Genomic DNA, 144179 nt, shown 5'->3' on the forward strand with positions numbered 1-144179 from the left:
CATCACACCTACTTTTTCTCCTGGTATGCACTCACGATTTTGACCTCCGTTTCATTAGCGTGGCAAGTGCTGGTCCCTTTCACAATTGCTGCTGTACCAGTGAACTCTGTTTTCACTTGTTTGAGTTATGGCTTTAGAAGCTGATTAGTTATGGCACAGACTGGGATTCTGGCACATAACCTTTTGTGTTAAGTCTCTGTCTGGGCCTTCCAGAGACTAGCAGAGGTTGCAGCGGTTCTCAGCCAAGTCAGCAAAGACGTGAATTAAGACAAAGATTCATGTAGGTTAAAATAAACCTTTTACTGGCAAATAAATATATAATTTAGTTATGGCAGTACAGATACAAATACTTACAAACGGTCAGTCAATACAGTTCACATCAAGTTGGGTAAGGGACATGGAAGTAGAAGTGAACATGAAAATACATTTATAGACAACCTGTACAATGATGCAACTCCTTGCAACCCTTAATTGAAGACAATCAGTTAGACAATTATTCAATTATGACACTCAATGTCCAGGTGTAGAGTTGACCTTTAAGTTTCTGCTGAGTCTTCTGTTCTTCCAGATCCTCAGCAATTAACAAAGCAATGGAAAACATAACCAAGATCCATTCCAGGATCCAACACATGGGTGCCTTCCGCCCCTCACTCTGGTTTTGATGTCTAGTGTTTTACTGATTCAGCATTTAACCATCTGGGAGCTGTTTCTGCGGGCAATCAGGGTGGGGTTGGAGCAGCAAAAGTCTGTTTGACCGGCTCACCACAAGCTCATTCATTCGACCAACAGACTCAGCAAGCTGAAAGAGAATCACCCCACCCTCCTCTTTCGTCAGCAGAACCACCCCCAAGAAAAGCAACATAGTGTGAGGACAGCAATACACGTGGAGAAAATAAATCACACTTTCCCTGCTCTAGAAAAAGATGGAAAATGGAGGGGAAGAGGCAAGACAACTGCAGGACAGGGATGTCGTCGTATGAGTGTTGTGGGGTAGGACAGTGCGATAAAACGCTGGTGTGATGGAACCCTCAAAGTCTCTATATTTCATTTTGTTAACTAAAGAGGAACATTCGATCTAAAGATTATCAAGGCGTGTCTCCTTTCATTAAGCTTAATGCAATGAGCTCTCCAAGTGACTTTAAAACACCTCAAACCAAAATATTTCTGTGTCCAGTGAAATAGCTCTGTGTTGCTCCAGAATGGTCCCTTCAAGGTTAGTGATAGAGTGTCCTGGGGGGCTGAAATGTTTCCCCACTTTTTTTTATATTTAATATTGCCATTTCTGATGTCAGATTTGTATCCATTTATTTTGTTCCTTAGAGCCTGGCCTGTTTGCCTTACGTAGAATGCGAAAGGGTTTTTCTGGCAAGGGATGGCATATATCACATTGGAAGTTATATTATTAAATAAATAAGTTGTGCAGGTTTATGAAGCTCTGATGTTGTGGATGACATTATTAGGTCCTGCAATAGCATTGCCAGAGAAAACATGAGGACAGAGATGGCTTGTGTGTCTGCAACAGGGTCTGGTTCCCGTATCTGTATCTCTTTTATGTAGTTTGTTGTTGCTATTTTACATAGAGAAAGAGACTTTCTGTAAGCAAGTACAAATCTACTAGGGGTGTGCACTCCACACCGAAAATCTGGGGGTCCAATGGACCTCTGACGGACCTCTGAAATTGCAGTGCAGTTAGGGGGGCGGTTTTAAAACCACTGGAAACAAGCAGTGCGGTTAGGTTGTTTGGCGCTCCAAATGGATCCATAGGTATCCAAAGGTTTTTTAGGTGACGTGAGGGCTCGTTTCATGTGGATGGCCAACTAACTGAACACTTCCATATTAGGAAGTCGCTGCTGCTTAGGGATGAGGAAGGGGTAGTTTTGAGATTGACATCTGTGACTAACCAACAACCACAGTCTCCTCCCTGTCCCCCCCTCCAATCACAGTGTTTGGGGGGAAGGATTGCAAACGATATAACTCATTTTCCCCCTGTCCTGGAACTCATTTGTTTGCTAGCTCTTGGAGAGGGAAAGAGTCCAAGTTCTACTCCCCATATGCACTTCATCTTCTCTCAAGAGGGCCTGCAGAACTTTCAGAAACTAACCTCCTACAACAATCGAAGTCCCCCATGTGTCGACTTGGTACCATATGTTGAAATTACAGGAGCTGTCTCTGAACTGGAATTAAACTACAACCAATTTTCTTCACTTCTTGAAAAGTTGATGTTGGCTGAAAGGAAGGATTTAGGGAAACTGGCTCACATTATGAAAATAATGAAAACCATTCCATGTAAATAAGTTGTTCCAGGAAGTGATGATGACTGGCAGGCAGTGTAGATCCATACAGTATCACAAGTCAATATTAGGATATGGAAAAGAATCTTGTGCCAAAGGCTGATCTGTGTACTGCAAGTATGGACGCAACTATGCCGGCTGTAAAGTCAAGAGAAGAAGGGGCGGCGAGAGAAAAGTTTGCTATTGCTAGCACTATATCTCCTGTTTTGAAGACAGGACTGAAGTTTATATGATTTGAAAAATATGTATTAAAAACAAAGGTATTATATTTATGTTTGTTCTTGTCTGACCTCTCATAGGAAGAGCACCACATTAGAGCAAATGGTCAGGGAATGCAGCAGATCTCTATTTTTATAAACTGAAGATGCACAATTGTGCATCAGCAAAGTACAGAATAAAAGGTCCTGTGCAGTTTTGGATGTGTATGTGTGGGGGTAATGATTTCAGGGTTTTTTGGTTTTTTAAAAAATATATAAAATCAAGGAATGAAGGGATCTGCTGTAAACTTGGCATGGTTAAAGCTCTACTTAAGAGCTACCAAGGTGCCAGGTTTCATCTCTTTTTTCTTTAAAGAAAACAGAGATGTATGCATTTTTGTTAATTCCCATTGACGATAATAATGCAGTTCTCCAAAAATGGAGCTATTTTCCAGCGAGTAATCAGTGGTGTGGAGAGATGGACCCCCTCGGAAAATTGGAGCAGAGAACCTGCTCAATGGAGCTCTGCTCCAAATTTTGGGGAGGAGGAGACCTGCTTTGGATACCCCTAAGATCTACCACTCAATGCCTATAAGAGAACATAGCAAGATAGGCTATAAATCAGAGTGGTTTTAGCTGGGAACTGAAGGCCATAACAAATGGTGTTCTTTTCTTTTCTGGATCTGAACTGTAATAGATTTTTTTCTGGGCACATTTGGCTTTGATGGTTGATCTGTTTTTTCTCTTCATTGGATGGGAATTGTAGTATGAAAAATGCCTGATTTAAACCCTTCAGTTGTTAATCTCTGATGAGTCTGAACAGATATACTTGTAGCACTGGATTTGGCTTTAGACAAAGGATACTGTAGTGCTGCATGAAATCTGGAAGCATGTAAATCTGGGTAGCAGTCAGAAGGTTTCAAATATAAGATGATATTTACATGTCCATTATGCAGTTGCACAGTAGTGTCCAGAAAGTGAATCTGTTGTATGGACTGGTCTAGATTTGGGCTAATGGTAGGATGAAAGTTATTCAAGTTATGGTGGAACTTTGCCAGGTCCTCTTGTCCATGAGTCGAGATGCTGAAGACATCATCATGGTATCTTAAGAAGAGAAAAGGGTTTTGAGAACAGGAGCTGAGAACACGTTGTTCTGCTTCAGACCTTTCCCATCAACACAAGATTGATGGTGGAGGGGTGGACTGGATCACGTGTGCCCTTCATGATTAGAATTTTGTAAGGCCTGAAGAGGGCTTAAGAAACTTCCAGAGTTTGTAGCTGAAGTAAGATTTGAGTCTGGGACTTCTTGCTTCACAGTTCAAACTCCTAGCAACACTACAGAAAAATGTTTCCTGACCCTGAAAATACAGTCCTGTGGTCGCTTGTTACACCCTCAGAGGCGGAATGATTCACCGCTCCACCCTTCTCCACCACACATCTCCCTTGATAACTCTCTTCAGTTGGCAGCTGTTTGAACAAATCTGTTTACTTCATCAATGTATTTAGCTAGTTTCGCTCTAGTTGGGAGTTGTGTGTAATTTTCAAAAGGTGATTAGTTGGATTCTAGAAACGATTGCCTCATAAGTTTGCAGGAGGTTGCAGCTAAACTAGATACACATGTGTTTGTTTTCCTTACCAACTGGAAGATTGAGTGGATGTCAGTAATAATATTCTAGAAGAACAAATGGAACTTCAGAAGGGGAAAGCTGATATCAATCAATGTTGTGTAGTTAGTCATCTTATTCACAAACATAAGAAATATCTTTATGTGGTATTTGTAGATTTTACAGCAGCCGTTAGGATAAAGAGCAGCAAATTTTGATTAAAGCTGTGGAGCACCAACATTAATAGATGTTCATTCGTTTAAAATAAAAGGCTCTGTACATTATTATTATTATTATTTATTTATATAGCACCATCAATGTACATGGTGCTGTACAGATAACACAATAAATAGCAGGACCCTGCCGCGTAGGCTTACAGTTAGAGTGCACCTAGAAAGATGCTTTTCTGAGTTATTCTCACTATCATGGGGTGATGTAGGAATTCCTTTAGCCCCTTCTAATTAAGCATGTATATATGAAAGATATGGTGATGCAGTTTCAACCAGTGTGAAAAGTCAGTCGAGTCACATAAAGTTAATACAGTAGGGCAGCTAGGGCTGGACTTGGGGCCAAAGTCCAGGATCCCAGAGCCCTCTAAATGACCACCCAGAGAGTGACAGGTGATGAGGGCATCAGACTCAAACTCCATTTCATGCCTGTAGTCATGATGGTGCTAGGATTTAAGGCAGTTTAAAATGCAAAACTGCAAATGCTCAGAGTATATATATTTAATCCAGGGTGACCATATGGAAAGGATAACAGGGTTGCTGTATCTTTAACAGTTGTATAGAGAAATGAATTTCAGCAGGTGTCATTTGTACGCATGCAGCACCTGGTGAAATTCCCTCTTCATCACAACAGTTAAAGCTGCAGGAGCCCTGCCCTCTTTTACATATACAAAAGACGGTCACCGTAATTTAATCAGGATCGGGCAAATTGTTGTCTTGTTGTTCTAACATATCACAGATATAGAAGGAGTTGTAAAGCACGAAATGGTGGTTGTGGGAAGAAATGTATTACTAACAAGTCATGTGCTTCGCAACTGAAGTAATACATGTTGCTATCAAACTACATCCACCCACACACCACTGTACCACTGAGTTGATATATCATGGCATACTAGTACTGTATATATTTATTTATTTACAATATTTATATACTGCTCCCCACTGAAAATTTTGGAGCAGTGTACAAGATAAAATGAAAATAAAACAGAATAAACCACTTAAAACAGATTTTAGGAGAAGCAAAAACAGTGACTCATGGCTGGACATTAAGGAAAGGCTTCCTGGAATAAAATTGTTTTCAGGAGGCGCCAATAGGAGTACAAAGTTGGCGCCTCCCACCAAGGAGGGGAGCCACCATGCTGAAGGCTCTTCCCCTGGTGGACCGCAATCGGAGGATGGATCTATGTGGAACCACCAGGAGCAGACCCTCGGATGACCTCAGTGACTGGGCAGGTTGGTAGGGGAGAAGGCGCTCTTTCTGGTATCCTGGTCCCAAGTTGTTTAGGGCTTTGTACACAAGTACAAGAACCTTAAACCTGGCCCAGTAGCGAATAGGCAGCCAGTGCAGTTCCCTCAGCAGAGGACTTACATGCTGGGAAGAGGCTGTTCCATACAACAGCCAAGCTGCAGCATTCTGCACTAGCTCCAGCTTCCGGAGCAGCTTCAAGGGAAGCCCCACATAGAGTGCATTGCAGTAATCTAATCTTGAGATTACCAATGCCTGTACCCCTGTGGCCAAGCTATCCCTGTCCAGGAGACCGTAGTTGGAGAACCAGCCAAAGCTGGTAAAAGGCACTCCGAGCAGCCTCCAGCGACAGAGATGGGTCTAAGAGAACCCCCAAACTACGGACCTGATCTTTCAGAGGCAGTGCAACCCCATCCAGAACAGGCAATGAGCCTGTCTCTCAGACTCAGGTACCACTCACCCACAGGGCTTCCATCTTGCCGGGATTCAGCTTCAGTTTATTGGCCCTCATCCAGCCCATTATTGAGTTTAGGCACTGATCCAGGACCTGCACAGCCTCACCTGACTCAGTTGTCACAGGGAGATAGAGCTGTGTGTCATCAGCGTATTGATGGCATTTAGCTCCAAATCCCCGCTCCCAACGGCTTCATTTAGATGTTAAATAACATTGGGCAGATTGCCTTGCCCTCTTTTAAACCTGGTCACTCTAGTATAGCTCCTGCAGCTTTAACTGTTGTGATGAAGAGGGAATTTCACCAGGTTCTCCATATATACAAATCACCTGCAGAAATTTCCTTTTCTATGCAACTGTTAAAGATACAGGAGCCCTGTCCTCCTTTTCATATGGTCACCCTATATATATTGTAGTGATGTTGTCAAATACTTAAGTAGGCTTGAGGAGTTATAGTATTATAACAATACTATTGTTATACTATTGTTATACTATTGTATATATATACTATTGTATGTATATTGTTATACAATATACTATATTGTTATACTATACTATTGTTATAGTATAGCTTGTTATAGGGAACAGCAAAACACCCATGCCGAGACAAAGGTGTCTTTGGCTCCTGTCCCAAGAATCACAAATGACATTTGTCATTTGCTGTGGCTACCAAAGACCGCTCCTAAGTGCTCCCACTGAAAAGGCATTGTGCAGCTATACCATCTTTCCGTCCTTAATGGGCGTTGGAGGAAAATGGAATTAGTAAAGCCCAAAAAGCTGTTCCCTCTGAAAAATTCTGTGAATGAGGCAGGGTAATTGTACAATAATGACAGCCTCATCTGGAAGCACCTTTGGTCAGGAGATGGAACTGACTTGCACTTTTGATGGTCAGCAGCCAGAATGTATTATGTCTGTCTGTATGAATGAATTATATTTTTAATCTGCCCAATAACAAAGGTGCTCTGTCCTCTTGTACATCACTTGGAACTTGCTTTAATGTAAGCAGTTCAATGAATGAATAAATAAAGCTAAAAGAATAAAATGCAGTACAAAAAGAAGAAGCAGCATGCCGCATATCAAAAAGTATGTACAATATATAAATACAGCCATAAACTCTAAAATGCCTGGGAAAAAGGAAAGGTCTTTGCCTTGTGCTGAAAAGAACAGCCAGGCTAGCTTCCTTAGAGAGGGTATTCCTGTGGTATTGCCTTCTCCCATACAGTCCGCCCCACACACTCAGGTCCTCTGGGGTGAACTTACTTCAGTCAGCTAAAACTAGGCTGACATCAGTTTCCCAGAGGACCTTTTCTTCTGTCGCCCCCAGATTGTGGAATGCCTGCCAGAGGAGATTCGTAAAATTAACTTTCTGTGTGATTTTAAGGCAGTTTTAGACTAGCCTTTTCCGGCAGGCCTATCCAGATCAATGTTAAATCATGAATTTTTAAGATGTATTGATTCCTATTCTAATGTTGTTCCCCACCTCGATCCAAAGGGAGAGGAGGGTAAGAAATAAATAAAATTATTTATTATTATTATTATTATTATTATTATTATTATTATTATTATTATTATTATTATTATACATGGGGCACCGCAACTGAAGGGCTCATCAGACGGGGAAGGGAGGGAATTGCTGGAAATCATCTTTCCTTACCATGGACTCACTTGCTGATTCTCTTCCGCTTTCAAAATGAGCACTTTTCATGGAGGAGAGACCAATGACCACGTGGCTTGCACATTTCAATGGATTTCAATGGGGACTGCACCATCTAGTGGGCAATTTATAGCACAGCCTCAGAAGAGTCGGATTAAAACAGGGTGGGTTTACTTTTTTGACACTCTGATGAGCCCCTAAAACTAAACGGAAGTCGCACAGGAGACAGATGTCATCATCAAAAGGACCTGCAAAAACCCGTGAGTGGCCAGTAACGAGTGTACAATAAAACGCTCATTGATGATGCTCTGAGAACCCCGTCTCTTGTAGCCATCTTACTGAATTTCCTTGTTGGGCAAATGGAGAACATCCTCCAGAAATGATCTAAAAGTTCAAGCAGGTATATATGGGAGGAGATGCTCCTTAGATACTCTGGCCCCGAGCCATTTAGGGATTTAATGGTCAACACCCCAGTTTCATCCGGATGTCACTTTTGCAAAAATGTGGAATTGAAACCACCCACCTATGGCTTCTAGATCTTTGCAAATGTTCTTAAAACTTCTCAAGAATAAAAGTGGGGAATTTCATTTCTCAAACACAGTGTATGTTGAAAAATTGGCCCTACAAATTAACATATGGGTTGAGATTTAGGAATTAGTGGAACTAGAACAAGATTGTGTTCTGTTCAACGGTAAGAGCTCTCTGGGGTGCACCTCCTGGTATTCCTGCTACGTATATTACAGCTCAGATGGGATTTATGCAGGTTGTTCTTGTTCTATTACTGCATCTATATGCTACCGTTCTGGCTGTGCATTCAAGGTGGTTTGCAAGTTAAAGTAGTAAAACCAGTAAATAAAATTAAAAGGATGTATAACACAAAATGCTGTCTTTGGGAGCTACACATAAGCTCCCTGGCTTAGGCTTCTACCTCAGAGGTGGGCAAGTTATGTTTATCCATATGTTTTGGCCTACAGCTTCCATCAGCCCTAGCTGTCATAGCCAAAGGTGAGGGAGGATGAGAATTGTACACCAAAACATCTGGAGGTCCTTAATTGTGCAAACCTATACATGTCTACTAAGAAGTAAGCCTTATTGAGCTTAATGGGCCAATATCCCAGGATATTGGCTGTGATTGTATATTCACTTACTTGGAGTAAATCCAATTATCAGAGATAAAGGAAGTACCAGTGCAGGGTCAGATGCAGGGCATCTGCTGGGATGCCAGAAATGGCTTAGCAGTGTGCACGTGGCCCACGGGGTGCACCTTTTGTACCCCTGTATTAGGGTCTGGATCGAGTTGCTCCATTGTACTATCATGATTTCACTGTAATGTGAAAAAGCAGGTGAAATACTGTGTGGCATTTAGTGGTTACCACCTGTTATTATTTTAACAAAGTTGCATCTCTTTGTAGAGTTGCTAAGTTGGAATGGTTTTGTTTGCTCTCCTTTCATGGAGATGCATGATGTGCTGATGTGCTAACAGACTACAGTCACGATTTTACACTCTCATATATGGATGTCTTGCTGAAAGTAATGCAGGAGAAGAAATTTTAGCAGGTGTAGTTACTTTCCCCTGTGTGACACTCCACTCCTGCTGAAATGTCCTCTTCCATAACTGTTACAAAATATAGGAATTCTGTCCTCCTTTGCATCTGGTTTGATTTTCAGTCTTTCTACATTTTGAGAATCCTATTTGCACTGCATAGTGCTGCAGCATCTAAGACATGTCCTACAGTGTAAACAGTAAGTTAACACACAGAAGCTGTGCCTTCATTCCCCCCCCCGCCCCCGGCAATTCCAGTTGGTGCTGATAAATGATAGCTCTTTCCTTATCTGTCTATCTGCTTTTGTACAGCTGGTAATGTAATTACTAAGTTATTTACTGTACCAGTTAAGATCTAATCTATTAACCTGAGAGATGATTGCATATCAAGGCAAACAGTGTGTGCCCGAGGCCTTTCTGACACCTTGGCAAAATTTCTGCTACCTTTTCCCCTTTCAGGCTGCCATGACATTATTATGAGGCTCATGCACTTTAATCTGTAGTGGCTATTAGCTAAGGAACATTACAGAGTGAAAGACTGCAATGCTTTCTACAATTACAAATGTGCACAGAAAGCCCTCTAAATGCTGAGTTGACAGTCAACAATGTAATTATGCACACATCATTATTGCTGTATTTTCTTTGTACAGAATTCTGAATATTTGCAAGGACCAGGGTAGTGAAGAGCAAAGAAGGAGGTAAAGCACAGGTTTAAGATTACATTTAGGGGTGCTACTTTTTAGGTTTCTCGGACTTGTCTTTAACAGTTAACAGCCAGAAGTTCAACAGGTGCTATTTTCTAGATGCAGCATGGGGAAAATTTTACCTACTGAATTGCTTTCAGACAGCTGTAAAAGATGAGGTGCCTTTGTAAGGAAAAAAAAAGACAACAGCTTTCAGAGAGATGTCACACTTATCACTTAAACCACTTTTGACTTTCCATTAGATACACATGCATGAAAGGAATACATGCGTACCATTAAAGTGGCTTGAATCAAACTGTTATAAAAATGTAATTTTTTAAAAAACAAGCAACTTTTAAAAATGTAGAAAGTGCTGAAATTCCCAGAAAGTGAATTCTTGTCAGATACAAAACCGCAATCCCAAAGGCCATTATTGGTATGTACAAAGAACTGTGTACATATAAGCAGGCCATTTGATGTGCAGCAGGACATATATCACTGCTTTAGAATTGCCAGTTTTGTAAGAGCAGAGAGGCCTTTAACAACTGTGGAGTAGGCAGGAAAGCAATAGGGGTTTTCCAAGCATGGACATGCAGCGAAGGAGTAAATGTGTAGTGGTGGCAGAACTGCTGTCTGTCATGGGCAGCTGTTAAAGACGCTCTGTCCCCCAAAACAAACAGAAGACAGGTGGCAATCATAGGCTGCTCATATATCTGAATAAGATGTGATTTTACTGCAATGACTTGGAACTGCCATTACTATAGAAGCCAGTCAGTAGGTGTCTTTAAATGATCATCTTAAACCAGCTATTGAGGCTTCTAAGGAATAACAATAGTTCTAGATTTATTTATTTATTTATTTATTTATTTATTTATTTATTTATTGCATTTATATACTGTCCCATAGCTGAAGCTCTCTTGAGAATCCCATAAATATTGCAAAGAGTTTAAAGTATCGCTCTGACTGTTTGTACTCCCTGACGCCCTAAAAAGAATGAGTGAAAGTTAAAATGATGACAAGACCTGCAACACAAAAAAAGGGAGGTGGGAGGGACACCAGCATTTAACAATGCAACCCTATACAGGTCTACTCAGAGGAAACCTTCTCTGAGCTCAATGGGACTCACTCCAAGAGAATCGTATGCTATACAGCAGTGGTTCCCAAACTTTTTCAGGTAACCGCCCCCTTGGTTCCACAAACTCATGCCCAGTGCCCCCTACCCTACACTATAAAAATAATTATTCAGAATAACCGTTTTCAATGACCCACTAAGGAAGATAATAACAATAAAATTCAAAACAGTAACAATTAATTGAATATTTATTCAAAATCCGAAGCACCCACCACAGGCTCGCCGAGCGAGGGAGGGAAAAGATAGCGAACGCCTCTGCTTTGCAGCCAGCGTGGCGGGGCACACCAAGCAGGGTATGTCTCTTCATTAGCGCTTTGGTGCTTTTGAAACATTTCAATTCACCATTAAAAGGACTCTTCTTAATGGGTATTAATACATGTGTGGATTCTTCCCCTGTATGGCTTGGGACCAAACTACCTTCTCCCATAAAAATGTCCCTGGGTTTTAAGACCTTCTGGAGTGGCGTTTCTCGGAAAAGACCACCTCGAGCGCCCCCCTGCTGCCCCTTTGCCTCTTAGCGCCCCCTGCTGCCCCCTTGTCTCTTAACGCCCCCCTATGGAATTCCCCCCCCCCAAGGGGACAGTACCGCCCACTTTGGGAACCGCTGCTATACAGTATATAGGATTCAAGCTTCAGTCAGGAATTAGCTTTTCATCACTTCCCAGTCTTCATATGAACATTTTATTGATCAGGTTGCAATCCTAAACATGCTTCCCTGGAAGTAAGAGCTCATTGGTTTTACTTCTGAGTGGACATGCATAGGATTACACTGATAAAAACATGTTAACGTTTTCATTCCCACAAGCCAGATACCTGAGCGCAAAGACAACTCCTTATGTCTGAGGCCAAGTGTGGTCTGTCAGGTCTCTTCATGCAGCCCAGGAAAGCCTCCACTGGGGCTGCAGGCCCACTGGCAGTTCCCAAGCAAAGCGGCCACTCAAAGTATCTTGAGTGGGCACTTCCCCAGGGCTTTGGTTGGCCGTCACTACTGGCACCTTGAGGTGCCAGCTCAATTGGCTTCACTCCCCCCACGCCTTTCCCTTATGCAGCCTTAAGCCCACAAACTCAGTGGGCCTTTTCAGAAGACACCTTAAACCATGGCTTTAACCATGGTGGTTGAGCCAGAAAGCCAGGCTGTGTTTAGAAGACACCTTAAACCATGGCTTTAACCATAGTGAATAAGGCTTTTTTCTTTATTCACCTTGCTTAAAGCCATGGTTTAAGGTGTCTTCTGAACACAGCCCAGCTTTCTGGCTTAATCACTGTGGTTAAAGCCATGGTCATGGGACAGTCTGTCATGGGACAGTCTTCTGAACGGGGCCAATGCAATGCATACATCAAAACATGTGCAAAAGGTTCTCCCAGGACCTTTAGGTGAACTGAACACTTAGCAGTATTGAAGGAATGGCAGGCAGCCCAAATTAAAGCTGCCTGCCATTAGATTAGGCATGCAGATTAGGCATGGAGATTTTTCTGTGGAAATTCACTGCTCAAGAAAATTAAACTGAAAACAGAATTGTTTGTGGGTTTCACACACATGTACAAATAGATCAATCTTATCATCAAAGAAGAAAAATATTTGAACAGGCCCAGGGGCAAGTAAGCATTTTGTGCACTCCTCTTCCAACCCCTCACTACAGGGAGAGGAATTTTTTTTTTTTGCTTCAGGCTTTATTATATCTATAGAGTAGCTGTAGCTCAGTGGTATACATGCAGAAGATCCCTAGTATCTCCAGTAGGACTGGGAAAGATGCATACCAGGAAAAAAAGTAGGTGTGATGGAGCTCTTTGTATAAGGCAAAATTCATATGTTTTGATAGGTTGCCACCTTATAACTCAGAACCTGGGCATAGACCCTTGAAATCATCCATTGAACTGGAGGTATGGTAACTTCAGTTCCTCTTACCTGTTCACTCCCTGGTTCTGTCATCCACTCCTATCCCTCACCTCAAGGTGTGCTGTACAATAGGGGAGGGGCTGGCGATAGGGATAGGACCTAGGAGCAAGCGGGTGGCAGGAGCCATGGCTGCCTCGCCTTCCACTTCAAGTGTCCAGGTTGCCTGGGGGAATTGCTAAGTGTTGTCAGGGCCATAAAACAAGCTAATCACAGCCATGAGTTCCGACTACATTGAGAACAGCTATTCTTGTGCCTCATATTCGTGGTGTTTTCTTGATGGCTGTGATGTGGGGCCATAACATTTGAATTGGTCCTATTATCAGGGCTCATAAAGCAGAAAGAGAGCTAAAAGCTTTCCCCAAGTTGCAGGGGAACTTGCCACTTCCCCCTAGTTGTTTACTTTGAAACCACCTCTGTCCCCCCACTCAAAATGGCATCAGATAACATTTCATGGGACAGCCTGTGATTCTTGTCAGCATCAGCATGAATATTGCATGTTGAATAGCTAAAGGATTAGAATGCAGCTGGGTTATTTTAGGTTCCTCTCCAAGGAAAACTGAAATACATACCAGACAGCTTTGCTTGTTTGTTTAAAATCTTCGCTTCATTCAGCAGGGGAAGAAACCTACTTTTCAACAGAGCAACAAGCCATTAACATGGATGGCCGAAAGGAAGTGCTTCATTTATGTCATTTCATTTCTCAGGAGCAGGGTTCATTCTACGCAACTATCTATGGAGGGCCTGCGCAAGTGTTTTCTAAAATGAGAGATCCGAGGCCTCAAGCCTGCCAAGAAGTCACACTCTGTGACCTGGAAGTCCTTCTCCCTTGTTCTCAGATGAATTTGCATTGCTTGGCATGCACACACTGAACGTAATATATCAATTGGTTCATATCTGTGGAAAGTTTTTTTTAAATACCAGTTTGATTGGTATGGTATTAGAGAATTTTGGAGATTGTAGTTTGCTGAGTGTCAAAACAGACATTATTTTAAATCCATATGTAAGAGTTACATCCCCCCCCCCATTTTTATTTTAGAGTAAGCACAATAGCTCAACATTTATCTGAAACGTCCCTCTAAAATGGAAAAAAAGACATAGCTGCTTGCTTTAAAGTAACATCTGTTTTGGCCCTGAGGGTGTGAGAATTCATTTAGCTGGGCCTTGCCTCATCCTGTTTCTCGGGAGGAAACCACCCTGTCTGTATAAAGAAAATAGGCCCTCTTCTTTACTATTACCTCAATTGCCCTGAGGTTGAGACCTGGCATTACAAGTTTTGATATTGTGCCCTGCCAGCCTTGGATAGGGATTAGTTATAGCAGTGGCAGCTATCTAGAGTTCCATCCCTTTGAGAAAGAATGAGGTATGGATAACTTAGGGTTTCGGATGATCCTGCCAGACACTTCTCTTCCAGTTGGCCGTCCACAAGGAAGCCCAGAAGAGATTGCACTGCCCACAACATTGTACTTCCTCCTTCTCTCTGAAGTTTCCTGTGCCATAGCCTTCCTCTCCCCATCCCCATCCCCATAGGATAGTATTCTCACCCCTAAGAATCTAGCAACAGACTCTCACAGGAATACAGATATCTAGAAGATCAGGCCAATGAAAAAGTTGTATGGGCTTTTGTATGGCTTGTAAGAACAGGGTGGGTGTCAAAGGTAGGCATGGTCAGGACCAGCCCAGCAGGGGCCCACTGTCAAAAGCACCCGATTAAGAGCCCCCTGGAGTTGCTCCTCCACCATTGCTTGTTTACCACAGACAGACAATGGTGGTAGTGAAAAGGAAGAGCAGTAGATGCCATTTTCTACTTGCTCACTGGTTCTCTGCCTGTCAAGCAAACCATGAGGATGATGCAGTGCAATAGCAGCTGGTGGCGAGAAGTCAGACTCCATTCAATCAAAAACAACCTGAATAAAACCAAGAACAGCACAAAAGCAAAACCAACAGAAACAGTGAACCAAACTAACAACTGAACGCACATCAAAACAAAAGTATTTTAATAGGCCTGAGTGTTAGCCACGAAAGCCAGAAGGGAAGTAACCAAACACAGGCTATGGCTAGACCAGGCCTATATCCCGGGATCATCCCAGTGCATCCAAATGACACACAGGGGATCCCGGGAGCAGGCAGGGACGACCCCTCCATTTGCCTGGGATAATCCTTACGTCTAGCTAAGGCCACAGATTGCAGAAGAACATTCCAGAATTCCAGGGTAGTAGCTGAGAAAGCCCTGCTTCTTTTAGAGTTCAACTTGGTTTATGAGTCTGATGGAACTTGAAACAGAGTGCCCTCAGCCCCTGATCTAAAAGTATGGGGAGGTTTCAGATGAGATTCGGTGCTCCCTGAAATATCAGGGCTAAGACTGTTTAGGGCTTTACAAGGTCAAAAGCAGTAGCTTGAATTGAGTCTGGAAACACACTAGAAGCAATCTCTGCAATATGATCACTGGAGCTCACTCCTGAGTCAGGTGGCAGCATTCCAGTTTCTGAACTGTCTTCAGGGACAGCTTATGTAGAAGACATTACAATTGTTTAATCTTGAGGTCATGAAGCATGGATGACAATGGTTAGGTCTCTCTAACGGTTTTTCTAATCCTTGCAAAAAGTTATTTGCAGTGTAGACACACCTTGAATAAAACCACCACCACCAAACTCAAATAGCACTTTTAAAAAAGCTTATTGTCTGTAATGTTCTTTATTTGATTCTTGCAAGTTGATATCCCACTTTTTAGACTCCTTTCCCTGCAATCCAGAGACTTTACGATTCTTCCAGATTACTTGGTTTATCATAGTATTTTGAGCTCAAAAGTTAGAAGAACTTGACAAGGGGTTGTGAGAGAGAGAGACAGACAGACAGAGGTCATGGCTAGACGGGGCGATATCCCGGGGATCGTCCCAGGATCGTCCCTGTGTGTCCACATGATACACAAGGCATCCCAGGAGCAGGAGCTCTGTGCCCATCGGGGGTGGGGTGGGGTGAGTGCGAAGTTGTTGGTTGTTTTTTTTAAAAAAATCACGGTTCCGTTCGAGCACTTGTGCGCTCCTTTTCCTTTTAAAAAAATCCAAAATTGTGGCTGTGCCGTCGCACGCTGCATGTAGACGAGGGGGACGATCTCACGATCATAAAATCGTGAGATCATCCCCCACAACCCCCTCTTCTAGCCATCATCAAACTGAGAAAGCGAACAAGAGAGAGAGCAAGGAAGGTTGCGTGACTCAGCAAAAAATAAAAATGGTGGGGAAAGCAAGAGACCAGGTGGGAATCTACACTGGTGTTATTCTAACGTTTTGAATGGGTTACTGTGTCACGTGACCCTAGGTCTCCAACGTTGTAAATGAGTCGTACTTACAGGTTCTATTTCTTAGTTCCAGTTCCAGGGTGGCTACAGATTCATGTGCCTCGTCCTACCGGTAATTTTCCTCTCCCAACCCAGAGCTGCTGGGTTTGCTCCGCCCACTTCCTGTTCTCCTTCCTTCGCCCCGTTTGCTATCTTATCTGCTACAGCAGATAAATCACACCAGTGTTATACTGTGCAATCGCTGACAATTGCATGCAAAGGACTCAGAAGTTTTCCACCTTAGAATCTGCTTTTATTGTGAAGTACTCCCATGCATCCTGCCTTAAAATTTGAATCAAATTGGGTCATCGGTTGATTTTTTATGATTTTTTTTTTTTAACATTTCCCACCTCTTTGCAAAGGAGCTGAGGAGCGCTCAAAGGATCGCTGTAGCTCCGTGCAGGAAAATTAACAAGGGTCTCTTGGTCCCAGTCCAAAATTCATGACCAGCGGGGCTTAAATGTGGCTGCTGCTAAAACTTTTCTATTTGGTCTCCTATCCAAACCCCAACCTGACCCAACTCCGCTTAGCTTCAGCAAAGTGGCTGGCTCCTATGCACTCAGGTAATTGCTTGGGACTTGGGTTAAAATGTTTTGGGAGGGAGGGAGTTTGTGTGTGCTTATGATTATTGCCCTGCACTGCTGGCTAGGAATGAGGCAGGCAGTGGGCGGAGCAAACCCAGCAACTCTGCTACGCTCAGAGGGAGGGAGAACAATGAAAGGATTTAACAATGTGCCCTGCAGTAACGTTACGGCTACAGAGAACCGATACAGAGAATCACGTTAGAAAGGGACACTAGCAACGTTATAAGACTAGTGTAGATCTGGCCCAGGAAAGAGGGACTGATTTAAAATCTTATTTCATAATCGGGAGGTCAGGAAAGAAGACATCTCCCCATCCCCCACCCCAGCCTGGGCCACGGTAAATCTTGACTGGGGCTCCTTTGGTTGTTGAGAATTCAACAGGAGATATTATTTTGACAATCAAGACAACAAACAACTGACTTTAACCTCCCACTCCTTGTAATAAACCAAAGAAATATCAGTTTCTCCAGATATTAGTCTACACAGCCTTGTAATAAAATTAGACTTGGCATAAATCAATCTGGGTGTGTAACTATTTATGGAATGGAGATCTATAGGAGAAAATTTAACTCTGGGCAGGGATCCAGCAGAAGGATGTATCTGTTAAAACTGTACTTGAACCTGGCTGGCTATCTTTGGGATTTAGTGGTGCCTAGCTTTGTTCTGGCGCTCTAAATTCCAGCTTCTTGATTCAGTCCCTCGTTCAAGCAAAACGCCAGAGGAAAGATGGTAAAGGAACTGATCTTCAAAGAGAGGTCAGACACGCTGGGTGCTTAAATGTTATTTATGCCTTTGAAATTCTACCTTGAGTCAAGGGTGTTGCTTTTAAGTGGGCTTTTCACCACTGGTAAGAAATGCCGTTGTCTCTATCGCGAAAGCTGCATGCAAATCGCGAAAGCTGCATGTGAATCTCGCAAGAGACACCATTCTGCACAGCTGGAAATTCAACCCATGAGGAGGAGGCTTTCCTCTGCCTTTTGAGTCAGTGATATGTGAATTAAAACGTTCTGTCATAAGTCTCAGGATACAATTCTCTGCATGGTTACTTAGCAATAAGTGATGTAAATGGAGAGTCTGAGTAAATATGGATAGGATTTGGCGGCATGACAGCAATCCTATGTACACTGCCCTGTGATTTTGTGGGAATGTTCTGCAGTGCTGGAGTTTTGGAACATGGTTGTTGCTTGCTGTCAGGAATGTCTTCCTCTTAGACCATTGGTAGCTCCTAAAGCAATGCTGCTTCATCTTTTTGAACCTAATGGTCCTGGATTCCTGCATAAAGACATTCTTAAGTAACTGTATGCAGCTGCAAAATCCTGTAAAGTTTGTAACTGGATATCTCCAGAGCAACAAATTAAAGAGTAGTGGATTAATAACATTTGGGAGACAATATGCACACTCAGCAAGTGCAGCAAGCAAGGAATCCTAATGTGAAGAATGAAATTATGACACCATGGTTTCAATTCATTTCCTTTGCTGAGGCACTTCAAACTTTTGATAAAGTTCCAACTAAGTACAGGCACCTATATTTTTCTGATTAATATGTACAAACACACAAAATGCCATACACCTGCATGTGCTCCTTTTATATGTCGTATAACTTGTATTTTACCTTTCATTAGGAATTGAGCTCCTACTTAGGCCATTTTATTGTAAATGTTCTATAAAAGTATCAGTTATAGACTAATATTTATAATTAGTGAATTCCTTTGTTTCTTTGATTTATTATTATGTGTGTTCTTTTTCTTCTTTTTGTTGCTTTTATTTTGTTAACCTTATTTCCAAATAAAATTAAATTTCATGATTAAATAAATAAATACATTTACATGGGAATAAATTTTGCTTCATTGTGCTTTTTTGTGAGTAAGCGTGCATAAAATAGGTTGCACTTATTGTGCAGATTCAAAACTAGTATCAGATGATGATGATGATGATGATGATGAATATTTGTATAGTGCTTTCAAGTGTTCAAAGCACTTAACATGCATTATTCTAGTTGTAATCCTTACAGTAACTCAGTAAGGTAATTCAGTATTACTCTTGCCCATATTGCAGATGGGGGGACTGAGGCTGAGTGTGTGTGAGTCACCTAAGACCAGTTAGTGGGTCTGTGGCAGAGCAAGATTCAAATCAGGGACTTCTTGATTTGTGGATCAATCTCTTAGCCACTATGCCACACATGCTTTCTAGTATTGAATGACTTCCCTGAATATAATGGAACATGGAGTTCGGGATTTAGTCCATAGATCTTTGCATTTTGAATTATGTGCTACAATATATTTATAGGATTAAAAAATACTTATAGAAATTCTGTTAGTGATGAAGATTCCGTTTGTTCTTGGTGATGTGCATGTAAAATGAGATCAATGGAGCGACTCTGGATTAAATGGCAGAACATGGCCCATAGTCAGCTGCTCCCAACAATGCATAGAATTTGCATCCTGCAATCATTGGGGTTAAAAATAAAGCATAACTTTAAAGAATAAAGCAGTGGCTCCGCTAAACTTTTACAGAACAAAGACTGTTTTGCTTTGATCTTTTCCCTACTGTTCTTTTTGTTTTCGTGTTTCAGATGTCAAATAATCCTTGTGCCAGGTAGCATTCCATGCATACCTTGCCTGTCAACTGGCATTGGTCTTGCAGGGTGACTCTGGACATAAACACAGACTCCCCATCACGGCCATGGCTGTACCAAGGAAAGGTCTGAGCGCCTCCCCACCTGATGGCGGCTGGGGGTGGATGATTGTGATTGGTTGCTTCCTCGTTACTATTTGCACTAGAGCTGTAACAAGGTAAACCCAATTTGTGTACGTTTCTTTGTCCAACTTTATTGTTGTTAGCCTTTGCTTAAAGGTAGTGGTAAATGCTATCTAATGTCCAAGATATGAAGGATGTTTGTTTGCTTGTTTGTTTATTTATTTATACACTTTTAAACCACATTCTCTGAAAGATACACACAGCACCAGACACAGCACCACCTTCAACAACAATCACTAAATATAGGTACAAAACCCAACAATGTATTATTCTAACATCCATAACAGCAGGATTGTCTGGCCAAGAAAATTTTAAATGTTGTCAAGATAACAACAACAACAACAACAACACACAAACAAACCCACAAAGCTTTGAAAACAGCCCTGTCAAAACCAAAGCCATTGGTGGGCCTTCTTGGTAAGTGTGTTCAACTGTGAGGTACCCACTCTGAACCCCCACCAATTTCACCTGATGCATGGTGGGAGGCAGAGCAGCCCCTCCTCTGCATATCCACAGGGAGGTAAAGATGCAAGTATACAGGTCAAGAAAATAGGCTGTTTATGGCTTTAAAGGACAGTACCAGCACCTTGAACTGGGCTCAGGAGCAAGAAGTTAGCAAGGATATGATATGGTTTAGCCTGAAAGTTTGAATGAACCTCAAATTGTTTTCTAGTATACTTTTTGCCTTCAAAACAAGGCATTTTGCTGCCTGAGGAGAAGCAGTGAATATCCACTTCCTCAAGTCAGGTATCTAAGACCAGTTAAGTTATTTGGCACCTAAGGTACAAAGTCCTACAACTTCTACTGATCCTCCCCTCCCTATCAGTAAAAAACACACACCACACAATAAAAATAAATAAAATAATGAGAAATTTGGTGCCCATTTATGATACCGAAAATCAGCTGCCTGAGGCAGCCATTTCATAAGAGGATGGAGGATCAAAGAATTAAGCGGAGCAGGAGCTATTGGTAATGCTGTCATGTTCTTGAACTCTTTGCCAATTCTCATTTGAATTTCCAGTTTGGTCTGGTCAATTTTTGTTCCCCAGGGCCCTTGAGACTAAGGGTGCAATCCTAAGCATGTTTAGGCAGAAAAAAAATCCTGACATTTCCCAGTATTCCCCAGCCAGCATGGTTAGGTGGGAAACACTGGGAATTGTAGGACTTTTTTTCTGACTAACCATACATAAAATTTCTCTCTAGGGTGGTTGTTGGGGTTTCCCACCCTTTCCCCCGTTGTTAATGTCATTTGATTGGTTATATAATGTTGCTGTTTTAAGGTGTATTTTTAAAACCTGCTTTATTGTAATTTTTACATTTTATTATTATTTTATTTATTTGTTTATTACATTTTTATACCGCCCAATAGCTGAAGCTCTCTGGGCAGTTGACAAAAATTAAAACCATGAAGAGCATAAAAACAACCAACAAATTTAAAATACAAAATACAATATAAAAAGCACAGCCAGAATAAAACCACACAGCAAAAATTAATATAGGTTAAAATATGAGATTAAAACAGCAAAGTTTAAATTTAAGTTAAATTAGGTGTTAAAATACTGAGGAAATAAAAAGATCTTCAGCTGGCGATGGAAAGAAAACAATGTAGGTGCGAAGCGAACCTCTCTGGAGAGCTCGTTCCACATCCGGGGTGCCACCTGAAGAGCCCTTCTTGTGCAGAAAGTGGCATGTACATTTATTAAATAATTAAATGATCCAAATCCTTGGTTATTGTTTATGTTTGCTTAATAAATAATAAAGAGTGGCTTGGGGTGGCCACATGCCCTCTTTCAGAGAGGAGAGTCCGGATCTACGCTACTGCTTTAAAGCACTTTATAACAGTTTTGACAACTGTATATGGAGTGTGTCCTGGGCCCCAACAGTTGTCAAAACTGTTATAAAGCGCTTTAAAGCAGTAGCGTAGATCCGGCCCTGTATTTGAAGGGTTGCTAGAGGACTGTCCTCTGCTTGAAGTCATCTCCTATTTGAGGGGCTGCCCAGTCCAAATCCAGTTTAAAGATAAAGAAGTCTAAGAACTCTGTCCTATCACTAGTTAGCACCTGGAGAACTGACTGAATAGGCAGTCACACAGGCCACCTCATCATAGTCTTCCACATGAGATTTGCTATATTTGAATTACCATATATATTTTTCTAAATTTGCATCTGTATATTTAAATTAGCACATACAGATTTGTGTCCTCATTGGGGGAATGCTTTCCCTCTTTTCTGGCGATTTGTAAGTGGCCGCTCTAATGAAGACCCCAAGCTAGGAGGCCCTTTTGGGCTGCCACAAATTGCTGATCTTCTGGGTTCAGGTTGTCTGGGGGGTGGGGGTGGGAGCCCAGCAGGCTTCCTGCTGCTGCCCTACATTTTGTCAACTACTAAGGACCTGATTGACTTGATTTATGTCTGACACATTTGCTGTGCAATTCCTTTCACTCATGGCAGCGTTTTCAGGAACTATCCTTAATGACAGGGGTGAGTGACCCGAGAAGGCTCCTTCTCATTCTATTTATATGTATACCCTTCAAGCATCTTAAATATTCAGAAAATATTTGATTCTGCCATTTTTCAAAATAGAAAGAAGAAAAAAATAGACCAGCATCCAGTGTTACTATAATATACATATATTTGGAGACAAAATTATTCTACAAGATGTTGTTGACCTGTTACTTCCACATGGGCCGTTTGGATAAAGATCAGCAATCTATAAATGCTAAATGGTGAAACCGCCTAGTGATATTTTTAATTATCATCATCATCATCATCATCTCTATACCACTCAATAGCTGAGGTGGTTCACAATCCCCCCCCCCAAATACAAAAACTACAACATCACAAACATTATTACACAACATTGTAAAATGTGCTTTAAAAATATTTGAAGATACAAATTTAAAACAAATAGCTAAAAACAATTTCAGTACACAATTTCAATACCAGACTGGGTTCAAGACAGCTGATGTATGCGCCCAATCATATGCCATTAAATAGCTGAAAGTAGAGGGCAATCTTATCCTGGTGCCGAAAAGATGTCAGTGTTGGTACCAGGTGGGCCTCAGTGGATCCCCTTCTCAATTAACTTTTTTTTGTTACCAGGGAGTAGCAAGAGTGCATTGTGCAAATACGAACGCACATTGGAAGGGCTTTAATGTTTGAAGCAATCATTGGCTTTTTCCTTTCAAAAGGATGCAGCATTCTGGACCAGCTGAAGTTTCAATGGCAGCCCCATATAGATTTGATTTGATTTGATTTATTACATTTATATACCACCCCATAGCCAAAGCTCTCTGGGCGGTTTACAAAAGTTAAAAACAGTGAACATTTAAAAGTATACAAAATTTAAAAACTTCAAAAATATAAACAGCATAAAAACAACGGTATCCATTTAAAAACAACTGTTCTGGGGTCTGTTAAAAAACAAACAAACTTAGCGTTGTTAAATGCTGTTAAATGCCTGGGAGAAGAGAAAAGTCTTGACCTGGCTCCGAAAAGATAACAATGTTGGCGCCAGGCGAGCCTCATCGGGGAGATCATTCCATAACTGGTGGGGGGGGGGGCACCACTGAAAAGGCCCTCTCCCTTGTTGCCATCCTCTGAGCTTCCCTCGGAGTAGGCACTCGGAGGAGGACCTTAGATGTTGAGCGCAGTGTATGGGTAGGTTCATGTTGGGAAAGGAGTTCCATCTGGTATTGTGCTCCCAAGCCATGTAGGGCTTTATAGGTTAAAACCAGCACCTTGAATTGGGCTCGGTATAGGTAGCCAATGCAAGCAGGCCAGAATCAGTGTTATATGTTCAAACCCCCTTGTTCCAGTTATCAATCTGGCATGTTACAGTAGTCTAAATGGAATGTAACTAAGACATACATGACCATGGCCAGATTGGACATCTCTAGGAACGGGTGCAGTTGGTACACTAGCGTCAGCTGTGCAAATGCATTCCTTGCCACTTTCAAAACCTGGGCATCCAGCTTCAGGGCTGAATTCAGGAGTACACCCAAACTGCAAGCCTTCAGGGGGAATGTAGCTCTAATATAACTAATGCGCATTTTGTTTCTCATGTATACAGTTTCCAACTGATGGAAATTACAAGGAGGCAGATTTTGGTTAAACGTTAGGAGAAGTATCTTCCCATGTAATTCACAAAAGTTGATTTAATTATATTAGGTTATGTTATCTTTTTTTTACAATAAAATTATAACCATTCCAATTCCAATTGGAATGTTGTTTCCGCAAAGCCAAGGAGGAGAGAAAACTCCAACCAAATATTTGACGCTGCTGGCTGTGGACAGGGGTGAGGCTGTGAAGAATGGAGCAGGATTGATATCTTTATTGCTTGTTAGCAGAATAGGCCATTCGCAAACAAATAAAATAGTAGCAAAATAACATATTAACATAATAACACAATAGCATGTCTATACACCATCTCACCGCAATCAGAAGAATAATACAAGATAATAATATCAAACTGATAGTAGGCTCAATTGCAGTACCAGTACTGGCCCGCATGTAATCTCAGATTAGTAAAATTTGATCCTATATGGCAAACAAAAGCTTCCGTACCTCCAGCGCCCGCTGTACAAATTTGGCAGTCCTGAACGATATATAGTGATCAGAGCCTAACACTAATATCTGAGTTACATTTTTAGGTGACGTGGTTGAACCCGGGAATCAGGGGTTCAAGGTATTGCTTCCTCAGCTCGACATACACTGGACACTCAACTAGAAAGTGTGTCATATCCTCAATTTTGGGGCAGCCGGCTGGGCAGTCAGCTTTAGCGCGTGGATGGATCCTATAACACGCTTTCACCTCCATTAACTGGAGTGAATTTAACCTGCACCGGGTAAATAACCATCTCAACTCGTGTGAGGTAACAGAAGTTAAGTATAAAGGAACTTTTCCCGGGGCAGTAATTATACTTTTGTATATCATATCTGAATGGCTTGCTTTGATGACAGCCAATGATGATTGTATTTCACAATCATACAGTCTTCTTGAGATTGATTTAACATAGCTATATTTAATGTGTGGATGGCATGGCTCGAAGTGTTCAGTAAACTGGGCTTCAGCGCTCCAGCAAAACTGGCTGGCACAGAAGGACAACCCTTGAGTCGTTTTTCAGAGATGAGTGTGTCTTGGTTAATGCTGTGTCATGATGAACGCTGAACAAACACTTCGATTAATCATGAGTCGTGCACGCATGGGCCTCTTGGAAGGGCCATTTTCAGTAACCTTTGCAGTTCTCCTAGGAGGAAGCTGGTTCATCTATCTAAACAAAAAGACAAGCCTATAAGACCTGGCTTCTTTCGGATATGTGCTGCACAGAGCAAAGAATTGTATGGCATAAATATTATAAGTTTGGAACTATATTTTTAATTTTTTTCCATAAGAACATAACTCAGCATATCCTTGTTCTTCTGAACACTGCAGGTGTCACAATTCACACACACACACACACACACACACACACACACACACACACACACACACACGGCTCCTTAGAGGGCCACAACTTTTCCTCTGAACACCAATTTCCTGGCTTTTGCGCAGTTGTTTTCTCTTTCTAAAAGGCTTCGTTACTGGCAGTAAGAGCGTTAAAGTAAAATATGTTGGCATTTTGGCCCTCCCCCCTTTTGCCTATGGCCACTCCCAGTACTGGAATGCACCCCCCACTCCCCCGAGAACTTATCTAAAATGGAATTTGACCCTTGGGCTGAAAGAGGCCTGAGTTAAACTATCCTGGTGGAAATCTCCTGCCTTTATCTCGCAGTCCATTGGTCTTAAGTTAATTTCATTCAAACATAAACTTTTGTTTTAAACAATATCGATCAGGTACAATTGCATATCTCTTTTTCCAGGTGTATCTCAATTTTCTTTGTGGAGTTCCAGACTTACTTTGCTCAAGATTATGCCCGGACAGCTTGGATCCATTCCATTGTCGACTGTGCCACAATGCTTTGTGGTGAGTATTCAGATCAGTTGTAAACAAAGACTTTGGGGGGGATCTACACTACTGCTTTAAAGCGCTTTATAACAGTTTTGACAACTGTTTAGGCCCAGGACACACTGCATATACAGGTTTCAAAACGTTTTCAAAGTGCTTTAAAGCTCTTTAAAAGCAGTAGTGTAGATCCCCCCCTGCTTTGAAGCTCCAGTCCTTTGCGCACTTACAGGGCGGTAAGTCTCATTGAACTCAGCGGGACTTACTTCTGAGTAAACCTGCATAGGATTGCACTGCACATCTCCTTTATTATTATTGTGTGTTATTTGAATTGAAACCGAATGGGCATAGTCTCTGGTTTACAATTGTCTAATCAGAGCAAACATTCCACCCAACTCTTTCAATCCCAAAGGTTTTGTTTGATTTATGGTACACCCTACATCAGAGGTGTCAAACCTTTTTCAACCGAAGGGCAGAATTTCATTTCGGAGAAGTTCTCAAGGACTGGATTCCAGTGGTAGGTGGGCCAAAATACCAGTACATTTTAGCTTAATACTCTTCGTGCCAGTAACTAAGGGCTTCTCTAAACAAGCTATTTATAGCACACTCATGACTGGCCACTCATAGAAGTTTGCAGGTCAATTACATGACATTGTGAACGAACAGGATGTCTCCTGCAGTATCCGTTGCAAATTCTACCATCAAAAGAACCACTTTTAAAGTGATAAAACCCTTAAAAAAAACCCAGGATCTTCCGCCACTAGATGGTGGGGGAAGTATTCAATTCAAAGCATGTGGTTGCCTGTCCCTGCCCATTTTATGCAGCCCATAACAATCATGCCAAAAAGCAGGAAGCATAACCGCCCTGGGTAAGCAACACGATTTCCCCTTAATTTAAAGACACCCTAAGCTTTATGAAAGGCATTTGGACCTTTTAGAATGTAGAATAAAATGTGCAAAAGCTGGGAAACCACCAAACAATCAGTGGGGGGGGGGGTGAGGCCAGGGGAAGGGGGGGTGGCCATGTGGGGGACTCTATAGGCTGCATTGAAATCCCAAGTGGCCTAGATTTGCTCCCCGGACCTAAGGTTCTGCACCCCTGCCCTACAGCTTTTGAATCATAATGCCTCCCGCATTATAATTTAGATTGTATGATATGCATTTTAGTATTCAGGGAATCAAGACTGGAAGCAAGGGCTTGTTGGGAGTAAATTTAAGGCACAATTTCTTCTATTTGTTTTGGGACTTCTCTAAACATGCAATTTATTGCACACTCATGGCCACTCACAGATGTTTGCAGGCCAATTTCATGTCATCATCAACAGCCAGGATGTCTCCTGTGGTCCCCCCCCCCCAAGTAATCCTGTGTTTTTATAACACTGAGATAATCCAGCATCTATTTATGATGGGATTTATTCCACCACAAGATGGCGTGGTTTCTTTTCATTGGCAGTCTTTTCAATAGCATTTCCTCTTCAATTCAAAACAACATGGTGGCTGTTGATTGCTGTCTGAAGGAGCCCGTTTTGAACCTGAAAAGATCTGAGACTTGATAAGGTTGCGGGTTTTATTCTAATGCAGAGAACCTCTTGGACTGCTTACACCCTACATTTAACTTCAATGAAAATCAGGCAGCGCACAATTCATTCCCTGGTCTCTGAAGGCATTATAAATGCTGTACTACATAAGTAGGAAGGTATCAACAGTAGGGTGACCATATGAAAAGGAGGACAGGGCTCCTGTATCTTTAACAGTTGTATTGAAAAGGGAATTTCAGCAGGTGTCATTTGTATATATAGAGAACCTGGTGAAATTCCCTCTTCATCACAACAGTTAAAGCTGCAGGTGCCCTGCCCTCTTTTAAATCTGGTCACAGTATAGCTGCAGTATAGCTCCTCCATCTTTAACTGTTCTTATGAAGAGGAAATTTCACCAGGTGCAACATGCATACAAATGACACCTGCTGAAATTCCCTTTTCTATGCAACTGTTAAAGATACAGGAGCCCTGTCCTCCTTTTCATATGGCCACCCTAATCAACAGCATAGGGCTCTGTAACATATGCCTTATTGTAATGTATATGTTTATGTTGTGATGTGTAACCCAGGTAAGATAGGGTTAATGGTATGCTAGAGAGTGAGCGAAAGGTGGGAGGGGCTTGTGTGTGGGAGGATTCTAAGGTTATATAAAGGGAGAACTGAGAGTTGGATGATGGATAGAGGTGAGGGACTGAAGAAGCAACCTCCAGTTAGTGGGGTTTGTGTATAGGATTTTAGAAGGAGTAGAGTAGTCAGGGAATTGAAGGCCAAGCATTGCTTAATATTAATGTAAGATATCTCTTTGTATTTTAAATAAATCTTTGTTTGTTGTTATTTAAATACAAACTCCTACTTGTTAACTGACTTATTACACTACCTTATACTACCATTATTAAATATACTTCCTTATTACGTTTCCTGTCGTGGGTTGAGGGAACCAATAAGACATTTTGAGTGTCTCGGGAACTCAGAGAGAGAAAGAGATGAAGCTTGGGTGTCAGTGGGGACAACTGATCCAAGTGAAAGCAGGTGTCCCTGAGGGGTTTGCTCCTCAGTTTCTGAGGTAGAAACAGGAGAAGAATGAGAAAGTAAACAAAGACCACATGGCCCATTCTGGGGCCATTCTTTATTGCACCGCTTTTCCTGCATGCAGCAAGAAATAGTGGCACATTCTGTTCCCCCCCCCCCAAAAAAAAGTCGGATTGGGTCCATTTTGTGATGGAAAAAAGGCAAGAGGGAGCAGTAGGCACACGGGAGGCAGATGACGTGTGAAAAACGTGAGTGGGTGGTAGTGAGCATTTGATAAAATGCTTGTCTGATGAACCCCACAAAGACCTGCCCACCACTAACTGCATTCCTTTTCATTTTAAGCACCGCTTGGGAGTTTTATCAGTAATCATGTTTCTTGTCAAGTGGGCATCATACTAGGAGGATTGCTTGCCTCTGCTGGACTTATCTTGGGTTCCTTTGCCACAAGTCTGGAACATCTTTACCTTTCCCTAGGAGTTCTTACAGGTATTATTATTATTATTATTATTATTATTATTATTACTGTCATCAGTATTCTTTTTCTGTTAAAATTTAACCGTTAAATGATTCCCCTCCATGTGTTTCTTCATTTATTTATTTATTTTATAACATTTATATACCGCTGCACATCAAAAACAGATTCTAGAGCATTGAACAATAAGAGATAAAATGAGTAAAACACCATATTAAAATTATTCTTTTTAATAAAAAAACGTTGCTGGTTATTCAAGAAAGGCTTCCTGAAATAGAGCTGTTTTCAGGAGGCACCAGAAAATGTGTTCGGAACATTCTCTGAGATCTATCTCTATGCATATTTTCTAGGAAGTCGGCCTCACTGAATTGATTGGGACTTATCCACAGAAGGATAGATATGATATGATTGCAGTCTTACAGTACAAGCCTATGCAAGTTACTCAGGACTTTGCCTCACTGTGTTCAATGGGACTGGGACATACACCCTAATATATGTGTTTAAGCCTGCAGCCTTTGGGCACAATCCTACATAGGATTGGGTCATTAGTTGACGTCCCAATTATGCATTTGAATTAGGACATTATAATACCAATTTTACAGACTGGGAACCGAGGAAGGAAGATAGGCACTTGCACAAAGCCATCCTATAAAATGATATTTGAAGAAAGAAGGAGGGAATCCGACCATGGGACACAGTCAACAAAATTAGCAAAGAAACATCAAGGAAACAATCAGAATAGAGCTAAGGCTAATTTGGGAAAACAATCATTCTGAATCAAATTCCCACAACAGAATCTTAATTTTGGAATTCAAAATTTGGATTTTTGTGTGTCGGGTTTTTTTTTTAAAAAAAGTTCATGTGAATGCTCAAATGTTGATATTAAGACTTGAGTGTTAGCAAAATAAATACATATTTTTGGAAGCTCAAAACAAATTGCCCCACTAATTCTCACTTACATTCTTAAGCCTGCAGATGGAATTGTATCTCTGGCTTTTGAAAGTTCGTCAGATTTCAAATGGATAGGAAATTCATTTTTCAGCCACACATCACAATTACATGAAGCACTTCATAGAATAGCAGAGTTGGAAGGGGCCTACAAGGCCATCGAGTCCAACCCCCTGCTCAATTCAGGAATCCACCCTAAAGCATCCCTGACAGATGCTTGTCCATTGCATATGTTGACCTTGCATGGTTAATTCCTGAAAAGAGCAATCCTATGGTCCCTGATCCAGTGTCCCAGGGACCAAAGGATAGCTTGGGAAATGCCTCTGAGGTCGGAGATGATGCTCCAACCCTGAAAGGGGGAGTCAGAGATCCCACTCCAGACCCTTCCCCCTTGCAGCTGCTGTGGAAAGAAAAGTAACCCAGGAGGAGAAGGAAAGTGGATATTCCAGTGGCCGGGATGGGCAGGAGACTGGAGAGGCCAGGATACAAGTTATCCTGAGCCTCCTCCAGTCTCCTTCCCTCCCCCTCTGAAGCGCCTTCCCTAGGCAGGCTGAAATGCCTGTCTAGTGAAAATAAAGGAGGTGGGGAGGTCAAGATTGCCTCCGCTGCTCCTCCTGCCCATCCAGCTTCAGTCCGGCAGGGCACAGGAATTTGGGAAGCCCCCGAGTCCAGGGCCTTCCGAGCAGTGAAGGTGCAGCCCACAGGATTGCGCCCTAAATTTGCCTTCAGAACCAGCAAGCTTTGCTGATTCCATTGCCCCGGTTCATTCCCAGAGAATTTAGTCATTCCTTTTAAAAACAAAACAAAAACATCTCATTGTTCTCCTCTAGTTCATTTTCTGGAAGAAGAAGAAGAAAAAAAAGAGGGATGGAAGTGTTTACGCTGAAATTGCTGACTTATTAAAACTAGCATTGTAGCCATGGCGACGTGAGCTTAGTGCTCAGACCCCTGCAGTTTAATAACAATTTTGTAGAAATCATGTACTCGGATCCTGCCAATAGCTTGTTTGCTTTGAAAAAAAAATCCATTATTAGAGCATGTGTTGTGCTAGCAATTCAGTGTCGAACTTCATTGGATGTTTTATTCATAAATAAGAAACTCCTTGTTACTTATACAACTAACAAATTTCCAGGGAGATTTCCTTAATGAGAAATATGAGAACATCTGTGGAACTCACCTCTGTAACACAGGGTGATAGCCACTACCCTGGATAATTTTTAATAGAAAGATGATGATGATGATCATTATTATTTACATTTATATACCACCCCATAGCTGAAGCTCTCTGGGTGGTATAAAAGATTAAAAACATATAACATTTAATAACTATTATACAACATTTAAATCTATAAAAAGCATGAAACAGACTACATACCAACTATCCAGGGGTAAGTTAAAAAACTCAACATATGCTGTTAAATGCCTGGGAGAAGAGAAAAGTCTTGGCCTGGCGCCGAAAAGATAACAAGTTTAGACAGCGTCATAGAAGCTCTCAATGGGTATTAGCCAAGATGGCTTAATGGAGCCTCCATGTTGTGAGGCAGTAAACCTCTGAACATACCATATTCTGAGAACAATGAGGCAGGTCCGTTGCCGTCATACCTAGCTTGTGCATTTCTTGAAGGCTGCATTTGGATACAGAATTTTGGACTCAGGCAGCCTTCCTGTGGGTCCCTCCTGAAATCGCTGATGTACAATTCCCATCAGCCACAGTCAGCATGACCAATGGCCAGGGATGATGGGAGTTGTAGTCTGAAACCTTTGGAGAGAGCTACGTTGGAGAAGGCTGAACAACAGGAAGCCACGATTAGATCTCTTATGTTCCTCTTATGTGATCTGCATTAAGAAATTATTTACATATACATGATTTTTTTTTATCACTTGAGCACTTCATACTTAATGACTACTGAGAACCAATCTACACATTATGGAGAATTCAGTTGTCGGCTGAGTTTCTGGACTGACAGTTTTAAACTACAGGAAAGATGGGATGTTATGTTTTTGAACGCTGGCCTACGTAAAAATCAAACATCACTGTATATGAAGAGAATTTTTTGTGTGGGCAGAACGTTAAACAATATAGCGTACACCACCATTTGAAATGGTACAGTCCAGAATTCTGCTACTTCATTCTGCATAGCAACTTGGGCTATAACAGAGTATTGCGGTGTGGAGTCCCCCTGTTGAGGTTACCAGCCAGCCATGCTCTCTTCCAGTATACTCCATTCCATTCCCTTTTCACCTCTCCTTAATTTTCCATTGCCTTCCTCAAAATTCAAAATATGTTGTTTTGAAATAAACTATATTTATAAATGCATCTTTTGTAAGAAAATATTCAAAAATACATATTTTTGAAGATGAACATGTGAAAGATTGACATGTACTGTCTATCCTGGGCATGCAGAATATTGTTGGGGTAGGCCCCCCAATTCACCAATGCCCCTGTTGATATCAGTTGGTGTGGCTATGGCTTTGTGCAGCACTCACATCACCACACTACACTAATCTAAGCATTTAGCTGGTGCTGGGAAAAGTGGTTGTTCTTTCCATTGCTGTCCATGTCCCCTTCCACTTACATCCTCAGTGAGATCCTTTACCTGGGGGCTGTCTTGACTACGGTGCATTGGCGTCGTGAACCCCCCCCCCAAACCCACCACTCCCCCTGTCCAGGCAGATGGCAACTAATCAGGGGTCACCATCTGCCTGTCCGCGCCTCCGCCACCGCTGTCACCTCGGTGCAGAGAAAAAAGTCAGGGCAAGTCCCTGAATTTTATATTTTGGCGCTTCAGGGGAAAGCCCTGGGATGGCTCCGCAGTGGCTTCTGCATTGTATAAATAACACAGTGCCACTGTGGAGTCACTCTGGGGCTTTCTCCCCATATAGACATCCCCCCACCCAGTCTACTGATTTTCTGTCTGAAGAGAGTTTTTAAAGTAAAAGAGCATTAACAAATATCATCCCTCAGTAAAGTCCATTCTACCCTCTCATTCTGCTGCAGGTTTGGATCAGGCCACCTATTCACGGTAATGCCATTTTGGGGTACCATCTATTCACATAAAATATCAGAATCCATCCTCCCCCCCCCCCCCCCATGAAATATCCTCCACTCCCACTATAAAACTGGATTCATGTTGTGTTCCACAAACTTTCTCTGTTGGTTTGCTATTAACTTGTGTGTGTCTGTGTGTAATTTTTCTTCTCCCAGGGCTGGGATTTGCACTTTCTTATTCCCCAGCCATTGCCATGGTGGGCAACTATTTCAACAAGCGGAAAGCGTTGGCTTACGGCATCGCCATGTCCGGCAGCGGCATTGGCACCTTCATCCTGGCTCCCGTGGTCCAGCTGCTGATTGAGCAGTTCTCCTGGCGCGGAGCCTTGCTCATCCTGGGTGGTTTCGTTTTAAACCTCTGCGTCTGTGGTGCCTTGATGAGGCCTGTTGCGGTAAAAGAGGACCGCAAGAACGGGCCCGAGCTGGAGTTTGAGCTCGAAGCTCCAAAGACGGACTTCAAGCAGTGGTCTGCCTGCTCCCCTCTGATCAAAGTGTGGTCTCACAAGTGCCTGTGCCAGTGCTCGTGGCAGGAATACCAGTTCTTACTGAAGCCAGACTTTGTGGTGCTTGCCGGCTCAGTCCTCTTCATGGCTTACGGCTGCAGCCCCCTCTTTGTCTACCTGGTGCCTTACGCACTGAGGGTCGGAGTGAGTCACCAGCAGGCCGCGTTCCTCATGTCCATCCTCGGGGTCATCGACATCGTTGGCAACATCACTTTTGGATGGCTCACGGATAGAAGGTAATCTAGAGCTCTGGGTAGGAAGCTGGAGTGTGGCCAATGGTGCGGGGTGATGAGCGCCAAGCGGTAGGGCTTGCAGGCCTTTGGGGAAGCAATCCGTTTCTACTTTTCAAATGGCATTTTTGAAGGTTTTGTCTATCTCACTGTTACACGTTTTCCTTTTTGCATCTCGTTTTGAAGATTTATACCCTGTTTTTCAATTTATTTATTTTAATTTATTGCATTTCTATACCGCTCACATCAGTGGAAGCTCTCTGGGCGGTTCGCAAAAGTTAAAACCATCAAATACCAATCAAAGTATAAAACCAATAGCAGTATAAAACACAATGTAAAAATACAATATAAAAGCATAACCAGGGTAAAACTGAGCAGCAATGCAGAGATTTAAACAGATTTAAAACAGCAAAGTTAAAAGACTAAGATGATAAACTGTTAAAATACTGGGAGAATAAGGTCTTCACCTGGCATTGAAAAGAGTATAACATAGGCGCCAGGTGAACCTCTCTAGGGAGCTCATTCCACAGCCGGGGTGCCACAACAGAGAAGGCCCTCCTCTTGGTAGCCACCTGCCTCACTTCCTTTGGCAGGGGCTCACGGAGAAGGACCCCTGAAGATGATCATAGAGTCCAGGCAGGTAAATATGGAAGGAGGCATTCCTTCAGATAACCTGGCCCCAAACCGTTTAGGGCTTTGAATGTTAACACCAGCACTTTGAATTGGGCCCAGACCTGGACTGGATATGCATAGGATTGCACTGTTAGATGCTTTTTGCAGCAAGGGATCAAGTAAGCAGGGCCAGCCTTAATAGGCAACTGCATGCAAGCAGTTATGTTAAAGGTTATATTCATGGGAGAAAAGAGGCTCACGGAGAAGGACCCCTGAAGATGATCATAGAGTCCAGGCAGGTAAATATGGAAGGAGGCGTTCCTTCAGATAACCTGGCCCCAAGCCATTTAGGGCTTTGAATGTTAATACTAGCACTTTGAATCGTGCCCAAACCTGGACTGGCAGTCAATGAAGCTGAAAAAGGACTGGTGTGATGTGGTTTTGTCGGCCAGTCCCTGTTAACAGTCTGGCTGTCCTGTTTCGTACCAGCTGAAGTTTCTGAACCGTTTTCAAAGGCAGCCCCATGTATAATGCATTGCAATAATCCAGACGTGAGGTTATCAGAGCATGGATAACTGTAGCTAGGCTATCTGTCCAGATAAGGGCAAATTTGGTATATCAGCCTAAGCTGTTAAAAGGTGCTCCTTGCCACTGAGTCCACCTGCGTCTCAAGTGACAGTTCTGGATCCAAGAGCACCCCCAAACTATGAACCAAATCCTTTAGGGGGAGTGCAACCCCCTCCAGAACAGGGTAAACATCACCTAGCCGGACAGGTGAACCAACCGCTAACCGTACCTCCATCTTGTCTGGATTGAGTCTCAGTTTGTTGGCCCTCATCCAGTCCTTTACCGTGCCCAGGCACTGATTCAGAACAGCCACTGCCTCACCTGGGTTTGATGAAAAGGAAAAGTAGAGCTGGGTCTCATCTGCATATTAACGACACCTCAGTCCACAGCTATGGATAACCTCTCCCAGCGGCTTCATGTAAATGTTGAACCGCATAGGGGAGAAAATAGAGCCCTGTGGAACCCCATGGCCTAGATGCCATGGCACAGAGCAATAATCCCCCAGCACCACCTTCAGTCAAATGATTCCCAAGGCAGCCTGTAAGCAACAGGTAATAATACAAACAATTCCAGACTTGCAGACCCAGGAGCCTGTTGTCCTCTGGCTGATAGATGGGGCCCGGCCAGGACATGCCTCCCTTTGGCTTGGCAGGCCGGAGGTAACCGGTTGTTGGAACTGAGTGTTCTTTCTGGCAGGGAGGGGGAAGCAGGCTCGGTGCAGCTGCTCTCCTACTGGCTGATGGATGGGGCTAAACTGATCTCCCTCTTTCAAGAAGTTCTTCTTGGGAGGTGTGAGTGCAACTTCCTGAGTAGGATCTACACTACTGCTTATAACAGTTTATAAGGGTTATGACAACTGCTCAGGCCCAGGACACATTACATATACTGTTTTCATACCGTTTTAAAAGTGTTATATCCTGCTTGGTGTAGATCGGCCACTGGTGTCTCTGAGCCCCTTGGCCGGTGACCAAAGCCAGAGTGTGCTGGTCTTTTCTGGCAAGGGGAGTGGGGATTAAAGCAATCTCCTTATAGTTACTTTTTCTTTTGTTAATAGAAAACCTACAAACAAACCTTTGGACAGTTTATCACCACAATAACAAAATGTATCCAAGTATACAACAGTATATCAGGGATAAGGCTGCTTGGTGACTGGCAATAGGGCCTCCCTGGTTGTGGCACCCTGGTTTTGCAACTGCCTCCCAGAGATTCTCACATGGTGCAAAGTTGTGTTCTTGTTGGTGCCCAGCTCGTTGACGCCTTCAGTTTTAATTCTATTTTAACTGGAATACTGCTTCCTCTGATCTCAGATGTTTTACATTATTCTTACTGGGCTTTTTTTTTAAAGCAGGGATGGGGAACGTATGGCCCTGCAGATGTTGTTGGACTGCAACTCCTATCATCCCTTACCATTGGCTGTACTTGCTAGAGCTGATGGGAGTTGCAGTCCCACAACATCTGGAGGGCCACATGTTACACACCCATTTTCAAATATTGTTTTAAATTCCTTTGTGTGCCTCTCCAGCAGCCTGTTTTAGATAAAAAGTGGGATATGGAATACGCAAACAAACCAATAAAACCATGAAGGAGACAGGAATACAAATCTAGTAGCAACTAGTGGTAAAAATGACTGAATGGTGGTCTTGTCCAACCTGGTGGCTTCCAGATGTGTTGGACTACAACTCCCAGCGTTGCCTGGGGGATGTTGGGAGTTGTAGTCCAACACATCTGGAGGCCACCAAGATGGGGAAGACTGCTGTTCAGCAGTACTGACAAGCTGTAGGCTTGAAAAACTTTCCCAAAGAATTTTGGCTGGGTTCTTGGAAGACTGATAGAGAAAGTGGGGCAGCGTTTAATTTCCACAATGAGGAATTGGGCTTCAAGCCTCTATGGAAGGCCTGCCATGTGATCTGGAAAGCAGAACTGCTCCTTTATTTTGATTGTGTGGTAGCAAGGCTGCAGTTTTTTCATTGAGTGGGGAAAATACTCTGTACGTGCTCAAAGGCACTTTTCTGATCCATTCCTTTAAAAAAAAACAGCCACAGATGGGAAGGAGCAGTGCTAATTAAATGGGTGTGGTTATCAAAGGAGGGGCGTGGTTTCAAGACCAACGGCGCCCACGGGAGTTTGTATGCTTTCTACTAAAGACCACCAATAACAAATGCTGTCAAATGGAGAGGAATTCACCAGCCCTCATTTGCTTCTTCCTTCACTGCCCCCCAGGTGCTTGAAGAAGTATCGTTACATCTGCTACCTCTTTGCGGTGGGAATGGACGGCCTCTGCTGCCTCTTCCTTCCCATTCTCCAAAGCTTTCCGCTCCTTGTGCCTTTCTCTTTCACCTTCGGCTATTTTGACGGAGCCTACGTAACCCTGATCCCGGTGGTGACGGCGGATGTAGTGGGCACGGCTTCCTTATCTTCAGCTCTTGGAGTGGTGTACTTCCTTCATGCAATACCTTACCTAATCAGCCCACCAGTTGCAGGTCAGTTTTCACGTTAATCAATGTGATATCCAAGCATATTTACATTTGAATCTAGTGTATGGCTTCACTTACTTCTTCTGTTTCCTCCCAGTCTGTACTGACATATGCTGATGATGTTGTTGAACCTCAGACCTGAGGTCCCAATATGGCCCTCCGGTATTCCCCAGATGGCTACGCCCCTTTCCCCTTGATTAGAATGACCCATATGGAAAGGAGGACAGTATCTTTAACAGTTGTGTAGAAAGGAGGATTTCAGCAGGTGTAATTTGTATGCATGCAGCACCTGGTGAAATTCCCTCATCATCACAACAATTAAAGCTGCAGGAGCCCTGCCCTCTTTTGTATCTGTAGCTTTAACTGTCGTGATGAAGAGGAAATTTCACCAGGTGCTGCATGCATAGAAATGACACCTGCTGAAATTCCCTTTTCTATACAACCGTTAAAGATACAGGAGCCCTGTCCTCCTTTCCATATGGTCGCCCTACCCCTGACTGCCAATTGCTCCTTGGTTTCCTAGCATTTTCACCTCACCTCCCCCTTTCTGAAAGGTTGAAATGCATCTCCTAAGGCTTAGTTACTGGCAGTATGAGCTTTAAAACTGCAATCCTATGCAGGTTTAGACAGAAAAACGTCCTACAACTCCTACAAAATGTCCTACAAAGTTGTAGGATCCCCCCTCCCCCCGTCTAAACATACATAGGAACGCAGCCTAAATCAGTTAAGGACAAAAAGACCAAATAGCTGTGCAATGTTAGTGTTAGGAGATCTGCATCTTGGAGCACCCTAAGTATGTTGAATGCCCTCTACCAGATAAAGTGACCTCAGGTGAGCTCTCAGGCAAATTTATAGATCAGAACATACTTATCTTTTAGATGTCACATTCCTTTGGATTTCGCAATGCAGTTCTCAGCTCAAAACACACACCCAAAATGTCTTTATCAGTACATGTTTGGGGATGAAATACATTTAGAAATGTATATGTTTAGGCAAGATGTTTATAAATGTGTATTTTGAACAATATGTATTTTGAACGTATTTGAACAAAAATAGGTTCGAAATACATAGTTAAAATAAGTGTTTATATAATAATTTTCATGAATTTTTTTTTTAAAAATGCACACATTCATGTGGATATGAGATGGAATAGGCAGATGAATGAACCTATGCGAAATTGACCCAGGCTAGGGGTGCTGCCAGATGACCCATCTAGCACACAATTGCCCTGCCTTATTCAGGGAATTTTACGGCACGTCCAGATTTTTGGTAACCGTCCCATGTTTTCTCTCCAGAAGGAAAAGCGGGGATAAGTGCACCATGCCTTTTGATTGGTAGTGCTACGACTCAAGCGTTTCGAAGCACTCTAAAAATAGATTGATGCATTAATCCCTATTTGGACCAAGTTAAGCAACAGCTTGCTTCTCTTTACACTAAACACTAGAGGGCAGCACATTCCATATAATGGAATGGGATGCTAGGATGCAGAAAGGGATGCTAGGAAAATGCAGAAAGAGGAATTAGGAGAGCACCAGTTTAAAAGGAAAATGTAATGAATTATTACTGCAAAGCTTGTGAGGTGTGTGATAAATCTGAATAGTTTTCTTCACCCCTTTAAAGAATGTTCCAGGTGTTTTGTCTATTCACTGTGAATGCTGAAGGGTCTCCCATCAGTCACATTCACACTGTGTTTCTTTTAACATTATGTCCAGGTCATGTGTGTACTCCTGCAATACTTTAAAAAAAATAGGGAAAAAGAAGTAGCAGCAGTCAAACATTTGGGCCCAGTCAGTTCAAATTCTCTGCCAAGACAATCATTGCTTCGACCTATATGCAGATTAAAGCATGCTTTTTGTTGCTCATTTTGTATAAGAAAGCCAGTGTAGTGGTTAGAACAGGGGTGGGGAACCTGCCCTTGCAGATCCTGTTGGATTCCAGCTCCTATCAATTCCTGCTAGCATGGCCAAGGGTGGGAATGATGGGAGTTGGAGTCCAACACAGCTTCCCTGTCTCTTGGTTAGAGTGTCAGAATTTGGCTGCGGGGAGAGGGGAAAGGTCAGAATGCAGACCCTCACTCGGCCATGTAGCTCACATGAAGCCTAACTTACCTTGCAGGGTTGTTGTGAGGATAACATGGTTGTGACAGTGAGGATGAAACATACATGTACAGCACCATGAGATCAACAGAGCAAGAGTAAGATTCAAATGTTGGAGACAGATTCTGCTTCTTTTAGTTATGGGGATGAGAACAGAGCAATGCAGCCAATGGGAAGCCCTGCCTTCCCTTACTGGACACCAGGTTCGACAACTTCTCTTGCTTTTGAGATTTTACTAGGCACATGTCCCTGCACTCTTTGCAGCTGATGAACAGGTTAGAAGTTTTGCTTTAATTTAAAAGAAATGAAAGTAGATGAGAATTAGTGGAGACAGGAATTCCATATGGGCCTATAGAATTCCTCATGGGCACATGGGCACGCACACGCACACACACGCACACACACACAGCAGGCATTACTATCCTGCAGTTCTAAAACCTTAAACTACTTCTTCTTCTTCTTCTTCTTCTTCTTCTTCTTCTTCTTCTTCTTCTTCTTCTTCTTCTTCTTCTTTCCCTCCTTTTTCCCAGTACTGGGACTCAAGGCGGTTTACAAAATTAAAACATGTACAATTAAAACATATAAATATAAATTTGCAAAAGTTAAAATAGAATTAAACCTACAGTAAAATTAAAAACATGTTAATTTTTTAAAAAACAGTAACAAATAAAAAAGGGGGAGGGAATCCAATACATTAACACAGGTCCAGAGTAGCTCCAAAAGCCTGCTGAAACAAAAAAGTTGCACCAGCAGCCATTCTAGCAGGCTGTACTGCAGAAGATGAGAGGGGGAAGCTGAGCCATCCCACCAGCCCTGCTGAAACGCATAATTTCCCCCCACCTCTTCCTTTTTCCTTGTGTGTCATGTTTTTTAGATTGAGTAGGGACTGTTTCCTTACACTGATTATTGTTAAATTGCTCCAGAAAGCCTTTTGGCTGAGGAATGGGATAAAAAAATTCTTTTAACTAGATAGATAAATAATCATGTAAATGCACAATTATAAGCAACCTATTAAATCAGTAGCGTGTCTTTCTTTCATCCATCTGGTCCAGCATTGCCTACCCTGACTGGCAAGCAGTACTCAAGACTTTCTGACAGGAGTCTTTCCCAGCCAGGGATGGAATCTGGGACCTTTTGCCTGTGCTCTACCACTGAACCATGGCCTCGCTCTAAAGCCTCTCAGAATAGAAACGATTTTACTGATCTAGGGCCTGTTCAGACAACACGCTAAGGCGAAGTTGGGCCGTTAAACCTTTTGCAGCTAATGGTTAGTGAGTGTGTTTAAACCATGGTTATGTAGCCACCATGGTTAGGAATGGTTCACACGACACGGTACGCCATAAAGTTTAGTTAACTATCGTGGCTTAGCATGTCGTCTAAACAGGGTCCTACTAAACATCACATTGGTTAGGGATGGACAAAATCTCTGCCTTCATCTCTCTGGACTTTTCTTTTAGGGATGTTGAAAGAATCTGGTTGTGGGGTTGCTTGACGAGCTTTCATTGGCTTGGCCCCCCCGGACTTCGGCTTGTCTTCCACTGGCTGGCTTGACTTGTTTGCAATGAGTTGGGCCAGCTAATGGATTTTCTGATTTTTTTGTATTTGTGAAAATAGACATTTGTGCAATTTGCATAATTTGCAGAAATTTTGCCCATGGTTTGCATAATTCATGCAAATTACAGCCGCAATTTGCGCAAATGTCTATTTTCACAATTTTTTAAAAAATACCCATATTCCCGGTTTTCAGGAAAAAACTGCGTTTCGGCTTACATTTGAAAGCTGAGACAGGTGTGCCACAAAAGGAAGTAGATGTCCCTACTACTTCCTTTCCAACAAAGGTGGAGGGGAGGGGGCATCAAGGATGTAATTTAGGAGTTGGGAGAAATTTAGCACATTTAAATGTGCTGCTGTGGCTCAGCTGAGCACAGTGGCTTTACTAGCACTGCCAGTAGATCTAGAAAGATGTGTGTGCATGTGGGGATTAAGCATTTGCACCAATTTAGTATTTAAAATGCAAGTGCCATCCCAGCCAAACCTTCCCCACTCCCCTTGAAAAATTCATCCCCTCCTGGTCTTTGGGGAGAATGTTTCCCCCCCTCCCATGAACCCCCTGAATATGAAAAAAATGTGTTGTGTGGGGGGGGAATGAAAAGTTCAGATCAGCGCTAACTTCTGTAGGGAGGGAATTGGAATGGATAGCTTAACTACTAGGTAATAGTAGCAGAAGATACAGGTAGAGTTGTGCAAAGTCTATTATGCCTTCAAGAAAGGTTGTGTCTTCCCCCTCCAGGTTGGCTTGTGGATACCACCGGCAACTACACTGCATCATTCCTGCTGTGTGGATTTTCCATGATATTCAGTTCGACGTTACTGTGCTGTGCAAGGCTGGCAAAGAAGGTCAAACGGACTCCCTTGAGGTCAGCTGGTAGAGACACTGATGCCAAGCAACAAAGCTGGACAAATGGAGCAATAGTTTATTCTGTAAATGGAGAATTTGATCAAAAAGGTGTGGAGTTGCTGGCTAGTGAGGCGAGCAGCTATGGCAAAAGATGACAACATGCTACGTCCCCCTTAGTGTAACCTTTTGCTAAGATAGATTTTGCTAAGTACACTACACTATTGAAGATTTCCCCCCTCCCACTGGAAGGAAAGAAAGACAGAAACTTTCGTCCAGAGTTTTCTGACCTTTAAACAGGCTAAGGAGAGAAGGAGGTCACCCTTCTCTTAGAATGTGGTTAAGTTTGTTTCTAATGCAGTCCTATTAATATGAGGGTGGATTCACAAAGATGGAACATTGGACATTCAAATGGATGATAAAACTGTGCTTAAGAATTTTGGTGGCTCGTAAGCCTTTCAATGTTGCACATGCTCTTGCCTGGAAAAATAGCCTGGGAGCAGGTTGGGTAGGGAGCGAGAGTCTAAACACGTATATTTTATATGGCCTTTGGTTAACTCTGAAAATCGCTCTTAACAGATCCCAGCGTCGTTTGCAAAAGGACCCAGCTGGAGATCTGTGTTTTATACTGTAGTTGACCTTATTTTAAATATGTTGGAATCAGCTTTAACGATACAATGTGCCTAGATTTGATAAACAACTGGGATATGACTTTGGAAGGCCAATGATTCGCAGAAGTGTCCTCTGCAGAGCACCTGAAAACAATTCATGGCATGAGGGCAATGCAAAGGCTGCTCTCAGCTGGAAGATGGTTAGAAATGTTATTTCCTTCTGTTACGGCGATGTTCTAGCAATTCAAGGAATAGTTGTCACGTTGGTGGCCCAGATGAAGTATAGGTGCCAGCTTTCATTGGACAATTGAGCAGTCCTAAGTGTCTGCTGCTTTGATTTGTTGCAGTTTATAATTTGGCCTTATGTATTCAAGCCAGAGAATGACAGCGGAATATCTTGAGGCTGTGCAGTTCAAACAGGCATCCATCCACATTGGTGCTTGCTTGTGGAGGAACCCCCAGCTATTTATGGTAAGCTACAAACTCTTGCTAAAATACAGTGAGCACTTTATAAGAGCCTTCAGTACATTTAATTGGCAAAGTATGTCCCTGATATTCAAATATATCTTTGTGCTTTTCCTAAGGGATTACCAAATATTAAACATTTCAAGCTACATTATTCAGAAGGCAGTCAATTTTTAGTTCCGATGTTCTTCATTTTATTTTCCCTTGTTCAGTATCTAGCTTATTAAAATCCAGAGAATTCTCATTAATGTTGGGTGCATTCACACCTATCCTCTTAAAGAGCTAGGTTTGGATCCAGACTTCGGTATACTGAGAGTAGATCTATTGAAATCAATGGAAATTTCATTAGTCATGACTTACTTGTCCCATTGATTTCAGTGGGTCTACTTGTAAGCACGACTAATTTTGGATCAAACCCCACTTGTTTATTAGTAAAATACTCCTCTTCTGTCTGCACTGCCACCACAAAGGAGACTCTTGTTCACTTGGTACAGTAGCTTACTGCTGAAGAAAACAGTGATTTCCAACAGGGTAGAAACACAGCCTAAATTAGTTGTGTTCAGGTGATACTTTGCCTGCTTCAGACTTTCTAATCCTCTGCATTATTTTGGCATATGAAACAGAAGTAGTCACTTCAGAGATTAGATAATATAATAATTATAATAATAATAATAATAATAATAATAATAATGAGAATAAATTGTAACACAGCACACTGTAGGGCTGTCAAAACAACCCAGACCGATTCCTGCTCTACCTCGTTTGTTTCATTCACTTCTCTTGCTGAGTATCTCAGAACGCTTATAGGCCACTGTGGCTGAGTTCATATGTGTGGCTGTCCACATCTGTGCTTGCTTGGGATGTGACCATATTGATGCAGCTGCATAAGTGAACCTATTTGTGGTGAGTCCATGCAGTTGTGGTGACCTCAAATACCCTATCACAAATACATTCCTCTTCCGGGTGAGCTCTGTGCCATCTGCATGGGAGCCATTTAATAAATATGACTTTTCACATGGCGTTTCTCCCAAACGTCACATAGTTGTATTGCCTACCGCATCCTAGAAGCTTGCAGACTTAATGGACTAGTGAAGGGATACAGGACAGTCAGTATGGCCCAGGGTGCAGTGCATTACATTAGTGCAAACATCTGGCTCAACACCATTTCCCAGGTTTGGGGCATTGTTTTAGTTTCAGCGACAGAAACCTCTGTTTGTTTAATGGCAGCTAATGCCATTTCGTAGGCTAGGCTTGAAAGTCCACATTCCAGCTTGCAAGCCAAATCCTTAAGTAGTACGAACAACAGAGAGCTTCTCTATATTAAAAAAACAAACACCCACTGTTTTTCTGCCTCTATTTTCATCCTGAGATTGCAATCAACTTATTACATGGGCAGCCATGTGGTTTGAATGGAATACTTCCTATCTCTACCTTGAGCTTGAACTTTCATTCAAAACAATAAAACAGTGCCATCTAGTGGCAGAACTATAGCACAGTGCCTCCAATACACGAGATTTGGAGGATTTATTTTCTAAAGCTGATTATCTCTGAGTTTTCTGACAGCGGGATAGGGTGTGTGTGGAAGGGCGGAAGACATCCTCCTTATTAACAATGTCATGAAATCGACCTGCCAGTCATTTAGTGACAGCCAGAGTCTTGTACCACCAAATCTGAATGCATTTAAGCTGCAATCCTACACCTGCTTATCTGGAAATGAGAACCACTGAATTCAATGGGACTTCCTACTGAGTAGACATGTGTAGGATTGCTAATGAGGCAAAAGCTTCTGTGGGTAAGAACCCACTTCGTCACTTTTTGGCTACAATCCTAAACATAATTACTAGGGAGTAAGCTCCATTGGACACAGTGGAACTTACTTCTGAGTATACATGCCTAGGCACGCATGGTTAAAGAGTGAGTGTAATGAGTCACTGACTGGAATGGGATATCATCAGAAGCTTCATTTTAAACTCTTAAAGATATGCCCACACCAGTTAAAAAAATTGCAGAACAGCTCTCCTTTAAATGCTCTTTTATGTGCAGCCAACTAATGTGATGCTTTTGATCCATGTCCTGCTTAATAGCGGAGGGTTGATAAAAAATGTGAGTATTGTGAGCACTCTAATACTGGCATGGAGCTGTCTACTGAAAGGAAAATGACTTATTTTGGCCTCACTTTGGTTGAATTTTTGGGAGAGAGAAAGACTAGGACAAATTGTGGACTGGTGGCAAAACAGATGGGCCTCCAAGCTGATGTATGAAAACCTTCCATTTACTCATAATAATAAAAATTCAGCTAAAGCACAGCTTCTGTTCAAGAATGAGTTGGATGCAGAACATGGTGCCCATTGCTAGAAGGGCTCTTGTCATGGAAGGTGCCTCCACCCAATTTGGGGGATGCTCACCCCTTTCATCAGAGTCGCCTGACCCTCTATGTAGCATTTTCAGGGGGCTGGAGGGAATATGGTGGAGTGGGTGGAAGGGGTGGGGAAATCTGCTTCCACCAGTGCAGTGGCGCACACCGAAATCATGATCCAACCCAGTAACAACTTTAACTTTCACATTTTAATTTGAAACTTCAAATATTGAAGACGAGCCATTGAATGCATGGATCACGGAACTCAGGAATTCTTTGTTGTGACCAAAATATTGTAGTCTGTAGTTTCCTAATTCAGTGTTGGTTGGAATGTGCCATTCTACTATAGCTGTGCTATGTCCCAATTTGCCTTTCTGCCAGATGAACCTAGTGGGAAAAGCAAATATCATGGATTAAACCACTTCACCATCCTTAAGAAGAATGAGTGCTCTGGCTTACTTTGCCATAGACCAGCCTTCCCCAATCTACTGCCTTCCAGATGTGTTGAACTACATCTCCCAGCATCCCCAGGCACTCACATTTATTAAAACACAAATAATTGTTAAGTCAATTTGTGGAAAGGATGTGAAGGAAATAAGCAGCAAACGTTTGTGTGACCCCATCACTTGCTTTTCCGATTCCCTTGGTTCCAGTTCAGTGCTTAATCTTTAAATCTTGTTAATCTCTTATTTGTTGGATAAATTGCTACATTGTGCACTATATATATGCCGAGCTCATTATTATTTTACACCATGAACAGAGGCAAAGAAATCACCTTCCAATGATCGATGCTGCACTGACCTTTTAAAAAACAACCACCCACTTGCATGGCCAGGAGCTTGGAGCAGTAATTAAGACAAGGTCTTAAGGAGAGAAGAGGCCCTTTCTACACATTTCCTCTGCTTCAGTAGGTTAGAAACCCGTTTGAAAAAAGGATTTTGCCATATTGTATGGAACAGAAAAAAAACATTTTCTCTTAAGGATTACAAATCCCAGTTATGTCCTAAAAACAGGAAACTGCATTATGGGAGAAAGGAACACTCCTGGTTTGTGGTCTCATGTTTTGCGGAAAGAAATGAAAAATAAGTTTGCAAGTCTTCTGTCCAACATATAGTATTTACTGCATGTAAAAGAGCTAATGACAATGGGATATTCAGTTTGCCATTTGCTCTTGCCAAGACCTTTATTGCAAAATGTATATTCTATAGTGTTTACTTTCGGTATCTAGCTGGGATGAACCTGCTATTACTAGCAACAAATGTTCAGATTTGAGGTGTTTAAAGGCATAATCTGTGTAGTTAAAAGGCTAAACAATATATTGTGTGCTAATTAGGTGTCTATTTATATTTATGGACTGAGGCTGTATCATTGACCATTTTTAACACCACAACAGCCAGTATAGGGTTACCCACTTAGGACAAATTACAGCTGGGAAGCTCTGCGGAAGACCACAAATAGAATATTGGTGGTGTCAGGCATCATTTCTATCCCATATACCAAAGTTGCCAGTCTATTCAATGAAGTCATCACTGAAGATGGAAAAGCTTATTCAGATGTTGCATTAAACCACAGAAGTTATGTTTATGGATAAAGAATTTCCCAAGAACACATTCTGCAGGCTCCAAGTATCACAAAGTCACTAATACAAAAACCTGCACCTTTTGGCAGACTAATTTTACACTACATGATTGTTTTGAGGATGTGAGCCAAAAGCTTCATAGAGATGTGAATGAATCTGGTAACAACACAGGGACAGGAATGAATTGAAAGAGCCAAAGTAGAGTTTACATCAGTCTTCCCCCAGCTTCTTCTCAAGAGGTGTTAGACTCCTACTCCTATCATCCCCATCCAGAATGTTAGGATGAAGAAAAAATCAATGGTTGATTTCCTCATTATAGAAAATATGAAATCCAGCTGCCATCCAGATCTTTGCAACAGCCTTATGGATAATCCTAGCTACAACCAGAAGCCTGCATATCACCTAATGGATCAGGGATGGGCAACTTGTGACCCTACCAATGTTTCGGCCTACATTCCCCAAGATCTCTCACCGTTGGCTATGCTGGCTAGGGCTGATGCGACAGGCGCGGATTGAGAGACCAGCTCTGGTGCCGATAAAAGTGACTAAAATCTTTAATAATTCTTGTCTGTGTCCAGAATGCTCGATGTTTCGGATTAAAAATAATCCTTCTCCAGGGGCTGACGCTGAAAACCTTATTCTTATATTTTAAATATTTTCTGGAGCCTTTTTCCTTTTTGAGCGTTCTGCTGAACTGCCTCTAATCAAAGAGTTCTGGCTCCTAGAACTCTTTGATTAGAGGCAGTTCAGCAGAACGCTCAAAAAGGAAAAAGGCTCCAGAAAGTATTTAAAATATAAGAATAAGATTTTCAGCGTCAGCCCCTGGAGAAGGATTATTTTTAATCCGAAACGTCGAGCATTCCGGACACAGACAAGAATTATTAAAGATTTTAATCACTTTTGGCACCAGAGCTAGTCTCTCAATCCGCGCCTGCACAGTGGTGCCTTCTTACCCTGCCAACTACACACATCTAGGGCTGATGGGAGTTGTAGTTCAAAACATCGGGAGGGTCACAAGTTGCCCAACCCCATAGCAGAGCCTCCTCCCACGTTCCATTTTAAGAATGTGACCAAATGTAGCCCCCATGGCATCAACGTCAGCCAATTTTCCCCCTCCACCACTCCGTTTTGCCTGGTTAAGAGTTCTGGAGAACTCAAAAGCCTGTGAACTTATTTTGTTACGTTTGGGTTGGCCTAATAAAAGTATTGACCTAATACAGATTTTGAATTTTTTCTTATGGGCCAACATGGCTGCCTTTGGCTTTTTGTGTGATGAGAATGCATTCCGTTGGCTCAGCCCCAATTCCCAATAGTGTGTTCTCAAAGCATCCTCAGAATTTCTATGCAGATGTACAGGTGCTGCAATAGAGGCAAACCTCAGGTGGGATTATGCCATTGGGAAAGTTTAAAAAATCTTTCCCCCCCCATTCATGCTGTGGCCCTGATAAAAATCACTGATTCCCAAGTTATTATTTGACATAGGAACCTCTTTGTTGATTCCCAGTGGGAACTCCCTTGCTGTGCCAAAGAGGAAGAGTAGCTTTGGGGGCAGGGAATGTTTTTTGTCAGGACCTTGGCACAGAAAAAAGGGTTAAACCCATTCCCTTGCATGTCATGGCCCCAGGGCTGGTGCCAGACTATTTTGCACCCTAGGCAAGGCAAGCTACTTGCTCCCCACCCCCCAAAATTGCCAACTTCGATTCAGCTGTTCAAGAAGAGTTTCTGAACTATTATATTTTCCTTTTATTATGTTTTTTTTCTTAAAACAGCTAATTTGTATAAAACTGTAACCCTTAAAGGGCAGTACTGCGCCCCTCTGAGGTCTGCACCCTAGGCGGCTGCCTAGTTGGCCTAATGGTAGCGCTGGCCCTGCATGCCCCTGATCCTGACTGGGGCCGCTACAACTACTATTTGCAATAAAAAAAATCCATGCAGTTGCAGGCGATGTCTTTAGTGTCATGTGCAGTTTAGCCTTAGGATTGCTTCCAGATCAAGTTTTTATCATGCTATTGCCTTGCATCACCCATGGAATTTTAGTGGGGCAAGGGCAGATGGCATGGTTTTCTGCTTATGACCCTTCCATGTTTTCCCACCATGACTTTCATCTTTTTTCTGATCTCTGAAAGTCCATTCAAGAGAAAAAGATGGAATGGCTCTACAATGCCTTCCTAGTGGTAGCACTGGGAGTACCCCCAAACCTGGAAGCACTCTCAGTGTGCACCTGTTCGTAGGAAATGATCATCCTGCTGGGTCTGAGGTGTCCCCCCCCCCCACTCAAATATGTGAAGTCTTGGTGGAATTACTCACTTGGTATCCCATGAGGCATCATCATCCACCACTTGCCAGCTTTTGGAAGCATTGTCGAATTTCTCTACCGTAAGGAAAGTGAAAGTCCTCTGAAAAACATGGTGCAACTAGTCAGACACTAAACTGCAAAATATAAAACAGTGACTCAAAGAGTGACACCCGTGGATTTAAGGTGTGTTAGATCAGACTGACCCTGCTCAGCAATCCTCTGAGACTAATTGGTCTGAGCTGTTTTTAAACAATTTGCTTCAATCACTTCTAGCCCTCCTCCTCCTCCTCCTCCTCCTCCTCCTCCTCCTCCTCCTCCTCCTCCTCCTCCTCCTCTTTGTATCCTCTTGTCCAGCCTCGCTGCTCTCCTATTCCTTGCACTCCAGACCTCCACAGGTAAATCCAGGAGAGAAGCCACCAGTGGACTCAAACCATCATACAAATCTGTTAAGATTCTTACCATATTTTGTGCAGAATTCCTTGGATTTGCGCCGATAAAATGCGCATTAGCAACCTCTCCCTAGGAGAGAGATCGAGTTTGTTATGAGAAAATGAACTATATGTTCCGTACAAGAATATAAGTTACCAAGAATCTCTCCTGCACAACCTCCTGAAATTCGGTGGTTACTGTTTGTTCACCTCAAGCAACCCCCACCCCCGAGTGCTGTGGTGGTGCAAGTGCCACACCTGCATTAGTAGTGTGATCATTGTACAAATGTGCGGCCATGTGCATATCCTACAGTATAATAATTTTGAAGGGAAGGAGAAGGAAGCTCTTCATTTCAGTACTGGAGGGATTCTAGTGCCGCTGCAAATATTTGCAGCGATATTCAGGGTTTCACTGTGGAAAGGGGCATTTCTTTCTTAACTTGGGTAAATTGTGCAAATTGGTTAGTGATGGCATGAAGGAATCCAGTTGCTGTGGAAAGGCGATGGCAGAGTCCAGCATGGATCCATTTTATATCAATGGGTTTAGTGTCTTGGAATGGATTCCATATGTGTGGAAAGTTCAGACACCTAATATTTATTATTTTATCTATTCACAAAATTTATATACCACTCTACATCCAACAGGATTCCCAAACAGTGAACTATCAAAGAAGAAGTACAAAGTACAAAAGTACAAAATTAAAATATAAAAAATCAGACTGTAAGAATAAAATCATGGCTGTTCAATCAAGGAAGGCTTGTTCAGATAAAGATGTGTTTAGTTTTGTTTTCAAATATTAGGATGAATTATCTCAACACAAGTAAGGTTAAGTCTGCATTCTCTTGCTTTTTGTTCTATGACTTATTGTGGCTGTGAATTTCAAATGAAAAAGAGGATAAGGTGGTAGTCATCTTGGGTATTTTATATAGAAAGGTGGAACAAAAAATAAAAAATAGGCATAGATATAACTAAATCTAATATAATATAGTTATTGCATCATCATCATCATCATCATCATCATCATTATTATTATTATTCATCTATATACTGCCCCATAACCGAAGCTCTCTGGGCAGTTTACAAAGATTAAAAACAGTGAACATTAAAAACAAATATACAAAATTTAAAACCATAAAAAGTATAAAAACAGACAATATCCATTTAAAAACAAAGAAACAAAGAATGCTGACTTTCTGAGAGATTCAAACTCAAGATAATATTCAATATTTTTGATTTTTTTTCCTTTTGAGTCCTGCTCTTAATCATTATTAGTTCCTTTTTTTGTTCACACTTAATTACGGGTCCAATTGTAATCATAATTAGCTTTCATGCTTAATCCAAAACTCATTCTACCTGCAAAACTGTTCTTGTTCAGGGTTCCAGCCTGTTAGTCCTACCCTGTCCCAGAATACTCCATTCCATTCTTCCCTCCCACCAGGTTTTCCATCCTCCCCCTGCCAACAGCCATTTGTCCTTCCCCTCTTAGCATGCTCAGTCCTCAATTGGTAGTTTTGGTTTTTTTCTGCCTTAAGGATTTTTCTAAAGATTTTTTTTTTGTACTTCCACAAACTTTGGGGTTCTCCCCAAACCTACCAATTCCACCTCCATGTGTTAAGATGGTGCCATTTTGGCTACAGAAAGTTCGGCACTTGAAAAATGAGTCTACTTTTAGAATATAGCAGTGTTGGGCAACATGCAGCCCATGGGCCGCATAAAACCCCTGTAGCCTGTGGGGAGTCTGGAAGGGCAAAAGTGGCCCCTGGCCACTCAGAGCTGCCCACCCCTGGTATGTATAATGTATTAAGAAGCTGAATAAGTTCCCTATTCAAAATGATATGAAAGAAGAAAGTAGTAGGGAGGTGTTTTTTTTAAAGGTATACATACCACTCGATATTTTGGGCGGACATCTTGTACCACATCTCCGTAACTACGACCCACTGGCTTTGTGTCCAAAATAAGAGGCAGAAAGTTCAGGCTTGTTATATTTAACAGGAGTGGCTCTGGATTGTTTGGCAAGTCCTGAGTAGTATCCTAAAATGAAGGGCATTTGCTTTGAATGAAAACTGTCGATTTCCTCTTAACTGAGGAATACAGTAAAAGAAAAGAAACAGGGACAAGAGTGGAGTGGTAGAAGAAAAAAGTGGGACCCGTACAGCCCCCGTGCAAGTGCTCCCTCTTGCCACCTGAGCAGAAAAGAACATGTGCTGCCCCCACATCATGCCCCCTTCCTGCCACATGGGACTCTCCTACCCCCTTCCCATGCACCCCATATCACTGCCAATCTATGGAGAGCCATGTGGCTGGAAGATGCAGCTGCCCCAGTCTCCTGAGACCTGGGCAAGCTCTTATGAGAGCCCCATAGCCACTTCTTCCAGCTCCATGGCTCTCAATGATGAAAATGGAGGGTTGGGTGCCACTCCAGAGAGCCCTGCTGGGGCTGTTTTCTTGCTGCAGCAAATGGCACAGTGGGAGAGTGGCTGGCAGGACTCTCTAGAGCACCTGCTGGATGGGGAGGGGGCAGTGGTGGAGGCAGAGGTGGGAAGTAGTGCAATTCACTGCTTCTCCTCCTCTGTTGCCTGATGGGGTGCCTCACCCTGCTTCATGGGTGGGCCAGCCCTGGACCTGTAACAGGATGTTTCTATGTGAAGTATTTCTGTTCAAGGTGCCAGCCAGCCAGCCAGCCATGTCCTCTCCAGAATACTGGATGCATGAAATAAAAGCTGAAAACAAATTGAGACAAGATGCTGTTTCATGCAGAAGAAAATAGGAAACTTATTATAGCACCAATTGTAGTGTGAGAATAATTCCACTTTGATACTGCCTTTCCACCACAAGGAGGTTTAAAGGCACAATCCTATGCACATTTAGACAGAAAAAAAAATCTACAACTTATGGCCGGGGAAAACTGGGAGTTGTAGGACTTTTTTCCTGTCTAAAGATGCATAGGATTGTGCCCTAAGTCTTTTAAACTGGCTTATAAAACGGCGGAGAACATGCATGCATTTTTGTTGCAATTTAAATAAAAAGAATCAGAAATCTGCTCTGGGTCACATTTTTCTATACGTCTATGCAGCTATACAGCTTTTTATTACCGTAGCAAGAGCCTTGGCAAGATGTCGGAATGACTGGATATAAGCCGAAAGAGTGTGTGGCCCAAAAATGGTGGAGGCTCCCTCATATCTTTGAATCTATGAAGAGAGAGAGGGAGACATTTGGAGAATTCAACATTTCACATTACCAACAAATACAGTGGTGAGCAGACTTAAGGCTTGCAGGGTCAATTTTGTTTTTTTACCAGAACCCTGAGATCTACCAACCGGAGTACATACATTTAGGATTAAAGAATTCTGAGCCCAGGAATTTGTTCTGAGTACCAGAACTGGTTGGAACTCACAGTCTTTCTACACACAACCCCTCCCACCCCTGCCACCATTCCAGGTTAACCCAAGTTTTCAATTTCAACAGTATAATTTATTTATTCATTCATTTTATTGCATTTTATACTGCCCAATAGCTGAAGCTCTCTGGGTGTTTTACAAAAATTAAAACCACAAAAACCATTCAAAATATAAAACAACCAGTATAAAAGCATAATATGAAATACAATATTAAAAAATTTAGGACAAGAGGGGAGAGACAGTTATTCCTAAAGTTCATAGAATCATAGAGTTGGAATGAGCCATTTAGGCTATTGAGTCCAACTCCCTGCTCAGTGCAAGAATCCAGTTTGAAGGATCCCTGACAGATGGCTGCCTAGTGTCTGCTTGAATACTTCCAGAGTCCACCACCTGCTGAGGCAATTGGTTCCATTGTCTGACTGTTCTGACCATTTGGAAGTTTTTCCTGATATTTAACTGAAATCTGTCTTCCTGTAACTTGAGCCCGTTATTTTGTGTCCCACAGTCTTGGATGACAGAGAAGAGGTTGTGTCCCTCTTCTGTGTGACAACCTTTTAAGTACTTGAAAAGTGCCATCGTATCCACTCCCCCTGCCCCCAGTCTTCTCTTCTTTATTCCTGGGAGTAACTAATACAAAATTTTAGCTTTTGATAAACAAATGGTGGTTTTCTTAGGGGGTCGGAGAGGGGGTAGAGTTAGTTTGTGACCCTAATGAAACCTGGCTGAACATTAAAAAAAAAAGTTTTGTCTTAGAATGTTGATGTATTTACCTGATATTCTTCATACGTAGTTATGTAATGGGTATAAACGTTGCAAAGACCTGAAGTTAAAATATTCATTCCTTGTTTCCCATGACTTTCAAATTCCTAAGAAAACAGGCACACCAGTCAGTAAATCAGCATCGAGTAGAACCGTTCCCAGTTCAGAACACACGTATAGTAATGATTTGTTTGTTTTTATCTATAATTCATATTTTGTGCCTTTTTTGTTTCTACGATGTCTAACAACATAGATAAAATGTACTACACAATATAATGAAAAGACGAAAGATACAAAACTGAAACAACAATATTAAAATTAAACCCCAAAATATCAAAGCGGTCTGAAAATTAAAATACTAAAATTATTTTCAGTTCATAAACACCTGGGAAGATTGAAATGTTTTGACCTGGTACCTAAATGATAATAATATAGGGACCCGGTGGGCTTCCCGGGGGCGAGCATTCCAAAGGAGGGAAGCCACTGTTAGAAGAGATAGCAGTTCCATCCTATCAGGGTATTGCAAAGAGGCTGGAAGCTGAACTCCAGTACAGAGGTCATGAGGGAGGAGCCTCAGTAAGTTCAGCAGATCCTGTCTCATTCTGAATAAAGCTTTAATCACAGCAAGTAGGCCTCTGTCTTCTGTGGGCTAGGGAAGCACTACTAAAACATGGTGTCAGAAGTAAATCTACCACTGCTGAAAAGGTGCTCTCTCTTTCTCTGGTCTCCCACCACCATCGTACTTCAGGCAGCAGGGGTGCCTCATCTTACGATCTCTGTGAACGTGTGGTTTGGCATAGGAGAAAGTAGTCTTCTGTTTATCATAAAAACTGGATGAGTCCTCAGCAGGCATTTTCTCTTATCATTCTCCACATATATACCACCCTTGAGCTGACTTTGTCCTGTTATTACATCCTTATCCCTAATGCATGGTCGAGTTAATTATAAACCTGATGGTTTTAGAACTTCAGGACCAAGCAGGTTTCAAGAAGCAGCTTCGCCCTTGCCCAGTTTTTGTTGAGGCAGTAATGATGGTGATTACTTGATCACCATCAAGTAATGATGGTGATCAAGTACCCGATAGCAGCTGGGATTCAGGCTACTGCCATTACTCAAAAACCTGTATGGTCTGCTAGATTAAGGGGTGGCCTGGCCAAACTAGGTGGATCCCTATTAGGGCTTGAAGTCTCTGAAACTGAGCTGAGCAGAAAAGGGAAGGAAGGAGCAGTGGTTTAAGAGTTCCTCCATTACGCAACAGCCCCAAATTGGATCTTGTTCTGCCAAGAGATCATAAACCTCTGAACTGGAACTGGAACAGGCAGATGTAGGGGCCAAACATCCTGCAGGGCAGACAGGAGGAGAGTTGGACATGGAGGACTCCACAGCTGGACAGCAAGTGCTATTCCTGTCTCATGGATAAGCCATACAACTCCATGTACCCTTAGAAGCTATGACTGCTAATAGCCAAAGCACTATCTATCTGGAACTAAGAATAGTTGCTATGGAAATGGGCATGTGTGCATGAGTGTTTGTTACATGTGAGTTTTCATGTGAGATTTTGTGAGGTTATGTTTTGAATAGGATGGATTAATCTCTCTATTTCAGTTTCTCTAAGTGTCTCCTTTTTTCAATCTTAACTTTGGTTTATCTCAAATGTTGAGATTTTAAAAAAAAGTTTTCATGAAAATTAATTTGCATTTTTGTGCACATTTCTCCCAATATGTACATGCGTTTTTCACCTAATATAGTTTTTGCAAGCTGCTCTTTGAATATTATTTTCTCTAATAACCACTTTTATTTTTTTATTGGAAACTTCATTGCAAAATACTGAAAAGTGAGCATTTTGAAGGGTAACTGAGTTTTGGCTTGCATAGTGGTTTGGAAGTGCAAAACCAATTTCTCCTCTGTCTCTGGATTTGAATTATAGAATTGTGGCAATGGGTTGTGGTTCAGGCATGTGGGCAGTGAGTGAGGCAGGTATAATAAAAAGGAAGGCATCATCCAAGCCAGCTTACTTAGGCCTCATAGATGAGTCAATTAATTAAATGGGCAATTGAGAAATGAGGAGGAGGAGGAGGAGAACCACTCTTATGGGTCATTAATTTTCGCCTAATTCTGAATCTCCTTAGTAATTCTGAAGCTCCTTACTTACACTTTTAACAGCTTCACGTATTCTCCGCCCAGACATTGTCCTGAGAGACATGAAAACAGCAATATCAGTTTCTATTCACTTCCATAGACCAGAACATGCAGAAAGCTATCAAAGCACATTGAAGTTTGATCATTTATTCATTGAGGTCACAAAGGTGTGTGTGTGTGTGTGTATGAGAGAGAGAGAGAGAGAGAGAGAGAGAGAGAGAGAGAGAAGGGTTATGTGTATGGCGGGTGCCTGTGTATGAGAGATGAAGGGAAGGTGAGTATGTGTGCCTGCCTCCTGTCCTGGCTCCACCTGACCACCCCTACCTACTACCAGCACCACCAACCCATGTGGCCCCTGAAGGATTCCCCAGTCACTAATGTGAACTCCACCTAAAAATGGCACCCACCCCTGGTTTAGGAGAAGGTCAAAGAAAATCATCGACATCTCCAATCTTGCGGAAAAGACTAGAAAAAGAATGATAATTTATTGTTTCTAAATCCTACTGAAACGGCTAGAACAAGTTAGTCATGACTGACTTAAGTCCCATTGATTTCAGTGGGACATGCAGTGCAACCCTATACATGCCTACTCAAGTCTCATTGAATTCAATGGAGCTCACTCCCGGGTAAGTGCATATAGGACTTGGATTGCCATTTTGTTTTCACTGCACTGTATAGTTAAATAGAGACTGGATTTTCCCTTGTTGATGTTACAGTATATCAGTACTGCATTGCCTATTTTACTTTGCCATCGTTCCATTTTTTCCCAATTCAATGCAAAACATTTCCCAAATGTTCCATAAATAAGTATATAATCTTTATCCTATTTCTGAGCTCAACACAAAATCCCACAGATGTTCATTAATAAGACTATAAACACAGAGTAGGAATACATACGTAAACTCTCCTGGAAGAGCCAATATTGCTGCAGATCCAATGATAACTATTTGGATATCAATAATTTTTGGATGCCAAGGGTAAGGTTTTGAAAGCTTATGAGTTTCAGGAAAGAAAGGGAATTGTGGATTAGTCTTATTTGGCCATTAACCACATTAACAATAACCACCTTAACCAGTGTTGCTCACAGGGCTTGTGACTGATTAGAGAAAGGTTATTAGAGGGTATGAGGTGATGGCATATCATCATCTAAAGCAGGGGTTGGCAACTTGTGGCCCTCCAGATGTTTTGGCCTGCAACTCCGATCAGCCCTAGCCATCATAGCCAATGGTGAGGAATCATGGGAGTTGTAGGCCAAACTATTTGGAGGCCCACAAGTTGCCCACATCTGGTTTCAGGGCAGAAAAAAGTCCATGTGATGAGCCCTACAGTCTTACAATACAGTCTGCCTGCATTCAATTATATCAATGAAACCATATGTTTGGGTTCAGTAAAAATGAAAGCTCAGATTTCCAGTATTCTGTGCCAATTGCTAAAATGTTTGCCAAGTACCAATCTCCCTACATGTACTTTTTTCAGTCTTACTATCATGGTTTCTGATTTTCAACTAACAGCCTTCTATATATAGTGCAAGGTGCTTTTGAAAATTGACTTACAAAAGCTCTTTGCTATACAAAGTGGTAGATAGTGGGGTTGAGGGTGGGAGGGATGGGAATCCATGAGGGCTACTTTATTTCCCAACCCCACTCCAAACACTTGGAAGTTCCTCCTCTGAAGCTTGGGCAAACTCTTTGGGGGATGTCTAAAGTAGGGGTGTGCTCCACTCTGTTATGGATCCCCGGATCCGAAGTGGAGCGGGCCAAACTGGAATCTCTGAAGCTTGCTTCCGGAGTGGATTGGGGGAGGTCCGGATCGGCCTGAAGCAGTTCGGACCGTTCCGAAGCTTTGGAGCTAGGTAAGTGGGGAGAGGAGCTTATCTGGCTCCCCCATCTGCCGCCTCTGCGGTCTGTGTGGCGATGGTGGTGGAGCTAGATAAGTGGGGAAAGGGGATGGGGGGCTTATCCAGCCCCCATTTTGTCCCCCCTTCCCCACTTACCTGACTCCGCCGCCTGCCGCGGAGGCAAATAAGTGGGGAAGGGCAGCAAAATGGGGGCTGAATATCAATCTGGACCTCTGGATCTCGCTCCGGATTGGGATCCAAAGTGGTTCGGGTAGGGGGTGCACAGCCCTAGTCTAGAGTACTGCTCTAAGTTTGGGGGTTGGACAGGATAGGATGGATGGGGCCAGAAGGACTGAAGAAAGCTGCTCAAACCTGCTGGCCCAGTCTGACCAGGCCATCCCTTTGTTTGGGAGAATGCTAGCTGATAACCTGGAATAGCAGGAAAGGAGCCAGAACTTTTGAGTAAAGTTGGGGGTGTTCTCAATGAAGTGGTCCACGTACTCCTTGCAGGCTTACGGATGTGGAAACTGAGATCTGCGTGCGCTAAGAAAATAACAGAAGCTGCACTTTGTGGGGACAGGCAGCAAGGGCTGAGGTAGATTTTTGGCTTTGTAAGCCGACAGCATTTTGTGGTATCTCTATAGATCTGATGTGGAACAATGGATTTGACTGCCTGTTGGCATGTTTAAGCTGCACTTCCACCTATGCACAACCTGTGTATTTCTAAAATACTCTAATACACAATGCTAATAAACCTCAAGTGACCTCCTTCCAAATGCTCCACCCATGGAATCATGTCTCACTACTAGAAGAAGTGGGCTGAGTGCTTCCTGCATGGAGGCCACACTAGCTAATCCAAGGCCACAGACATTGATCAAGTCAGAGCTGAAATGCAATGATCACTGGTTGCAAGATCTAATGTTTCATACCTCTCCTGTAGGAAGAAGGATTGGCTTAGGTCTTTGGCATTCTTCTGTTTCATTGGATGGCTCAGTAAGGAAGCCATCACGGACTGAGTCCCAAAACGTATTACCTTCTACTGCACCTGTCGACAGATAAGTGTGGATAGACCATTTCCCATCCTTCTTTATATTTTGGAAGAACTAGATCATGTATAAGAGGAGCATAACTAATTCTAGTATATGCATGTTTTGTTTTAAAAAATGAGTAATTTACATAACATGGAATTTTCAGAAAGACTTCATTGGATATGTGGCTTCAGTTCTATTGCCTTGATAAAAAAAAACCACTCATGCAACTTTGTGTCAACTCCCTTATGTTTCCCCTCGAAGATGTTTAGTGGTAATCACTAGTTTATGTTGCTGGTGAGTACTGATTTTCAAGCGAAGTAAGGCTTTTAATTCCTGCCATCCATCAGTTTAAGAGTTATAACTAATTAGGGAGGGGCCGATTCTCTGCTCTGACCTCAGATCTGGGAATCAGAGCTCTGCTCCTTCCCCCTCCTCTTTGCAGCCAGCACAGAAAGAACCATGTTCGACCTCAGAAAAGGAGATGTGGCAGTGGGTGGGGAAGAAAGGAGACTGGAGAGGCCAGGAGATGAGTTATCCTGAGGCCTCTCCAGCCTCCTTCCCTCACCTTCCAAAGCACTCTAGCTAGATGGGCAAAAAAGCCCATCTAGCAAAAAATATAGGGTGGAAGGATGGGGAGGTGAAGATCGCCTCCACTGTTCCTCCCGCTCTAGACAGGATGATCATAAATCTCCAGGTTCGGGGTACAACCCATAGGATTAAATTTTAATATAGAGCTAAACTTTTAAGATGTGAGAACTTGCAGTTTAATAGCTACCTTGAGTATGGTCTATCACAGGCATGGTATAAATGCCCCCCAAAATGGATTGCCACAGATTTGTAGAAGAAAACATGGTTGCTCCCACACTGATAGAGATAATGCTGGAAGGATGAATTCCAGAGGCAAAATTATATCCCAAGTATTAGAATACAAGATACCCAACACATCAGAATTAACATCAGTGTGTTTCAAGGTTAAGACTGAATGTTAAATATTATACTAACAGTAACAATAATGAATATAATTATAAATATTTTCCCCCACTTGCCTTGGGTGAAATTGAACACTCCTGGTCCATCCATGGTACCTGCAGCAAAGCTGTACCCCAAGGCTGCTTTACATGTTTTACCCTTTGGAAAATAATTATGAAAAGTTAGGTTATGCATTATAATAACTATAATGCATATATAGTTATTATATATGCATTATATAATATATCGTTATTTCCCGCCTAAAATGTGGCATTGACAGTACTTTACCGTATGAGTAGCATTGAGTTGTACAGTAATGTTACTCATGTCCACCCACTGGTGAGCTGAACTGATGGGACCATTTATCTCTTCAGAGGCTGCCATATATAGTTCCTGAAATACAAAGGATCATTTGAAAACCAGCTTGTTTATATCTCAAAGGCTCCATCCCACCTGCTGTTTATAAAGGCAGGGACAGTTACAGAGAGTTGAAGCACAGTTTTGGAGTCAGTTAAAAACTCAAAATATGCTGTTGAATGCTTGGGAGAAAAGGAAAGTTTTAACCTGGCACTGTAAAGATAACAAAGTTGGTGCTAGGTGGGCCTCATTGGGGAGATCGTTCCATAATTGTGGGGCCATCACAGAAAAGGCCCTCTCCCTTGTTGCCGTCCTCTGAGCTTTCCTTGAAGTCGGCACCCGGAGGAGGACCTTAGACGTTGAGCGTAGTGTACGGGTAGGTTCATGTTGGAAGAGGCATTCCGTCAGGTATTGTGGTCCCAAGCTATGTAAGGCTTTATAGGTTAAAACCAGCACCTTGAATCGGGCTCGGAAACGTACAGGCAGCCAATGCAAATGGTCCAGAGTCAATCTGTTCGAACCTTCTGGTCCCTGTTATCAATCAGGCCACTGCATTTTGCACAAACTGCAGCTTCTGAACCATCTTCAAAGGCAGCCCCACATAGAGTGCATTGCAGTAATCTAACTTGGAGGTTACCGGAGCATACACAACTGAATCCAGGTTATCCCTGTCCAGATAGGGGCGAAGCTGGGCCACTAACTTAAGCTGGTAGAAGGTACTCTGTGCCACGGAGGCCACCTGAGCCTCAAGTGACATAGATGGTTCTATGAACCCACAAGCTATGAACTTGCTCCTTCAGGGGGAGTGCAACTCCATCCAGAACAGGTTGAACACCCTTCATCTGGTCAGATCCAGTTCACAACATCTGGAGGTTGCCTTTCTCTGTACTGTATAATTTCTAAATATTTATTTATGATATGATTAGGCTGCCTTTTAGGGCAAAACTCTCACAAAGCAACTTCCAACATATAAAAAACACAATATATATAATTAAAACCCCTAAAATATACCCCCAAATCCTAAAACAGCAGTGGGAATCCATAACAAAATAGTAATAATATTTCAAGTGGCTATTCATAGATCAGGAATATTGGCCTTTTCAAAGTTTGTGTGGTAGGATTTGTTATTGGCTTATGGTATGGCTCATTTTGTCCAAAATAATTGCATTGAAAATGACGCCACCAATATTTTGCAAACCATAACACACTCTGTTTTGTCATCTCTATTTGTTTTTATTTTCTCAGTATTTTAACACCTAATTTAACTTAAATTTAAACTTTGCTGTTTTAATCTCATGTTTTAACCTATATCAATTTTTGCTGTGTGGTTTTATCCTGGTTGTACTTTTTATATTGTATTTTGTATTTGTGTTTTTAAATTTGTTGGTTGTTTTTATGCTCTTCATGGTTTTAATTTTTGTGAACCGCCCAGAGAGCTTCGGCTATTGGGCGGTATAAAAACATAATAAATAAATAAATAAATAAATAAATAAGCTTATCAGAATGGTCATGAGCTAGTCAATTATGACCTTTCACGTAGAGGACAAGGTACCTATAAAATTAAGATTAAAATCAAGAGAAGAATGTATATTTCCTCATCCTGTGTCCTTGGATTAGAAGGAAAAAAAGAAACAAAAAGAATTACACGTACACGTATCAATTTACAACTGAAAAAAAATAGATTAAGGACACTTCCAGAATATTACAGATGAAAACTGAATTCTCAGAAAAACATTTTTTTTTAACAACGAAAATGAATCTTAGAATTTGAATTTATTCATATGGCTTCAGTTGTAGGACTTACCTTTGCTTTCAAGTAGATTCTCCCCCCAATTATTTTGGTGCTTTCTAACATATCCTTGCCAGGACCAAAAGCTATACACATCTTGGCCTTAGAAGAAAATTTTAAAAGGGGAAAGTCACAAGCAATTCGAATGCCGTATTATACCAAGGGATAGAGAAGCAAAAGCCATTGCAGTAGTGTTCAAAGAGGGAAACTTGTAAATATAACCCCAAATTCCACAAATCTGCCCTGTCCAGAATGTTCCTCATATAACCCAAGTAACATGGGACTCCCATGCTCCTACGGTAATGGATGGATTTTGTTGTCTCAGAATATATTATTTTAGTCTCTCCAATCTGGTGCCCTCCCAACATCTAGTCATTGCCCATGTTGGCTAGTGATGATGGGAAATATAGTCCAACACATCTGGATTGTGCCAGGATGGGGTATGGTATTATATACAGAGTAACAATAATGAATATGCTCTGTAATAATCTTCTATAAGACACTCTTGGGCCCTCTTCCTCTACTATTAATATAAAATAGATTTTATTTAAGGATGTCGGAGGGTGTGTGGAGGTCAATGAGCTCTCGTTGGCTCCCGCCCTGCCCCCCCGACTCCATTCTGTCTACTGTCAGCTGGCCCGACTTGGTGTGCAACAAGTTGGATCAGCTGGCAGAATTTCCATAATTTATTTTCGGGGAAAATATTTGCGCAAATTTTGGCTGTAAATCATGCATAATTATGTAAATTAACAAAAATTACAGCTAAAATTTGTCCAAATTATGAAAATATGGAAAATTGCAGCTGTTATTTGTGGAAATCTCTTTAAAAAAAAAAGGGTGGTGGTGGTTAAGTGTCCCTGGAACCTAGGTAAACCACATGGCTTGGTTCACAAAAGCAAGCCAAATCCAAAGAGCCTCTAAAAGGGCTGGATTTTCCATCGATGGACACCCCTAATTATATTTGTCTTCCTTAAAAAAAATAATACCATCCCCAATTGGCTCTTTCTCTTTACTTTGCTGGTAGACTGGTAACTTGTTTAGTTTGTGTCTAGTACTACTCCCTTCTCCTTCTCCTTCTCCTCCTCCTCCTCCACCTCCTTCTCCTCCTCCTCCTCTTCCTCCTTCTCCTCCTCTTCCTCCTCCTCCTCCTCCAAAGCAGCCCTATGCCCCCTAGACAGCATCTGGGGGGGGGGGGGAGGGCATAGGATTTCTCAGATTCATGGATCTGAGGCCAGAGATGTTGCTCAAATCTCGAACCCTGGAGCTCCCCCCCTCCCCTTCACAGCCAGCATGGAGAGAACCATGCCAGCCTCTACAAGCTTGCAAATGTGAGCTCGGAGAGAAGGGAAAGAGGGTGGTTCTCTAGTGAGGAGGGATGGAGACCAGGGCAGCTAGCTTACAAAGAATCTTCTGGCTGCCCCTCCTGCTCTGCAGAGCCCCAACTAAATGGGCAAAATTGCCCATCTAATGAAAAATGCAGGGAGAGAGGAATGTAACGATCACTTCCGCATTCCTCTTGCCCTGCGTAGGATGGCTGTCAGCATGAGTTTGGAGGCTTACGATAATCGAGGACGCAAGCCACAGGATTGCGCCCTTAGTGTTCCTCACCCAGCAATAAACTTAACTAATATTCTTTTAAGAAGTGACTGGTTAACTCCCGGTTAATTGGGAAGGTGCAGCCATGGGGATATTCATCCTGTTCAAATAACAGGTGGAAACTTCAGAGGAATGCAGTTTGGCTAAGCCAAAATGGTAAGTGCTGCTCAGCTGTGGAAGCACCTGCCTCGGAAGGTGGTGGCTCTCCTCCCCTGGTGCCGGCACTGGCTTCCTTCAGCACCAGGTGAAGACACGGCTTTTAAACAGAGCCTTTGATGGCTAAATCCATCAGCCTGCACACTGTCTTGTTTTCATTGGATTTTACTGTTTTAAAATTTTGTATTGGTTTTAAGATATTATTGGTTTAATTTGTTTTAGAATTTTATATTTATTCTATTTTATATGTATGATTTTATCTGTATGCCACCCTGAGATCCTTGTGATATAGGGAGGGATATAAATGTTTTAATAAATAAATACATGTTTTAAGCAGAGGCCCCCTGTCAGGGATGCTGAAGTTTCATCCTGCACGGAGCAAGGGCTTGGACCAGATGACCTGCAAGGTTCTTTTGAACTCTATGATTCCACAAGGGGGAGGAGAACGGATATCAAATAGAAATGGGGAGTTCCAGTGACAAAAAACCAGGCCACAGCTACAGAAGAGCTGCTCAGCACCCTGCTTTTCAGTTATTTTGGTGCCTGTGGGGAGGAGAGAAGGTGAGGATGCTCTCCCAAGATCACGAAAAAGGATAAAAGTACATGAAATAGGTTACAACTAGTGCTGTGCCGAAAATGTCAACCGTTCCATTTTCGGCATTTCGTGGGGCAGGTGGGGAAAAAAACTCAGACGAAACGGGCTGGTAGAGGTGAGAATTCTGGAGCATTTTTCTCCTTGGGGAGGGGGACAGGTTTTCCACATACCCTTTTAAATGTCACCAGTTGTTGAGGGGGTCTTCTTTCTATTTTTTTAAAAAATCCCTGCCATTTTCAGGAGCTCAGGAGTGTTTACTGGATGCTTAGTGCAGAGGGCAAGGTCACATGGTCTCCAAAAGGCATTCATTAAGAACTGCTGGGCTTATCCAAATGCTGGAGGAAGGGTGTTGTTGTTGTTGAAAAACTAAAAAATAGGGAGGAGGCCCCTCAGCAATCAGCTTCACTTAAAGAAGGTATGTAGAAACCCTGTCCCCAAGGAGAAAATTCTCCAAATTCCCCCCCTCCCTGCGAAAGAGGCAGAAAAAAACAATGCCTCTTTCACAGGGAGAGAGAGAGTCCCCCCAAATAGGGGGCAGGATTCGGCCCAGCACTAGTTACAACCTGGGCTACATGGACGCAGATCCTGGCCAAGCTCATCCTGAGTCATTTCGTAATGCGGTAGCCAGCACGTCATTAAGGATCACAGCTGACATAATTCACGTGGTCAGCTGGAATGCTGCCAGGTGCCCTTCAGTGCTCAGAAGCAATGGGGCGGTGCTGCGCTCATGCCCAGCAGAAGCATCTCCAAACAGCCTGTGGGTAATGATGTCATCAAAGGCCGCACAACATGAGCAGTGGCACAGTCATTGTTTCTGTTTTAATTGCTTTTCATGGACATTTGAAGCACCTTCAGCACCTCATGAGACTAATTACTCTGAAACAGAAAAAATATATATAATTATGCACCAGCCAGTTGGCCTTTTATAAAAGGCCAATTGGCTGGTGCATTAATAGCATTGTGCTTTTGTCCACCCTACACATTGGGATGAATCTTCTTGTGTGCGAGAGAGGCACTGAGGTTTCAGTGGCAATACCTACCCCGCCTACTGAGCAATAATTGTGAAGGTTTTCACATGACTCCCCTGTGTTTATGCAGTGAGGGCCCTTTATATTTGGAGATACGTCTCCCAGGTTAGCGGATGCAATTGCTGCGACGTACGGTCCCTGAAAGAGAAGGGCAGTCTCATCAATAACTATCAGATACAGCATGAAATTTCCATCGCACATTCATGCATGGAAGATGTACACATGCTTGGGCATATTTCTCTTAATACGTGCATTTTGTATGGAATTTTTTGCCTAATACACACCTCTTTGCAAGCAATTTCCCTCATTTTGTTAATGTTATTTTTCACTCACATGTGCATTTTTGAGGGCACTTTCCCCTAACGTGGACAATTTTGCCTGCATTTTTTTAATTGGAGAACTCCATTGTGAAATTTGTAGGAGTGCGGCTTTTGAGGTGGGTGACTGAGTTTTGGTTTGCATGTTGGTTCGAAAGTGCAAAATTCGGCAACGTTGCAATCCCTCCTGTGCTTCAATAGCAAACATGCCATCCCGTTTCCCATCCCAATTACTTTAAGTGAAGTATTGCAAGAGATTACCTGAGGAGGGACAGAAACTTGTTCCTTTATCGTTATGACATTCAGCGAAACCTGACACCTATAGCATCTTTGTTGCTTCTTTCCCTTCTTTGCCTCTGGACTTTCAGCGTGATTTAATCTTTGCACAGCTAGCACCTAACAAAACATTCTCCTTACAAACTGGCAATTGATATAAATGCAGGGATGGGCTAGATGAGCTGGGCTGAACTGGCAGAGCACCAGTGAGGTACTCTGGGAGATGGGAAGGGACAGGGGAAGTGGACGTGCAGGATTCCTGGGGAATGGTGTGAGGCAATATCTATTTGGAAACTGCAACTGACATGAAATGTAGAGTTTCTGCAAATGACATTTGAAGCCTGAAAAATAATGACAGAACCATATTTACAGAAATTTCACCTTAGTCACAAACTTACTAGCTGGCCTCAGGCCAGCTTCAATGCAGCCTCCTTTTGCAATGTGGCAGTAATAACAGAACACCCTCCACTTTGCAGGGTTGTTGCAAGATGACTTGGGGTGGAGTTACAAATCATGAACAATAAAAAGCCAAAATATTATCAATACTTGCCATTGCAGCAACATATCATTACATATTCCTCACCCTCACCAGTGGCAATGATCATGTGGGAGAGAACTTAATGATCATGTGGGAGAGAACTCAATGAACACACACAGTTTTGTGGCAGCAGCCCTGCATGATTTGCGGTGTGCTAACCTGCCATGAGATACAGTATGGGAAGTTTAGAACATGCAATACTTGCTATTTGTTAATACTATACCAAGTCAAGAAATGTCTGCAACTTACATGAGCCACAGAGATACTAGCATGGAAACAGGTACATAAAATGTGCTCCTCGGATATAAAATTATTAATAACCAGTAGCTCTACGCAGGTGTTCAGCCTGCAGGTGTAAGGGCTAAAGGGGAGGGGACACGTGGGAGTTCCACCCTAATCACTCTTCCTTCCCTGTTCCCAACCTTGCCACATTGAGCATCAAGGTCTGAGGTGGGCTTCTAGTTGTATTAGCTTGACTGTGAGTAGAACCCTCTGTGTGATCACGAACCATGCTTTTATCAGGGTTCCCCATCATGCAGAGGATTCTACTTGTGTTCAAGTGAACGTGAGTAGAAGCCCCCTTTAGACCTTGCTGACCAATGTGGTGAGGTAAAGAACATGGAAGGTGGGGCAGTGTATGGGCCTTGGGCCTGTATGCACTTTTGTCCCTACCAACTTTCTACCTCCATGTGTGCAGGATCAGTGGTTGCTTGAAGATAGTGCAATTCTGAATGTAAAAATCTTAAGCGCTATCTAATGTTAAGTATTGTTACTATTGGGCAATGCCCAGTAGTTGCCCCCTTTTGGGAAGAGGTTATAATAGGGATAAACTTTGTACTGGAACAGTCTTTAATATGGAATGATATGCATGTCGTCCTAAACTACCTACCAGTTTCTTGGAAGTTAATGCATGGTCAGCGCAAATGGATTTTCAGAGCCCCTATGACAGTTAAAAGACTTATAACAATAGAAGGATATATGCTCACCTCTCATAATGCAATGGACTGAGGACTTAAGAACGCTCTCAACATTTGAACATGTGTTATATAGGCGTAACTTGTGAGTGGATAAATACATGCATATTTGGTCTGTTTTTCTTGAAACCTATGCATAACTTTGTTTGTTAAGAATGGTGTATCTGATGGGGAAAATGATGACATTCCTATGTATGTAATGCTTCTTCCTCCCCCCCATGATTTATCATAGAATCATAGAATAGCAGAGTTGGAAGGGGCCTACAAGGCCATCGAGTCCAACCCCCTGCTCAATGCAGGAATCCACCCTAAAGCATCTCTGACAGATGGTTGTCTAGCTGCCTCTTGAAGGCCACTAGTGTGGGAGAGGCCACAAACTCACCAGGCAACTGATTCCATTGTCGTACTGCTCTAACAGTCAGGAAGTTTTTCCTGATGTTCAGCTGGAATCTGGCTTCCTTTAACTTGAGCCCGTTATTCCGTGTCTTGCACTCTGGGAGGATCGAGAAGAGATCCTGGCCCTCCTCTGTGTGACAACCTTTTAAGTATTTGAAGAGTGCTATCATGTCTCCCCTCAATCTTCTCTTCTCCAGGCTAAACATGCCCAGTTCTTTCAGTCTCTCTTCACAGGGCTTTGTTTCCAGACCCCTAATCATCCTGGTTGCCCTCCTCTGAACACGCTCCAGCTTGTCTGCGTCCTTCTTGAATTGTGGAGCCCAGAACTGGACGCAATACTCTCGATGAGGCCTAACCAGGGCCGAATAGAGAGGAACCAGTACCTCACATGATTTGGAAGCTATACTTCTATTAATGCAGCCCAAAATAGCATTTGCCTTTCTTGCAGCCATATCGCACTGTTGGCTAATATTCAGCTTGCGATCTACAACAATTCCAAGATCCTTCTCGTTTGTAGTATTGCTGAGCCAAGTGTCCCCCATCTTGTAACTGTGCCTTTGGTTTCTATTTCCTAAATGTAGAACTTGGCATTTATCCCTATTAAATTTCATTCTGTTGTTTTCAGCCCAGCACTCCAGCCTATCAAGATCACTTTGAAGTTTGTTTCTGTCTTCCAGGGTATTAGCTATCCCACCCAATTTGGTGTCATCTGCAAATTTGATAAGCGTTCCCTGCACCTCCTCGTCCAAATCATGAATAAAAATGTTGAAGAGCACTGGGCCCAGGACTGAGCCCTGTGGTACCCCACTCGTTGCCTCTCCCCAGTTTGAGAAGGTTCCATTGATAAGAATGAGTCCAATTCTGTAGCCAACTGTGAATCCACCTAATAGTTGTTCCATCTAGCCCACTTTTAGCTAGTTTGTTAATCAGAATATCATGGGGCACTTTGTTAAAAGCTTTGCTGAAGTCAAAATATATGACATCCACAGCATTCCCACAGTCCACAAGGGAGGTTACCCGATCAAAAAATGAGATCAAATTAGTCTGACAGGACTTGTTCCTGACAAATCCATGTTGGCTTCTAGTGATCACCGCATTGATTTCAAGGTGTTTACAGATTGACTTCTTTATAATCTGCTCCAGAATTTTCCCAGGGATGGATGTCAGACTGACTGGTCTGCAGTTCCCAGGTTCCTCCTTTTTGCCATTTTTGAAGATAGGGACAACGTTAGCCCTCCTCCAGTTGTTCGGCACCTCACCCGTCTTCCTTGATTTTGCAAATATAATGGACAAAGGTTCTGAGAGTTCTTCCACTAGCTCCTTCATTACTCTAGGATGCAGTTCATCGGGCCCTGGAGATTTGAACTCATTCAAGGAAATTAGGTGTTCTTTGACCATTTGTGTATCCATCTCAAATTGCAATCCTGCCCCCTCAACTTCTGCTTCACTTTCTCCAGGGGGGTCATAGACTTGCTTTTGGGAGAAGACTGAGGCAAAGTAGGAATTGAGCACTTCAGCCTTTTCTTTGTCATCTGTTATCAATTTGCCATCCTCATTAAGCAGTTGAACCACCATTTCTTTCCTCTGTCTTTTACTACTCACGTATCTGAAGAAAGCCTTTTTATTTCTTTTAGCATCCCTCGCTAATCTCAGCTCATTCACAGCTTTAGCCTTCCTGACGCCATTTCGGCACTTCTGCGCCACTTGTCTGTACTCTTCTTTTGTAGCCTGGCCTTCCTTCCACTTCCCATATGTATCCTTTTTTGTTTTCAGGTCATCTCTAAGCTTTTTGTGGAGCCACATTGGTTTCCTCTGTTGTCTTCTATCTTTTCTCCTTGTTGGAATTGTTTGTAACTATGCCTTTAAAATTTCCTTTTTAAAATACTCCCACTCATCCTGCACTCCTTTTCTCATTAGGCTCACTGGCCACGGGACCTTACTTATCATAGTTCTGAATTTATTAAAATCAGCTTTCCTAAAATCCAGAGTATGTGTATGGCTACACTCAACTTTTGTCTCCTTCATCATCAAGAATTCAAGTATTCCCCCAGAGTTCCTGTAACTGCCACTTTTTCCACTAAGTCATCCCTATTGGTCAATATCAAGTCAAGGATTGCTGATCCTCTAGTTCCTTCCTCCACCTTCTGTAGGAGAAAGTTATCACCCACACATGTCAGGAATTTCTTGGAAGGGCTGCTTTTGGCAGTATTTGTCTCCCAACAGATATCAGGGTAATTGAAGTCCCCCATCACTACTACATCACACTTCCTTGAAACACTGGCAATTTGTTTCTCAAAAGTTTCGTCCTCTTCTTCTCCTTGATTGGGTGGTCGGTAGTAGACTCCGATTATCATGTTCTTTTTATTCCTTGCCCCATTTATTTTAATGCAGATGCTCTCGACGGGGCTCCCAGTCTGATCCGCCTGTATTTCTGTGCAGGGATAGGTATTTTTAACATATAGTGCAACTCCACCTCCCTTTCTATTTCTTCTGTTCTTTTTGAACAAGTTATATCCTTCAATTGCTATATTCCAGTCATGGGAGTCATCCCACCAAGTTTCAGTTATACCTATCAAGTCGTATTTGCCTTCATGTAATAAGAGTTCAAGTTCATTCTGTTTGTTTCCCATGCTCTGGGTATTAGTATATAGACAACAAAGACAATGTGTTTTATAGTCTGGCTTTGTTCTTACATTGTTGCAGACACTATTTTGGGGCACTATTGGAGCTGTTCTCTGTACTGTGGTGCATTGGTCGTCATCCATTGTTGCCACGAAGTTTACGAACACATTCTTTCCAGCCCTTGTGAGGTGCAACCCATCCCTTGCCAGCAGTCCATGTTCCAAGTAGCGTAGCCCTTGGTCCCAGAATCCAAAACTCTCACATCGGCACCACCTTTGTAGCCAGTCGTTCATCCAGAGTATTTTTCTTTCCCTTTCTAATCCTCTTCCAAGAACCAGGAGGATGGATGAGAAAACTACCTGGGCCCCAAAGTTCTTCAGTTTCCTTCCCAGAGCTTCAAAGTCTGAAATGATTTCTTCGTAGCTCTGCTTGGCGACATCATTTGTTCCCACATGGATGAGAAGAAAGGGGTATGTGTCCGTGGGCTTTATGAGCTTCGGTAACCCTTCAGTCACATCTCTAATCTGTGCTCCAGGGAGACAGCACACCTGGCAAGTCCATGGGTCTTCACGACATACTTGGGTTTTAATCCCACGCAGCAGGGAGTCTCCCACAACGACTGTTCTGTTCTGTTTTGTTAAATTCACAATAAAAGGGGTATTGTTACATCCCATCAATTTCAATGGGAGGTTTAAGGATGCTCCTTACTGTCTTCCATAAAAATGCATTTATTTAGTTATTTATTTGATCTATACCCTGCTTTTCTACCAAAAATGGCAAGGTAGCCCACAATCACTGATAAAAAAGAACAACAAGAAAATACACGAAGGGAACAATCCTTTAGAGTTCTAGATCGTTCTGAGTGACACCCAGAATGGATTCACATCCTCACCAAAATCAGAGTCACCAGCCTCCACTGCAATTAAAATCACAACAACAACAGAACAGAAGCAGCACCTAGCTCAATGGACTCGCTTACACACCAAAGGCCCACTTGAAAGAAGTTGGCTTTGCCTGCTGGTGGAAGAGACAGAGAGTGAACCTAGCCTCCCTCGGCAAGGAGTTCCACAGTCCAGGGAGTGGCCACCAAGGAGGCCCTGTTATGCATTGCCACCAAGCATTTATCTAAAGCTGGCAGTCTCGAAAGAAGGGCCTCTTAAAATGTCTAAATGTTTAGCTTCAGCTGGATCACGACCAATATTTTATGAGAATGTAGGCATACTTTCTGGACTAGAATTCAGGTTCCAGAAGGAGGAGGAGGAAGAGGATGATGATGATGTTGATGATGATAATAATAATAATAAATTTCTTACTCGCCTCTCTGATTGGATCGAGGCAGGGAACAACAACAAGCACAAAATACATAAAATACTGATTAAAAACATCCTAAACGCATCTTAAAAACATACTAAAAATATCCTAAAATTCTACTGGATAGATGCAATGCCTACTACAATTTTGGGGGGAACTTACTATTATTTATCTGGTTGAGCTTTTATATTGTATTTTATATTATGGTTTATATTATACTGTTGTTTTATACTTTGAATGTTTTTAATTTTTGTGAACCGCCCAGAGAGCTCCGGCTATTAGGCGGTATAGAAATGTAATAAATAAATAAATAAATAAATAAAATGTAACTTACCTTTGCTAAAATTGGGGGGGGGGAACAAAAAACAAACAAACAACAACAACAACAGTATAGAGCTATGGAATTTCTCTGTCCAATGTAACCACAATTTACATTGACTGATATTACTAGTTTGAACACAGGAATGTGTTACAATATGCTATTTGTGAAATCTTAATTTATATTAAGATGATCACCATAAATTGTCCATACCTTTCCTGTCAAGTATCCTTCATTCTTCTCTTTTTCAAAGAGATACGCTGCATAACCCACGTTGTCACTGTTTGTAAGATTGTTGGTGTTGTTCATACTGACTGGGTGAATGGCAAACCAGCTAGAACATGATCAGAAGATTAAAATTAATGGGAAAGCATTCACTTCCAGAGAAATCCAATCCGGGGGGGGGGGGGCAGGGGGAGGTTTGTTTTTTTGTTTTTAAAATGAGAATTAGTGTCCACTATTTTCAGTCTGAAGTGGTCTAACCCATTCTACGCCTCATTCTGCCATGTGTGCCAGCCAGATCTATGAGGGTCACACTTCACATTTTTATAAACCCAGGAGATCAAGTTCAATGTTTCCTTTTTAGCCCATTCTTTGAATTCCTTTCCCCCTCTTGTTTTGCATACGTTTACTTCCTTATTTGCAAAATCACAGATCTCTCTGCATCCATCTCTCTGTTAATGTGCTCTCCTCTATATGTCCATCTGAATTATTACAAGTCAGCAGCCTCGTCTCTCAGTGACCCCCTTTCCCCCTCTTTCCTCACCTACTTGTCTGTCTGTAGCTCTGTCTCTCAGCTCCCCTGCTTTTTCTGTAAAATGCAAAGAAATGATGTCACCTTATTTTTAATGGAAATTTGAGAATTCTTACCTTAACATTCCCATTTCTTGGCCATTGTCAGCAACCATCTTCAGAACTACCATTTCTTTGTCTGTGTTTGATGGATATCTAGACAATGTAGAGAAGAGAGATACTTTCCACAATTAGAGTAATCAGCTCCAGAGTTGGAAACAGATACATAAGTGTCAGGATGGAAGAAACTTTCAATTTTCATTTCTCATTTTTCCCAAACTTAAATCCGGTTTGTCTCAAACTTCGAGTGTTTGTTTGTTTGTTATGTTCACATAAAAATCCATAAGGAATTTTGTGCAAATTTCTTCCTACTACATGCACGTTTGTATGCACTTTGTCTAATATTCACATGTTTTTGCAAGCAATTTCCCCAAAATGATGCATTTGAACCATGTTTACCCTGATATACACATTTTTAATGCAGTTTTTGACTGGAGAACTCCATTGCCAAATTTGGAGAAGCGTGCGTTTCAAACGATGGCTGTGTTTCAATTTGTAGAGTGGTTTGAAAGCGCAATGCTAGATAAGATCACTTTGAAATGGGAACTGAACGTCTTGTTCCTCAGCCTTACACAGGAGGTGAGTAAGAATGGGCACAATACCATGGGAAATTCTCCTGGGCACACATTGTGGCGTAATGTTCTTTTAAGACAAAGTGTTTCTCAGGACAGCTGAACTGTATTTAAGTAATCAAGGTTAATCACTTTCTTCTATTCAGAGCATGATGCTGTTTGTCTGGACACTGGTCTGCAATGGAGAAATAAACATTGTTTGCCATATGGGAGCCTTGATTGCTTTGGATTCTTCTTCTCAAATCTCCTCTTAAGAACCCGACATTACATGGTATCAGACGTCGGAGTAGGCTGTGTTTTTTTTTCTATCTACAGTTGAGAATTTGTTTGTTTTAGCTGAAGATATGGATTCATTTCAGCCTCCTCATCCACTTGCTTTGCAAGGTAATTTGGCAGAGAATACTGCACTCCTCATAAGAATGTGGTGTTTGAACAATGTACTTTTTAGAGCTACTCACAGAGACGAGACATCATGGAACAATTTGTTACTGAACAAGCTGAAAGCTAGCAGCTGTGAATTTGTAGTGCAGCTAATGATATGGTGAGCGATAAAATTGTGTTTAGTGTGAAGGAGAAGGGATTAAAAGAAAGACTTTTGAAGGAATCTGAACTTACTCTTGAGAAAACAGTTGAAATATGCCATGTGGCTGAGGTAACAAGAGATCAGTTGCAGACTATAGCATTTCCCTCTAAGGAGCTGCATGAGGTATATGTAACTTAGGGTGACCATATGAAAAGGAGGACAGGGCTCCTGTATCTTTAACAGCTGCATAGAAAAGGGAATTTCAGCAGGTGTCATTTGTACATATGGAGAACCTGGTGAAATTTCCTCTTCATCACAACAGTTAAAGCTGCAGGTGCCCTGCCCTCTTTTAAATCTGGTTACTCTAGAATCGCTCCTGAACCTTTCACTGTTGTGATGAAGAGGGAATTTCACCAGGTTCTCCATATATACAAATGACACCTGCTGAAATTCCCTTTTCTATGCAACTGTTAAAGATACAGGAGCCCTGGCCTCCTTTTCATATGGTCACCCTATGTAACTAACAAAAATCATGAAGAGATTCCAGCTCAAATTCTTAGAGTCGAAAAGTCACAATTTGAAAGTATATATGCACAGGCTAGAGATAACAAGTGCCCCTATTGTGGTTTAGCACACAAACCTCGAAATTGTCCAGCATTTAGAAAGACCTGCAATAAATGTGGCATAAAAAAATCATTATGCCAAATTATGTAAAACAACATCAAGTTTTGATAAAGGACAACAAAGACATCAGATTCATGAGTTTGATGTAAGCAGTTTGTGAATAGGGAAATTATCCCAAGAGACTAATGGTTTTAAGTGCAAAAAAAAAAAAAGTACTGGATGGTATGTTAATAAAAGGACTTTCAGTAAAGTTCAAATTAGATACTGGGGCTGAGGCCGATGTCTTGCCATTTAAAATATTGAGTGGGTTACCAGGAAAAAATGTACTAACCAAAAGTGATGTAACTCTTGTGGCTTATGGTGGGACACGCCTTTGGGAACTATTGTTCCTGAATGCAACACTTTAAAGGGAATAGTTAGATTATTGTTTTATGTAACAGATTGTTCTGCAATTCCATTATTGGGTAGGTCAACCTGTGAGGCTTTAGTTTTGATTGGTCGAGTTGAAATTACAAATGTACAGTAGCTGAACTTTAGGCAGAGGAAGGGCTGCTTGATATGTATTCTGATGTTTTCAAAGGTTTGGGTGAGTTTGAAGGTTCTCATCATATACATGAGAACAGTTGTTCCTGTCATTCATGGATGTCGGAAGGTGCCTTTTGCAATACTGGATAGACTGAAAGATACTTTAGGCAAGATGGAGACTGCAGAAGCGATATCTGAAGTTACAGGTCCTACAGATTGGGTGAGCAGCCTTGTTATTACTGGAAAAAAGAATGGGAAATTGCGTATATGTCTTGATAAAGACATATACGTATATGTATATGTCTTAATAAAGCAGTTTGAAGACAGCATTATGGGACGGTGTAAAAGCCGGAACGGAACGGAACAGGCCGGAACAGCCACATTATATTAAAAAAACATACCAAAAACAGTGGCATGTGTTAGCAACACTTGAGAACAATATTTTAGGACTAAAATCATACCAATATTATATCACTATTAACCCCAGAACTCTCAAAACGACGTCCGGAACAGAATGGGATGGCCGGAACGACCACTAGGGAACGAGCGATATCAACCAAACTCACCAGTCATGCATAACTAAATGGCAGGGATGCAATAAGCCACAAAAGTTGCCCCGAAACCACGTTCAGATACCCGTTCAGGGCAAAAATGCGTATTGTGCAAAATGGGCCGTAACGGCAGCTTCCCAATGAGGTAAGTGAACCAAACTCACCAGATGCACATGACAATGTGGGATAAATATAGAAAGCTCCAAAAGTTGCCCCGAAACCACGTTCAGATACCCGTTCCGGGCAAAAACGCGTATTGCGCAAAATGGGACGTAACGGCAGCTTCCCAATGAGGTAAGTGAACCAAACTCACCAGATGCACATAACTAGGTGGGACAAATATAGAAAACTCCAAAGGTTGCCCCGAAACCATGTTCAGATACCCGTTCCGGGCAAAAACGCGTATTGCGCAAAATGGGGCGTAACGGCAGCTTCCCAATGAGATAAGTGAACCAAACTCACCAGATGCACATAACTAGGTGGGACAAATATAGAAACCTCCAAACGTTGCCCCAAAACCACGTTCAGATACCCGTTCCGGGCAAAGATGCGTATTGCGCAAAATGGGCCGTAACAGCAGCTTCCCAATGAGGTAAGTGAACCAAACTCACCAGATGCACATGACAAGGTGGGACAAATATAGAAAGCTCCAAAAGTTGCCCCAAAACCACGTTCAGATACCCGTTCCGGGCAAAAACGTGTATTGCGCAAAATGGGCCGTAACGGCAGCTTCCCAATGAGGTAAGTGAACCAAACTCACCAGATGCACATGACAAGGTGGGACAAATATAGAAAGCTCCAAAAGTTGCCCCGAAACCATGTTCAGATACCCGTTCTGGGCAAAAGTCCGAATTGCGCAAAACGGGTCTTAACGACAGCTTCCCAATGAGATAAGTCAACCAAACTCACCAGACATACATTACTAGGTGGGACAGATGTAAAAAGCTCCCAATGTTGCCCCGAAACCACGTTCCGATACTCGTTCTGGGCAAAAGTTCATATTGCTCAAAACGGACTGTAATGACAGCTTCCCAATAAGTCCACCAAACTCACCAGATGCACATTACTAGGTGGGACAGATGTAAAAAGCTCCAAAAGTTGCCCCGAAACCTTGTTCTGATATCCGTTCCGGGCAAAAGTCTGTATTGCCCCAAACGAGCCGTAACGGCAGCTTCCCAATGAGGTAAGTCAACCAAACTCACCAGAAGCACATTACTAGATGGGACAGATACAATAACCTCTGAAATTTCCATGAAAGTCATGTTCTGTTACCCATTCCAGGCCATAGTTCATATTCCCAAAATTAGCTGGAAAAGAAAATTATGGGTGAGGAAAATGAGGCACTATCTATTGTCGGGAAATTGCCTCGAAAGGCAACTTCTATGTGTGTGAATGCAATCAAATAAACTACTTTCATTGTACTAACTGGAACATTTAATAAACTTTCTCAGAATCCAGAGTGAAGTTCTGCAAAGATGGTTTCCTACAGAAGCCCATAGTTGTCATGTGGTTTGATAGTGTGCTTAAAATATCAGTCTATGATGGCATTGTTGGGGTTGGACTGTCTCATTCCATCATGAAGCTTACAATGACCTGTGGCTATTCACATCTTTCAACCTAACTTATCCCACAGGGTTATTACAAAATTGGGAAAGGCCATTGTAGTTCACCATGCGTTTCTGGGTGGCGGGTGGGATATAAATGTTCTGTCAAAAAAGCCCAGGTCTTTTGAGGATTGCCATGGGAGTACTGGAGGCTGCATTCCAGGAAGTCCAAAAATGCGGCCCCCAACCCCTTCCAGGGCTGATGGAGGCCTTCCCCCTCAGCCCTTTCCCCCAGGAAATTGGGTGCCAGTCCCGGTTGCCCTGGAGATCTCAGTTTTTCCAGAGGTCTCCCGGGTTTTCCGGGTCATCTGGTCACCCTTATCACACCAGGAGACAAAGCGTTAATGCCCACATTCCACAATCCTGACAGGTACCTCTCCCCTCCCCAAACATGGAATTTATTTTTAAAAGCCAATCACACAATTTTTAATTGTATGTTAGGTGTCTTGAATAGGTTAGCCCCATGTGAATAAGAGGGAGCTAGGTTGACCATTTGTTTGATTCAGTATAACCCATTGTCATTGGCTGTGATGTTCTGAAGCTTTATTAACATATACACTTCTTTAGTCATATTCTTTAAGAAAACATGAATACAAGAAAAATAACCACAAACAGTAAGAACAAAAACAATGTACATAATATCTATCTATATATACTCTCTCTCTCTCTCTCTCTCTCTCTCTGTGTGTGTGTGTAAATGTAAATGCTAACATATAGCACCTGTTAACATAAATTTTTGCCTACAGTGTAGATTATTCATTTCTCACAACACTTTGGACATTTGAATATACCATGAGAAGCTTGATTTATCTCAAGGCAAGAGAGATGGTACCAATCCTGACATGCTCCCTCGCACAGAACCATGGTGTCCTCCTTGGGTTTCTTGCACTAATAACCCATTAAGCACAAAGACCAAGATGAACTTTTGGAGCTTTCTATATTTGTCCCACCTTGTCATGTGCATCTGGTGAGTTTGGTTGACTTACCTCATTGGGAAGCTGCCGTTACGGCCCATTTTGCGCAATACGCGTTTTTGCCCGGAACGGATATCTGAACATGGTTTTGGGGCAACTTTTGGAGCTTTCTATATTTGTCCCACATTGTCATGTGCATCTGGTGAGTTTGGTTGACTTTCCTCATTGGGAAGCTGCCGTTACGGCCGGTTTTGTGCAATACGTGTTTTTGCCCGGAACGAGTATCTGAACGTGGTTTTGGGGCAACTTTTGGAGCTTTCTATATTTGTCCCACCTTGTCATGTGCATCTGGTGAGTTTGGTTCACTTATCTCATTGGGAAGCTGCCGTTACGGCCCATTTTGCGCAATACGCGTTTTTGCCCGGAACGGGTATCTGAACATGGTTTCGGGGCAACCTTTGGAGTTTTCTATATTTGTCCCACCTAGTTATGTGCATCTGGTGAGTTTGGTTCACTTACCTCATTGGAAAGCTGCCGTTACGTCCCATTTTGAGCAATACGCGTTTTTGCCCGGAACGGATATCTGAACGTGGTTTCGGGGCAACTTTTGGAACTTTCTATATTTGTCCCACCTTGTCATGTGCATCTGGTGAGTTTGCTTCACTTATCTCATTGGGAAGCTGCCATTACGGCCCATTTTGCGCAATACGCGTTTTTGCCCGGAACGGATATGTGAACGTGGTTTCGGGGCAACTTTTGGAGCTTTCTATATTTGTCCCACCTTGTCATGTGCATCTGGTGAGTTTGGTTGACTTTCCTCATTGGGAAGCTGCCGTTACGGCCGGTTTTGCGCAATACGCGTTTTTGCCCGGAACGAGTATCTGAACGTGGTTTTGGGGCAACTTTTGGAGCTTTCTATATTTGTCCCACCTTGTCATGTGCATCTGGTGAGTTTGGTTCACTTATCTCATTGGGAAGCTGCCGTTACGGCCGTTTTGCGCAATACGCGTTTTTGCCCAGAACGGGTATCTGGACGTGGTTTCGGGGCAACTTTTGGAGCTTTCTATATTTGTCCCACCTTGTCATGTGCATCTGGTGAATTTGGTGGACTTTCCTCATTGGGAAGCTGCTTTTACGGCCCATTTTGCGCAATACGCGTTTTTGCCCGAAACGGGTATCTGAACGTGGTTTCGGGGCAACTTTTGGAGCTTTCTATATTTGCCCCACCTAGTTATGTACATCTGGTGAGTTTGGTTCACTTATCTCATTGGGAAGCTGCCGTTACGGCAGGTTTTGCGCAATACGCGTTTTTGCCCGGAACGGGTATCTGGACGTGGTTTCGGGGCAACTTTTGGAGCTTTCTATATTTGTCCCACCTTGTCATGTGCATCTGGTGAGTTTGGTTCACTTATCTCATTGGGAAGCTGCCGTTACGGCCCATTTTGCGCAATACGCGTTTTTGCCCGGAACGAGTATCTGAACGTGGTTTTGGGGTAACTTTTGGAGCTTTCTATATTTGTCCCACCTTGTCATGTGCATCTGGTGAGTTTGGTTCACTTATCTCATTGCGAAGCTGCTGTTACGGCCGGTTTTGCGCAATACGCGTTTTTGCCCTGAACGGGTATCTGGACGTGGTTTCGGGCCACTTTTGGAGCTTTCTATATTTGTCCCACCTGGTTATGTGCATCTGGTGAGTTTGGTTGACTTTCCTCATTGAGAAGCTGCCATTATGGCCCATTTTGCGCAATACGCGTTTTTGCCCGGAACGGGTATCTGAACGTGGTTTTGGGGCAACTTTTGGAGCTTTCTGTATTTGCCCCACCTTGTCATTTGCATCTGGTGAGTTTGGTTCACTTACCTCATTGGGAAGCTGCCATTATGGCCCATTTTGCGCAATACGTGTTTTTGCCCGGAACGGGTATCTGAACGTGGTTTTGGGACAGCTTTTGGAGCTTTCTATATTTGTCCCACCTTGTCATGTGCATCTGGTGAGTTTGGTTCACTTACCTCATTGGGAAGCTGCCGTTACGGCCTGTTTTGCGCAATACGCGTTTTTGCCCGGAATGGGTATCTGAACGTGGTTTCGGGGCAACTTTTGTGGCTTATTGCATCCCTGCCATTTAGTTATGCATGACTGGTGAGTTTGGTTGATATCGCTCGTTCCCTAGTGGTCGTTCCGGCCATCCCATTCTGTTCCGGACGTCGTTTTGGGAGTTCTGGGGTTAATAGTGATATAATGTTGGTATGGTTTTAGTCCTAAAATATTGTTCTCAAGTGTTGCTAACACATGCCACTCTTTTTGGTATGGTTTTTTAATATAATGGGGCTGTTCCGGCCTGTTCCGTTCCGTTCCGGCTTTTACACCATCCCCAGCATTATACTATCCCCATGATTGAAGAAGTTTTGAGTCATCTAGGTGGAATGAAAGTTTTTTTTTTACTATTATAGATAAGATGGTTATTGGCAGGTAAAATTAGACAAATTCTCATCACGTTATATATATTTAAGAAGGCCTTGGGGAAGGTATTGTTTTCATTGTTTGCCATTTGGGCTTAAATCTGCTAGTGAAGTGTTTCAGCAAAAAAAATGAGGTGACTTTTGGGCACATAAAAGGGGTTTATATGATAGCTGATAATATGATCATAGCAGCAGAGACAGTTGAGAAACATGATAAGATATTACATCAAGTTATGGAAACAGCGTGTGCTAAGAACATCAAATTTAATAAAGAAAAGATCCAGTTTAAAGTTGATTTCTGTGAAATATATGGGTCAGATAGTGACTGCTCAGGGAGTTCGACCTGATGATCATGAAATTAAGGCCATTCGAAAAATGGTGCCTCCACAAGATAGACAAGGGGTGCTCAGATTTTTAGGGGCCATACTATATCAGAGTATATCCCACAGGAGGCAAAATTGACGGCATCCTTAAGAAATTTACTGAGGAAGAATGTTGTATTTCAGTGGATGCCAGAACATCAGAAGGCTTTTGAGATTATTAAACAGCAATTGTGTCAGGCACCTGTACTCCAGTATTTTGATGTTACAAAACCAGTTGTTGTGCAAGCTGATGCATCAAAAGATGGTCCGGGAGCATGTTTGCTTCAGGAGAATAAACCAGTGCTTTATGCATCAAGGTCACTTATTTATTTATTCACTTAGCATGTCAGAGCAACATTACACCCAAATAGAGGAAGAATTGCTTGCTGTTTTGTATGCAATGAAAAAAATTCCATCAATATGTGATTGGCAAAGTTGTTTTAGTCCAGACTGATCATAAACCTTTGGAAACAATTTTTAAAAAAACCTATAGGTGCTGCTCCTGCTTGCTTGCAGCGTATGCTTTTATAGCTCCAGAAGTATCAACTAAAGGCAGTGTATACCCCAGACAAGCTTATGTATATTGCTGATACATTGTTGTGGGCTGCTGTGGATCCTCCTATAGCTGATGAGGATTCTTTGGAAGGTGACAGTGTAGTATATGAAGTGAGCACATTAGCTATGCCCCCAGATGGAGCAGTTATTATACAAGAAGCGACAAAGTAAGATCGTCAACTTCAAGTGGTGGCAGCACTTACAGAACAGGGATGGCCACAGCATTTGAGAGGTGTTTCCCCTGTTGTAAAATCTTTTTGGTCAGTCAAGGACCATTTATGGTCTCAGAATGGTATTCTTTATATGGGAGAAAGAGTGGTTATTCCTTTGTCCCAGAGATAGACTATGCTCTCTCAACTTCATAAGTCTCATCAGGGCATTCAGAGAACTAAGGCAAAAGCAAGAGACTTAATGTATTGGCCAGTTATGTCTAAAGAGATTGAGACAGTTGTTAGAAATTGTTGTTTGTGCTCATTTTGCTTCAAGCAATCAAAAGACTGAAAGAACTGGGCATGTTTAGCCTGGAGAAGAGAAGATTGAGGGGAGACATGATAGCACTCTTCAAATATTTAAAAGGTTGTCACACAGAGGAGGGCCAGGATCTCTTCTCGATCCTCCCATAGTGCAGGACACGGAATAATAGGCTCAAGTTAAAGGAAGCCAGATTCCAGCTGGACGTCAGAAAAAAACTTCCTGACTGTTAGAGCAGTACGACAATGGAATCAGTTGCCTGGTGAGGTTGTGGGCTCTCCCACACTAGAGGCCTTCAAGAGGCAGCTGGACAACCATCTGTCAGGGATGCTTTAGGGTGGATTCCTGCATTGAGCAGGGGGGTTGGACTCAATGGCCTTGTAAGCCCCTTCCAACTCTGCTATTCTATGATTCTATGAAAAGGAGCCACTTAAACCACATAAGATTCCGGAAATGCCTTGGGAAAAATTGGGTGTAGATATTTTTGGATATAGCTCTTCCCTTTTTCTTATAGTGGTTGATTATTTTTTCAAAATACCCAGAAGTACTGAATTTGCCTGACAAAACTGCAAGAATTATTATTATTATTATTATTATTATTATTATTATTATTATTATTATTATTTATATAGCACCATCAATGTACATGGTGCTGTACAGATTACACAGTAAATAGCAAGACCCTGCCGCATAGGCTTATAATCTAATAAAGTTGTAGTAAACAATAAGGAGGGAAAGAGAATGCAAACAGGCACAGGGAAGTGTAAACAGGCACCAGGTAGGGTGAGGCTAACAGTATAGAGTCAGAACAAACTCAACATTTAAAAGCTATAGGGAAAAGAAAAGTTTTTAGCTGAGTTTTAAAAGCTGTGATTGAGTTGGTAGTTCTCAAGTGTTCTGGAAGAGCGTTCCAGGCGTAAGGGGCAGCAGAAGAAAAAGGACGAAGCCGAGTAAGGGAAGTGGAGGTCCTTGGGCAGGCGAGAAGCATGGCATCAGGGAGCGGAGAGCACGAGCGGGGCAATAGTGTGAGATAAGAGAGGAGAGATAGACAGGAGCTAGACCGTGAAAAGCTTTGAAGGTCAGCAGGAGAAGTTTATATTGGATTCTGGAGTGAATTGGAAGCCAATGAAGAGATTTCAGAAGTGGAGTGACATGGTCAGAGCGGCGGGCCAAGAAGATGATCTTAGCGGCAGAGTGGTGGACAGAGACCAGCGGACTGATGTGAGACGAGGGAAGGCCAGAGAGAAGAAGGTTGCAGTAGTCCAACCGAGAGATAACCAGTGCGTGAACGAGAGTCTTGGCAGAAGAGACAGACAAAAATGGTCGAATCCTGGCAATATTATACAGGAAGAAACGACAGGATTTAGCTACTGTCTCGATATGAGGAATAAAGGAGAGCGAGGAATCAAATATAAAGCCAAGACTACGAGCTTCCTTTACCGGAGTAAGCGTGACATCGTTGACAGTAAGAGAGAATGAGAGGTGAGGAGAAGGTTTAGGAGGAAAAACAAGCAGTTCAGTTTTTGCCATATTAAGTTTCAAACGACGATGAAGCAGCCAGGCTGAGATATCTGAAAGACATGCTGAGATACGATCGTGGACATCAGGAGAAAGTTCCGGAGATGAGAGATATAATTGTGTATCATCGGCATACAGGTGATATTGGAGGCCATGAGATTGAATAAGCTTACCCAAGGGCAGCATGTATAAAGAAAACAGCAACGGGCCAAGCACCGAGCCTTGCGGAACCCCTACTGAAAGGGGAAAAGAGGAGGACGAGCTGCCGTTAGCCGACATGCTGAAAGAGCGACCCTCTAGATAGGAGGCGAACCAGTTATAGACAGAGCCACAGAGTCCAAGGTCATGGAGGGAATCTAAGAGAAGATCGTGATCAACCGTGTCAAAGGCCGCAGTTAGATCAAGGAGAATAAGAACGGAATAATGGCCCTTAGACTTGGCAGTGAGAAGATCATTGGTGATCTTGGTAAGGGCTGTTTCAGTGGAATGCAAAGGACGGAATCCAGATTGAAAGGGATCCAGAGCAGAGTTACTAGAGAGAAAGTCAAGACAACGAGAGTAGACCACACGTTCCTTAAAGCAGTGTTTGCTCATCATGGAATTCCGGGGACACTGGTGAGTGACAATATGCCTGTTGCTAGTCGAGAGTTTCGATTGTTTGCTCAGGGCCGGATCTACACTATTGCTTTAAAGTGCTTTATAACAGTTTTATAGCGCTTTAAAGCAGGAGTGTAGATCCTGCCCAGGACTGGGGTTTTGAACAGTGTTTTAGCAGTCCACAATATCCATAATCTAATGGGATGGTTGAAAGAGCAATCCAGTCTATAAAACAGCTTATAAAAAGGTCAGAAGAGGCACGTGTGGACCCATATCTGGCACTGCTAGAATATCAGAATACACCTGTTACTGGAATGTCATATTCACCTGCACAAATGCTAATGGGCAGAATGTTGAAAAGTAAACTTCCAGTAACAAATAATCTATTGTGCCCTAAGATCCCCACTGATGTGCATAAGATCCTTCAGAGAGCCCAGGATAGACAAAAGTATTTTTATGATCAGACAGCAAAGCCTCTTAAGCCCTTACAAGAAGGAGATTCAGTATGGATGGAGTCAAATGAAGGATGGCTCCCAGCTGTTGTTACAACAAAATGTGAACAGCCTTGTTCATGTCAAGTGGGGACTCCGGAAGGGTGTACATATCAGCATAATAGGCACCACTTAAGGTTTCAAAGTCGGGCATCCGAAAGCTGTGGTCATAAAGATTTAGAGCAGAGTGAATCTGCTCCCACAGAACAGAGTGATCAACTTAGTGAGCCTTCTGATTCCTCTATGACAAATACAGAAAATGTCAATGAGGACAACAATACATCTTGTGAGGCATGTGCACGGCCAGCTGAAGAAAGGCACCCCGTATGTGTAACATCTCGGGGCAGACCTGTCTCTTTACCAGAAAGATATGTTCCCTGACAAAGGATGGTGGTAAAGACCATTCTCAATGGTGGGCTAAGTACTGGTGACCTCTGGCCCCATTGTAATACTTGTTTTTAATCTTTTGTTAATAATTTGTAATATGCAGTTTATATGTTTATATTGTTTTTATATATATCTATATGTTTTTATTATGAAAGGAAGATGTGGTGTAATGTTCTTTTAAGAGGTCCGCCTGGCGCCTACACTGTACTCCTTTCGTCGCCAGCTGAAGACCTTTTTATTCTCTCAGTATTTTAACTCTTAATTTTAACTTAAATTTAAATTTTACTGTTTTAACTCTGTATTTTAATCTTATATCAATTTTGCTGCGTGGTTTTATCCTGGTTGTGCTTTTTATACTGCTTTTTATGGTTGTTTTATTATGGTTTTAATTTTTGTGAACCGCCCAGAGAGCTTTGGCTATTGGGCGGTATAAAAATGTAATAAATAAACAAATAAATAAATAAGATAAAGTGTGTCTCAGTGCAGCTGAACTGTATTTAAGTAATCAAGGTTTGTGGGTTAATCACTTCCTTCTATTCAGATTGTGCTGCTGTTTGTCTGGAGGCTGGTCTGCAATGAAGAAATAAACACTGTTTGTTTGCCATACGGGAGCCTCGATTGCTTTGGATTCTGCTCTACAAATCTCCTCATAAGAACCAGACATTACAGACATCCTTCAAATTAATGAAAGCACTACTGCACCATTGTATACAGTGCAGGCATCAGGGTAGGTATTGCCAGCTGCCTATGTACCAGTAAGGCCTTTGCCAGCAGTCCTTCAAGCCTTCTGGACCCAATAATACTGCCAGTTCACCTGCCCTCTTCAAGTCAGCAAACAGTGATGGGAGCACAGAAAAAGCTGTAAAGTCTGCCTATCTTGCCCTCTCCCTTAGGGAGGTGGTTGCATATTGAGCCTGAGGGAGTGGCAAATGAACAGGTAGCATTAATAGCGCACGGGGAGCACTGAGAACATCTTGCCAAGGGCCCTCTGAACCATGGACTTAGCTCTGGTTGTGCCATTCCTGCAGCACAGCTTGAGCCTGCTAGATTGTGCCAGATAACTTCAGTAGAACATCCACTCGAGTTGTTCTGGGCAGGCATACAAGCTGTGGTCACATAAAGGACTTTTTAAATTGTCCCTCCCCTTTTCAGGAATTGTAATGTTAACCACCACCCCCGTCTCAATATACTCTGCATTTGTTTTTCACTCTGTCCCAGAAGCCATTTCACACATCTGAAGGTGCATCTCCCTGTTCTGTGCCCATCCATAAGCCAGAGGAGTAAGAGCCACATCGTGCTAACCCACACTCAGTGGTTGTTGGGTTATGAGAGGGTTGTTTAACCCTCGCAAAAAAACAGGGTTCCCAGGTTTGTAGCACATTTTCTAAATAATGGCAAACTTTCCTCTTTTAGGAGAAAACTTGCAATAACAGTTGCAACGAGTAGGAGATACCCTGGATGAAGTTGTATAAAGGGCCCACAAACTATCATTCATGAGCAATCACAAGCACACAATAAAATCCATGTGTAGAAAGGCTCATGATAACGTTCAATGAAATATTAACCAGGAATGTGAAATACCTTCCCTGCTATATCAAAAAGGGGCATTGCATGTTCAAGCCATTTATCTGGGGCGGGAAATGTAGGTGGAGTTTTCACAGGGTTTGGATTTTCCACATTGCTAGCTGGGACATCAGTCTGCATCCTGTAATAAGTGCACATTGTTTCTTGCCCAAAGTGCAGAACAGCTTGCTGTTGTGCATACTGTGGGACTCTTCATTATCATTGTTGCCCTGGCTGAAATTCTGAGTAATGCTAAAGTGCTTGCTGTTACTTATCCTGGTTTCTAATCTAAGTGTTGAGTCCTTGGCTATTGCATGTTGCTTTCCCTCTATCAAAGTGCTGAGCAGGTTTGCAAAGTACACAACATCTCTTGTAAACAAGTCACAGGTGGTTTTGTGGGTGTGGGTGTGGGAATTCACATATCTGTTTATACTCTGCCTCCCTTGTGCTGCACGTGAGATTCCTAGTTCACTCAAGCCCTGTTCAGGCATTATGTCCAAAAAAGGGCATATATAAACACATGTAAGGAACATGGGGCTGTGCCCACTAGCCCCACCTCCAATGTTTCCAGTCCTGCCCTCCCTCTGTCTGACCTTGCCAGGTTGAGCAAGAGCGGGTTCTACCTGTGTTCCCTTGAATGCAAGTAGAATCCCCCCCCCCCATGACCCTGCTGTATCAGGTTCCTGAGCATGCGGGTGCAGGTGGTGCTCAGGGACTGAGGAAGCAACGCAAGGCATGTTGGAGGCAATGTGAACCTGTATGGCCCTGAGCCCCTTACACATATTTGTTTATCCTATTCAGGAATAATGACTGAACAGGGCTCCAGAGATACACTTGTGGAACTCTAGCTGGATTGGGGGTGGGGGTGGGAATTGAAAAACGACCATTACATTAACCTGATTTTCAGGTGTAGAATACCAGGCTCTGAATACCAAACATGTGTGGATCTTTGCTTTCTGGTTGAAAAAGTTCAATTCATCTTCCTTTCATGAGGCAATCAATTAATCAATTAACCATTTCTTACTACTTAACGTTACAGGTGTATTCATAAAAATCTAAATTCAATTGAATTATAACTTTCCCCATCTTTACCTGAGTCTTTCAGATGCTGGATTACGAAGGTAAGAAAAGGGGCTTCTGTTGATTTGACTATTCTCTAACAACCCTTTGTTGATAAAAATTCGGCCTTTTTTCATATTGTGATGAGCCATCTCAATGCTCTAAAAAGTAGAAAATATGAGTAAAGACAGTGATATATAGAGATAATTGGCCTTTGATCCAGCTCTAGGAATGTACAATTTAGGAATCCAAAAACAAGGTGTTCACGTAAGACTGCTAACGTGAAAAGAACAACAACAAAGCATTTTGTGGCACTTCAAAGATTAACAGGTTTATGATGACCTAAGATTTCATGGACTGAACTCCACTTTATCCAAATGAATTCAATAGAACTGACTCCAGTATTGATACATAGGATCATATTGTTAGTCTTTAACGTGTTTTGATTTTTTTTTGCTGCAACATGGCTACTCTTCTGGTACTTGCATGAAGTAATGGACATGGATGGCGATGCACATTGGAGTACACATTCACATCAACAAGCACAACATGCTAAACTATGGTTAGTGCCTCTGACCTTTCCTCAGCAAGTGGTTAGTGAGCATGATTAAAACATGGTTATGTAGCCACATTTCATTAGGGTGTGCACCCAGGGATTTTTTTTTAAGGTGAGCATTTATTGAATACTCAATCATAAAGGACATTATTTTTATTCATTTATTAAGCACTGTAGACACTGATGCCCTACTCTGTGTTCGACTTGCCTGACCATGGGAAGGCTGTTGCAGGTAAGGGTGGGGGGAATGAGGAGACACTCCTCAAGCGTCAGCATTGATGGGGCTTTGTAGTGACACTGGCCAGCAGAGGGGCTTATGAGCAATATTAGCCTTTGGGCCCCTTCCTCCTGACCTCTTTGAAATGTGGCTCCTGGCAGAGAGGCTCCCAGCAGAGCGATTCCTTTTCACTTCTCCTGCTGGGAGCAATGGTCTCTCTAGGATGCAGTGGTTCTTTGGCACAGCAGCGGAACAGCTGGAGGTTAGCTGGAGGACTGTTCCCACTGTGTCTGGATCCCCTTCTGGATCCCTACTCAATGGTCCCCTCAATTCGGCACTTATTGCTTGAGACAGTAGGGTGTGCCTGGGCACACCCCTTGCACATGCCTATGTGTAGCCACCATGGTTAGGAAAAATGCTGTTCACATGACATGCTAAGCCATCATGGTTAGCTCAAAATGCTTAACCATCGTGGTTTAGTGTGTTGTCTGAGCAGGGCCAGTCCGTACAGATAGACTGCATCCTACCACCAGTGCAAATGGGAACCCACATCCAATTTATGCTATCAATTCCCAAAGCATGAAATAATAGACAAACATAAGCCTGCTCGTCCTTCACTGAATTGGAGTGAGGATATTTACATTGAATCCTATGCACATTTATATGGAAGTATATCTCACTGAGTTCAGTAGCACTTACTTACAAATCCAAGAAAGTGTGAATAGGACAGCAGCCTTATTTGTCGATACAGCACCTTTCATTATTTATTTATTTTATATATCTATTTTAAATATAATAAAATGAAAACCAAATTAGAAGCAGCATGTGCATTTCTTAAACATACCATTTTAAATCAGCACTATGGCATTCCTTCTGAAAGAATGTGCACTGCTTTGATTATTGTTTCTATTTAGCCATTGGAAGTCTAAAAAAAATTAAGGGATCACACAAACATGTAATAAAATCTAAAAACACACCCACACATTCATGATAAACTTTTCGATAGCGCCACCATCATACAGGGTTCCCACCGCATGCTGCAATTAACGTCAGTAAGACATTGAAAGTCATAGACTGGTCTTATTCTTACCTCTAGGATCCCATTAACAATGGCATTAAGAGAGGGCCTAATGAGCCCCTTGCCTGTGATGAGAAAGATTGTGTTTTGAAAATAGCCTCCAGGTCCAGAATGGGTATGTGTTCCACTTAGAATAACATTGTCGGGCCTGTAGAGATCGCCATATCTACTTTTCAGCTGTTTTATCACCTAAGGAGAAGACTGTTGCAATTATGATGCCTTCCGACATTCTTAAAATGGTATGATTGATACATTCGATCCTTATATAAAATCTCTCCACTAGAACAGCAAGAGGGTAGGCCATTTTTTTGAATGTATATTCACTAGAGCAGAGCAAGAGGTGTAGATATAAAAGATGCTATGGAACCTTAAAACACAGTTCCAATGGCATAGGCTTTGATCTGTGAGACTCAAGTGCTGCCCTCCAGATCTGTAGGATATTCCTATGCAATATCTAAGGGCTTCTTAACAAGTGATTTCTAGCATGCTCATGACTGGACATTCACAGAAGTTTGTGGGTCAATTACATGATGTCGTGAACAGCCAGGACATCTCCTGCATTAACCTCCCATTATCCCACTGTCAGAAAAAAAACAAAAAAACCCACAGAGATACCTTTAAAAAAAAAATCTGCAAAATCACCTTGTGTACAGATGGCATTGAGCTATAATTCCACCACTAGATGGAACTATTTTATTAAATTGCATGGAGGATGCAGAGTTAGGAAGTATTCAATCTAACCATGTGGGGGCTGCATTCACGGTGCCAAGTTGGCAATGCTTCGCCGCCAAAGCCCACGGTATCACTACTGTGGGGTGGAGGCAAATAATCCCCACTGGGGGAAGCAGCACTGGCTTTCTGGTGGTCATTAGGCTTATCAGGCCCACTCCCTCCCATAGCTTCTGCCGACCAATGGGAGGTCACTTTCCACCCAGGAATGCCCCCAGCACAGCCCCGGAGTAAGGACAGATGTTAGAACAGCTGCACTGACCTCACTCGGGCAGAAAAAGTTGGGGTATGTCCCCAACTTTTCAGCTGGAGATCTTTGGCTCTATGCCCTGGGGTGCTCTGAATTGGCAGCTGCATCATATAACTGACACAGCATGGATTCAGAGCTGCCCTGGGGCAAAGGCAATGTATAGACAACCCTGAGGTCTGTGGAAAGACAGGTTGCTTACCTGTAACCGTAGTTCTTCGAGTGGTCATCTGTGCATTCACACACACACACATGGGCTCTGCGCCTGCGCAGAGCATCTTCGGGAAACTTCCATAGCTAGAGGCGTTTTAGGCGGGACCCCTCCCCCACCGTCAACTATGCAAGTTCAACGGTTCCCGCCTTCCCCTCAGTGTCTTTCGACCGCCATTGTGCTTGCATCGTTAGGGAAGCTATAGTGAAAACTATTGAGTTCGGAGGCGTTTCTTCTAGTATTTGTTCTTCAAATTTTATTCTTTCTTCTAAGTGTGTTTTCTTTTGATTGTTATTCTATCTTTGTGGTTTGCGTTTGTTTGTTTATATCTCTAACACGATCTCCGATCGCCCGTCAGGGCGTATGGCCCTCAGGGCACCATTTAGAAAATGTTCCCGCTGTGGTAGTAAATTGCCGCCATCTGACGGCCACAGCTTTTGTTTGCTCTGCCTGGGAGAGGGTCACATTGTTCAGACCTGTTCACATTGTCAGGCTTTTTCAAGGCAAACAAGAAGACACCGCTCGGACAGATTAAAGGCTATTCTGTGGCAAAAAGCCTTAGAAGCGGTGGGAATCAAAGAATCTAATATGAATACTGACCTTTCGACTACTGGATCTGTAATGGGGTTAGGCGGAGAACATTCTCTTCCGCAGATTATAAATCCCCCAGAATTACCACTCACACCAGGGCGCTCTTTTCCCTCTGCAGTAGCAAAAAAGACTGCAAAGAAAGCAAAAAAGACATCTAGAAATGAGCCCAAAAAGAAAAAGTTAAAAGTGTCAAAAAAGTCAGGAAATACTCCTGTGGACACGATACCCTCTGAAAGGGGGTCCGGGCATCCTAGATCTATACAAGGTCCGTCAATTACATTGGTCAATGTGGGAATTTCTGTACCAACACCCATCGATACCGAGTCTATGATGCCTCAACCGCAACAGATAGATCAGCATAGAGATCATATCTCTGCATTACTGACATCCCCTATTAGATCTTTGACTAGCAGAGTAGAACCACAAACCTTGTCTTTGTCGGAAGGTGAAATAAGAGAGCCGTCTCCATTCCAGCCTCCTGCACCATTGAGTTTTCCACATCGAGAGGGGTACCGACAAAGAATGAGACGCTCCCCAGAGTCGATGTGCTCGATATCGACGGGTAGAGGTTATGAGTCACACTATTATCGGTACAGGGAAAGGTCACGTTCCCCGCATGCCTGGGGGAGATATTCTGAATACCGCCGTCCTTTATCTCCATACCATTGTTGTGAGTGGGATGGACACTATTCTCACAGAGACAATCAAAGGCAGGACTATTATCACCATGATAATAGAGGCCAGACTAGATCGGCTACGGTGCCAAGATCCCCAGTATATGAGGAACAGCCTAGAGCTACGGCTTCCGGTTTGCAGGACGGCCCGTCCCATACAATTACTCGGCCATTGACAAGGGAAAGAGATAGGAGATCACAATCTGTGACATTACAACAGTTGCAGCAGCCAATACCAACAGCGATGCCACGAATAGAAGACGCTACACAGTTGATTCAACCTATTGACATCAATGTGCATAATCACCCAGTAGAATCTCCTATGTCTGAGGCTTATTTTTCAGACTCTACCTCACACTCTTCGTATCAGCCTTCTATCTCATCCCCAGAGCCAGTTGTAACATCAAATGACATAGTCTCCCCACCAGAAGATTTAGGTCAGTTCAATGATCAAATCCTTCGCATGGCACAATCACTAGGTTTATCAACACAGCAGTCAGCTCCTGATATACAGGACCCGGTCTTTGATGCAATATCGACGGATTCTTATCGTCCAGTGGCTATTCCTTTACTTCCAGCACTATTGTCAGTTATTAAGCAGTCCTGGAAAAGCCCGTCTTCCATGCCTCCGACATCTAAAAAGTTAGAAGGACTATATAGATGTCATGCCCTGCATGGAACCGGAGTCGGGAGATGAGGGGGAGTTGGCAGAGGCTGGACCCAGTGCAGGGGGGCCTGGCTCAGGAGAGGAGAATGGACTGGCAGAGGCTGTGGCAGAGCCTCAGGGAGAGGAGCCAAGGCCAGCAGGAACCTCTGCCAGCTCTGAGGGCCTGATGCCGGCAAAGACTCTGGAAGAGCCGCAGGGATCTGAGGAGGAGACGGACAAGCCCGGTTTCAGCCAGTTACGGGCGGAGAAGGCCACCCGACGCAGGTCTAGCCGTCTCCAACAGAAACGCCAGGCAATCAGAGATCAGCTGCGGAACGCTGACTCAGCACTCTGACTGAGGATAAAAGAGCAGCCGGGAGCCCTGCCAAATTGTCAGAGATTATCTGAGTTCTTCGGCGGAAGCTTTGGCTCTCAGACCTCTTGACCACGCACCTTGCTCCAGATACCGAGTTCCTGAACCCAGCCTTGACTCCCGGACCCTGTGACCACGCCTGACGACTTCTGGAATCCTATTGTGACCTTGGACTGCCTTTGACGACGTTTTGCCCGTGCCTACTCCTGTGACCTTTGGACTGCATCTCTGGACCTTGCTGACTGTCGGCTGTGCTTGACTTTGGACTGAATCACGGTACCTCCGCTTTGCCACGCTCCTTTGGACCTCGGACCAGACATTGACCTCTCTGTAAGCCTGCACCTTGTCTGACGACGTCTTCTTTTGGCTTTTGCTTTCAAGCCCTTTTTCCTGCCCTTTCCTCCCAAGTCTGTAACTGCAATAAACTCCTTGTTGCTAAGATACCAACTGTGCTCATTTGTCTTTGTCAAGCCATTTGGCAGCTTTCCCGGACAATAGAGTGCAACAGGATGAAGCTGAATTTCTTTTTTAGCACCCCGCACCCAATTCGGTAGTTGTGGAGGCAGCATTAGGAAAATCGAGACGTCAGCATGCCTCTCCTGTAGACAAGGAAGGACGCCGTTTAGACCTTTTGGGAAGGCGCATTTATTCTTCCGCGTCTTTGGGAATAAAAGTAGGAAATTATCAAGCGGCAATGTCCGGTTATCAACTCCTCCTATGGGATAAAGTAGGGAAATTATTTGACCATCTTCCAGAGGATAAAAGGCACCTGGCGAAGGTCTTCCAGGCGGAAGCTTTAAAACTTTCTAGACAGCAGATACATACGAGTCGACACCAAGTGGACTGTGATTCAAAAGTATTAGCAGCATCTATCGCACTCCGTCGACATGCATGGTTACGGTCAGCAGGTCTGCCTCAAGAAACGAGAATAAGGATTGAGGATTTACCTTTCGATGGGCAGGGCCTTTTTAATGCAAAAACAGATGAATCCCTTGATTCCATACAAAAAGCTAGGATTACTGCACAGCGTATGGGTTTTCCCCAACAACAGCAGCAACAAAATTATCAACAAAGACAACGACGTTGGTACCGTAACCAGCCAGCATTTAATCAAACGCATCAACAGTTTGCAGGAATTAATAAGCAAAAGCAGACCTATCGAAAGCAATACCAACCTTCTAAATTCAGAGGGGCTGGCAAAAGGGATGATGGGGGAGCAAGACGGCGTCTTTGACTCTCCACAATTACAAAGTTCCATCCCGAACAAAATAATTTTGTTCGGTGACAGACTGTCACATTTCCTCCATCTATGGACACAAATTACAACGGACAATTGGGTCCTATCCATTATCAAAGACGGGTACAGAATCGAATTCGATACCCTCCCTCCTGTCGGTACCGTGAAATTTACTTTCCCTTCTCCAGTGCTACTTCAGGAGATCGACGTACTTTTGCAAAAGAGAGCTATAGAGCCAGTAGCTCCAATACATCTTCAAAACGGGTTCTTATTATTATTATTATTATTATTTATTTATATAGCACCATCAGTGTACATGGTGCTGTACAGAGTAAAACAGTAAATAGCAAGACCCTGCCGCATAGGCTTACAATCTAATAAAATCATAGTAAAACAATAAGGAGGGGAAGAGAATGCAAACAGGTACAGGGTAGGGTAAGCCGGCACTGGGTAGGGAAAACTAATAGTAGAAAGTAACAGTAGAAGTCTGCACAACATCAAGTTTTAAAAGCTTTAGGAAAAAGAAAAGTTTTTAGTTGAGCTTTAAAAGCTGTGGTTGAACTTGTAGTTCTCAAATGTTCTGGAAGAGCGTTCCAGGCGTAAGGGGCAGCAGACGAAAATGGACGAAGCCGAGCAAGGGAAGTAGAGGCCCTTGGGCAGGCGAGAAACATGGCATCAGAGGAGCGAAGAGCACGAGCGGGGCAATAGTGTGAGATGAGAGAGGAGAGATAGGAAGGAGCTAGACCGTGAAAAGCTTTGAAGGTAAACAGGAGAAGTTTATATTGGATTCTGAAGTGAATTGGAAGCCAATGAAGAGATTTCAGAAGCGGAGTAACATGGTCGGAGCGGCGAGCCAAGAAGATGATCTTTGCGGCAGAGTGGTGAACAGAAACCAACGGACTGATGTGAGAAGAAGGAAGGCCAGAGAGAAGAAGGTTGCAGTAGTCCAACCGTGAAATAACCAGTGCATGAACAAGCGTCTTGGCAGAAGAGACAGACAAAAATGATCGAATCCTGGCAATATTATACAGGAAAAATCGACAAGATTTAGCTACTGCCTCAATATGAGGAATAAAGGAGAGCGAGGAGTCGAATATAAAGCCAAGGCTACGAGCTTCCTTGACCGGAGTAAGCGTAACATCATTGACAGTAAGAGAGAATGAGAGATGAGGAGAAGGTTTAGGGTATTTCACGGTACCGAAGAGGGACGGGGGGTTGAGACCGATTTTGGATCTCAGAGATCTAAACAGCTATATCACTCCAAGAAAATTCAGGATGGTGTCATTAAACATGATCATGCCCCTCATCCCCGAAGGAAGTTGGTTTGCTTCCATAGATCTCCGGGACGCTTACTTTCATATAGCCATTGCCAAGCATCATCGTCAATATCTCCGATTTGTCATAGGTCAAAAAGCATATCAATTCCGGGTTCTACCTTTCGGTCTCGCCGCAGCACCAAGGGTATTCACGAAATGTGTAGTGGTAGTGTGTGCCTTTTTACGCCTACAAGGAGTAGAAATCTACCCCTATTTAGACGACTGGCTGATAGTGTCTCCTACAGAGGACGAGCTCAGGAGATCTTTGGAGATAACCTGCTTCCTTCTAAAGAGGTTAGGACTATATCTCAACGAAAAGAAATCCAAGTTGTACCCAACACAGCAAATAGAATTTATAGGAGCAAGATTAGATTCTGTGAAGGTGCGAGCATTCCTTCCAAACAATCGTTGCCAAGTACTTATACAGGCAGCAACACATATGCAGCATCAAAAGAGCATTTCTGCCTTCCAAGTCCAGCGCTTATTAGGTCTCATGGCAGCGACTACTTCAGTAGTCGATCAAGCTTGACTCAGAATGCGCATATTGCAGGCATGGTTCATTCGGAACTTCGATATTGCCCTCGATCCAAAGAGGACAAGGATGAAGTTGCCTACGCATGTGAAAGACTCCCTAGTTTGGTGGATGGACATAGCAAATCTAAACAAGGGCATGCCTTTCAGCTGCCCAGCTCCTACCAAGATCGTGACGACAGATGCATCCCTTTCGGGATGGGGTGCTCATTGCGGAAACCTCAAAGCACATGGACTATGGAACCGTATCGAAGGGAAGGATCATATCAATATTTTAGAACTCAAAGCGGTTCAAAAGGCACTCAAAGCTTTCGAGCAACAACTAAAAGGCCGCATTATACAAATAGCCTCAGACAATACTACTGTCGTAGCGTATTTGAACAAACAAGGAGGGACGAGATCACTCCCTCTTCTCTATTTAACGCTAGAAATATTGATGTGGTGTGTCAACCGCAATATAAAGATAGTTGCAGTCTACCTTCAGGGAATACAGAACAAATTGGCAGACAGGTTGAGTCGATTATCCACAGCATCTCACGAGTGGGAGATAAACAACAGGATAATAACCAATCTTTTCAATCAATGGGGTTTTCCCATAATGGATCTATTTGCGACAAGGCAGAACAGAATATGCAACAACTATTGCAGCAGAGCAGGGAAGGGACAAGGTTCTCGAGGGGACGCTTTCCTTCTAACGTGGTCAAATGACCTAATATACATTTTCCCTCCATTCCCGTTACTGACCAAGGTGATAGCCAAAATAGAACGGGACAAGTCGAATTGTATTCTTCTAACCCCGTGGTGGCCAAGGCAAACTTGGTTTGCCCCACTCCTACGGATCTCCCATCGGTTCTACAAGAAGTTGCCATTACTTCCAGATCTCTTAACTCAAGAGAATGGCAAAGTCCAGCACCCAGATGTAGGGATGCTGAGAATGACTGCATGCCGTATAACACTTTAAATGCAGATACTATCCCATCACCCATAAGAAAGATATTAGAGGCGGCTTGCAAACCATCCACTAGAATATCTTATAAAAGAAAATGGGACGCTTTCAGCAGGTTTGCAACAGAAATGAAATTTGACCCTTTCAAATGTTCGTTAGTTCAAGTTTTATCATTTTTACAGTCCCTTTCAGTTAAAGGGCTTAAAGTCAGTGGGTGGAATTATAGCACAATGCCATCTGAGGTCTGTGGAACTAAGCCATTTGGAATCCCAGAATGAAAATGGAAGCAGAAAGCAGTGGCTTCTTTTTTTTTTTAAGTGTAGAGAAGTTCCACAGCTTTTGTTGTGATAGACAAAATAGACAGAAATAATGTTCAATTATATTGTTTTAACCATATTCCAGATATTTAAACCCATATATAAGGAATGATAGCTCTGGGAGTCCAGTTGTTTTTTGGATTAAATATAAAATCAAAAAAGGAAAAGAAAAGAAAGATATTTCCTCACCCTCTCCTGCCCCCACTTACCTCAAGCCTAACCCTTTGAGATATCATTCCTATCTCAGCAGAAATAAACACGACTCGTTTGGTGTCATTGTCGGGCTCTGCAGTGATGAATGCTCTACAGTATAGTCGAGAGAGAATGCCAGCCCCATTCTGGTCATGACTTGCATAGCCCATCTACAGTGGAAGACGGCATTTCATTAAGCACACATGCAGTGCAGTTTGACACATGTTTACACAGAGGTGTTCAGGGTAGGGTCAGGTCAACCTGTTCATTTCTAGTCCATGTTACTTGCACATGTCTTTCTTTTCTTATTGGTCTGTGATTGTAATACATAATCCATGCACATGTTGTTCCTCATAATTCTGTTCTGTTCAGTTTCCTCATTTGTTTACTTTTCAAAAGTTGCTCTTAAAATCGTACTTCAATATGAGTTTATCTCTCAGACTGATATTTAAATGGACATGTTCTCTTGAACTACGCATCTATGCAACATTGGGAGAGGTCCAAAATTGAGCAGCTAGCGAAGTTCTGATTCACACATTAGACCGAGAGATGTGTACCAGCTCTTTAGATATGGGAATTTGGACCAGACTGAGTTCCTCAGGCATCCCTATTTCATGAGGCTTACTCCCAGGTAAGTGTGCATAGAGTAGCAGCCATATTGTCAAATTCCCCAGCATCTGATAGATGAAGTAGACACAGTAGACCTTTTCAGTAGGGGTGTGATCTGCTTCGCTTAGAATCGGAGAAGCAACAGCGAACTGGGGTGATCCGCCTCCCCTACAGGCGGGGGGGAAGCAGATCGGGGGGCTGGAGAAGCATGGTGAAGAGAAGTGACCATAAGCGGAGCGCTCCGCCCACCATTTTGGATTTTTTCGCCCATAGGATTGCATTGCTGAAAAGATTAGTGGATAACTTTTTTGTTTTTCAAGCTATCTATTTGAAACTTGGTGTGCTTAGAGAGTTGTGGGTGGGGGAAAAAGTGGGAGAGGTACCTTTTTGAAATGCTGAGAGGCAGATTCAACTCCCAGTCATGATCACCTGATGAAGCATCCTCCAATCCCAAAGTTGGAGGGGGGAGATAAGCAAAATGGGATAACTTCGGATACTGGGAAACTTCTCTTTCTTAGTCTCTGAACGGACTTTTCCCAGTGTTTTTTTAAACAGTAGCCCCACCAAATGCACAAACACAACCTGAAATCATATACTAAGCAAATAAATAACAGATAGGAAACACAGCACTGCTACCCACCCTAACCTTGGTGAATAACTGAATAGATGTGGTGCAAGGGGATTAGGTCCCCTAGGGCATGTGGACTTGCCCAGTGCACACACACTGTTCTGTCTAGTTGGAAGGTCATCCGAACCCTCCAAAGATTAATCAGTGTAGAGCTATGCCTGTCATGAGTTGAAGTGTCAGGTAGTTCTTAAAGGCTGGTACTTACTTAGGGCCAGTCAAATTGGCATAATTCCCCCTCCCCCTGGGCACGTCCACTTTCCTCTTACTGGTAAAAGACAGACAGTCTTTTTTAAAAAAATTCTTTTTGTTTATTCAGCAACACCGCTGCTTTTAATTCCACCCCTCCTTTATTTATTTATTTATTTATTTATTTATTTATTTATTTATTACGTTTTATATTTATACACCCCATAGCCCAAGCTCTCCTGGCTTTTCCTCTTCAGTGAAGTCAGGCAGGCTTTCATTGTGGTTCAACTCCTTATTGTTGTTGTTGTTATTATTATTGCTATTAATATTAATTAGTACTGCTATTATTAATGTTATTATTTTGTTGTTGTTTAATAATGGCTGTGATCACAATGCAGTCAATCAACTCTGAAGCAAGGATCACAAAGCTTTACTCATATCCTCCTAGCCTCCTAGTTATGGGATGCAAAAGAAAAGGCATCTCTCTGTGCTGCTCCCGCCTCACAGGGTTGGTTTGCATTACTTGCTTTGAAACCATCCTTGGCTCACTTTCTTGTGCCCCCAGAAATGTCTGCTCCATGCCTGCCTTCCCTCCTCCGCCTGGGTGCTGTTGTGGTGGGGCATCTGCTGGGACTGACTTCCCCATAGATCTATGGCATCTCTGCCTGCCTCTCTGCCCGCCTGGTGCCTGGGAGCTGTACTACATGATGGGCTTTGTGGTTCGTGCCCACAAGCCCCTGGCATGCTTGCTCCCAGTGCTGCCTGTTCTCCTCTGTGCCAGCCTTGCAGGGATGGTTTGTGTGTGTCTTGCTTTGACTCAGGGGATAAGTCCTTCCTGTGCTCACTTAGACTTTTTGAAGTTCCAAATACATTTTTCAAGTGTGGAAGAAGATTAATATTTAGGTTTATCTACTCCCCAATTCATGGCATGTTGGGATTTCCATTGAAATGGCCATCTGCAGCTTTAAATCCCTGAGATCCCTGAGACACCCCAATCCCTGGGTGTCTGATTTTCAAAAAACGTTGGGATTTCCTTTGAAATGGCCACGAATAAAGCCCATTGAGCTGTCTGCAGCTTTAAAAATCCCTGAGATACTGGGGTGTCCGATTTTCAAAAATCCCCCCAAAATCAGGGGAGGCTTGGATTTGCTTGAGGCTTGGCATACATGTGTATACATGCATCAGGTGTCATGGTTCCTAATTTGACATTTCTAACTTGAAAATTGACGGAGTTCTAGCATGGGACTTGAATTGGGGTGAGTTAAAAGGTTACGCCCCCACCAAAAACAGGGGATGATGGGATTTGCTTGAAACTTGCCGTGAATGTGGATCTAGATGGCATCTGTGAGGGTGCCTGCTTCCAAGTTTTTATCTGTCAAAATATCAGAGTAAATCCCATGTCTGAAAATGGGGTGTCCGATTTTCAAAAATCCTCCCAAATGCAGGGGAGACTTGGATTTGCTTGAGGCTTGGCATGCATGTGTATACATGCATCAGGTGTCATGGTGCCTAATTTGACATTTCTAACATGAAAATTGATGGAGATATCGAAAGGGGTGTGAATTGGGGTTAGGGATGATGCTTTAATGGTTAACCTCCCCGCCAAAAATCAGGGGATGATGGGATTTGTTTGAAACTTGCCATGAATGTGGATCTAGATGCCATCTATGAAGGTGCCTGCTTCAAAGTTTTTATCTGTCAAAATGTCGGAGTAAATCCCATGTTTGAAAATAGGGTGTCCAATTTTCAAAAATTCCCTGAAAATCAGAGGATGCTTGGATTTGCTTGAGGCTTGGCATGCATATGTATACATGGATAAGCTATCATGGTGCTGAGTTTGAGGTTTCTAACATTAACAGAAAAAAGTTGTAGGCTTTTTTGGATTTCAATGCAAGTCTATCGAGGAAAAAGCGGAGCTCCGATCCGGATCTGGAGCTTTGCAGCGAAGCGGAGCGGACTATAGGTGGAGTGGAGCGGAGCGGAGCGGATCTGATCTGGAAGTTGCGAATCTGGAAGAGAAGCGGATTGGGGGTCCGTGCACACCCCTACTTTCAGGCATTCTTCCTCCCATGTTGAATGAATGTATGAGGAGGGAAACACTCCACTTTCCATCACCTTGTACACCTAGAGGGGGTGGAGGGACCCCCAAAGGGTGGGTCCCCGTGGTTTGCTGAGTGGTGGTCAAAGACCCTCAAGACACAATTTCTCTCTCTTTAGAAAAGGTTTATTATGAGCAGCCTGCAATGCTGCAAGGTGGCAACTCCTAGAGGATCTGAAGGACTGCCCACTAATTTCAGGAAAGGCTAACATATTTATAGGGTCAATTCCCCTTAGGCACAATGGCAGAACCTTCCCGCCAATCGTAATGCAGTTTTGCAATACAGTAACCAACGATAGACAAGGTATTTATGCATGTACAGAGTGCAAATAGTTCTAAGACTAAGAAAACAATACATAGATGGGTATTGCAATCATTTAAGCAACCAGACCTCCATCTGTTTCCTGTTTGCAGTTAGCTTGCTTTGAAGGGATTACACTCCTTACTGCTTTTGTTGAGACACAGTCCTGTGACATGTATTTCAACAAAGACCGTTAGCTGTGAAAGTGGTTGTAGTCTTAATATATGTTAATTACACTGAAAGCATGAATCTTTCAGTGTAATTAACATTACACTTTCAGTGTAATTAACATTACATTCAGTGTAATTTATAATGAAAAGGCCAAAGCAATTTATTTTCTTATACCTGTGGGCATAGGTAAACAGACCACCCATCTTGATTTCCTCAACAAGGGCAACTGCCTAAACAGAGAGTCTCCTGAATCCATGGAGTCCTTCCATGTGATCCAGAACCTGGATTTCCAAAACCTTTCTATACCATATATTTACAAGTAAGTCACATTTAGCAAAGGTCCCCTATGGAATTAGTTAGCAGCTTCTTCCTGTCAGGTTCTGCCCACTTTCATTGTTTCTTGTTTAGCGTGGTTGGGAGATTAATGACAGTTTGCCTCTTATTAGTTATTTTCTGTTCCTCACAAAAGAGTATCTTTAATTATTGGTTTCCACATACAATTTTTCACTTCTGTTTAAATTTTATTTATTTATTTGTTGTACTTTTAAACTGCCCAATAACCAAAGTTCTCTGGGTGATGTATAATACATTAAAAACATAAAAATATGAACATTAAAACAAATTGTTATGAATTGCTACTCTATCTCTTCAGTTGTGCTGAATGAGGAATAATAAAAGAGCCTTTACCTACAATGAAGAAATTTTGAATTGGATGCTTCTGGTTGCTGTTATTCACCCAAAGCAGTGAACCACAAATTAAAATAAATTAAAACAGACTACAATCAGATAGAAACCAAAGAAAACACTGTGACGCTGTTCAGAAGATACCTTAAACCCTGGCTTTAACCACGGTGAATAAGGCAAAGAAGACTTATTAGCCATTGTTTAAGGTGTCTTCTAGGATACATTGATAAAAAGAAGAGGGAGGAAGGTAGCAAAACAAGTACTTACAAGAGGTAGTTCAGCTACAGGGCCAGTGCAGTCTGCTCGACCAACACCAATTAAGTAGCCATCTACAGACAATATGAGAATTACAAACCTATAAGAATTGGTTAAAAGCAACAGCACCTGGATTTACTGCACTTCTATCCCTGTCATTTTCTGTAAAGTGATCCCCAATTGCTAGGCTCAAGTCACAAGTACAGAGGGTGTGAGGTGAACAATGATGCTGAAAATGGAAGGAAAACGTGGTATGGTTTTCCCCCCCCACCTAGAGTGAAGCCAGTCAGAACCTGGCTGTATATGAGAAGCAACCAGCACCAAAGATATCCCTCCCACAACTATTCTGGCCAGAAGAAAAGGCTGAAGAGGTTTAAAGCATTGTTTTGGCCTATGCCTTTCCTCAAGAAGAGGAGAAAACCCCAGGAGAATTGAGGGAGCAGCAGAAATAGCTTAGTTTCTGGGAGAAAGAGTCTTTTCATACCACTGTCATCTCACGGCTGGCTATGCTCCTCACCCCTCCCCTGCCCCGTCAAGGACCAGGAAAGAGTTGCAATTTTAGCGTTAATAGCTAGTTAGCAAAATTTATTCATTTTCAATCCACTTTCACTCACTTCTGAAGGTCCCATTGGGCTCATTGCTCTACCAATGGAAGTCTTTAAGCCAAGGAGATTTTTTTTCTGATCATATTTTAGATCACTATGTGAAATGTGTCCTTCCTCACATTTGTAGCTCCTGGCCTAGCACATTTTTCCTTTGACCATTCTCTCTTCTTGTTTTCTTTCCACTCTCCCACCTTTCCCTCTGGAGCAATGTCTTTTCAAATCTTCTGTCTTGTTCTTCACATTTGGATCTCACCCTTCCTCCAGGGAGCTCAGGGTGGCATACATGGATATGGATTCAAGACTTTATCCTCAGAACAACCCTGTTTGGTAGGTTAGGCTGAGGGTAAGTTGTTGGACCAAGGTCTCCCAGTGGGAGCTGGGTGGGGATTTGAACTCTGATCTCCTGGCAAAGATCTAAGACTTTAACCAGTACAGCGCACTGGCTCTCTGTCATAAGAGCATAAAAATATAAGAACATAAGAAGAGCCATGATAGATCAAGACCAAGGGTCCATCTAGTCCAACGTTCTGTTCACACAGAGGCCAACCAGTTGTTGACTAGGATCCCAAAAGCAGGACACAGGTATAATAGTACCCTCCCACCCATGTTCCCCAGCAATTGCTGTACACAAGCTTACCACCTCTGCTACTGAAGTAGCACATAGCTATCAGGACTAGTAGTCACTGATGTCCTTCTCCTCCAGGATTTTTTTTAACCCCTCTCTTAAAGCCATCACTTCATCTTAACCTTCCTCCATGGTCTGCTGCTTTCTCAGGCCTGGGGCTCTTCTTTCCCTGAGCTGTTCTTTTCTGCTTAGCATTTCCTAGATCCTTTTTCCTTGCCACTTTAGAATCAGAGCAGCTGAGGTCCCCTTTGGCCCACTCCATCCCTCAATGACTTTAAGGCAGATGAGTAGCTTCACCACCACCACTCTTAGGTATTACAACTGAGATATAATGAGATGTGAGACTTACCACCACTGCTCCCATTACTACTAGGGAGGATGTAGAGAACAAGTAGGGTCACTGCAATTGCGGATATCAACATCAGGACTACAGCAATGGTAATTTGAAGTGGTGAACAGGTTGACTTGGGATTGCTCATTGAGGGAACAACAGCTATAAAAAGAGAAGGAGAAGAAACAGGTAAAATAGAAGTCAAGGGGCAACCTTAGGTAGGTGTCTCAGTTCATAACTTTGAGTTTTGCATATGGAGTTTACACATAACCTGAAAAAAATATCTTGAATAAAACACCAAACTCCTTAACTGCATGAATGATCAACTGAAGTCAAAGATGAAAATAAAAAATAAAAATAGAAATGCAAGTTTTCTCCTCTAATCTGTGCAGTCTTTGAATTGTTCTTTTTGTTCACGGACAACTACAGATTTCCTGAGATCTGCAAGAAAGTCAGAACTGTGAAAATGACTTGGCAACTTTGTGGGACTCTTGTAATGACTGTGAATCTTAGGGGCAAACTAAACATTCTCTTAATTACTCGTATTGGAGCTATTTGTGATTGTATTCCCATTTTTCCTGCAAGCACGTGTTTGGACTGGAATGGTGGCTCCTCAGGAGAGGAGGACTCAAGCTCCCCTCACACACACCTGTTTTCATCCCCAAACTCCTTGAGGTTTAAAGAAAAAAAGTCTCCATTGGAATCAGCAACACTGGCTAAGAAATGCTTGCATAATGCATAATGTTAGATAATAGGTAATAACTAGCTATAAAGGATGACATATTTGGTGAGGATTCCTTGATAAATTATGCTGTATCAGTTAAAGGCAGGAGATAGGTAAGCACAAGTATGTATCACCTAACCCTTGAACTTCTAACATCCCAGCATTTACTGCATCTAGGTTGCAAAGTTCAGGAATGCACAGATATGGCTTATTCTGCAGCCCTTTACAAAACGAATCCGGTGCAGCACTGATTTTGATCACATCACTGATTCTGTTTCCCCCCCCCCCCTACACCACCCATCCCCCCCTGCTTCTTAAAACATTCAATAGGCCAAAGTATTCATCTTTTCTTCTTCTTGTTGTTGTTGTTGAGTGCTCCACAAATGGTGGGAAGTTGCCAAGGGACTGCTACCGTAATTTTGGTTTCAACTGGAGTAGAGAGAACACTGAATCTTGAGCACAGAGGTGGGCAATGGTGGCACCATGAAAAAAAAATTCAGGGTGGGTCATAGAAGGCGCAAAGTATATTTGTAGGTGGGCAGGCTGTGTCCCGCATGTTAAGATCTCTGAAAGAAAAACAATGGTATATCTCACACTAAAACTTCATCCTAACCATATATTCTGAAATAAATCATATTGTATGTATATAATATATTATATATTGTATTAGCCACTTCAAAATGAAAAAGGCTTCCAAACAATGTGGAGTAAATGCTTTCAAACAAGCATTTCTTAGACATACAGATTAGAAAGTGTTCTTTAGAAACCAGTTACTTTTAAACCAGTGCAGGCAGAACCAGGAAGGTAGACTCATCTACACCAGGCAGGATATTTTACTATGAAAGCAGTATATAATTTATTTATTTATTTATTACATTTTTATACCGCCCAATAGCCGAAGCTCTCTGGGCGGTTCACAAAAATTAAAACCACAATAAAACAACCAACAGGTTAAAAGCACAATTACAAAATACAGTATAAAAAGCACAACCAGGATAAAACCACGCAGCAAAATTGATATAAGATTAAAATACAGAGTTAAAACAGTAAAATTTAAATTTAAGTTAAAATTAAGTGTTAAAATACTGGGAGAATAAAAGGCAGGAGCCACACCACTGCTTTATAGTGGTACTGAAGTGCACCGACAACTGTTGGGGCCCATGACACATCTACACCAAGCAGGATATAACACGATGAAAGTGGTATGAAAGCAGTGTATGGAATGTGTCAATGGGCCCCAACAGTTGCCAGTGTACTTCAATAGCACTATAAAGCAGTAGTGTGACTCCTGCCTTTTATATACTGCTTTCATAGTGGAATATCCTGCTTGGTGTAGATGAGCCTTTAGTGTAAGGAAAGTAAGAGCAAACTGAGACACCTGGGCCCTTTACACCTAGGAAACTCAATGCATGTTAAGTAGTAGTCTAAAGATCCAAAAGATGAAGTTTATGAAGATGAAGCTCCTGATAAAGCTGGGTGGTGGTTGTTTTTTAACGCAATCCATTTCCTTTGTAATATAGAATAAAAGAAATAAGAGCCATTGAATATGGTGGGATTAATTGATGAGTAAACATTCATAGGCTTGCACTGTCTGTGAGTAAATTCTCCCCACTCCAAAGTCCTATCCTAATTCTCTGAGGAGAAAAAAGGAAGATGGAGAGAAGGTACAGATTAATTCTTTCCTTCCCCCTCTCATTTTTTCTAGCCTACTGTCCTAAGAAAAAAAAGGAAGCGATTCATGGAATAAGCAGGTTAATCTTCCAAGGGTGTTCCAGCTGGCTGTGGCTGCTGGTGCTGGAGTATAGTTTGGAGAACTGCCAAGAATAAGTTTAGGCATCAGGGGTTATAAGTGTGATGCAGTTATGAGTGTCCCCACCCCAAACCTCAGTTACCAAACCCTAATTAATGGGGCGGAAAATGGTTTCACTGGAGGCAGAGCCAATGGGATCACCCTACTCTCAGAAACCTCTCCAGAATAACACAGAGAAAGCCATTTGTGTCAGAGCCCACTTATTGTAAGCAAAGGGAGGTGGGAAAGGAAGAAGCTCATTTCACACACAGGCAAACTGAGGCATCAGGCAAATAAGAGTCCATGGGCATGTCTACACCAGGGGGGTGGAGGGGGAGGATCTCACAATATGCTGATCACATGATCCTCCCCCTCAGTCTACATGCGTCACGTGATGTTCCGGGAGGAAGGAGGACATCACAGCCGCCATTTTTTAAAATTGAAGACGAGCGCAGGAGTGCTCCTTCGAAAAGGTTTTTTTTTAAAACCCTCATGCTCCCCCCCACCCCTGATGGGCGTGGAGCTCTGTGCCCCATGCCTGGTTCCCGGCTCCTCAAGACCACAGGAAAAGCCAGGATCATCCCGCCCTGCCCCAAGGATCCCCTGTGCATCATATGGACTCACAGGGATGATCCTGGGACAATCACTGGGATATCGCCCTGTCTAGCCATGCCCAGTGACTGCAAGTGAGAGAGTTTGGGTTACATAATCACAGGTTTAAGGCAGAAAACTGTGCCCCATCAAACAGGAGGAATTTAGCCAGGAACATATGTTAACTCGCACCACGAAAAGGAAAGAAATGATTTTTTTAAACTACATTTATTTTATTATTGCATATATGTCCCACCTTTTTCCCTCTTAAGGAACCCAAGGTGGTGTACATAATCCTCATCTTCTCCATTTTATCCTCACAACAACAACCCTGTGAGGTAGGTTGGGCTGAGAGTCTGTGACTGGCCCAAAGTCACCCAGTGAGCTTCCATGGCCAAGTGAGGAATAGAACCCCAATCTCCTGACTCCCAGTCCAACACTCTGTCCACTATGCCACACTGGCTGTTCTTCACAATATGACTGAGATGCATTATACAGCAAAACAAAATGGATTCTAGGCTCAAATTTAGAAACAGATCAACCCAGCAACCCCCCTTGCAACATTGAAAACATGGAGGGGGGGAGGGAAAACACCCATTTCACACACACACATGCACGTTTACATGGGAGAAACTCCCACTGAATTCAGTGAAACTTACTTTTGAGCAGACCTATATGGGATTGCTGTATATATCCCATCATTTAAAACTACATGGAACACTTGGCATACACAAATAACCAATGCCAATGCGCGTTCTATAACAATAAGTAACATTAAGTTGCATCACCATGAATTGAAACGGATAGAATCCATGCATACCAAGCACTACACCCACCCACACAAGATTTTCTCAATAGGCAAATCACACCCACACCCACACTAAGCCCAAATGATTTTTTTATACAATGTGGGAGCACAGACTTAAATGCATTCTCTATTCACAACCCCATGAAAAGACTTTTACATGAATTTATTGGGCTCTGATGGGAAATGGATTTTGCTAAAACAAAAGTATTTGTGCTGAGGGAAATGACCCACCACTGCAGGAAAATGATCCCCGATCCACCTAGAAATGAACAAAGGAGATCAGCAACCAGCAGCAGCAGGAAACATTAATAAAGAAGAAGCAAGCAATAAGATCATACCAAGATGATGATGGTGGTGATGATGATAGCGTTATTCTTGAAACTGTTTGAACCCCTTCCATCGCCCAACGCAATGAGCCTTGGGTAGTCGGTTAGCAGACACTGCTGCTGCCCCCCCCCCCCAAAGTACTCACACAGTGCCTGCTCAGACTGAGCTGGCCAGACAGGCTCCTAAGAACCAGTATAGTGGTTAAGAGAGTTGGACTGGGAGTCAGGAGATCTGGGTTCTAGTCCCCACTTGGCCACAGAAGCTCACTGGGTGACTCTGGGCCAGTCACAGACTCTCAGCCTAACCTACCTCACAGGGGCGTTGTTGGCAGACTAAAATGGAGAGGAAGAGGAGGATTATGGATGTTGCCCTGGGTTCCTTGGAGAAAAAAAAGGCAGGATATAAATGCAATAAATAAATAAATAAAGATGTATAAACAAGGAAACAAGGAAAGTGCTTCCCACCCATTAAAAATAAATAAATACCACCCTAACTCCAAAGCTGCCTTTGGGGCTTGCTGCATTTTGGAGGGGACCTTGTGGCTTCCCAGAGAAGGGGGGGAGGAGAAGCTCCCTTGCAACCCCTGCTGCAACCATGCTGGGATAGGCAATAGTGGGCATTGTGGTCTAACATACCTGGCGGGCATCAGGGGATAGAGCTGCTCACTTGTGCAGGGAAGGAGGATGGTTGCCAAAAGGGAGAAAGGCGGATCAGGGGGCTTTTTCAATCACTTTTCTTCTTTCCTGTTTCACCTGTCAGGGTATTTTGCACTGCAGCCTCCTTTCCTGCCCCCAAACCCATTTGAAACTCAACAATCCTTTCCCAGGGTTTGATCCTGCAAAAGCAGCAGCATACAGGAAGGTGGGAGATGGCAGGAAATGGTTCTCACAGCCTAGAGATGGGAAGTGCGCTCGACTGCAACTGGCGGAGAGACCTCAGGAGCTCGGCTCCCCAGTCTAGAGCAAGGGCTCCATTCACCCACAGAACCAGTCCTTCTTACAGAGCTGCCTACCCACCAGGAGAGACTCTCATTGGTTGCTTCCCCTGACCGGCCCACAAGAGACCCCCAGCGCTCTTCCATCCCACCAGGGCAAATTCCTGACCCTACAGGACGGTGGCAGTGGCAGATTTAAGCTGCTCCTGGCACATCTTCCCAGACACAAGCTATAACACAATGAGCCTTGAAAAGTCCAGATAGGAAACACGCTTGCACACACACACACCCCTGGCACTGCCACTGAGGAGGAGGATAAAATTTGCTGTATTTTCAAATACAAAGGAGAGCACAAGTGAAGACAAAGAGCATATGACACTGCCCAACAAAGATGTCTGAAGGCAGCACTGGGCAGGCTGTAGAAAGCGCACACAGCTCTGGCCTACAACAGCTCATTGCTACTCTCCAGTATTTGCCACTTGAGGCAGGCGCCTCATTCTGCCTAATGCTGGGCCGGCCCTCATAGCAGTTCCTCATAAGAACCCTCCACTCCAAGATGCTTCCAGCCTTTAGCTAACACTCCGCATTCTATCTGCTTCTGTTTGTGTCTGTGCTTGGCTGAAAATGTGCCCTTTCTTAATGCATATGTATACCCCCACCCCTGCATTGCTTTAGGCCACTGTTCTCCAGTGTGGTGTCCATGGGTACCAATTTCTCTTTGGACATCTCCCTTGGTGCCCTTGAGGATCCATATCTCTCCTGATTTTTATTCTTAAAAATTATTATTATTATTATTATTATTATTATTATTATTATTATTATTATTATTATTATTAGAGCCTGGCATGCTGCAAGGTGAAGTGTCCAGTGCTCTCTTTAAGCCAAAAAATCTCTGGTTCCCACATCTCTGAGGCTCAACAGTTAGCTTTCTGTGAAATGAGTATTAGAGCAGACGGATGTGGGTCTAAATGAGTGTTTTTGCATTTTGGAACTCAGAACCCACCTTTCACTTGTACTTATGTTTTCAAGCAAGTTACTTTATTTTGGTATCCTCCTTTTGGGAAGTAGATGTTTTGTAACCAGTCATGCCCACCGTGGCAGCCATTTTGTGAATGGGCAAGCCCTGCCCCCCATAGCAGCCATTTTCATAGGTATGTGCAGCACATTTCATTAGGGTGTGTACCTAGAGATTTTTTTTTTCTTTTAAAGGTGAACATTTATTGAATACTAAACCATAAAGGACATTATTTTGATACATCAAATAAAGTAAAGAAGCTAAAACTTAACAAAGCTTTTTTAACAACAACAACAACAGCTAAACTTTACTTAAACAATACAAACCTAGAAAATGAGACAGAAAATACCAAATGTTTGCTGTAGCAATAACCAGGTGCATACAAAGATACAGTCCATTTTCATGATCATTAACTTTTCCCACATAATGAGCCAATCCAAATTGAAATGGTTAAGGTTGCTTCATCTTCCTGTCCTAGAAAATGAGATGCCACTCACCAGGTGTTACAGACTTAAATTCCTCAATCACCTGACGTTTAACTTACAACCGAGTCAAGGAGTGGTCAGAGGTGGTCAGGGGTGGTGGGAGGTGAAGAAGGCTGCGAGAGCGAGGCATCCCTGGCCCTCTCCTCCCCACCAGTGCCAGGCAATGCTGCTGCAGCCCCCGAACCCTCATGAGGTGCAAGTGGCAGTGCTGCTAGGAAGCTGCATTTCCAAGTGAGCTCACTGATGCTGGTCGTGAGTTATGAGGGGTAGAAAAGGGGAGAGAGAAAGAGAAAGAAGGGAATCTCTTACCAGCTCCTCTTGTGATGTCACTGGTGAGTCGCCCCATCCTCCTCACCTATCCTACTCACTGAGAGGGGTCAAGGTTTGTTCTCCTCCCTGCTGCTGTGGTGGGGAGGCTGGACCTGGAGCAACCCAGCAGCAGCTACTGCTGTCAAGGCGCTTGTAGCTCAGCTAGGGCCAAGCTCACCACTGCAGTGATGAAGCCCTCAGGAAGCGTCTTGAATGTGGCATGTCTCCCAGTGCCACTGCTTGGCTCCATCTCTTCATATTGCAGGAGGGTGTAGCTATGAGCTGCCTGCCTAGCCAGGGAGTGTGTATGGCAGCCTCAAGAGACATTGGGGTGTGCCTTGGCACACCCAGGACACTCTTTGTAGACACCTATGGCCACAACAACCTCCCAATATTACAAATGTGCTCACTGACCCAAAATGTTTGGAGCTAGCTGCAAAGCAAAAAAACAAAACAAAACTTTTGTAGTAGATCTGTTTACAATGGTTGGACAGCAAACCCAGATTATTTATTTTATTTTTATTTATTTGTAACATTTATGTACTGCTGAATATAATAGAATCTCTCTTATTTCTATCCATCTCTCCTGATACTTGAAGTGAAAGTCCACTACTACTTCACAAAGATAGAGTCCTCGCATGAAACATGTCTAAGAGCTCCATTACACCTACTTTTTTTATCCGGTTTTCATCTGAAGTTTTCCCCTCCGTTTCCTTACCAAGTCAAGCACTGGGCACTTTCACGTCTGTGTGCTGTCGCACTCTTTCAGCTCATGTGTCTTTTCACCTGGAGCACTACTATGCTGGTGAAATCTCCCACCCCCTGCATTCTCCTTTCCCTGCAGTTATTTAAAAAAAATATTTTTTAATTTCTGTGCAAATACAATAGTACAGCTGCCTGAAACTATGCAATTACAGTAAAACAATACACTACACTTTCCCCTAAGATCATATTGAACAAACTCCAAGGAAGAGAGGCTATTTGTATGAAGCAGGAGGGAGCCCATGGGCTGAGACTGTTGCTGCCCCTTGGCTTGGGAAAGGTTTACAGGGGAGGAGGAGCAAACATTTGTTTTGCTCATTTCAAAGGGTGAGCAGATGAACAATCATTTTAAGTAATTCTCTTGCAAAGGTGGTCAGGTCCCCTCCTTTGCTCCAAGGTAACCAAAATACTTACCTCTGTGTATTTTTTAAAGATAAATAGATCAAACTTGGCAAGGTGATAGCTCCGAAGGAGGGCTTTAGCCATCCAAAGTTTGAATCAGATCTGTTCATGTCTCAATTTTAAGGAATTTTTAAAATGAAAATTAACAAAAATGCTTACATCTGTGTACTTTTGAAATGATAAAGAGATCAAACTTGGCACAGTGATAGCTCTTAAGGAGGGCTTTAGCCATACCAAACTTGAATCACATCAGTTCATCATTTGATTTTGTTAGGGATTTTTTAATTCCCCCCCTAAACCCTTCCCCATAGTCCACCAATGCGAAAGTCCACCTGTTTGCATTTGTGAAGAATCTATTTTCCTTTACTTTGATAATGCGACACTATGCATCTCCAGTTCATAAAATAGAGATCTGCTGGTTCCATTACTGAAGAGTAAATCCCACTCATTTCAATTGTGTTTATATCCAAGTCATACAAAAATCCGATCATGCCTACCAGAATTGAATGCAATTCAATTCTTGAATGCAATTCTGGTAGGCTGAAATGTTGTAATGATGCAATGGTGTACCTAAGGCATTAAGGGATTAGGGAAAGTCAACCCTGCCCTCCTCTTTTGTTAGTGAGACTACCCTTAGACACACCAACAAAGAACGGGATGGTCAGAATACAACGACAGCAGTACACTGGAGGGAGGAGTGCATTTATTTCGCATGGAAGGGAAAAACCAGACTTTCCTTACTCCAAAAAGAAATGACAAAATAGAATAATGCCAATCAGCACAAACTGCTAAAATATTAAATGATATCAAAGCAACTGGGGTGGTAAACAAACATTTTGTATAAATTTATCTTAAGTGAACAAACATTTTATATAATTTATTCAATCATAAGTAGTTAACGAAACTGAGCAAGTTGTTAACAGTAACCAAATTCAAATGGTTTACTATAACAGAGTGATAACTGAATGGTTAAGCTACAGGCCTCTGTTTTTTTCTACCTGTTACACAACTGCTTCGTCAGAGGGCATGGCTAGACAAGGGCTTATTCTGGGGATCGTCCCGGGATCATCCCTGTGCATCCACATGACGCAAGGGAGATCCTGGAGGCAGGGAGGGATGATCCCTCCATTTCCCTGGGATATGGCCCTACCCATTTCCCCCACTTTTTCCACAGTCTTGGGATGATCCTGAGACTGCAGAACGTATGGCTCACTGTGACGGTTTTGTCCTGGCTCCTCACGAGTAACTGCAAGGACCTGGGCCCCGGGTATGGGGTCCATCAGGGGTGGGGTGGGGGGAGCAGGATGTTTTTAAAAAACTATTTACTAGGGGTGTGATCCGCTCCGATTAGGAGCGTAGAAGCAGTAGCGGATTGGCCTGCTCCGCCTTACCCAGAGGCGGAGTAGGAGCGGACCGCGGACCCCTAGAAGCAAGGCGAAGAGAAGCGCCCATTTTCGGAGCGCTTCTCTTTCCGCGGAGCGCTCCGATCGCCATCTTGAAAACATTTCGCCATAGGATTGCATTGCGGCAAATAATTGCGGATAACTACGTTCTTTTTGAAGCTATCGTTCTGGAAATTCTTGTGCACAGAGAGTCGTGGATGGGGGTCATTTTGAGACACTCTCACCTCTCTGCGTCCTGTGGTTCACGTGCAATATTTTTTAAAAAATCGGGGTTTGGGGTTTTTTTTATTTTTTTTTTGAAGCGATGACAGGCACATTCAACTCCCAATCCTGATGAGAATTGATCGCATCCTCCAATCCCAGCGTTGGAGGGGGGGACTAAGGCAGAGTCATCCTAAGATCTTTGAGCTCTCAGCGTCTTGTGGGTTTAGCTTTCGTTGGGAGAGGTCTACTTAGCTAGCTGCTGGCTGCTGTGTACTTGGAGATAGATTAGGATTTTAGCTTGGCGCGTGTGTTTGTTTGCTTCTTTCTGACTTTTAGCTTAGTTTGCCCTGTGTTTTTCCCTTACTTTGATTTAATATAAACTTTATTTTTAAATTTTGGAGTGTGTGTTTGGTTGGTTGGGTTGGTTGCCCCCCTCTTCCCTCTATTAAAGCCTGACTGTTCTGCTTTTGTGAAAGCTTTCTTTTGAAAGCATACACACACTTCTTGTCCCATTTCCCTACATTTATTAGTAATATTCTTAAACATATTATTATATTCTTTTACATATTCTTAGTAGTATATATATTAGTATATTCTCATACATATTATTAGTAGTATTAATATTTTATTCTTCTTATACAGCATACACACTTCTTGTCCCATTTCCCTACATTTAAACATATTATATTCTTCTTATACATATTCTTAGTAGTACCTTATACATATTATTAGTAGTATTAATATTTTATTAGTCATCATGAGAAGAGGGAGCAGGCGTGCTGAAAGCAGCAAGGCTCAGGCTGGCACCAGTAAGCAGGCAGGTGGCAAGAGGCAGGTGGCAGCAAGAGGCAGGTTGCAAGAGGCAGGTGGCAGCAGTGCCATTAGAGGAGGAGTAGGAGTATCTCCTTCATTATCCTTTGAGCCCATGAGCCCGCTGATGGACCAAGACAAGGTCCTCAGCACTGTGGAGGGGGAGGAGGAGGAGGCGGTGGTCCTCCAGGATGTGGGGGCTGAGGAGGAGCAGCAGCAGGCCGAGGCTCTCTCCCCAGTCTCATCCCACCCCTCTTCCGCTGCCACCCCTGTTTCTGTGGCAACACCAGAGAGCTCAGGCGGGCAATTGGTGATGTCACCACGGAAGCGAAAGACAAGCATAGTGTGGGACCACTTTGAGTTGGGAGCAGATCCCCGCTTTGCTGTCTGTCGCCACTGCAAACTCAGCCTAAGCAGGGGTTCACCTACAGGGCATTATGGAACCAGCAGCATGAAGATGCATCTTCAGAGGAAGCACCAGTCGGTCTTGCTGGGGAAAGAGGCGGGCAAGGCGACTGGTTCCAGGGGAAAGCCGAAGGCTGCTGCTGGCACTGCCACTCTAAGCTCTCCATCTCCCATCCCCACAAGGGTTAGGCAGGCAACCCTGCAGGACATGGGGTGTGGGAAGTATGGACCCACAAGATGGCGTTTTCCAACGCCCACCCAGGGTGCTACTGTGGTGGGGCATCTGCCGGGACTGACTCCTCCCCAATACTAGATCTATGACATGTCACTCTGCCTGCCCCTCTGCTAGCCTGTCCTCCTCGGTGACCGACTCGCTGGGATGGTTTGCGTTTGCAATGCGTGACTAACTGCAGTGCTGGCTTAGAAACCAGCCATCCTGGCCTCACTTCCTTGTGCCCCCAGAAATGCCTGCTGCCTGCCTGCCTGCCTGCCTGCCTCTCTGCCCGCCTGGTGCCTGGGAGATGGGCTTTGCGGTTCGTGCCCAGCACCCTCCGGCACGCTTGCTCCCAGTTGTCCTCCTCTGTGCCCCTCAATGCGTAACTGCTGGCTTAGAAAGAAACAACCAGCCATCTTTGCCTCACTTGCTCCTTGCGCCCGCTTACGGGTTGGTTTGCTATGTGTTAGTGCTCAAGCCATCCTTGCGGCACTACAATGCATGCTGCCTGCCTGCCTGCCTGCCTGCCTGCCCTCCCTTCTCCCCTTCCCGCCTTGCAGGGATGGTGTATGTGTCTTGCTTTGACTCAGGGGAGAAGTCCTTCCTGTGCTCACTTAGACTTTATCAAGTTCAAAAATCCATTTTTCAAGTGTGGAAGAAGATTTAGGGTTATCTCGTGGCATGTTGGGATTTCCTTTGAACTGGCCCCATTGAGCTGTCTGCATTGCCTGACATACTGGAGTGCCCGATTTTCAAAACTTCCCCTAACATCAGGGGATTATGGGATTGCCTTGAAACTTGGCATCCATGTGGACACATGGGTAAGCTGTCCTGGTGCCGAGTTTGAGGTTTCTAACTTGCAAATTGATGTAGTTGTAGAATGGGACTTGGTTTGGGGTGCCAAAAATCAGGGGATGATGGGATTGCCTTGAGTCTGGGCGTCCATGTGGACACATAGATAAGCTGTCCTGGTGCCGAGTTTGAGGTTTCTAACATGCAAATTGACGGAGCTATCCCAAGGGGTGTGAATGGGGTGCCAAATTTTCAAAAATTCGCCAAAAATCAGGGGATGATGGGATTTGCTTGAAACTTGGCGTCCATGTGGACACATGGATAAGCTATCATGGTGCCAAGTTTGAGGTTTCTAACGTGCAAATTGACAGAGCTATCTAAAGGGGTGTGAATTAGGGTTATGGGTGGTGTGTTAGAGGTTAGAGCCGCGCCAAAAATCAGGGGATGATGGGACTGCCTTGAGTCTGGGCGTCCATGTGGACACATGGATAAGCTGCCCTGGTGCCGAGTTTGAGGTTTCTAACATGCAAATTGACGGAGCTATCCCAAGGGGTGTGAATGGGGTGCCCGATTTTCAAAAATTCGCCAAAAATCAGGGGATGATGGGATTGCCTTGAAACTTGGCGTCCATGTGGACACATGGATAAGCTATCATGGTGCCGAGTTTGAGGTTTCTAACGTGCAAATTGACGGAGCTATCGAAAGGGGTGTGATGGGTGGTGCGTTAGAGGTTAGAGCCGCGCCAAAAATCAGGGGATGATGGGATTGCCTTGAGTCTGGGCGTCCATGTGGACACATGGATAAGCTTTCATGGTGCCGAGTTTGAGGTTTCTAACATGCAAATTGACAGAGCTATCCCAAGGGGTGTGAATGGGGTGCCCGATTTTCAAAAATTCGCCAAAAATCTGGGGATGATGGGATTTGCTTGAAACTTGGCGTGCGTGTGTATACGACCATGAGGTGTCATGGTGCCAAACATGAGGTTTCTAACTTGAACAGAAAAAAAGTTGTATACTTTTTTAGCTTTCAATGCAACCCTATGGGGGGAAAAAACAGAGCTCCGGATCCGGATCCGGAGCTCCGAGTGGAGCGGAGCGGAAGTGGGCGGAGCGGGGCGAAGCGGGCCGCTCCGAAAATGGCGGATCTCTAAGTGAAGCGGAGCGGGGGGTCCGTGCACACCCCTACTATTTACGTTTTCATAGGAGCGCTCCTGCACTCTTTTCTGATTATAAAATAAAAACAAAATGGCGGCTGTGATGTCCTCTTTCTTCCTGGACATCGCGGGCTGCATGTAGACGAGTGTGACGATCTCTCAATCATAAAACTGTGAGATTGCCACCCTCAAACCCCCCCCCCCCCCCGTGAAGGTTTGAGGCCTACACAGGCTTGGGTTTTGTTTAAGCCTGAAGGCCCAAAAATCTCCTGATGGGAGGGGGCATTCTTGAGTTTCCTTTTCCCCCTAAAGGAGTTAAGTTTCATTTCCCCAGTTTTAGGTTACCTGATTGTTTGGTTTCAGTTCTAGGGGAGGGTATAAAAAGGGGTGGAGTCAACTGTACAGGAGAGAGAGAGAGGAAGAACTAGAGAGAGCGCTGCAGAGAGAGCCTCTGAAGAAGAACAGCCAAGAGAAAGCTAGAAGAGACTCTAGGCCAAAGCCTACAAGTGAAAGAGTAGCTAAGCTAGAGGAAACTGCATTTTTATTTCTTTTATGCCTTTTAAAGCCTTACAGCTCTGTTTGAGTAAATACCTTAAGTTTATCTGTCTTTGCCTTATGTCATATGATCTAGTAAATATTTGTTGTTAAAACCTGGTGTTCAGGAGTTTCATTTACACTACGCCTAAAGCCTAACCCCATGTTATTAAGAGGAGAAAGTAAAAACTTGATATCAGATGAGAAGGGCTCTTAAAGAAGCAAAACATCTTTAAGGAGCAGATCAAGAGGTCCAGATAAAAGAACCTTGTCACCCCCATCTAGCTGTGCCCAGAGTCAGAATACCACAACTGAAAAACATAATTAGAAAATAAAATAACAAATACATAAAAAAAACCAAAGTGGAAGTTACAAATCTAGAATATTAATATATGTCAGCCATAATGCCAGTCTAAGTCACCAGCTTAATGTTGCTTATGGTTGGGGGAGAAGAGGATTTGTTGAGTTTTATTCCTCATATTTCAAAAAGACTTAAAAGTCCACCAAAAAAGGATTGACTGTAAAAAGATATATTGTATAATTCATTTTCAAGACTACTATTGTCATAAGTAAAAGGAATAGCAAATCCCCAAACCTTGGATCCCCAACCAAAACCCCCCAAATCTCCAGGAACGGTGAGTTACCGTCCTTAACATAAAGAAACACTTTATATTGTTTCCTTTAAAGGCAAATCACTGAAGTGAAAACAGATGATAATTAGCCCAAATAGGATGAATATTCTAAGCTGGTGTTTAGACCATTGGGCTGCATAGCATTTAGTTGGAAAATCCATTCTACTTCTCTTCTCAGATCACACAATTGTAGCTGTGTGGATAAATTCCGTCAATGACCAGGAATCTAAAATCATCGTGATGGTGGTAATGGTCAATGACATGTTGCACCAGAGGTGCCTCCACAACACTGCTTTAATTTAGAACGATGTTCAACAGTTTGTGTGCAAATGCGTGTTGTTTTACCAACACATATCAGATTACACTGGCATATGATAATGTAAATAACTCGTCCTGTGGAACAATTAGAGACATGGCACAACACAAATCTCTGATTGTCTTTGTATGTTGAAAGGCCTTTGACTGTATAGATAAGATACAGACAGTACACCCACTACATCGAAAGTGTCTCCCGGTTTCTCCTAGCAGTTTAGGGAGATCAATATCGGAATGTACCAATTGATCTCTTAAATTTTTAGTTCTTCTTAAAATTGTGGACTGCTGTTGCAACCCAGAAGATGGCTGACCACATGCCAATGTTTTCGTATGATTCTCAAGATGGCATGGGATAAGTGGGAATGTTCAAATGAACATGTAATTCTATTCGCCGGGGATCTAATTGAACCCTCCAACAGTCTGGATCTTGGAATAGCATTTGCCCATTTTTCGGCTTCCCTAATAACAAGGGGAGGATAGCCCCTGCCAAGCAGCTGCTGTCGGAATCTCTTTTTTTACTCAATATTTCATCAAACCGCTTTTCCATTAATGATCAAGGTACTGTTAGGAATGTACTCAGGGAGGCCTCCTCAGGTGACGATGAGGAGGAAAACACTCCTGCAGGAGAGGGAGTGTCTGCTCCCACAGTTGAGCCAGAGATGGGCTCACAGAGGGAGGAAGATCCCAGAACAGAGGAGGAGCCAGAGTCACAGGTTGACCAGGACCTGGCCTTACCTGACGTTCCTAGGGAGGTGGAGGTGGAGGTGGAGCTGCCCAGTCCCTGGGAACGCTAACGGCAGAAGCGAGCGGTACAGTTGCAGTCAGTCAGAAGGAGTGTGCATGTGCACAATTGGCAGGAGAGGAATGCGATGCTTAAATAGCAGGCTGATGTGATGAGGCACAGCTGGGGGAGAGGGTGGAGGTCATCTGCTTGGATTAGAAAAGGAGGAAGCAGGATGCCTTGCGCTTCCTGGCAGACACTTGGGGTAATTCCTAGCAGCCAGCCTGTTCCATGTTCTGACTTTGCTTCACTGGACCTTACTTCCTCCATTTGGATCCAGCTCTCGTCTTTGGCCTGATTTACATCGCTTCTCTGTTTTGCTCCTGCCTTCAACTTCGGACTGAACTGATATCGCTCCTGGCTCCTGCCTCCCTGTGACCCCATACCGGCTGACCATGCTTCCTAGCTCCTGATCCAGTTTGTTATCTTGGACTCGGACTTGACAACCCTTGCTAAGCTCATGTTCCAACTGCTGCTGACCTGAAGTCTCACACACCAAGACTCTGAAACCTGACCCTGCTTCCCGCTTATCTCACTGTTGTACTGGCTAAGAGATTTATTAGCTGGGTAATTGGAATTGCCTAATAAAACACTTAAAAGCAGGTAACACTTGTGGCTGCCTTCCTAACAGGTGCAAGGTACATGGTGAAGATAAAAAAAAAATCCCTAGCAAAACAGCATAATTGCTGTTACTGAAGAAGACTTTGTTCTTTAGATCACAAAGACCTTTATCATTACATGGATAGTGATAATCACTTATAGGATTTCTTAATGTCAGCTTTTACGTTAATAGATCACATGGATTAAGTTTTAGCAAGTCATTTGGAATTGCATATATACTGGTCTCAATCCATTTTATATTTAGCATGGCACTATCTCATTAAAGGCAATGAGATTTAATTAGTAACTTTCAACCATCCTTGCTCCCTTGGTTTCAGTGGGAGTTCAGATGCACATCCTATGCACACTGACTTGGGAGTAAACTCAGTTGAGTTCAGTGGGGATTACTCCCAATTAAACATGCATACGGTTAGGCTATTAATCATGATTACTTAATTGTAGCTGGTTGTTTCTCTGGCAAACATTATGCATTTTCTGAATTTTGACAGCATGTGTTGCAGGCGTAGGTGTGCACAGCACATTTCATTAGGGTGTGTACCTAGGGTTTTTTTTCTTTTAAAGGTGAACATTTATTGAATACTAAACCATAAAGGATATTATTTTAATTCATCAAACAAACTAAAGAAGCTAAAACTTAACTAAACTTTTTTTTAAAAAAAGTTAACAACTAAACGTTACTTTAAAAATACAAACTTAGAAAATGAGAAACAAAAATACCAATTTTTTGTTGTAACGATAACCAGCACATACAAAGGTACAGTCCATGTTCATGATCTTTAACTTTAACCACATAATGAGTTAATCCAAATTGACCAAAACAGGTTAAGGTTGCTTCACCTTCCTGTCCTAGAGAATGAGACGTCGCTCACCAAGTGTTACAGACTTTTAGGATGTTTTTAGAATGCTTTTAGGATGTTTTAAACAATGTATATTATGTTCTTAATTCAGTTTTATGTATTTTATATTTACTGTTGTTCCCTGCTTTCAATATAGTGTAGGTGCCAGGCTAACCTCCTTAGGGAGCTCATTCCACAGCTGGGGTGGCACAGCAGAGAAGGCCCTCCTCCTGGTAGCCACCTGCCTCACTTCCTTTGGCAGGGGCTCACAGAGAAGGACCCCTGAGGATGACTTATTCCCTGATTCACTGGCCTCTTTGCAATCTCTCTTTGAGGTTCATCCCACGTATACTTTTGTTCTGGCTTACCCTCGAATTATCCTATTTTGGTTTTATAGTGCTTATATAGTGCTTATAAAGCATATGAAAACTTGTAAACTTACACCTGTGCTGTATCATGTTGCAGAGATCCATTGAGGTTCACTCACACATATTGTTATCCCCACCCCCCAGATCTTCTTTGTACCTCCTCCTACTGTTTATTGGTTATTTGAATTGGGGACAACTCCCCCTCTGACAACAGGGATTGAGATTTCCTTCTCTTGTTACTGAAAACCAAAGTAGAACATTATGTAAGACTGCAGCCAACTGTTTTGCATGCTTAATCAGTAAATAAATCCCATTGAGTTTAACAGAATGCATTTCCAAATTAGAGCCCCTCAAAGCAAGGTAGGAAGTGGCCATCTCAACTCCCAGTGTATGGAGGAGACTCCAAACACAGCGCCAGGACCTCCAATGACAGAGAAATTGCTAGGGAAATCACAGTTAGTGAGAGGATTAAACCATCCTTTCTCATGTGGAGGCTCCCAATAAAAACTGGACCCTCATTATTATAAAAAGAAAAGAAAAAGGTGGGGAGATGCAGGATCCCCCCATGGAGTACATTTCCATTTCTGCTTCCCCCGGTTTGTGTCTCCTGCCATCCCCCACTCAACTTCACATGCTCAAAGGAATGGAAGTACGATCTGTGTCCTTCCCCTACCAACTCCCATTCAAATAAGAACAAGAGCAACACATGTTTTTAGGGATGAATCAATAAGGGAAGAGACACATACCTATGTCTGTGATGTTGGGAGGAGCCCCACCCCCATGGAGGGGTAGGGGAACGAGGCAGAGTAGGATGGAAAAGGTCACACACAGAGAGAGATTCAGAAGCAGCCAAAGGACTTTGCTTGAAACTGACAAGACATTTGGGTGAAATTGACCAGCCTTGTATTGCTTTGAATAGCACTCTTAGGACCTAGGGACATTCTTTTGCATTGGAAAACTATAAACTGTAAGGGTTTAAGAGAGGAATTTTTTTTAAAAAAAATCATATATAATCAACGGATGAAACAATCTGATTAAAATTTGGTATACTGAAAGCACTCCTTAAGATCTTCCACTGTGCCAATTTGTATCTCTTTATCTTTAAAAATGAGGGTGCTGCTGGCAGGAGGGTGCATTTTCCACATGCTTTGAAGCAAAGGCTTGTTTAAAAACACACACAAATCTAAAGAGTCTATCTCCACCTCCACCTTCCTTTCCTCCCTCACAGTCCTGTATATACGAGGGTGAGCATTGTTGCTGCTGGTTTTTGCTTGTTAAACTGGGGATTAGCTGGTCCTGTTTCTCCCGCAAGGAGAGAATGGGGGATTTTGGAAGCAAGAGAAGGAAAGGTTTTCAATTGGCACACCCCTCTCTTTCATCAGCAATACCCCCCTTTGAAAACATGCCCACAAAACAGCGCAACGAAATGATGTTTGAAAATACATGTTAAAGTTTGAGTGATGTGCTTCCACATGACCAGAAGAACCAGATTTTCTGTGCACCAAAATATTTCGCTATGAGGGGCAGAAGAACCTCAATCACAGCAGGACATAGTCGACTTCATCTGAGTCCTTCGCAAGGAAAGCAGACTATAACGTCCGCGTCATTTGAGTCTATTGCATAGAATTCGCTGCAGCAGCACAATTACAGGGAAACACAGCAGTGTTTCCCTGTGTTAAAGATGATCAGTAAAAACAGCATTCCACCATGTTAAAAGGCGTTATTGGGGGGTGGGTCATTCTAGTATCCTAAAATGGAAAATATTTCACCAATCTTTCTGAAATGGAGTCTTGCCAGAAAGAAATACTGGTTTTACATACCCTGCACATTTCAAGAAGATTGGTGAAATATTGAGGGCAAGATGTCACTTTAAATGACAAAAGGGGGGGAAGCCTCTCTCTTTCAAACTGACACAGAAATGCTTCCGGGGTGGCGACCATTTTTTGCTCACTAAAAGCTCCGAATTGGGAGCCTTACCATGCAATCCATTAGTAGGTGCGTTGCCCTATCCTCCCCATTGATGGAATGGCCTTTCTTTTTTCAAAAGTCCATTCCATGAATTTTTAATTATTTTTTTAAAAAACGTATGTTTCCCTATGGGGAATCTGATAAGACAATGCATGTGCCTCATATAAGATTCCCTGGAGGGAGAGGGGAGAAGACGGAAGAGTGCGGCCCGCACCCAGCCGCGAGACATCAGGAAAGTGGGGGGTGGGTGGGGCTTGCTTGGAGCTGCTGCTGCAGTTCATGTAGCGGTGGCAGCGGGGCCAGGTAAGGGGCCAGGTGGGAGGGGGGGTTCTTACCTGCTCCGTCGTGGCCGGGCCCGGGCTTGAATCGAGCCCCCGGGTCCACCTGGAAGCAAGGCCGCAGGTGCGGCCTTGCTTCCGGGTGGACCAGGGTGCTCAGTTCAACCCCGGGCCCGGCCACAACGGAGAAGGTATGTGAAGTGGGGTGCATGGGGGTGCGTGGGGCTGGCCTGGAGCTGCTGCATGCTGCCGCAGCTCATGTGGTGGCGGCAGCAGGTCCAGGTAAGGGGCCAGGTGGGAGGGGGTCTTACCTGCTCCGTCGGTGCCAGGCCTGGGTTTGAATTGAGTCCCCAGCTCCACCCGGAAGCAAGGCTGAAGGTGCGGCCTTGCTTCCGGTTGGGCCAGGGCGCTCAGTTCAAACCCGGGCCTGGCGCCGACGGAGCAGGTAAGTGAAGTGGGGCCGGTGGGCTTGCCTGGAGCTGCCACCACAGTTCGTGCAGCGGTGGTGCCAGGCGGGACGGGGGGCTGCCCTTACCTGCTCCATCGGTGCCAGGTGCGTGTTTGAATTGAGCCCCCTGCCTTGCTTCTGGTTGGGCCAGGGCGCTCAGTTCAAGCCCAGGCCCAGCGCCGACGAAGCAGGTAAGTGAAGTGGGGTGGGGGTGGGCTTGCCAGGTTGGAGAATGGCTGCTCTAAACAAAAAAAGAAGTAGGTGGCTCTAAGTTGTTCGTCATCAGTTTTCCACAACCCCACAGTCACCTCTGCATATCCTATTCTCCATCCTGTCCTCATGGTTTATCTGCTTTGGGACAATGAGAATTTCAGTGGTACTTTCTGCCTCCTTAGGTAGGATGTGGTGTTAAGGCTGGCGAGCCTAAACTCCTAATTTCCCTGCTTTTTGGTGCTTGGTTGAAAACTACATCCTTAACGTTGTTTTGTAAACCGTAGGCTTTTTGTTTATTGAATATAAGGCTGGTGGGATGAAGCCTTTTCACAGGCATTCATCTCTGTCTATAAAGCTGAAAGTAGGTGTGTGGTTTTGTATATTTGGAAATGTTTACCCACTTACTGCTATAGAAGCTTGAAATTTTCAATGCTGACAGGTCTTCATCTACAAAGTTCAAAAACACACACAACTAACCATAAATCCAGAATTTTTGCAGTTTAACTTTTTTAAAAAAATATTTAAAACATATCTTAGGCTGACACCTATAACTCCCAGCAACTGAAGGCATGCTGGGAGGTGTAAGCATAACAGAAATCTCAGGGGAACGCTCATGGCCACGTGGACGATCTTGCAAGACCTTCGTAATGGCTACACAGGCCAGCATGCCTTCGCCAGAGTTGCCCACGTCAACATCTCAGAGGACATGGGCAGTGGCCCACCAAAGGCATGGTAGCTGATAGTTGGTTTGGTTGCTCAGCTGTGGCTGCTGCCTGCCACTGCCTCAGGAGCCAGGCTGAGGAGAGAAAATGGACCTGAGGAAGCAGGCACCATTACCCAATCTTAACACCACAAATATGGATGGCACGGTGGCAGTGGAGAGGGCAAGCTACTGTGGAGAGCGGCAGCGGTGCCCCCAGTCCAGAGACCTACCCACTTGGCATTGATAGAGGGGCCAATGGCAGCAGCAGTGGTGAGTGTGGAGATGTTGGACAAGTGAGGGAGAATGACATGAGGACTGAGGGCATGGTGGGTGCTCTTCTGGGATGCGGGCAACACCAGGTATATCAGCTAGTCTTTTCTCATTGGCCCAGATGCCAGAAAAGCAAAGAGGCAAGGCTGATTTTCAGAAAACTGTGCAGGCTTTTATTGGGAAATATATTATGTACAAGTGAGAACAACAATGGGTTGATGTTATCTGTGGTACCCAGTTGCACTAATCCAATAATCTATAGGCATAAGACTGTCAAACTGGAATATCTGAATCACACAGATAGTTGGTTAACATGCACAGCTGATTGCCTCAAGGCACAGTCTGTACTTCTTTCCCTATACCAACTCATCTCCCGAAATGAGCTCAAGTGGAGAATTTGGTTTACACTGCGAGCAATTTGTGTGGTAGTGAGTTCGTTTTCTTTCCAACTCAAGTCTTATTCCATGGAAACATCGATTTCCCCCCTGAGTTTATAATCCTTAAAAATGACTATCATACTCATATTGTGTATGTGCAGCCGTGTGTGTGTGTGTGTGTGTGTACAGGTGTGCGTGCCAGTAGCCCTATAACGCAACACTGTTATACCGATATTGCCAGGAATGGAACTGAGGGTAGTGTATGAAAACCCCGAAGTGTAGTCCTGTACTGTTATCAAGTTTCCTTTTGTGTTTTAGGGAAATGCATTTGGGTGTGAGTGTGAAGCTGATTGTAATAGCAGTGCTGGGAGATGTGTGTGTGTGTGTGTGTGTGTGTGTGTGTGTGTGTGTAGAAAAACATTAGCTGCTTTTTTTTTTTTTTTTGGTTTTACCCTTGGAGGAAAATAGGGGGATTCTCATAGGTTGGTGGATGCATTTTGATTGTAAAAAGCCTGAAGGGAAAGTATTAATCTGTGTCATCTCCTCCAGGGCCACATCTGCCACCAACTTCACAGCCCACCTGCACCTGCATTTCCCTTTGTTTTTAAACCCCCCAAACTGTGGTTTGAGCCTCGGAGACGTTAAGCACTACTTTGCCCCTCTTCCCATTCCCAACATGTCCGGCCCCAGGGGTGTGCGACATTCTGGATGGGAGGAGGGATGTTGCGCCCATCGTGCCCGCCATTTAAAAAACAAACAAAACAGGAGCGCTCCAGTGCAACAGTACGTACAACAACAAAAAGGCCCGATCTCACTCCCCACCACACCCCGATGGCCCTGGACTCCGCCTGTCCCGGCTCCTTCCCTCTGCTGACCCCTGCTACTCGCAAGGATGGAAGAAGCTGGGACAGGCGCCCACACCGCCCACAGTCCTTGTGATCGTCCCAGGACCGCAGGTAAATCTGGGATAACTGAGGTCTCAGTTTTCCCGGGGAAATGGAGGGATCATCCCTCTCTGCTCCCGGGAACCCCTGTGCATCATTTGGATGCAGAGGGATAATAATAATAATAATAATAATAATAATAATAATAATAATAATAATAATAATTTTATTTATTTGTAACCTGCCTCTCCCTCTGGATTGAGGCGGGGCACAACACAAATGCAAACACCATAAAATGCACATAACTGATTAAAACATTTTAAACTAATACATAATTAAAAGCAGCACATTATTAAAAAGTAGGAGTGTGCACGGACCCCTCGCTCTGCTTCACTTGCAGATCCGCCATTTTTCGGATCGGGCCGCTCTGCCCTGCCCCCGCTCCGCCCACTTCCGCTCCGCTCCGCTCGGAGCTCCGGATCCGGATCGGAGCTCCGTTTCCCCCCCCCCCCCCATAAGCTTGCATTGAAAGCTAAAAAATTATACAACTTTTTTTCTGTTCAAGTTAGAAACCTCACGTTTGGCACCATGACACCTCATGGGGGTATACACACGCACGCCAAGTTTCAAAGCAATCCCATCATCCCCTGATTTTTGGGGATGATTGGGGATGATTTTTGAAAATCGGGCACCCCATTCACACCCCTTTCCATAGCTCCGTCAATTTGCACGTTAGAAACCTCAAACACGCCACCATGAAAGCTTATCCAGGGATACATACGCACGCCTTGCTTCCGGGTGGAGCCGGGGATTTCAGGTTGTGTTTGTGCATTTGGTGGGGCTACTCTCTCTCTCTGCCAAAGTCTCCCGGTGGCCTGGAGTATTGCTTATTGCAGCTTATTGCTTGGTCATGTCTGGTGATTCTTACTTTAAAAACCTCCAATGCCAGCTGCTTCCACCTCCTCTCCTCCTGCATGACCGCTCAACTCTGATGCACGTTTAAAACACTCTGGGTAGCAAGCGAGCCTCTCAGAGCCACATTACAGGTGCATCAGGGTTGCCCGCCTTATGCCAGCCAGCCAACGTCTCCAGCCTCAAACAATCCCCCCATCTCTCTCTCTCTGCCAAAGTCCCTCAATGGTCCAGCTAGGCTGTGCACTTGTCCCCTGTGGCCAGGGGTAGGGTGCCAACTTATAGCTTGGTTGCATCCTGTGACTCTAGTTTTTTTTTTTAAACTCCACCACCAGCCACCAACACTGGACTCTGAGAGCTCTTAAAAGGCTCTGTGTGGCACGCTAGCCTCTCAGGGCTAAGCTACAGCCATCTCTGAGTTGTAACTCTGTCTGTGGAGGCTGTTGCTGCTGTTGTTGCTTGCACCAACACTTGATTCTGAGATGCTCTTGAAAGGCTCTGTGTGGCACGCCAGCTTCTCAGGGCTCAGCTACAGCCACCTCAGAGTTGTGTTTTCAGTCTAACTCTATCTCTAAGAGATCTGCCAGCTAGCCAAAGCCGCAAGTCTATCTATTTTCTCTGACACTCACTTCAAACGTTCTGCATTGCATGCCAGCAGTGCAGACAGAGCCTAGCTCACAAATGAACAAAGTGGAGTGGAAAGGAAGGGGTAGTGAAGCAAAACAATGACATACCAGGTTCCAACATCTGCAGCAACAAGACATCAGCAAAGATGAGAGCCTCTCTCTCGACTGGCAAGCTCACTGTTGGTCATGAGTGTTTTTTTCTAAGGATGGCCCTTCACTGCCCATGATGTGGAACTCTGAGAAAAAGGCCTCTGGCCCATTCTGTTTTGCGCTGTGGGCTATTTTGACTCACTTTTCCTTTTCCACATTTTGATCTGTGGATGCTTTGCCTCTGCTGAGCTCCAGGCGCCCGACTGCCCACCAAATCTGCAACAGGAAAGGTACCCTGCACCCCAGCAATTCTTAGCTAAACACTGGATATCCCCTTGATGCCAAGAGCTGAAACTGCTCAAGGTGCAAGACCCCAAAGAGGAGATTTGACAACCTGAGTTTGAAGGTTATGGCTCCAGCAGTTTTTAAAAATAATAGTTTTAAAACCTCGAAATTTAAAAAGTTCCTAAAAATCAACAGATATACTTCAAACTTGGCATGGCTAAAACCCTCCTTGAGAGCTATCATGGTGCCAATTTCATCCCTTTATCTTTTAAAATAATGGCTTTTTTTTTAAAAAAAAAAAATTAAACCTCAATTTTTTAAAAAAATCTTTAAAATGATTAGATGAATGGATCTGTTTCAAATGGTATGGCTGAAGCCCTACTTAAGAGCTATCATGGTGCCAAGTTTCATCTCTTTACCTTTAAAACCTCAAACTTTTTTTAAAAAATCCTAAAAATCAACAGATGAACAGAACTGCTTCAATCTTGGCATGGCTAAAGCTCTCCTTAAGTGCTACCACAATGCCAAGTTTCATCTCTTTATCTTCCAAAATGATGGAGCTGTAAGCATTTTTGTTAATTCCTATTAAAGTAGAGCTGCCCTTTGGGTGGGGAGGTTGGGAAAAACATGGATTTTTATTCAAATTCCATAATTCCTCCCCTCCTGGATTTGTTACCAAAAATACTAACAAATTTGAGTTTTCCCTGTCATATATTCACCCTGTTCATATGGATATTAAACAACATTGCGGACTTCCCTACTTTGTCAAACCCCATGCCACACACCCTACAAGCTTGACTTCAAATTAATAATTTAGAATTTCAATTTAGATGGTAGTTTATATTTCCAAGCAATGCCTGCATTTAAATAAATACATAAATAAATTGACTGGAATGATGCATACTCACATATTGGATGATACCACCAGCCAGGTGCTCACAGTGAGGCACCTGTTACCTTCTCATCATAAATATTGAGTTGCTCGGCACTATAACTAGCTATTACAAGGACTCTGACCCTCCCAGCAATTACTTTGCATGATTCAGTTGGCTCAAAATACAGCATTCCAAAAGGCTAAAGTCTTCACCCAAGTGGCAAACAAGTGCTATTGGAGTACAGGTACTGCTCGTATCGTGGACTGCTCTTCCAACACCAACACCACAAAAATGCATCCAGATAGATAAATAGATGTGAAGGAGAAGAATTCTAGCTGACCCTTCTCTTTTACAAGCTCGCTTTCTGTTGCAGAGCATAACACTGAATTACCCTCCTTTGGGCAATTACAATAACCACAAGTTTGTGTAGTTCCCAGCTGAGTGGAGACAAAACCTAGCAACCCAGGTCAAGAGTTCACAAATTAAGTGATTTGTTTTAAGCTTATTACCATCATGTATTTTTAAAAAACAAGCAGCTAAAAAAAGCACATGCAGAAGAAATTATACCTCTCCTATACAGGTCATTTGTAATTCCTCTGAGATAGAGAGGTGGCCAGGCCTTTTACCCCGGTAGCAGAGAACGGAGATGCATCTGGTCTCCTCAGACACCCAAGGTTCTGTCTGCTCTTTAGTTTTGTAGCAATGGCGAAGGCACCCAACTGAGAACCCACCTGTGATTATACTTGCTGATTTCTTGAATTTCTATACTACCTTTCTGGAACCACCCAAGACCGTTTTCAAAAATTCAGACAACACAGTTCACAAACAAAAAAAAATGTAGTAAAACATTAAAAGGAACCTTAAGAACCATAACAACCATTTAAAAGGTAAAGCTCCAAAGCTGGGAATTGACTCCCTTCCTGAGTGTAGAGAGAGTGGACCACTTGCAACTTCAAAGAAGTGGTACCTTCCCATACTTGAGTTTGGGAGCAACACAAGAGAAATCTCTTAGGCTTTTTGGAGAAGGATTTCTCTCTGCTTCCCTGGCCCTCTGACCTGGCCCTAATCTACACCAAGCAGGATATAGCGGTATGAAAGCGGTATATGGTATGTGTCAATGGGCTCCAACAGTTGTCAATGCACTTCAATACCACAGTAAAGCAGTAGTGTGGCTCCTGCCTTTTAGATAACACTTTCATAGGGTGACCAGATGACCCAGAAAACCCCGGAGACAGGGCCTCTGAGAGGAATTTTATTAGGGGGTACAAAGTTTCTTTTAGGCCCCTTCTGTTTTCCATTAGTCACTCTGTTTTTATCCACTACGGTTTTATGCCATGAGCTGTAGCCTGTAAGGTCAAAAAGGGTATGGAAGATGAGAAAGGGGTGGAGCTCTGTTAATTTTCTGCATTTAAGGCCTTATGCTCTTATACTTCCTCCATGAAAATATAAATAAATATAAATAAAATAAAAGAGGATCGGAGATAAGAAAGCACATTTGATTTGAACATCTTTGTTTATGCTACAATACAGATAAGGAGAAAGAATTCACATTGAAACAGCCTTTTATATTACAATGCAGGTCAAATCATCAGTATTACTAAATATAAGTAGTATAATACTTATACTAAATACTTATAAGTATTACATAAGTATTACTAAAATTAAAAAGGTAGATAAACTTACAATTTACTTTTAAAAAAGAGCTTTCCTGGCCTTTTTTGTGTGAAAAAAATTGCATCACAGCATGAAAATTAATTGTTCTGTCAATGTTTCCTTCAAAGTTAGCGAAAACGTACAGGGGCTGTTTGGGAGACAGTTGGAAATGTGAAGAACAAGAAGGAACCTTTTACCACATGTGGTGGTCTTGTAAAAAGGCAAACACTTACTGGGTTAAAATTCATTCATTAATGCATTTTTTTAAAAAAGATAAATATAAAAATGAAACCAGAAGTATTTTTGCTTCGACTTATGGAATCAATTAAAGGAAAAAGGACTGTTATTCCAATATATGAAAACAGCGGCGAGATTACTATATGCACTAGGGATGTGCTCTGCTTCTAATCGGACCGGCGAATTAGAAGCGGAGCGGGGGGCTTCGCCTGCCCTTAAGGCGGAGGCGAAGAGGATTGGGGGGCCGGCGGAGCGTGGCGAAGAGGATCAAGGTGAAGGCGGATCCTTCGCCTCGATCCGGAGCTCCGCCGGAAAGGTAAGTGGGGTTTACCGGGCCCTGCCGCTGTCGCCCATGCGGCGACAGTGGCAGGGCCCAGTAAACCCCCTCTCCTCTCCCTTACCTGCGTCCGTCCGCAGTCCGTCGGCTTCTTCAATTGAGCCCGTGGTTCAACCAGGAAGTCTAGGCCGCACTTGCGGCCCAGACTTCCTGGTTGAACCGCGGGCTCAGTTGAAGAAGCCGACGGACCGCGGACGGAGGCAGGTAAGGCCTCCCTCCCCCTTGGTCCCTTACCGGGCTCTGCTGCCGTCGCCGCACGGACTGGAAACCTTTGATAGAGTACATACAAGAACTGCTAAAGAATTATTTGTTTGTATGTGGAGTCTACATATAACTTGTGATGTTTTTTTCTTGTGGCCTTTTCATTTTTATGTAATCCTGAGCTAGCTAAATAGTAACAATTGACAGCCATTGTCTGACATGAAGATTGCTTCAAATGGAGTATTGCCTTATGTATATGTGTTTAATAGATGTATTGCAAGTGATGTTATTTATTCTGTATTGTTTCCCATTCCCCCATGTGTTTCTGTAGAAAAAATAATAAAAGTATTAAAATGCAAAAATGTTCTGGCAATGTTTGATTCAATACTTAGCCTGGCCAAATCCACAAGACGTTCCTCAGATATTGTAGACCTTAATCTTAATTAGCTTAAGTTTGCTTAATGACCTCTCTCCAGAAGCTACTGTTGCTGCAATTGTTAATAGCATTCTTAAGCTAACACAAACATTTGGAAACTGGTCACCAAGTCTGTACTGTGTTAACAAGTTCAACACATCTAATGGCTTTAACTATGCATTTACAAAATTTGCTTTATATACCGAGAGTAAATGTTGCGTTTCTTTTCCAAAATCATCACCATTAAGGTCAGCAGGATATTGTCTACCAAAACGTAAAAGACACTTTCTGAAGTAGGCCTCTTCTGGAGTATCATCTGTGTCATTCATTTCTTCCAAGTTAGCATCAGGTGCTCTGTTGTCATGCAGCCTTGCCCTCTTGCACTTAATTCCATAACATCTATGGCAGAGTTTTATTTCTATATTTAGGTTTGACACAACCAATTTGGCTTCATTCCACATGCATTTCCAGTTGTTTTGAAGTTTTTTCAGCTCTGTGAGGAGAGTTTCTATGTTTGCTACTTCAACATCCAGTGTTGCATATCTTGCTTGGATTACCTTGTTGCAAAAATCTATGCCAGCTAATATTTTGTACCTCACGGCTGACATTAACACACAGGCAAAAGATGTCACATATAATAAAACTCCATGGACTTCATTTCTTGTTTTGGCTGTCAAATTTAGTTCTAGGAGGTGTTCCAGTGCTAATTTAATGCCAGGCAAGTGAGCTGCAAAAGGCTTTACACATTCAACATGATCTGATGATCTTCTTTCAGACATACCATGAAGAGAACAACAAATAGAGTTTTATAGTAATTCCCACCACTTAGGACTGCAACTGAACGGGTGATACACAGTTTGAATTGTTCTGAAAAAGATTATTATTATTATTATTATTATTATTATTATTATTATTATTATTATTATTATTATTATTATTATTTGTATCCCGCCTTTTGCCCAATACTGGGCCTCAAGGCGGCCAAGCGGATTATTGTTTCAGGTATGTATTCAGCAGCAGCACTGCCACATAAGCTGAGTGTGTGGCAACTGCAAGGTGAAAAATTGCTGTTGAGCAAAGTTCTTGTATTTGTGCTTGTGTGCCGTTGTATTTTCTGGCCATATTTGGCCCATTATCATAGGCTTGAGCTCTACAATTACTGAGAGGAATAGCATGTTCTTTCTAGGGGTGTGCACGGACCCCCCGATCCGCCCAGCGGGCTGATCCGAAAATTTCGGATCGGCCCGCTCCGCTCCGCCCATAGTCTGCTCCTCTTCACCGCAGAGCTCCGGCTCCGAATCGGAGCTCCGCAGTGGAGGGGAGTGGCGCCAGGTAAGGCCCTCTCCCTCCTCTCCCTTACCTGCAGAGCCCGGTAAGGGACCAAGGGGGAGGGGGGCCTTACCTGAGTCCGTCCGCGGTCCCTCGGCTTCTTCAATTGAGCCCGTGGCTCAACCAGGAAGTCTGGGCTGCAAGTGCGGCCTAGACTTCCTGGTTGAGCCACGGGCTCAATTGAAGAAGCCAAGGGACCGCGGACGGACGCAGGTAAGGGAGAGGAGGGAGGTTTTTTTTACCGGGCCCTGCCGCTGTCGCCGCATGGGCGACAACGACAGCGGCAGGGCCCGGTAAACCCCACTTACCTTTCTTGCGGAGCTCCGGATCGAGGCGAAGGATCTGCCTTCACCTCGATCTGATGTGGGGGTCTGTATCGTCTGAAGGCCCTGATCATGTCCTATAGACACTTGGTAACCAATCAGGCTACCTGAATGCACAGCTGGCCATATATGGAGCAAAGTAACTGCTTTAAGGCGAACGTAGCAGCAGCCTTGAAAAGCACTGCCAGCTGCGCACGCATCCTGTACCTTGATGTATAAATATACCTGTACCACATCCGCCCAAGTTAGTTGGAGCTGGGTGTAACATGCTGATGCTCTTGCGTGTATGACCTGTCTCTGTATCGATACAATAAACAACTCTTAAGAATACCTGGTTCTGTCTCACTTGGAGATAAGTCCGGTTGGACAACCTAACCCATCATCCACATCAATTGGCGAGCCAGCCAGGAGCAGAAAGTCTGACTGGTCGCGCGAGGCCGGCTCGCCCCGCTGCGGCCCAGTGGGCGCCCGGTAGATATTTCTACAAGTCATAGCCGTCGGCGGGACGTGTCTTCCTCCGCTTCCATCAAAGGACGAGGCTCCTGACAGGTGAGACGAACCTTTTATTCTTAAAAATCTTAGAGGGCCCTTAGAAATTTAGGAATTTTTAAGTCATCCGGCATGGTGACACATTTACCCGGTGTGGTAATAAATCTACTCGGCGAAGTAGAAATTAATTAAGAGTGACCCATAATCACCCGGCGTGGTGACTTGATTATCTGGCGTGGTAATCACCAATTAAACTTGTCGTGACAAAGGACAAGAGGAGAAAATTTGTTCAAAATGGGTCAAGGTCAGAGTATTCCGAGTGGGAGTCCACTCAGTGTTATGTGTGAACAGTAGGAAAAAGGGAAACTGCCTGGCATGGCAGGATTGTCAAAGAAACGTATGCTTATATTGTGTGTTAATAAGTGGCCATTGCTGAGTCATTCATGGCCAGAAATTGGTTCTTTCAATCAAGTAGTTTTAAGATCATTGAGACATGTCTTAGAAGAATCTCGCCCTGGCCAAATGGACTACTGGTATCTGTGGGCGGATGTTGCCTATAAAAGAGCAGAACGTATTAAAAATCCTGGCCCTAGTGCTCCGCCAACAGCTTATCAGTGTGCATTGGGTGAGTCCGCTAAAGAGGCGCCAAATACTCAAAATGGCACCTCCAGTGTTGCAACCGTGGTACCACTCCCTTCACTTCCGGAGCCTGAATATGTTACCATGCAGACTCCATTAATGCCAGTGCCCCAGTCTTTAGTAGTACGCCCTATACAGCCGGCTACTGCCAACAATGCGGAAATACCAGCACAAATTAATCATCTGACCCACTGGACTTATGTACCATTTAAGCCAAAAGACCTAGTTCTGTGGGCCAAAAACACCCAGACTTGTATGAAGATCCAAACAGAGCGGTGAGCCAATTTAAACTGATTATTGATATGTATAAGCCAACCCCAAGCGATCTGGCTCATCTCCTAAGTTCAGTTTTAAAACCTACCCAATATCAGGATTTTTGCCGAAGACTCACCGCTAATTTGACAGCCACCCCTCTAGCAGATGGAGCTGGGACTGTAGTCACATCTTTTCCTGTAGCATCCCCAAATAAACCCAAACAGCGATGCCCAAAGGGGACCGTTAGATACATTGAACCAAAGAGCTCTGAGAGTGCTACAGGACATGGGACGGAAAACCATTAATTGGCCAAAAGTAAAAACCATTACCCAAGGAAAAATCGAGAGCCCAGCCGATTTTATGGCACGGTTGCAAAAGGGGCTAAGGACATGGGGAGGAATCGATCCGGAGGCTGAACAAATGCAGCATTGGTGGTTAGTTTGTTTGTTGATCAAGCAGCGACTGACATTAAGGAATATTTCAAATTACATCAGCCAGGGTGGCAAGGAAACTCTGTTTCTCAAATTGTCACCATAGCCAAATACATTTTCGATGGTAGAGAAGATAGAGAGAGTGAGAAGCGTAAGAAAGAGAGGCGCGAAGAAGCTTCGATGCTTGCAGCAGCGCTGACACAGGCACACTACCCCTATTCAGGAAGGGGCTGGGGAGGCGGCCCAAGGGGGTGTGGGAGACCCATACCATTTATAGCAGGGAGAGGAAGAGGGCACGGCGGTCCTCCTCCTCAGCGTAGAGGCGGGTTTAGCCAGCAAGGAAAGGGTGGAGTGCAGAGGTGGTTTCCATTAGGACCAGCCCTCGTGACTCTCAACAGTCAGCACCCCGCAAATTGCCAGGGGTTTGCCATTACTGTGGTGAGCCAGGACACTGGAAGAACGAGTGTCCTTCTGGACACCCTAGCACCGAGTCACAGTGGCCAACAGGGGCCACAAACCACATGCAACCTCAATGACTATCTGCAGAAGTATCAGCCCCTGTGATTGAAGCTGAACCTTCAAACCCAATTGAAAAGTGGAAATTAAATTTAGAACAACCTTTTCTTACTTTGAACATTGATGGTCAACCGGTCTCATGCCTGGTAGATACCGGCGCCGCAAAAAGCATGCTTAATTCCTCATGTTTGCCTGTATGTCCCGGACGCGGGACTAAAGTCATGAGTATTGAAAGGAAAGAAACTGTGTTAAACGAAAGCATACCTGTAAAAGTTCAAATTGGTTCAGCAACTGTCACTCACCCATTCCTGATGAAGCCAGACAGCCCCGTTTCACTATTAGATCGTGATTTGTTGGCTAAATTTTCTGCTGTCATTTCTTGCAGCCCAAATGGCATGTACCTTACTGTCCCCTCAGACAAACTAATGTGTCTTTTAATGTCATTGATGCCTGGGCCTAAATTTACGCCCTATCTAGATCCCAATATCCCAGGACCAGACACTTTGCCCGAATCGGTCTGGGCTGAAACCTCTTAAGATGTTGGATTGTTGACCTCAGCAGAACCAGTTCGAATTACTATAAAACCTAATGTTCCTTACCCAAATGTTCGTCAATACCCCACGTCTCATGAAGCCCATCCCCTCAACCCTCCGGCTTCAGCACAAGCCGCTGAGCTCATAGCACTCTTCCGTGCCTGCCACCTCGCTACAAACCACACAGTGACTATTTATTCAGATTCTCAGTACTGTTGTTCATGCCATTGGCATCATCTGGCGGCAGTGCAGCTACCTTACATCCTCCAGTTCAGAGATTGCACACGCCAAGCTTATACACGGACTTTTCCATGCCATTTTCAAATCTAGTGGTGATATACACCAAAGGAATGACTTTGCTGACCAGACAGCCAAAGCTGCGGCTTTGGCCACGACCCCCACCCCTGCCCACTTGTTTCCTATGCTTACTCCTGATGACACCCAAAATGACTGTTCCACTCATCAGTCATTAGCCTCTCATGATGAAATACAGACTTGGCGTGCAGCCGGAGCCACGCTCCAGAGAAGTGCCTGGACTATGCCTGATGGCCGCCTTGTGTTGCCCAAAGCCGCCTTACGCCCTTTATATATTAATGCGAATACCGGAGCCCACTTCGGTCTACGAGACTCACTCAAGCCATTCTTCACAGTTGGTTCCCCCCTCAGGAATTCACAAAGTCGCCAAGCGGGTAGTCTCTTCCTGTCCCCAATGTTCCCAAATCTCACGGAAGCCCACTCCTCCAGGGCCACAAGGGGGGCGGCCATGGTTCCAATTACCCTTTGAAAATGTTCAAATCGATTATGCCCATATGCCCAAGTCCAATGGTTTCCAGTGGCTCCTAGTAATTCCAGCATGCCCCGCCCGTCGGGCTACAGCACGAGAAATAGTGAAACTCCTCCTCCAGTTAGTAGAGTGACTGGTGCTCTGCAAGTCTCTCTACTAGGGGGGGGACGAGCAACTAACGTCTTATATCATTTAGTTACAGAAACAATTTCAGGTATTGCGGACGTATGCCCAAGATGCTCAATCCCTGCCACTAGATGTCGCTGCGCACCTACTGAAACCCAGAGACGCTGTGTGGATCTGCAAGATACCTGCCCGCCCAGGCAAACTGAAGTTGGAGGGCCCGTGCCCTATCCTCCTTATTACACACTCAGCTGTTCAAGTGAAAGGAGTCAACACCTGGATCCACTATACTCATTGCAGCAAACAGCCACCAGTAGAAGGCCTCACAGCCAAGGTGAGCCCCCGGGGGAGCACCGCCAGCCTCCCTACGGACCCACAGGACGAAAAGAGGCCAGAAACAGACGAAGCAAGATACTCTTGCCACCACGACCCTGACAAACCCCTCACACTCATCCTTCGCAGAACCACCTCCCTGTGACAAATGGACCACACGTGGGAGTGGTTCCTCATTAGCCTGTCATGGAATTACATGACAGTCCAGTGTGACATTGCGTGCTGCCCTCCAGACATATCGAAGTGTGGCCCTTCTAACTATACCACTCCAGAGTACTGGTCACAAACCGTAGTTGGGCCAGTCCCAAAGGGGGGACACAATGCTTGTCGTGGCCAACAAGAATTGCAAAGACACCAAAGAGAAGGCTGCCTCAAGGTAGCACACATCACGGCCCATACTTGCACCGAAAATGATTCACATGTATAGATACAAGGGCAGTATGAGCACGCTTAGCCAAAACAGTATTGGAACATTTGTATGAGTACAAGCCTAGAGTGGGCCACAGCAATGGTCATACGCTGTTCCGCCACAGTGCAGCACAAGGTCGTTATCCCTTCAAACTTAATATGGTCCACCTTCAAGAAAGTTGGACAATTTTATGTAGTGAGACTGCGGGTTACCGGTAACGCCCAGCTCTGAATCCCAAATCAGCAACTGCGACCTATAACAAAGCCGAACAGGGGTGGAAAGCTCAGTTGTCAAAAAAATACAGCTTTGCAGCGCCCTTCTGGTGCCCTAAATTAAAATGTATGCACAAACATGACCATGAGGCCAGCAGATCTTAACTTACACAAGTATCAATATCTCTGCCTCACTCAGTTTAAAGTTTCCCCCAACCTTACTGAAAGAACGAGCTAGAAAAAGCAAGGGAAATCCATCTCCTGGATGCAGAAGCCGAAGACAAAAAGATTGGTTCTCATTCGAGCCTCTGGCTCCTGAGAACGCGATCATGTCCACCGTAGAGGTTATCCAGTCTACCTTGCATTTAAAACAAAACAAAACAAAACAAACAAACAAACTGTTTTGTGTGTCTTAATGCTGGAGCTGGGCGACCTGGGTCTCCAGTGCCATGGGGAATCCAGCCACTCCAATTATAAAAAAATCCTGAGAAAAATTAGCTCAAGACATCAGGGATGTCACATACCTCCCTGTCCAGACCTGGAAAAGCTGGGATGTCTAGAGTTAGCTCACCAGTTGGCTGCCAGATTGGCCCTGGTTGAAGCAGATAGTAGTCATCAGGTTAGCAGTCCTTTTGATCATCCTCTGCCTCCCGTGAGTAGGTAGATACTAGGGGTGTGATCCGCTCCGATTAGGAGCGTAGAAGCAGTAGCGGATTGGCCTGCTCCGCCTTACCCAGAGGCGGAGTAGGAGCGGACCGCGGACCCCTAGAAGCAAGGCGAAGAGAAGCGACCATTTTTGGAGCTCCTAGTTCAGGCGGAGCGCTCCGGTTGCCATCTTGAAAACATTTCGCCATAGGATTGCATTGCGGCAAATAATCGCGGATAACTACGTTCTTTTTGAAGCTATCGTTCTGGAAATTCTTGTGCTCAGAGAGTCGTGGATGGGGGTCATTTTGAGACCACTCTCACCTCTCTGCGTCGTGCGGGTCGCGTGCTATATTTGTTTGAAAATCGGGTCAACCGCGCGGCTCAAACGGCGTTTTCGGCTTTTCGCCCATAGGATTGCATTGAGGGAAAGACTCGGGCATAACTGGGTTGGTTTTTAAGCTATCATTCCGAAAATTCTTGTGCACAGAGAGTCGTGGATGGGGGTCATTTTGAGACCACTCTCAACTTTCTGCGTTGTGCGGGTCGCGCGCTAGAAGTTTTTAAAAAATCGGCGGGAAAAATACCTTTTTCAAAGGGCTGAGGGGCAGAGTCAGCTCCCAGTCATAATGATCCCAAAGTTAGAGGAGGGCATAGGCAAAACAGGTAACTTGTGATTCTGGGAAACTTCTCTTTCTTCATCTGAACGGGCTTTTCCCCGTGTTTTTTAAAACAGTAGCCCCACCAAATGCACAAACACAACCTGAAATCATATACTAAGCCAAGAATAAGAGATAGAAACACAGCACTGCTCCCCACCCTAACTTTGGGGAACAACTGAAAAGATGTGGTGCAAGGGGATGAGCTCCCCTAGGGCATCTCATCGTGGACGTGCCCCCACTCTCTCCTGCACTGGAAGGCCATTAGAGCCTTCCAAAGAGAGTAAAACGGTGGAGCAATGCCTATCATGAGTCGAAGTGAGCGTTCATTTCTTAGTGGTGGAGCGATGCCTGTTATGAGTTGAAGTGAGCGTTTGCTTCTTAGAGCTCTCGTGGTGAAGCAATGGCTGTCTTGAGTTGAACTGGCAGCTACTTCCCCCTCCCCCGGGCACGTCCCCCTATTGCTGGTAAAAGACAGATATAGCCTTTTTTAAAAAATTCTTCTTGCTGTTTATTGAGCAACACTGCTGCTTTTAATTCCACCCCTCCTTTGTTTATTTATTGATTTATTCCATTTTATATGCATTACTGGCTTATCCTTGGCTCACTTCCTTATGCCCCCAGAAATGCCAGCTGCATGCCTGCCTGCCTTCCCTCCCTCCTCCCCTGCCCACCTCGCAGGGATGTTGTGTGTGTGTGGCTTTGACTCAGGGGAGAAGTCCTTCCTGCGCTCACTTGGAGTTTTGGAAGTTCCAAATTTTGCAGGTTTAAGCCCCGCCAAAAAACAGGGGATGATGGGACTGCCTTGAGTCTCGGCGTGCGTATGTATCCCTGGATAAGCTGTCATGGTGGTGAGTTTGAGGTTTTTTTTTAACGTGCAAAATTGACGGAGCTATGGAAAGGGGTGTTGAATTTTCATAAATTCCCCAAAAATCAGGGGATGATGGGACTGCCTTGAGTCTGGGCGTGCGTATGTATCCCTGGATAAGCTTTCATGGTGGCGTGTTTGAGGTTTCTAACGTGCAAATTGACGGAGCTATGGAAAGGGGTGTGAATGGGGTGCCCGATTTTCAAAAATTCCCCAAAAATCAGGGGATGATGGGATTGCTTTGAAACTTGGCGTGCGTGTGTATACCCCCATGAGGTGTCATGGTGCCAAACGTGAGGTTTCTAACTTGAACAGAAAAAAAGTTGTATAATTTTTTAGCTTTCAATGCAAGCCTATGGGGGGGGAAAAACGGAGCTCCAGATTCGCCGGTCCGATTAGAAGCAGAGCACATCCCTAGTTCTTTCAATGTATCAGTTATCAACTGAGCAATTTCTTCCCCTCTTTTGTTGCTACAATCTGCAAACTTGAGAAATCTTTCCTGAATCTCATACTGTTTCTTTTAAAAGTACGTATCTCAAAAGAAATGTGGTTTGTTCAATATGGGAAGAATCTGGTGTGGAATCTACTATTACTGCAAAGTACTTTGTAGATTGCCTCTCAAGCAAAATGTGTTGTTTCACAAGATTCGAGCATTCTACAATAAATTCATTTTGTGAGTCAGGGGACAGATAATGAACTTGAAGCTGCTCACTCCTTTTGGGATCATGTTGGAAAGTTTCCACCACTTCCCATTAGAATCCCAGCCTTCAGCAGATACCAGCACAGACTTAGGCCTTTCCCAGACCAGCATTTATCCCAGGGTGAACCCCGAGATCATCCCTGTATGTCCAGATGATGCACAGGGGATCCCGGGCTCAGGGAGGGATCAACCCTCCCTTGCCCTGGGATAACGGGCACCACTTTTAGCCAAAAAATTTTTGCGGTCTCAGTCTGAGCCCAAGACCGCGAGCGTGTGGCGCCTCTAACAAGCGGTTTCCCTGGCTCCTTGCAATTACTCGCGAGGAGCCGGGAGCTGTGGATGGGGCGCAGCGCTCCCCAGGAGCGCTGCATCCATCGTGACCAGGGAAGGAGATCATGGACAGGGGAGAAGGAGATCATGGACCGGGGGCGGGGGGTTGGGAACATTTTTTTAAAAAAACCCTTACCTTTACATAGGAGCACTCCTGTGCATCCGGCCCCTCCTGAAAACAAAAAAATGGCGGGTGCATGTAGATTAGGGCGAGATCCCGCGATTTTTGCATCATGGGATCTCCCCTAGTCAGGCCTGGATTTACAGGTAGGTCTAGCAAAGGCCTTAGATGCAGAAGTGCTAGTCTTGACCGTCTTGTGCGAAAATAATTGACATGGAAAGCAATATAAAGCTTATTTCTGTTGTCTCCAGACAAGCCAGTCTCTTACATGTGGTTCTCCATTAGTGCTTTGAAATTTCAGTATGCTTTCTGGGAAAACTTGATTGCAGGTGTCTTTTGGGAATGTTTTAGTCAGAGGGATGTGACCATTCATAACATACTTTTCTATTTCCTTTTGAGATGGAAACTTGGTTGTGATATATCCAATGTCAAGGCCTACATTATGATTACTCCTCTCATCTTCCAAATTCACTTCCACATGCATCTGTATGTCTGTTTCTTTCTGTTTTCCATTTTTATTTTCTGTATCTGCCCCTTCATCAAAATACTGTGCATGATTACCCAAATCAACTGCTCCTTGTTTGGGGATGAGGATTCCAAAAGTTTCTTCTTGCTCCAATTCTATAGGTGAGTTCAATGAAAAACTTTTTGAAGGTGACTTAATCCAAATTGAAAGAGTGTTTGTTGACCCCTTTTTTCATTTTCTGCTCGTTCTTTCTTGTCTTTTGTTTTCTGGGCTCCTGATTTGTGAGAATACTTTTTGGAGGGATGTTTTATAATTTATACTTCTATATAGGCCCTTCTCAGCCAGATAAATGCAAGCCTCAACAGTCTTTATTAAACAACTTCTTTAACAGACTAGAAAGAATAGTAACTTACATTCTTCTATAAACTAAAGAAGTAATCTGGGGAAAAATGAACACAGGATGTTGAATTAAAATAGGTTAAGGCCTGTTAAAAAAAGGAGTGCTCTTAGCCAGGTCCTCTGGGCCTCTTACTTCTTTGCTGTCAAGGCCAAACTGAGGAGAAATCTCCCACCCAAATGGAAGCCCCCAGCAATCCACTCCAGACTGCTAGATCCCAGTCACAGCAGGCCTGGTCAGCAGATCACCTATCTCTCTGCTCTAAAGAGCTGGGGGCAATACATAAGCATTTGTAAAGTGATGCACACTGGAGCAAAGCATCCCAATGTCATATATACACTGATGGGTTCTGAGCCTATGGTGACTTCTCTATGGGGAAAGGTTATCAAATCTGGGACTATTCACCACTGCATATCTTATTCTCCATCCTGTCCTCATGGTTTCACTTGCAATTTCTGCGTCCTTAGGAAAGATGTGGCGTCAAGGCTTGTGAACCTTAACTCCCAATTTCCCTGCTTTTTGGTACTTGGATGGAAACTGTAGAGCCTTAATATTGTTTTTGTAAGCCGTAGCTTTTTTGTTTAATGAATAATATTATGGATCATAATTTCTATGAATTACAGTATATAAAACTATGTAGCCTTACGCAAACTGTGAATGCTAGGCTTCACACAATATATGCAAACATGTTCTGAGATCCCAGGAAATTTCCAGTTCCCCTCATTTGGGGCCCCCTTTTTGATCATGGGCCCAGGTATAATGTATCCCCTGCACCCCCTCTAATGGGCCCTGCCCAGAGACCTCCAGAAAAATGGGGATCTCTGGGGTAACCGAGGGCTGGGCCCCAATTTACCAGGGAAAAGGCCTGGAGGATGCATTCACGGACTTCTGGCAACGCATCCTCCAGCCCCCAGCACCAATCTGGCCTTCTCCTTGGCTGGCATGATGGTGCTGGCCAAGGAGAAGGCTGGGATCAGTGCTGGGAGGGGCTAGAATGACATGTTCCCAGACTTCCGGGAATGCATCCTCCCTCCCAGCGCTGATCTTACTTTCTCCTTGGCTGCCGCAATCATGCTGGGCCAAGGAGAAGACCTGGATCAGCCTGGTGGGGAGGGTCTGGAGGATGCCTTCAGTGAAGTAGGTGGGGTTTTTTTATGACTATTAAGTCTGGTTGATTGCAAAGTATTGTCTTGTCTAGGGTGACCATGAGAAAAAGAGGACAGGGCTCCTGTATCTTTAACAGTTGCATAAAAAAGGAAAGTTCAGCAGGTGTCATTTGTACATATGGAGAACCTGGTGAAATTTCCTCTTCATCACACCAGTTAAGGCTGCAGATGCCCTGCCCTCTTTTAAATCTGGTCACTCTAGTATAGCTCCTGCAGCTTTAACTGTTGTGATGAAAAGGGAATTTCACCAGGTTCTCCATATATACAAATGACACCTGCTGAAATTCCCTTTTCTATGCAGCTGTTAAAGATACAGGAGCCCTGTCCTTCTTTACATATGGTCACCCTAGTCTTGTCCCAGGATTGTTCTGTCCTAGCAAGATACTGTATGAGTGCACAGTGTGGCTCATTTTGAGTGTGTCATGAGAGTAAGGCGATGTACGGGCAGGGACACCCCCTTGGGAGCTGGACATGTTGGTGGGCACGTCCCCTTTGTGGGTGGCAATGTTGTCCTCCTTTTTGGTTTCCAAAATATGGTCACCCTAACAGAGGTGCTTTAAATCCAAGCTGAAGTCAGAGCACAGTCAGACAGTCAGTCAAGAGGATCAGGCAACAACAGGAATGGTCATAAATCAGGTGAGAAAGCTAGGCCAGAAGCCTTGATATACTTGCTCTGTATGTAGGCCTCTGTATGTAGTTTGGTTCTGGCAAGTGAACTGCATAATGGGATTGGAATGATGCAAGTGCCTGAATGTGCTGTAATGCTGAAGTTGCTTAATCGGAAGGCAATGCTTAATTAGAATTTCAAAGACCTTTTGATAAAGCATGAGACAAATAGGCTAGCTTGACAAGGAGGACTGATCATCCAGGGCCAGATCTACACCAAG

General features: G+C 43.4%; 2 protein-coding genes across 2 annotated transcripts; one reads left to right on the plus strand and one right to left on the minus strand.

Annotated features, from left to right (window-relative positions):
* Positions 1–19525: 19525 nt before the first annotated feature.
* On the plus strand, positions 19526–41645 carry SLC16A12 (solute carrier family 16 member 12). The gene is made up of 6 exons (XM_063131622.1): positions 19526–19635; positions 25462–25565; positions 28453–28596; positions 32736–33318; positions 36712–36971; positions 41352–41645. Exons 1-6 carry the CDS (start codon positions 19526–19528, stop codon positions 41612–41614), a joined length of 1464 nt encoding a protein of 487 aa, XP_062987692.1. The 3' UTR covers positions 41615–41645.
* Positions 41646–45082: 3437 nt separating this feature from the next.
* Positions 45083–110808, minus strand: ASAH2 (N-acylsphingosine amidohydrolase 2). The gene is made up of 21 exons (XM_063132914.1): positions 110561–110808; positions 103597–103740; positions 102030–102091; positions 97103–97255; positions 89088–89264; positions 87258–87385; positions 72470–72547; positions 71813–71933; positions 64859–64984; positions 61487–61573; positions 59614–59718; positions 59403–59484; positions 58255–58370; positions 56386–56480; positions 55502–55541; positions 53361–53456; positions 52285–52380; positions 51077–51223; positions 49223–49282; positions 48775–48863; positions 45083–45275 (listed from the first exon to the last, which is right to left on the minus strand). Exons 1-21 carry the CDS (start codon positions 110595–110597, stop codon positions 45098–45100), a joined length of 2217 nt encoding a protein of 738 aa, XP_062988984.1. The 5' UTR covers positions 110598–110808; the 3' UTR covers positions 45083–45097.
* Between the last annotated feature and the right edge of the window lie 33371 nt (positions 110809–144179).

This window comes from Elgaria multicarinata, chromosome 8 (assembly GCF_023053635.1).
Source record: "Elgaria multicarinata webbii isolate HBS135686 ecotype San Diego chromosome 8, rElgMul1.1.pri, whole genome shotgun sequence".
Classification (NCBI taxonomy): Eukaryota; Metazoa; Chordata; class Lepidosauria; order Squamata; family Anguidae; genus Elgaria; species Elgaria multicarinata.

Coding starts and splice junctions, on each gene's coding strand:
- SLC16A12 (XM_063131622.1), top strand. CDS start 19,526: ATGGCTGTACCAAGGAAAGGTCTGAGCGCCTCCCCACCTGATGGCGGC. Junction 19,636..25,461: donor TGCACTAGAGCTGTAACAAG/GTAAACCCAATT, acceptor CTCTTTTTCCAG/GTGTATCTCAATTTTCTTTG. Junction 33,319..36,711: donor GGATGGCTCACGGATAGAAG/GTAATCTAGAGC, acceptor ACTGCCCCCCAG/GTGCTTGAAGAAGTATCGTT.
- ASAH2 (XM_063132914.1), bottom strand. CDS start 110,597: ATGGGGCGACTCACCAGTGACATCACAAGAGGAGCTG. Junction 102,092..103,596: donor TAGTAATGGGAGCAGTGGTG/GTAAGTCTCACA, acceptor TATTGTCTGTAG/ATGGCTACTTAATTGGTGTT. Junction 59,485..59,613: donor AACTCAATGCTACTCATACG/GTAAAGTACTGT, acceptor TATTTTCCAAAG/GGTAAAACATGTAAAGCAGC.